Here is a 143,831-nt window from a genome sequence, read left to right as displayed (position 1 = left end):
AAGGTAGAAACTGTAAAGAGGGTGACTGTTCATATGACAACAATCAATATCAGGCCTCATATTTCATGTTTGACTTGGGGATATACTGTCTCTGACCAAAATACTCAGGAGGATCTTGAGATATAGAACAAAATGAGGGAAGCCTCCAAAGGATGAATTCAACTGTCTTCACATTCAAAACTTAGAAGTAAAATTTCTATTTATCTTAAATAACAATGACCCAAAATTCCTTATATAACTAATCAGAATTTCTTCCAAAACTTTTAAGAACTTAATACTGTGATGAAGCAGTAGATTAGAAACTTCTGGAGTCTATCCAAATAGATGAATAAGTTCTCACAAGTAAAATGTGGATCATGGTAGATCATATGTTGGAATTATCTCATAAGTGCTGGGGATTCACATTTGTATTAATCAACAGCCAAATATGACCTCAAAGTCCCATCTTTTCAGCCCAGTAGAACTCCAACTGAAGGTTGACCAAGTTAGTGCAATATGGATGCTGGAGAAATTATGTCTGTAACACTTCTTGGTTATGGGCCCATGGAGACAAGGCTGAACCATGAAGGAACCATGAAGGGGCTTCCTGGTTAACCATTCATGATGTGCCTTGTGACCAGGAGAGGACTGCAGACATCCTGTGCCAGTGTCTTGATCTGCAGCACCTGAGTAACCCTTCACTGGTGGCATAGCCAGGCTAGAAAGTTCAGTTTTTTGGGGGGTGGGTAACATCAGACGTAACAGCAATAATGGAGCACCTTCTGCCTAGAGTGTCTGATGATGCAGGATCTTCACCAATAATTGCAGCAGACCAGGAGCAGATTGCACATATGCCATTAACTACACATCCGCAAGTGATGTCAGCTCTAATGGTGTTATTCACCAGCTTGGGGCAAGGATGGGAAACACCAGGGCCTCGGGTTGACTTTGCCTTCCGGGGTTCCCCAGATGGCTGCAGCCTCTTTCCGATGACACTATTATTTGGTCGCTTCCCAGCTTTTGTTTTTTCCCTACTGTAAAAGGTCTTACATCAAAATGCTTTTCCCAGTATCTTACTGGTAATGACAGCCTTTATCTGCTATTTCTCTTACTGTAAATTCAGCCCTCAGGCTAAAAGAGTTTCCCCATCATTTGTTTGCAGGGTTAAAGGAAAGAGTTGAATCCATTTTTTACTTCCTGAAACTCAATCCAGCCTTCTTTTACCTTCTCCTCTTTCCAGATGACTTGTTCTTTCTGGTGTTCTCTGCTTTTCCTGATATAGTGTTGGAAACTAAGCCCGTAGTAGATCATTCTGGAGTGGAAGTCAGGGGAATTAGACTTGCCAAATGACTATGGGCCCAAAGATCTTGCTCCAGTTACGGAGATGCATGAAGATGCTATCACATATCCTTTCCTGCTTTAGGACACTAAGTTTTGGGGATCAAGTCTGCTTGTTCATAATTTTTTATTGTATTTTTAGTCTGCCTTTCCTTGCAAATAATCTGACTCAAGGCAGCTAACACTAAAACGAATGGAACAAATTGTTGTTGTTAAGTGCCTTCAGTTGGACGTCAACGTATGGCAAGCCTATGAATGAGAGCCCTCCAAGACACGCATAAACAGCTCTGCTAACCTGCTGCAGACTCATGGCTGTGGCTTCCTTGATTGAGTCTTTCCACCTGTAATGCAGTCTTTTTCTTTTCCTATACCTCTCTACCTTATGGCCATTTCTCTGCATTCTGTCCTAACAGTAGCTTATTGTCCTGAGGATAGGTTATGTTATGTATGAGGACAATCCAATGTTGTGGGACACCCATTTCTTTAAGAGCAATTCGTAGTTTTTCATGATTTGCTCAGGGCTACTGCTTCCTTGATTGAGTTTGCTATAATCTATAAAGCATAGGCTGGTTTTCTTCTGAAATTCTTTGGTGTGCTCTATTATTAGATTATTATAATTATTAGATTATTATTATAATTAACAGATTATTATAATTATTATTATATTTATTTCTTTTCCCAGAACTGGGACTCAGGGCAGCTCACATAATTAAAATAACAATACAATTAAAAACATAGAAAAGTGGTACATTAAAATGGAATTAAATTATTACAATACTAAATAGATTGCTTATTAAAATAATAAAAGACAGTTTAAAAAGATAAAACTGTTTAAAACAACACCCCAAGCTGGTTCTTTAAGAACATTCTGTTTTAAAAACCTGTCTGAACAGCTGGTCTTAACTTGCTGGCGGAAGGCCAACAAGGAGGGAGCCATTCTGGCCTTCCTGGGCAGGGAGTTCCAGAATCTAGGAGCAGCCACATCTCTTCACTAACTGTGCTTGTGATTGGGGTGGGACTGAGAGAAGGGCCTCTCCAAAGGATCTCAGGACCCAAGCCAGCTCATACAGGGAGATACAGTCTGCTAAATAGCCTAGACCTGAGCCATATAAGGCTTTATAGGTCATAACCAGCACTTTGGATTGTGTCTGGAAACAAACTGGCAGCCAATGGAGCTGTTTCAACGGGGGCATTGTAACCTGCCCCAATTAAAGCCTGGCAGCAGCTCTTTGAACCAGTTGCAGTTTCTGAACACTCCTCAAAGGCAGCCCCAAGTAGAGTACATTACAGTAGTCCAAACGGGATGTAACCAAGGCATGTACCACTGAGGCCAGATCTGCTCAAGGAATAGGTGCAGTTGCCACACATGTTTTAAATGTGCAAAAGCACTCCTGGTCACTGCAGAGACTTGGGCCTCCAGGTTCAAAGCTGAGTCCAGGAGTACTTTCAAACTGTGAACCTGCATCTTCAGGGGGAATGTAACCCCATCTAACACAGGCTGGATCTCTATTCACAGGCTGGATCTGCCTTCTGACTGACCAGGAGTACCTCTATCTTGTCTGGATTAAGTTTCAATTTGTTTGCCCTCATCCAGTCTGTCACTGATGACGGCCACTGATTTAAGACCAGGACAGGCTTCTTGGATTGAGGTGGAAATGAGTAGTAGAGTTGAGTGTCATCTGCATATTGATGGCACCGCACTCAAAACTCTGAATGACCTCTCCCAGAGTTTCATGTATGTGTTAAATAGCATAAGGGACAACACAGAACCCTGTGGAACCCCACAGGTCAATGGGCAGGGAGTCAAGCAGGAGTCCCCCAGCACCACCTTCTGGATTCACCCCTCCAAAATCCAGAAACCCCTGGAATTTGAAACCATCACACTTTTTGCCCAAAAACGGTAGGTTGGACACTGGCCAATAAGTATTTATTATAGCGGGAATCAGGGATGGCTTTTTAACAAAGGCCTCACAACTGCCTCCTTTAGGCAAGATGGAACTCTGCCTTGTTGTAAGGAGGCATTGACTACCTCCTTTACCCACTCAGCCAGTCTCCCTCTGGCCTGTTTAATAAGCCATGAAGGAATGTGGTGGCTTTCACCTCTCATATGTTTGCAGTATGATCCCTAATGCCTTTTCCTTTTCCTTTCCTTAATCTACCTTGGACATCTGGCATTTCTCACTCCATATACGGTAAAAGTGTTTGTTGTAGAATTTTGGGCATCGCTTTGCTTGCATGGGAAGTGAATTCAATGGTCCTGTGCTTACTGCTATATCTGGTGTCCCCTGGTGCAATCTTTATACATTCCATTGCTTGTTTTACTATGTCTGGATTCTTCTGATTCATGCTTCTCATAGTCCATGTTCCTGTAATATGTGTTTTACAGCTTTGGACTTTCCTTTTATTTCTGAGCATGTCAGCAGGTGAACTTCCTTTCATCTTAACTCCAGTTGTGTCATTAGCTATTTGTAGTTGCTCTCTGCTGTACCCCAGTAACTCATTGTGTGCCTTCTGACCTGGAAGTATCATTTTATGGCATTGTCATTTACTTCATTTTGGATTTTTTCATCATAGGGTTTTCACAGTAGTAGACATTCACCATGCCTCCTTCTGCACAGTACTAACAAGTGTTAGCTATGGAGTGTCATCCTCCACTACTGCTGCTGCCCAGTAGCTGTTTGGCACATTTAGTCTGGATCCTCAGAAAGAGCCTGTCTGATATGGGACACCCTCCCAGCAGCACTGCTGTCATCTGTGTAGCCTCCTGCCTCACAGGAGCATACAATCTCACCACTGCAGAAAGATGGGAATGGAACACTAAAAAGCCAGAAGTGGAGAGTCAGGAGGTAAGAGATCATCTGTTAATGGGAAGACTTTAAAACACATTTTTCCTTTAAAACACCCTGTTTTAGCAAACTAATGTTAAAATAAATCCATGTTTAAAATACAAGTGATCTTTTAAAAACTGATTAAAAATCAGTCACCACGGAGCTGGAAATCTTTTCTTTTCATGTAGATTGACAGAGCTGCCAAAAAATCATGTGAGTCCTTCATATAGGCAGAAATGTGTGCATTAAATAATTTATGGAAACAATATGTTCATTTTATAGAAAAACACATGGAGAAGTTAACTGAAATTAAGAGTTTTATTTAAGTCAAACACAGACCTGTTGATAGCTGTTTTCTGATGGTCCTCCCTGAATGTCATGAATTTTTACTGCCATTTATTGAGATTTTGAAAACCTTGACATATGAGCCCATAGAGCTGGAAGTGACACTATTTGAAAGCAAAGATATAGCCATGTTAGTCTGTAGAATCAGAACGTAGAGAGATCTTGTAGCAGCTTTGAGACTAACCAAACCTCTTAAAGAAGAGCCTCAGCAAAAGAAGAGCCTCTTCCACCTCTCTTGCAACCTTGAATCAAATTTTGGGAGAAAGGCAGGATATAAATCCAATAAATAAATAACAAATAGATCTTCCTCCTCCTCAGAGTTCTTCTACCTGATTGCCCGCTTCCTCCAGGCCAGGCTTTGTAAGAAAACCTGGATATTATAAAGATCTGCCCAGAGACATAAATTTTAGCTGTGAAAAAGAGGGCAGGTCCTGGAAAAGGAGGTAAGGTAACTCTAAGCTTGCAGGTCAAGGGGCTGAGGAACTTGCAGCTTGACCAGAGAGAAAGCAGAAGATATGTCTTGCTACTATAGAACTTGTAAAGGTTAATCACCCTTTGAGATTATAGTAATACTCAAGCAATTAATTTCTCCCCAGCAATTATTTTGGCCTCTTTCTTTGTAAATCAGCAAGAATGAAATATGAAGTTGTAGGGAAATACATATTTTTCATAAATTGCATGCGCCAAAGCTAGGGAAGTTTTGCAGAATTTGAAACAGGATCTATTCTATACAATATGTGGGAAATCCAGAATTTCCAAGGGCAGAGGGAACATTAAAAGGAGCCCCTTGCCATCTGAAATACCTCATGCTGCCTTTTGGAGGTTTAGAGACTCACATCTCTGTTACTCTTGCCATTTCAAGGAATTATTGAGCAGAGCTCAGCAGATTATCATCTTGGGTGTCAGGATATTTAACTCACTCTTGAATCAATGCATTTAAATTTAAAAATTACTGGCACTTGAATGGACAATTTCATCTGCCAGCCGAAAACACTAACTCCATTTAAAACAGCATTGAAAGCATATCTCTTCTGGCAGGTCTACCCAATGTCAGTTCTGTGCAAATGCCTGGGGAAAACAACTGGGTAGACTTGGGAAGGAATTTTTTTGCATTTTGATGTTGTTATAACAATAGCAAGTACATTTCTATACCGCTTATCAGTGAACTAAGCACTCTCTAAGCAGTTTACAACATGTAAGCTAATTACCCTCAACAAGCTACCGTAGGTACTCATTTTAGTGACCTACAGAAGAATACAAGGCTGAGTGGATCTAGGAGCCCTGCCTGGGATCGAACTCACAGCCTTGTGGCTGCAGTACAATCATTTAACCGTTGCTCCACCAGGGCTCCTTTTGTTGTTGTTGTTGTTGTTGTTGGACAGATGAAGTTTAAGTGTGTGAAAAGTTTGAATTGTTTTGTGCTTTTATTACTACACTGTGTAACTCAAATGCCTCAGTTCTAACAAGAGTGCCATACGGTGAACTGCTTTGGCTTCTTAATAAAGCATGGCATTTTTTGGACAGAAGTTTTGGATTTTTGAGCAAAAGTCTGCCTGTACATGACATGTTCATGAGGTGGTACTGGAAGGAGGGAGCAGGCCCCAGCCAGTCAGTGGTGCTGATGCACTTCATGCCCTAAGCCTGGCTAGCTGCAATCTGGCCATGCATTTGAGCCCCATCACACTCCCACTACCATACATTCTCTTTGCCCCTGAAAACCTTCTGAAGGCACTAGTTCTGGAGCAAGAGCAATATCCAGGACACAGGAGGGAGAACACCAGGCAAAGGAATGGTTGCTCCATTCAGGTTAGACATCATTGGCACTGGAAATGAAGGTGAGATTCTTTGCCTTCAGTATCCCAATATCATTGTCAAACTGGAGACTTTTCCTTAGTCAGGTGGGTGACCTCAGATCCAGGAGTGGCGGAGGACCTGGAAACTGTGGTACACGCTCTGCTAACCTCACAGCTTGACTTCTGCAATACTCTCTACATGGGGCTACCCTTGTGCCTAGTCCAGAAACTTCAGTTTGTTCAGAATATGGCAGCTAGCTTGGTCACTGGAAAAATCAGAAGTGACCACATAACACCTATTTTAAAATCACTCCACTGGCTGCCTATTAGTTTCTGGGTGCAGTACAAAGTGTTGTAATGACCTTTAAAGCCCTACATGGCATGGGTCCAACCTATCTACAGGACCAGCTCCTTCTGTACATTACACCCTGCACATTCAGGTCCTCCAGGAAGAATCTGTTACAACCTACAAAGACCAGGTTGACTGCAACTACCCAGAGGGACTTTTCTTCAAACACTCCCAGATTATGGAATGGCCTGCCAGAGGAGATCCATCCAAAAGGCTGTGAAGACGGACAGATCTCTTCCGGCAGACCTTTCCTGAATAGCAAACCCGGCCACCAATTAAATCCACCATCTCACTGAGTACTCTGTAGCCCCGTTTGCCTGTCTCTGATTATTTTAATGTATTGCTTTAATGGTTAATGTGTTTAATTGAAGTTTTACGGGAGGGAGAGAATAATTGGGATATTGGGTATTGTATGCTTTCTTTTAATTGTAAGCTGCCTCAATTGTCTTTCTGATGGAGAAGTGGGGTAAAAATAAAACTATTATTATTATTATTATTATTAAGATGAAAGGCAGTGGGTCAGATGAACAGAGACAGAGAATGACAGGAGCCAACACTCAGCTCTGCAGTCACTGCTGTGTCCACTCTCATGTGCTCCGAATCTCCAGGGGGCTCAAGAACTCTTTATTCGGGGGGAATTGGACCAAGTGCATAGAATCCAGAGTCAACCAACCACTGGCATCTGAGCTACAGACTGTGCAGATACCCAGGTCATTTCAGCACAGCTTGCATTACTATGGCAAAATGTATTGTACTTCTATGTGTATAATAGTAAGGATTTTTGAATCTGGAGCTTTTTATTAATAAATTAGCAGATTTACATTTTACACAATCTGGTGTCATCATATCTCCTTTTGGGGTGATGGATTTCCCTTAGGTGTGTGGTCATTCTTCCCATTATATCATACTATCATGACAAAAAAATCTTTATGATGAGTGTTTATTTTCATTGACATTCACACTTTAAGCAGCAGAGTTATTATATCATCTAACAGGTATTTGTAGACACATCGATGATGGTGGTGGTTTCTTGACAATACTTGGATTGTTTCCCACTAGTGCCACAAACACTTTGAAACTACCCGGTTGGGCTGTATATTCTCTACAACCCTAGCCCTCTTCAAGTATGCAGTTATAAAAGGAACCTATGTACTATGGATACTCAAAAACCTGGATGGGGACAGAAAGACAGCATTTGACTAGTATCTGTGATTGTCACCAGAATGAATAGGACATTTGGTTTTGCTCTTTCACAACCACTGCCACAAAACCCCAGCTATTTAGAAGTGGAAGAAGTCCATCAAGCAATGAGTTCCTCTTTTGAAGGCTCAGTTCATTTTCACTGCTCCTAGAATTCAGGCTTAGTGGCCCTGAGGTGAATGCCACTTGCTGCCCTTATCGCAGATTTCATTGCAGTGTCGATCCAAGCATGAGGGTGGGCTGTGTGTTCTCCTGCAAAGTAGACCCTTCCTTCATTCTGAAACAAGGCCTTAAAAAAATGGCTGAACTGGTAAGGGGTGGGGGAAGCAAAGGCCCCCATGGAAAATTTGTCTAGGGCCCATTTCTGAATCACATGCCTGTTGCAGACAGATTTGAGATAATCTTTGGAAATATTGTGGACTTCTGATAGGTCATCCAGCACCAAATCAATGCATTTTTCATCACTGAGGGGAACGAAGAAATCAGCATCATCATGCCAAGTGTAAGAAACTAGGATGACTCCAAGGCCACTGGCAAAATCATGGTTTGGATAGTAGATAACCCGGGATGGATGGTCTGTGAATGACCTCCCACCTCGAATCCCCTCTTTCTCCCAAAATCTGTCTGTGCAAGCCAAAGCAATTTTAGTGGAGCTTGCATAATGGAAGGAGCGCAAGGCATGAGCCTTTGTATGGGAAAGGGGAGGCTGGAATTTGATGAGTCGTGTAGCTTTGGTTGTAGCTGTGACAAGGACATAGTCAGCAGTCAGCCATTGCAAGGCCTTTTTATCCAGTTTGCGGAAAAACACCCTCACTTTCCTGTCCGAGCGAACAATCCTCTCCACTCTGCTGTTGAAGCGAATTATTCCACGTAGTTCTTGGAGGAAGGCATTGGGGAGCAGGTCAAATCCACCTGTGATTTCCTCAAAACTAAAGAAGAGAAGAAGAAAGGGAAGATGAAAATGGTAAATGGATAAACTGATTAAACCACAGTCAATAAAGCTCCATTCCCTACATTGGCTTCCTGTCTAAGGTGTGAGACACACCACCCAAAAGCGGCGTGCTGGTACTAAAACTGGGGTTCTACAGCACATGGCAACCGCATGCTCCGGAACCCTAGTCCGTATGGGCATCGTCATCATGGCGGCATCCTGTCCACATGGGTGCCACCATGATGATGATGACACCACATAGCGTCTGCACGTCGCTGCATGTTGCGTGTGTCACAAGTGTGCCAATGGCGCACTTGTGACATATGCAACATGCCACAAAAAGAACTCAGAAGAACCGGGGTTTTTTTACTGTGGAAGGACGCCACACAGTTTGGCAGCTTCTGTGTCCTTCTGCGGTTAAAATGGGCAAGTGCAGACCACTGTTTCAGGGCAGTCTGTACTGCCCCTTAAACAAAATCTTCCTCAACTCCAAAAGTGTCTGAGGCCTTGATCCTCTTAATCTGCCTTCATATACCTTCTGACACAGTCGAACCTGTGACCTTTTCCTTGCCAACTCCACCAACCTCTGCTAAGGAAGTCTCTTAGGAGCTATTCAGACAAGGCTCATTCCGGCCTAGTTCCTTGGACTGTTTCCTCCCATTTCATATTAAAAGTCATCCAAGCATGGAAAATTTGGTACTGTTTCTGAAACCCACCCAACAAGCTTTTTTTAAAAAAAAGTTGACTTTTTAATTATGTTTGTGTCCCATAGTCCAGGTTGTTTTCTGACCAGGAGAGGTTGTTGTTGTTGCTATTGTTGTTTTTCCATATCAAGAAAGAGACTGAAAACAGGCCTGATTTATATCCTTGTTTAAAAAAAGGCCTCTTCAGGGCCTAAAAAGCTCAAAGTGGTCATAGTCAATTCTAGTCACCCATATTAAATTCTAGTCGCTAGTCAGTATTTAGCAAAATACCTAGGAAATAGATTTCCTCTGCATGTCTGCTAGTTACCTTCTTCTGTCTGTTGGTCACTAATAGGTAGGGTTGCCATAAGTCAGGACCTCCAAACCGGGACAAATGTAGGACAAATGTAGGACAACATTTTCAAATGTAGGGCACATTTTATAAAAAATGGAGGACATGCAAAACATTGATGCTTTTTAAAAAATGTTAATATAAATGCATGTTTCTTAGGCATGATCAAAATGGAGGATATTTGGGCATTATTCCTAGACAGATGGCAGAAATGGACTTCCTTTTCTGCCCAAACCACCCCCCTCCATTCCAAAACACACACAACAGCACATTTGGGCATTTCACGTGGCTTTACTTAACATGGCCTCTTGCGTATTTCAGAGGCTTATTCCATAATCAAACCCCTTGAGTTTAACACTTAGCATGGTTTAACATGGCTATGCATATTGAACATGTCAAAGTGGTTTCACAAGAAGTGGATTTGCCGTTTCAGGTTTCTTGCACCAACTCTACTTCTCAGAAGTGTGTACTTAGTCAAGGGACTTTGATTTTTTTTCACTGCACATGAATTTGTAAAAATCAGAGCAGCTAACATTGGCCATGCCTGAGAGGCTTGCTAATATCAATCTCACCATCATCATCATCATCACCATCATTGTCACAACAAGGGAGACTTGTTAGCATTAAAAGCACAAAAAATACACCAAAACCACACTTTGGAAGGTGACACTCTCTCAACTTCAGAAGCTGACTCATATCACATCATCACCACACTATCATTGCTGAAGCAAGAGAGAATTGTTAGCATTAAAAGCATCAAAAATACACAGAAAAGGCACTTTAAAATGCACTTTAAAAATGCAGTTTAAAAAATACAGCTTAAAAGTGCACTTTAAAAATACAGTCCTCCTCATTAGCCCTGCGCGCGGCTCTGCAAGGGCCAGCAAAGGCAACCTCATCGATCCGGGACAAGGAGGAAACCGTGCAGGGACGCCCCCTAGTGGTCAAAACCTGGGATTGTCCCGCCCCCAGCCGGGTTATGGCAACCCTACCAATAGGGCCATTGGTCCTATTGAGGTGAGAGCTAATCAGTTTGAGATAATAATAAAGTAATGCCTTTGCTTCTAAAACAAAACATGCCTAGTCCAAGAGGTGGATGAAAGGCTCTCCTGCCATCTTAACTGCTACCACCCTGGCCTTGGAGGGAAAGCAGAAGAGAGAGGCAAAGCCCCATCATGCCTAGATCCAGAAGCATATGAAGGCCCTCCCTCCATCCCAACTACTACTGCCCTGGCTAGACTTGATCCTCTTCACCACTGCCATTCCCTTCTCCTTTTGTGCCATGTCTTTTTAGATTGTAAACCTGAGGGCAGGCAACTGTCAATTAGCAATCTGCAGAACACTCTGAAAGCCTTTGTGGCTGAAAAGTGGCATATAAATACTCTAAATAAATAAATAAAAACATTTTTTCACTTCACATCAGTCAAGAGAATGTAAATCCTTCTTATTTACCTGTTGTCATCTGAAAAGATCACATACTCCAAGACAGAGTTAAGAAACGAAATGTGGAACCCAGAATCTTCATTCAAGAGGTCACCAATCATATCCACTGCCCCTCTGCTCAGTTTTCCTTCTTTAAGTAAGTATTCCTAATTGCAGGAAAATGAGATTTGGAGCAGAATGGTTGATTAAATAAAAGTACAAATGCTTCTTTTTTTTACTTTAACTCATTTATACTCAAATGTTTTTCCCCCCTCCACCACCCCAAAAATGAGCACAGTGTTAGATCCTGCTGGCAGGAGGGAAGTCATCTTTGTGGATTCTACATTACTTCCTCTGCATCTCTAGTTCCTCTCAATGAAATCAGAATTTCATGTCCTCTCCCTCTTTATCTTTATGGGTCACTGGTATGCTAAATGAGCTCTCTAGGTGAAAAGAAACTTGACTGAGTGGCATGGGAAAGAATATAGGATACTTGGAGATATATCTGGCTTTGCCCAGATTACGATTGATTATTTCAGTTCTATGAATGTAACAAAGACATGTCTTGTAGCACCAAGGCTCCTTATACGTGATTTTATGCCAATTTCAGTCACAATAGAATAAACACAGGAATTTTGCAAAAAATAGCTGATGTTTGCTGATCAATCCTGAGCTTTCATGACAAAGTTCAAGAAGTCCATTTATGTCCAAATATCAGGTTCTGTCAAAATCAACTCATAAATTAAAATTTTTACAGAAATCTAAAGTCTTTGTGGGATAACTGGAGTTGTGCTGATTAGAGTATATTTTATTTCCAAAGACAAGCAAATGCCCATTTCTCTTACCTTGGTTGAATAAGAGTCATATTTGTCCTTCAGACTTGTACAGTTTTTTGTTACCTGTGCAAAACAGATGAAAAGAATTGATAAGGGAAATATATGCAATCCCTCCCATTAAATGTGTGTTGTTGCTGTTTTTGTTTCCTAAGTTATGAAAAACAGTGAGTGCTGTCAATGCATCCAGAGTCATTAAAAAGGCCAGAAAGTCTCTGATTTCAGCAGGTGAAACTTTCATGACAAGCAACATCTGCTGAAATTCCCTACCTATTAGCATACATTACCTTTTCAGATTAGGCTTTCTGCATGATTGTGCTTCATACTCCAAATAAGATCGCTTACAATTTTGGGTGCTCTTTAGCTTCAAGCAGAGATGCACCAGAGGTGTATAAAATTAGACATGGAATGGAGAAGGTAAGGATCTCTTCTCAAACTCAGAATAATGAGGTAATAAACTGGATGGTGTATAACCAAGACCTTAAAGAGGCATGACACCCACTTATTTCATTGGACCTATCAAACATAATGCTATCCGTGGGTTTTGTTTTTGGGTTGCTATCTTTTTAATCTTTTAAAAAGAGGTTTTGTTTGTTTGTTTGGAGGCACCTTATCTTGGATTTCAGATTGTTTTGTAGATGAATAGCATTTACAGATGTCAGAATGCAAACAATGAATGAAAAAAATAACATTTTGATTTGAGGTTTTGAGAAGATGTGATAAAAGATTTAAAAAAAATTAGATTGAGAATTGAAAACATAAGAGGAGGAAATGTAAAAAGACCTAGAAAAGAAGAGTCTGAATTTTCTGCTGGACTGGAATTCTGTCAATCTTGAGTTAATGTTCCAAAACAAGTGTTTGTAAAGGACATACCTTATCTAGCGTTTCCACATAGAGCTGATCAGGACTCTTCCCCATCTCACTGGGATCCAGCTGATATCCAAAGAGGTTCCCGTTTGCATTCACAGCTGCCACCTTTTGCCTTCTATTTCTAAACAAATACCAGGCATTCTCATCGGTCTGAGCAAATGAGTTCAATGTGAGATTGAATTTCTTGAGATATTCACGAATAATTCTGAAAAAACAGAACAGCCACAGAGCAAGAGAGAAAGCTTTCTTAAAACTAAGACAATGTCACATGAGTGTACATGAAACTTCCATATCCAGGGATCTCAGTAAACAAGCCAATGAAAATTAGAAGAGCAAATAACAGAGGACAGGCATAAGATATATCTCAGTACACATTGCTGTGTCTCAACACAACAGGGCCAATTTGCTAACTTTCCCTTTCTAGTTGCTTATCCATGTGCTAAATCTAAATACACAAGTGTGACACAGAAGCAGATTTTGAAGTGCAGACATTCATTGTGACAATACCTGTAGCCATCCTCAACTCCCTAGCGTACCCCAAAATAAAGACAGCTGTGCTGAGCCTTATCGAAATATGCATATGGTGTTTACTGTATTCCCCATCACCATGAATGGATGCAAGAGCTGGACAGTGAAGAAAGAGGATAAGAAGAAAATCAACTCATTTGTGATTTGGTGCTGGAGAAGAGTGCTAAGGATACCATGGGTAGCCAAAAAAAAGAAATAAATGGGTCCTGGAATAGATCAAGACTGAAATCTCCCTAGAAGCCAAGATGATCAAATTGAAGTTGTCGTACTTCAGATACATCATGAGAATGCATGACTCATTAAAAAGGCAATGATGCTAGGAAAGGTGGAGGGAAGTAGAAAGAGATGTAAATCACAAGCTAGATGAATACATTTATTTACAGAGGTTACAAGTATGAATTTAGAGTCTTAAGTAGAGCAGTGAAGGCTAGGTGTGTTAGAGATGTCTCATCAACAGAGTCTCCAGGGGTTGGATTCAACTCAAGGGCCGGTAACAACAACAACAAAATTATTTAAGTGTATAAGGCCTAAATACACAAAAGGCACCCGATCCCATCTGATCGTGGAAACCAAGCAGGATCAGGCCTAGTTAGTACTTGCACAGGAGCATTCCAATGAATACCTGGGGCTGTAGACTATATTTTGGAGGAAGGATATGGCAAAACCACCTCTGAGTATTTTTTACCTAAGGAATACTCTATGACATTCATGGAGTCACCATAAATCAACAGACAACTTGAAGTCTCTCTCTCTCTCTCTCTCTCACACACACACACACACACACACAAAGGTGTTAGCTTTTTTACAAAAGAGAGCAGGACTTGGGCATGTGCATGTGCATGTGCAGAGATATGAAAGTTAGTCCAAAAGTATTAATGGGTTTAGTTCATCATTAATAAGCTAGAGGGGAAAATCTAACTTGGTTATGTTTACATAGAAGTAGGGAAAACCTACAGTGTTTACATTTAAGGGTTGTTTAAGTTTAAGGTAATTACAAGACCAAAATGTCAAAATACTATTGACGATTTTACTCAAATTCCCCCTCCGCCGTCCATATCTTGAGCTTGGAAAAGAAGGAGACATTTTAGAAAACCCAATTTCTTATCCACCCCACTAAACCTCTTCTTTTCTGTTTCTCCCTCCCTCATAAATGGATCCCCTCAACATTAACTTTAAAGGCACTACCCAAAGGCCTGGGCCTCTGCTGGGGATTGTGGTCAGCACCGTGGACAGTTCCTTCTAAGTTCAGACTGACACCTGGAGTTAATTGACTGATCCTCGCAATATCACAATTAGATGCCGATAACAAAACATCCACAACACACCCTCAACTTGATGTGCCATGCACTAAGGTCCTTGTATCTTACCTGTGGGCCTTGGGCAGACGCATAGGGCCCAAATCCACATACCAGTCTTTCTCTCGATAGGTCTTTATCCGTCCCCCTACTCGGTTACTAACTTCAAGAATGTGAACCTAGGAATGAAAGACCCATGCTTAATTTTGACTCACTCTGCCAGTTTCTTCCAGAAGTATACATACCTCTGGATCATACTGGTGCACAACAAGCATTTCAGTGCTCAACTAAGAAAGGGACCACACTTACAAAATTATCATTCCAAAACAAAGCAGCTTTGTAGGCAGAAAGTCTCAGATTCAGTCCTTGCCATACTCCATTGAAAAGGTATAACAGTAAGAGAAATTGAAAGATGTTTTCACAGTATTTATTGTGTAGACTTGCAGAGATCCACTCACACACAACGAGAGCTAATTAACATACACTATTGTGTAAAATGTCTACATTGCCAAAGGCCCTAAATCATGTTGATGGAGCATAGCTCTCCACTGGCATACTTATAACAGGCATGGCAGCATTTCCTTTGCCCATCAATTTCCTCCACTAAGCACCAACAGCCAGACAGCTGGTGGGCACTGAAGAAGACCTTGATGGCGAAATGGCTGTACAACGTCTTGCTACCTAGCTTTCTTCCTGACCTCAGTTATTGCCATTTATTTGAATCATTGCCTCTTATTGACTGCCATGGATTAATAAATTGTCTTATAATCATATTTGATGACAAAGATTCTACAGAACTGTATGCACTCTTCCAGAAGAGGATTTTTTTAGCTGCTGCCATACTTAGTTTACAGCAGAACATCGGAAGATTTGGACTATTCATTATCAATTTCTTTGGTAGCTATATGTATGGTGATTTAATATTTCACTATCATTAGATGTTGGTGTTAACACATATGAATATATTTTGATATATAAATGTTTCCCAGTATGTTCATTAGTTCCTAGTACACATACTTTGGGACACATAGTGTTGGGACACTTTGCTATTCTCTCCCCATTGCTTTGGACTAGTGTTAGTGAAACCCTCCTGTCGTGTTTGGCTGCTTTCCAGCACCAGGGGAAGGAGTAGCAGCCTCTGCTCCTAGTGTAAGGCTGATTCTACTTCCTTTGTGCAGGAGGAGGTACTGGATTCCTCCTTGCCCGAAGTACAAAAAAGTACCCACATAAGCATAAATACAAAACACGTGGCATAGAGCAGTGGTTACAAATATAAAATAATATATATTCCTATGGGGAGGGGGGACACAAATCTGAACAAATTATGTACATATCTGTGAGCAGAGGAAATAGTTTTACAAAGTTTTACAGTACTTGAGAATTACAACAGGTGTTTCTTCTGAGATCTTCAGCAGTGGCAATCTGAAGTGCCAATCTGCATCTATATCTTTTCACATTCTGATAGCTGTAAAATTCTAATTGTTGCTCCTAGACACTGTGTTGGCTGCCTAAGGAACAGTGTTCCTTGCTGCTGACACAAGCCCCACCAGCCACTTTGAAAAGATGTTTCAGTATAATTACCTGATGGCCAGCATCCTTCAGTAATTTGGCAGCAGTGAGTCCACTTATTCCAGCCCCAACAATCACAACAATCTTTGGCTCGGAAGTCTTACTCAGCCCGTTTTTGGAAATGTTTAGCAGCTCCTCATAGTCAGGGTCATCAAGGCAGCCCATCCATTCTTCATGTTTGGTAGCGTGATTTCTGGAGATTAAGGCTGCCACAAGCAGTAAGAATGGCAGAAATGCTAAAAGAAAGAAAACAAATTATTCTGCCAGGGAAAGAGAAAGCTAATCAAGAAAACATAAAAGCAACCCCTGATGAAATCATTTGACCCCTGCATTTTAGCACTATTGACTCCGAAATGTTTTCCTAGGAGATGTTTAATTTCACTGAAATAACTCACTGGGTTCTTTGGCTGATCACAAAATAGGTAGTGATGTAGTGTGACTTTTCTTTTAAGGGAGTTGAAGAATGATGTGCCAAATTGGCCAAAGAAGCGTCATAACTTCATGACAATCTCTTCTCAAAAGAAAACTGGATATACTACTGTAACTATATGACTACACACAGCCATCCCTTAAATCACTTGCCTGCCTAAAATGCAAGTGATCTTCCACTGCAACTGCTTTATTTAACATCTGCTTTGTGCCAACAATACCCAAGTGTATTTCTCTTAGAATATCCATTTCCCACTACCTGTTTTAATTTAGTTTAGCAAATTCCTTGTGATCTTACTTGCACAGTTTGTCCTTGCTCAAGATCTTTGGCAATACATGTCCCTATTCCCCCACAAATATGAATTGTTAACCTTTTGTAAGAAGTACAGTGGGGACTGGCAAAACCACCTCTGATTATTCCTTGCCTAGATAGCCCTATGAAATTCATAGGGTTGCCATAAGTTGACAGGTAATGTGAACGTGTGCACGTGCATGTGCGTGCACGCATACCCACACACATACACACACAGTTTTAAGCCTTCCTTCCTGCAATCCCAATCAGGATCAGGGCCCCTGTTGTTTACATGTGAATAAATGCTCCCATTCACATCCATGGAAGTGAATTTCCCATACAGGGGAAATGGCAATCCAGATCAAGACCCAGGGAAGCAAAGGTTATAGGTCATCTTCTTTCCTTCTCACATGAGGACTAGGGAGTCCGCACTGACAATCTGTGGAAGAGAAATCTTGCACTCTGGGGCCAGACACTTAATTAATCTCATGTGTAGCTTGGCCCCACAAAGACACCGAGAAAGAAGAACGTCATAATAATAAATGAAGGAAGAGCCATTGGGTCCAATCCCTTGGCTTCCGACCGGACATGGTTTATCATCTGCCTTCAGTATCCCCAACAGAAGTTTATATAGTGTTTTCTTGTAAATCTGCATAAAAAGAATATTGGACCATACTAACTGTCAACTTAATCCCTCATAAGGAAGTTAACGCATATAACAGCAATGAGTGGTACTGTTATTCATAATCATAACTATATGCATGTATTATGCTCATTAAAAATGCTATAAGAAAGATCATAATAATCATTTAATGTCTGAAAGAACATCAGCCTCCTGAAATTATTTCAGTGAGGGAAAATTAACCACTTACTGAGTTGGTCCATGCTTCTGTGGTCAATGTAAAGATGTTAGTGAGCGACCTTATTTTATAGCCAGGGTACAGTTGACTCTGGGCCAGTGGCGGTGATTCAGAATTGGACAAAACTGGATTTCTCAATTGAAACTTTTTACATGGCCACCCTGTCCTAGGGCAGTACCAATATATACACCTTCCTGGAAAAGGTCACAAGAAACACAGCAGATCACCGTTGCACAAAACGATAGTGCGACACAAGGCAGGGCAGGTTTCAAAATACTTTGAAAAGAAATATGTAATGAAAGCCATTAAATTCAAATATGCCCCCAGTTGCCCTTGTCTTAGCAAGAAAAAGGCAGTGGAACAACTTTTAAACTGGACTCAGTGAAAAGCAAATAGAAGTTGTGAAGGACTAGGTGTGGGTTGAATCATGCCTACAGCAAGAAAGTAGAAATGTTTTGAACTGTCCAAATGGGGATTGGGTGGAAACAGGTCATAAACATAGAGTGAAACAAGTCAAAGAGGCCTAAGGGCCTAAATGGAAAATATATGTGTCAAAGAGAACTATAGGTGCTGGTAATGACCTATAAAGCCCTAAATGGCTTGGGCCCAGGGTACTTGGAGGACCGCCTATCCCCATATAATCTGCCCCACACACTCAGGTCGGCAGGGAAGAACTTGCTGGAGGTCCCAACGGCACGTTATGCGAGGACCTTGCAACAGGCCTTTTCTATCTCGGCCCCCAGAATATGGAATAATCTCCCAGACGAGCTCCGCTCCACCACATCTTTAGATCTCTTTAAGAAGAATCTTAAGACTTTTTTCTTCTCCCAAGCCTTCCACCCATGAGATGTCATTTTATGTTTTACCCCCTCTGTCGATGACCTTGCAATGTTATGGATTCCCCCCACTCAGTTGACCCTATTGTTGTTATTGTGATTGTTTTTAAATGATGTTTTAATTGTTTTATCTTGATGTATTTTTTTATCTAAATCTGTATGCCGCTTTGATCAAAAGTTGGAAAAGCGGGATAAAAATAAACTATTATTATTATTATTATTATTATTATTATTATTATAGAAGTGCATTAAGTATATGTTTTTCTGTGCTAATGGCGGAAGCATCTGAGCACAAATGGAAAGTCAGGAAGCTTGGCTATAAGGGAAAACATAGAGACAGTGGGCATAATGGAAACCTGGTGGAGCATGGAGAAACAGTGAGTTGTGGACATCTCTGGATGCAAATTCGATCAGAATGACAGGGAAGGAGATACCTGATGTGTTGTTTTGTATGTCAGGGAGGACACAGTGTCAAGCAAGCCCCTTAAAAGGTAAACAATATCAGGGCTCAGAAGTATTTTGTATTGAGAACATATGGTTGGCCCTTCATAGCCACCAAACATGCCCTTACCAAAATACTCAGAGAGATCCTCAGATGCAGAACAAAATGAAGAAATTATTCAAAGGAGATAATGTAATAATGGGTGAAATTAACTACCTCTCCCATTGACAGGAACAATGTATATTTTGATCAAAACAAAGAAATATATTTTTTTAGATATCCTGATTAGCTGTAGCCCAGAACAGGTGGTCATATAATCAATTAAAGAGGAAGCATCTCTGAACGTCTTCCTAAGGGAGCCTTTGGGAATCCAAGCCATCTCAGTGCTATGATGAAACAGTAGATTAGGACTTTGTAGAGTAGAATCATAGAATCACAGAATCGTAGAGTTGGAAGAGACCGCCAGGGCCATCCAGTCCAACCCCCTGCCATGCAGGAAATCACAATCAAAGCATCCCCGACAGATGGCCATCCAGCCTCTGTTTGAAGACCTCTAAGGAAGGAGACTCCATTACACTCTGAGGGAAGAGTGTGTTCCACTGTTGAACAGCCCTTCTTGTCAGGAAGTTCCTCCTAATGTTGAGGTGGAATCTCTTTTCCTGTGGTTTGCATCCATTGTTCTGCGTTTTAGTCTCTGCAGCAGCAGAAAACAAGCTTGCTCCCTCCTCAATATGACATCCCTTCAAGTATTTAAACAGGGCTATCATATCACCTCTTAACCTTCTCTTCTCCAGCTAAACATCCCCAACTCCCTAAGTCGTTCCTCATAGGGCATGGTTTCCAGACCCTTAACCATTTTAGTCACCTTCCTTTGGACACGCTCCAGTTTCTCAATGTCCTTTTTGAATTGTGGTGCCCAGAACTGGACACAATATTCCAGGTGGGGCCTGACCAGAGCAGAATAGAGTGGCACTATTACTTCCCTTGATCTAGACACTATACTTCTATTGATGCAGCCTAAAATTGCATTGGCCTTGTTAGCTGCCGCATCGCAACTGTTGATTCATATTCAACTTGTGGTCTACTTGGACTCCTAGATCCCTTTCACATGTAGTCTTGTTCAGCCAGGTGTCCCCCATCCTATATCTATGCATTTCATTTTTCCGCCCTAAGTGCAATGCCTTACATTTCTTTGTGTTGAATTTCAGTTTGTTAGCTTTGGCCCAGTTTTTTAGTCTGTTCAGGTCATTTTGAATCTTGACTCCAGAGGACATCCAAATAGATTTAATATGCCCTCACAATTATGGGTCAAATTACTATAACATGGATTCAACAGCATTTGTCAGCTAATTGGAAAAAATCCAATGCACCACCTAACACAACTCAAAGAAGTATCCAGTCCACATAAAAACCAGAAGTAAAGGAGCCTGACAGATCTGGCCAGAGAAGATTCTCCAACAGACTTGCATGGGATCTGTGAAATTGACAGATATGGAATCATAGCATTGTAGATTTAGAGGGTAATAATAATAATAATAATAATAATAATAATAATAATAATAATGTATTTATTTATATCCCGCCTCTTCCCTTCTGGGGATCAAGGCGGGTAACAACAGAGGTTAATACAATACAAAATAATCAAGCAAAACAAACTCCCAAATCCCCCCAACCCTTACCCACCCTCCCTGAATAAAATTATTACAATAAAACCATATATAAATATAGATCAGAATAACAAGTCAAAATCAATTAACACATAGCGACAGTGGTGAGATACCCCAGAATAATCAATTCGAATCTTCTGCTAGTGCAGGAATTTACATCCCTGACAGGGGGCTATCCAATCTCAGTTTAAAAGCCTCCAGTGGGATAGAGTTCACTATTTCTCTCATATACAGAAGCACAAACATGAATAGCTCAGTATTTCAGTGCATTCAATTATACTTCTGGCCTGTTGGAGGTACAGTATGCATATTGGTGTTGCCAGGAGTGTGGACAATAGTGTAGCTAAGCCCAATCTTGTACTCAGACACTGGTGGTCTAATGGGGAAACAACCAAAACCACCTTTACATATTTGATTTTGTTTTTTCCCCATTATGGAAGGTTAAAATGCCTTTCCCAATGCCTTACTGACAATATGAGACTTTCTCTGCTGTTTCTCTTATGGTAAATTCAGACCTCAGGCTAAGAGAGTTTCCTCAGCCTTTGTTTGCAGACATAAGGGAAAGGGTTGAATCTACATTCCACTTTATGAAATTCAGCCCTTTCTTCTTCCTGTTTTTTTTCTCACATGCCAGGGCACTTGTTCTGTCTGGTGCTGTCTGCTTTTCCTGATGTAGTGTTGGAAACTAGGCTCATAGTAGGCTCAGTCCAGAAGTGAAGGCCAAGGAAACAGACTTGCCAAACCCCCTGGGCCCAAAGATCTTGCTCCAGTTGCAGATGCTATAACATATCCTTTCCTGCTTTAGGGCACTAATTTTGGGGGATGATGTTTGCTTATTCATTATTTTTAATTAGATTTGTAGCCTACCTTTCCCCACAAACAATCTGACTTAAGGGAACTAACACTAAAATGAGCAGAACAAGTTATTGCTATTAACTGTCATCAAGTTGCCTTCAACTTATGGTGGCTCCATGAATGAGAGCCCTCCAAGTCACCCTATCATCAACACCCTGCTCAGGTCTTGCAGGGCTGAGGATTCCTTGATTGTGTCTATTCGTTTAAATAATGGATAGCAGAGGCTTGAGGTTTACTAATTACCAGTCCTGCAGAGGGATCCTTGGAAAATGGCATGTGGCTTAGATAGCATCTGAGGGCAATACAAAGAGGGAAAACTCCAGACTATTGAACCTAGTCCCCGTCTGTGGCAGCTGTATGTGCAAAGTGGCTGTGTGTGGGTTGAATATTTATAGCCTGTTTTACATCCTCGAGTGGTACTTATTGTTTCCACATGGTGTAAAAAAGACTTTGATTGCTTTCTCATGGAATTATAAAAGGGACCAGATTTATTTATGGTTTTAACTTCAGATGAACAAAACAGTGATTGGATTTGGGACAACCCTGGGGTAGCTGAACAGGAAATATGCCTTAGTGTGATGGGATTTCTTTTGTGTCCAGCAGAAGAGGAGATACAGAAAGCCTGGGGGAGTATGGAGTGATCAGCAAACCAATTCTGCGTTTGTGGTTGTATTATCTCAGTCTTCCATGTGTCCTTGGGCCCATGTGCCTTTCCCATGTGAAACGTCCTAGTTTGCACAGCTCATTGTGACTTCTCCAAACATACTCAACACTAGACATCCAATATGGACCCCATATCCAGTCTGAGGGGTGTCAGACATGCCAACACCTTCCTCCCTGTCTTATCCTGCTTTATGTATGTTATAGAATTCAAAGACGTAGGAGATTATTGAATGCAAAAGCCACACCAGGTTACATACACATTGTAACCATCAGTGACAGATCTTATTGCACTGCCCTGTGCCCGGATAGTATCCAGCCCAGGCTTCTCCCACAGCTTTTCATGAACAGGAAAACCCCATTCATTAAAAGCTGTGGGAGAAGCCCAGGTTGGATACAGGCTGCATACTGCCCAGGCATGGGGCAGTACGATAAGATCCATCGCTGGTGGTTATAACCCGTATGTAACCTGATGTGGATTTCACATGCGATAATCTCCATAGCCATATTAGTCTGGAAAATCAGAAGTAGGCTCAAGTCTATGAAAGCTCATGCTACCAACTTCTTTCTTTCAGTTAGTCTCAAAGGTGCTACAAGATCATTTGCATACTTATGTATGTTATGTTCATGTTAAACAGATGGGGTGATAAAATGCAGCCTTACATGACCTCCTTGCTAATTGAAAACCATTCAATTCCCCTGTATTCTCTCCTGACAATATTGTCTTGTTCTAAATACAGGTTATGCATGAGGACAATCAAATGTTGTGGCACACACTTTTCCTTAATAAGTTTTTCAGGATTTACACAATGAACAACTTGGCTATAACATACAAAGCACAGGATGATTTTCTTCTGAAATTCTTCTAAAATTCTTTGCTTCACTAGTTAAAACTCAGAAAACATTTATTAAGAAACTATAGATCCAGTCCAATGATGTTCATTGCCAGGACTGACCAAATGAACTATTAATATTGCCTAATCAAACTGTGCACAGTTTCTCATTTCTTATAATTAATAAAAATATGTCATGGCAGGCAGATGCATATGCAACTTCTGACAGTAATATCAGGGCAACCAGAGTGATGATAATCCATTTAAACCAGAATCCTCTGGAGCTGGGAGGCCACCATACAATCAAAACCTTGCCTAAAAATGGAAGCCAGAGACTGGCTGATAATTATCCAGAATGGTGGGATCCAGATATGGCTTTTTAAGTAATGGTTTTATGACAGCCTTCTTCAGTCAAGCTGGAACTCTGCCTTGTTTTAGTGAGGCATTAGCCGCTCACCAGTCCCCCTCTAACTTTTTCATAAGCCAGGAAGGGCATGGATCAATAATAATAATAATAATAATAATAATAATAATAATAATATGTTTATATCCCACTTCTCCGTCAGGATCGAACATATGTGGTGGCTCTAATCTCCCCAAGAATCTTATGCATATCTTCGGGTTGCACAAATTGAAAAATATCCAATAATATTGGACAAACAGGGGACACAGTTACACCCACTGAATCTGTATCAGTTTAGCATCCAAGTCAGAACAGTTGCGAGTGATTTTATCTAAAAATACCAGGCAAGTTGTTCACAGCAGGCTGTGGAGCGAACCAGGTTTTCCTCCCTACGACTGGTGTGTAAAAGACCACTCACCAGATGAAATAGCTCTGCTGGACAGCTCCCTGAAAGATGCTAAAGAGGCATGGGGGGGGGGAATCCCTTTGCTGTCTCTATGGCTGCAGAATAGGCCCTAAAATAAGCTTTTCTGCCAATGTTGCCCTATTCTCTCTCACACTTGTTTCATTGCCAACAACTGCCTGAAAAACCTGAGGTCCAGTTTGGCTCCATTCCATGCACCAACAGGATTGCCTGTCAACAGGCAACAGAAAGCTCCCCAAATGCCATCAAGAATCTATGTAGAACCATAAGTCTCCTGGGGTGGCCCATCTTAATGGGCCCCCCATCCATGCAGAAGTTTTGAGTCCCAGCAAGTCTAAACCCCACCAAGTGGTGAGCTATCCATGAGAATGGATCTACAGATAGTTCCTCCGCACCCAGATCACATTCACCCCACCCACTAGAGAAAACAAGGTCCAGAAGTGTCCAGCAGCATAAGCAGGGCCAGATACCAGTTGGGACAGACTCATGGTTGTCATGGCAAACATGATGTTTTGAGCCACTCCTGACAGGGCAGTCTCAGAGTGGATGCTGAAATCCTCCAGCACTACAAGCTGGGAGGATTCCAACCCCAACCCCAAAATCACCTTGGTTAGCTCAGGAAGGAAAAATTGTGGAGCAACAGAATACCAACCCCCCCCCCCCCCACACACACACACTTTGCAGCCTGATCCAACCAGTTACAATTTCTGTAATATATGCCAGGTTGCATGTTCATTCAGGATCAAGTCCTGGAAGGCAGCTCTGGCATTTACCAGCAGCATTTTCAACCCAGGGGTTGTGTTGACTTGGGTTGAAAATGAAATTTGTGTGGTACACATACTCTCTTTTTGCAAACGCTTCGCTCTCTCCCCTCCATCCCCAGCTCCTCATGCCAGTTCTCTTTCACTAGAGAACTGATTGCATGGGGAGGCTTTTGAGATTATCCCAAGGAGCAGATTAAATTAATGTAGAGGTGCAAAGGGCCCTGGGATTGAAGATTACCAAACCTCAGTGGTGTCCCCATCCCTGGTGTTGCCCTGTGTGTGTGTGGTGCTCCCGGGGGGAGGCAAGGCCAAAAGGGTGCACTTGCCCTTCACCTTCATCACAGCAATGATCTCCTCCTCAGGAGGAAGCCACCACTGCAGCAAAGCCAGGAGGAATACACTTGCCCTTTTCTTTCACTGTGGTGGCAGGCTCCTCTTGAGGAGAAAGCCACCATCACAATGAGGCTGGGAGTGGCACACTCACCCTTTTTCACCCAGCAGCACGAAGAGGGCCTGACTAGGTGTCACCCTTCTTCTGGAGTGTCACCCGATGCAGGCCACACACCCTGCACCTCCTTATTGATGCCACTGCCAAGCCCCATGCTATACTAACATCAATGGTCTGCCAACTAGTCATACAATAACTCTGTGACTAGTTTCCAAATACCAAGGGGACTTTGGGTTTGGGTTTTCATGAGCAGCACCCTCAGCCGCTACACATTTAAAGGTTGTAACTGGCACTTTGAATTGTTTCCAGAAACAGATTGGCAGCTAGTGCGGCTGTTTAAGAAATGTAGTTATATGATCCCTACAGTTTCCTAACATTTTTTAAAAGGCAGCCCTACATAGTGTCTTACAGTAATCCAAATGGGAAGTGATTAAGTAATGTGTCACCATAGCCAGATTTGACATCCCAAGGAACAAGTGCAGGTGATGCGCCCATCTCAGCCCTTAATGGGCAAAATGGAGGGTGAGCTTTATCTAGTATGTACTAATCTATTATGTGTTCTTTGCAAAGGACATACCTTATCCAGCGTTCCCATATAGAGTTCTTCAGGACTCTTTCCCATCTCACTGGGATTCAGCTGATAGCCAAAGAGGTTCACATTTGCATTCACAGATGCCACCTTTATCCTTACATTTCTAATCAAATACCAGGCACTCTCATCCATCTGAGCAAATGGGTTCAGCGTGAGGTTGAATTTCTTGAGATATTCATGAATAATTCTGGGGGGGGGGGGGGGGAGACAGAACACCCACAGATCAAGAGAGAAAGCTTTCTTAAAACCCAAATAAATGTCACAGGAGCATTACATGAGTCTTCTGTATCCAGAGATGCTAGCATACTGTGTCTCAGTAAACAAGCCAATGCAAATTAGAAGGGCAGATAACAGAGGACAGGAATAAGAAATATTGTTGTGTCTCTTACACAACAGGGACTATTTGCTCACTTCCCCTCCTCTATTCAGTTGCTTATCTGTATGACTCTTCTAAACACAAAAGTTTGGGATAGGAACAGATTTTGAAGTGCAGGCTTTATTGTGACAGTCCCCATAGCCAACCTCACCTTCCCAAAGAATACAAAAATAAAGACACCACATACATATTTAGATAGAGATCAATGTATCTGTCTTTATTACTTAATTGCATAAGTAGGCCTAAGTACCCTAAAATCATCAGATCCCATCTGATCTTGGAATTTAAGCAGGGTGAGCTGCCAACAAATACCAGGTACTGTAGACTATATTTCAAAGGAAGGAATTGTCAAATCACCTCTGACTATTTCTTGCCTAAGAAAACCTTATGACATTCATGGGGTCACCATACATTGACAGGCAACTAGAAAACACATACACATGCACCAATAAAAGCCCTGTACCTGAGCTCCATCCATCAATTCTAATAACAAGTGCATGGGCAAAGACAGGAGAGTGACCCCCTGTACACACAGCACCTTGGACTGAGACCTGGTGCAAACTCACTACCCATGATAGCTAATAAGAACATAATGTTGTTATTTCTTGAAACAAACTCTCTACATCACATCCAAACTGAGGTCTTTGCAACTTACCTGTGTGCCTTGGGCAGGCGCATAGCACCTAACTCCACATACCAGTCCTCTAGATAGGTCTTTATCCTACCTCCTACATGGTCACTGGCTTCTAGAGTGTGAACCTAGGAACAAAAGCCATGTGGTTGATTTTGAGTCCATCTGCAAGTTCCTTCCAGGAGAACACATGCCTCTGAACTAAGGATGTGACAAAAGTTCATTGCTGTTCATTAAACATAAAGGAATGTTAGTTTTTCTCGATGCTCGGCTCAAGTATTTATGAGCTCTGAAATTTGGCGTCTTCTTGCAGATATGTCATTTGCAAAAGAAGCAATGGGGCAGACATTTCAGTGAGAAATTCAACGCTCAGGATGTGAGGTTGTGTTTGTTTTTTGCTTTGGTAATAAAAGCACTTCAGCTTCAGTCATTCATTTTAAATGTGTGTCTAGACAATTTGAATTATTTCACTCATCTGCAGGAGGGAAGGAAGAGAGGCAATTCCTTCCTTGTTAGACACCATGAATGGAATTTTATGGTTCACAACACTAATTGCAGGAAGAGTCAGGTAGGAAAAGCCAGCTGAGTATTATATAGCCCTCATTCTTTGTGAACCTCTCAGGAAAGGTTCACTTCCCTCTAACGGGTGACCAAATTGAAATATCTCAGTCTGCACAGAGAAGAAAGAATAACAATATTTCCCACACCCCTTCAGCGATGAGGAAAATAAAGGAATAAATTTGCATCACTACTCTGAACAATACTGATGCACAACAAGCATGATAATGCTCAACTAAGGAAGAGGCCACACTAAGAAAAATCACAATTCCAAAACAAAGCTGCTTTGTGAACAGATGGTCTCAGATTCAGTCCGTGCCATGCTCAATTCAAAAGGTATAATAGTAGGAGAAACTGAAAGATGTTTTCATAGTATTTAGAGCATAGAACTGCAAAGATCCACTCTCATACACATATTAGAGAATTTGCATCATGTTGATGGAGCATAGTTCTTCACTAGCATACTTATGGGAGGTGTGGAGGCTATGCAGCTTCTTCCCCCACTAAGCATCAAAAGCCAGGCAGCTGCTGGGCATAGGTTTGCATTCACACCTGCAGGAGCTTATTTGTTTGGGCTCATTTCAGGGACTGCTCTTGAGTACCAAGGGAACTGCTCCTAGTCCAAGATGGCTCCTACCTTCCTCTGTGGTTGAGAACAACTGGAATGAGCCCAGGAGTGCCCCCACAACCAAGCAATGGACCATCAGCCCATCACTGTGAACCAGGCTGGGAGGCTTTCAGAAGGAAGCACAGGATACCTCCTTGCCCAAGATACAAAAAAAGCACATACGTGAGCATAAATATAAAACTGTTGGGATATAGCATTGGTTACAACTATCCAGTACTATATTACACATTGGCTGGATGGCCATCTGTTGGGGATGCTTTGATTGAGAGTTCCTGCATGGCAGAGGGTTGGACTGGATGGCCCTTGTGGTATCTTCCAACTCTAGGATGCTATGATTTCTACAGAAGGAAACACAAATCTGGGCAAATAACATACATATGTGAAAACACAGGACAATAGTTTAAAGGCAAAAATATGTTTCAGTATAATTACCTGATGGCCAACACTGTGTCGGCTACTTAAGAATGATGTTTTTTGCTGTTGACACAAGCCCCACCAGCCACCCTGAAAAGATGTTTCAGTATAATTACCTGATGGCCAGCATCCCTCAGTAATTTGGCAGCAGTGAGTCCACTTATTCCAGCCCCAACAAACACAACAATCTTTGGCTTGGAAGTCTTACTCAGCCTATATCTGGAAATGTTTAGCAGCTCCTCATAGTCAGGGTCATCAAGGCAGCCCATCCATTCTTCATGTTTGGAAGCATGATTTCTGGAGATTAAGGTTGCCATAAGCAGCAAGACTGGAAGAAATGCTGGAAGACAGAAAGGAAGTTGTGGAGTTGAAGGCTTTCATGGCTGGCATCCATAGTTTTTCTGGGTTTTTCGGGCTATGTGGCCATGTTCTAGAAGAGTTTCTTCCTGTCGTTTTGCCAGCATCTATTCGTCAGGAAGAAACTCTTCTAGAACATGGCCACATAGCCCAGAAAACCCACAAAAAACTATAGAAAGGAAGTTATTCTGTCAACAAAAGAAGGCAGATGATGGATAATCTTTGTTGTTACCCGCCTTGCTCCTCAATTGGAAGAGGCGGGATATAAATAAATATTTATTATTATTATTATTATTATTATTATTATTAAGAGAAAGCAACCCAGAAAAACATAAAAGCAACTTTTGGTGGCTCCACAAAGACAAAAACAAAGATGAATGTCATAATAATAGAATGAAGGAAGAGCCACTGGTCCCAGTCCCTTGGTTTGAGACTGGACATCATTCATCTTCTGCCTTCAGTATCCCCAACAGACATCTACAGTCAGCCCTTCTTATACACAGATTTTTTATACACGGATTCAAGCATACACTGTTTGGAAATGTTCAAAAAGAAGTATAAATTTCAAATATCAAACCTTGATTTTCCATTTTTATAAGGGACACCATTTTGCTATGTCATTCTATTTAATGGGACTTGAGCATACACGGATTTTGTAATACACGGGGGGTTTTCTTGTAAATCTGCATAAAAAGAATATTCAGCCTAACTCATCACAAGGAACTTAATGCACATAGTAGCAATGAGGGAAACTGTTAATCATGATCACAATTATATGCATTTATTATGTTCATAATGAAATACTGTTACAAAGAACATAGTCATTATTTAATGTCCTAAAAGACATCAACTTTTTGAAATCATGGCTATGAGGAAAACTGACCACTTACAGTGCTGGTCCATGCTTCAGTGGTCAATGTAATCATGTTAGTGAACTCCCTTGTTTTATAGCCAATGCAAATTACTCTGAGCCAGCAGTGGTTATTCAGAACTGGAAAAAAGTGGCCTTCTCAACTGAAGATTTTTCAGTGGCCACCCGATCATGGAGCAGTGCCCACAGATACACCTTCCTGGAAAAGGTCACAAGAAGCACAGTAGATCACAGTCACACAAAACAATAGTGTGACATAAATCAGGCCAGGTTACAAATTTGAAAAAAAAAGTGTAACAAAAATTCAAATATGTCTGTCAGGATCCAAGACCCTTCAGATTTCCTTCTATGCTTGTAAAGATATGCTTTGTGTAGTTATACAACTTTAATAGTGGATGATGGGATGGGATGTCATAGGTTAATGATAATGTTGGTGCCTACATTCTTTGGAGTGGCTAATTTGCAGACGTATTGGAAGCAGAGGTTGCTCTGAGAGCTTCTCATGAGAATGACTGCTATTATGGGGTTGGAAGGAGGGGAGACCCTGGGAATGAAGTAATCTGAAAGTGTTTGGTTCTATGGGTGAGTGGGATAGAAGCCTGCTCAACATTTGAATTACTATGTGCTTTAATTATACTATGTAACCACTCAAGCCTCAGTCCTGGCAACATAAGTCTGCTGTGAATATCCTTGGTTTCTGCATAAGTTTTCCTGATTTTTCAACTGAAGCTTGTATTTCTGAAGTGATCCTGTACATGACAATGCCCCACTTGTCCTTCTCATTGTGAGTAAGAGGCAGCAGAACATTAAACTGGATCCAGGTGGAAATCTGAGAGAATCTGGGAAGGATTAGACCAAACTGAGCCCTAGAGAGGAAAGGGGCAATATTTCTGGTTGCTCAAATGGGGATGTGATGGAAAGAGGTTGTAAACATAACAGCAAAACATCTAAGAGCTTACATGAAAAATACATGCACCAGATATATCTGAAGAACCTCTTCTTTTGGAATTGTGGGGTTCATTTTATTTATAATTGCCTGAGTAACAGGAGTTTAATGTTTAATGGGAGTGTAATATAAAAGGGAGTGTAATATTAAAGGTAATATTCCGCCATTTTACTTTCTTTCCCCCCAGCTTTTACACAGATTCACCAGCTTCAGAAGCGAGCAGCCAACTCTTGAACTTGCTAGCCTAGCCTAACCATTTCACTAGATTTGCTTTCATCCTCCATGGCCTTTAGCATCTATAATTTTTCAGTCCTGTATACTTGATCCTCTTTCACATTAACCCTCTATAACTCTTCAGGATAAAAGCTCCCAATCGCTGCCTCCTCGTCGTAATCTTTCAGCAGGAACACAGGCCTCTTTGCTCTTGTGATAACCTGGTCCACAATAAATATTTATGTGAAGAATTTTGTTCATGCCCCTTTGCAAATATGCCCTTGCTTTTAGTGCCTCAAACACCTCCTCAAGAGTAGATAGGGCTGGGTCAGCTAGAAACTCAGATATTAAGTGTGGTTGTGGTTGTAATTTAAAAGCAATTCTCCAGAAGGCAGAAAAGTTGGCTGCTCCCAACTCTTCACTGAGACATCTTTGAATGCCACTGATGTTGTACATGGTGCAGGTGATTTGAAACCAGTCATTCAGACCAAAGTGGTGATGGAAGAGGGAGTGCCTGACAAACCATTGTTACTTTTGAGGATGTTTTTGAGGAAGACCCATTGAATAAAAGCATAGAAACTGATTCAAACTATCCGAGATTACTGGTAAGAGTATTTTTTTTCCTAAAAATGTTGATGGATGGGTTGAGAGGAAGAGGGATGAGTTATGTGGAGTGAGTTCTTTTTCTTAAAACTGTCTCTTATTCTTTTTATTTTTCTACATAGGAAAGTGACCTCCATGCTGATGGTGTTGAGAAACAACCTGGCAAGCATTCAGAAACTGTAAATGTTTCACCTATTTCTGAGGAATAGATATGCTTCTAGTATTTGCACTGATAAAAAAGTGTTTGTTTTACTCTACTTCAGGAAGCCAAAAAAAAAAAAAAGCAAAAAGCCTACAAGAAGAGAGGCTTCCCAATGGCTTTCTGGTGAAGACACATATTACACAGACCAGCCAACATTCATTTTAAAAAGAAACAAGACCACTGTATCTAAAGTGGATTCTCACTGGCAGGCTGACATAGGCCCGAAACAGACAGGCGGTAAAGTGCAGCTTCCGGCTGCTCCTGGGATGCAGTGTTTAGATGTTGCATGCCCCCAGAGCTGCTGGAATCTGCATGGAGAGTGCACCTGGACAGGAAAAGCTGGCCACAAAAGGAGCAGACAAAATTCTACTGTTAATTCCATAAAATAGCTAGGTCAATGCCTGGATATCTAAAAACATACAGTCGTACTCGGAAGTGGAGTCTTTTATCTCAAAAATCCATAAAAGGTCGGGTGGGTAGGCTCGCCAGAAGAGATCTGTCTTAAGTGCCTTCTTAAAGGCATCTAAGGTGGTAATAAGATGGATATCCTTTGGTAAGTTGTTCCACAATTTGGGGGCTGCGGCTATAAACGATCTATGGGAAGTTGTTGTTAACCTGTTTTTGTGATGTTCTAATAAATTCTTCCCTAATGTTCTGAAAGTGCGGGACGGATTGTGTATCCTTTGGGCTTGATGGAAGTTTCAGAAGCCTTGTAAGAAAAGCAGTTCCACTTTTGAGAAGCAAACTGAACATCACTAAATCCCATGTAGAAACAACTGTTCTGCTTTGGTCTGGCCTTGCCTTGTTGCCCGTGCCGCCCTACTCATGAGTAGAATGGCACACAGCAAGTGTGCTTGGCCGAGTGTCACCCCTATTCTGGGGTGTCACCTAGTATGATCCACCCCCCTTCCACCCCCACCCCCCAAAGACACCACTGCTTCAATTATAGCTAGTACACATATTTTTCATGCAGGGCCTTAGGTGTTTGGCTGTTGTGTTTACAACTTGTTTCCACCCCATCCCCATTTGAGCAATCAAAAATATTTTCCCTTTCCTCCTCTAGTTCAGTTCGATTGTTTGAGCCTTGCATCTTGGCACTTCTGATTCTGAAGTGTTTCTGTAGAAAATGCTTAATCAGATTGAAGTAACTCACCTTTACTGTAAGAAAGTACTCCACTAAAGGTTGGGATCCTGTCCAAGGGTGCTAAACTAACACAGAGCTAAGCTAGTTTCACTTCTAGTGAAAGTGAGAGAATAAGAGGTTAGGAAAAAGTTAAGTGGAAACAGCCTCAGGTTTTCCAAGAAAAGAGTATCAGTTTACATCTCAGGGAAGTTAGGACAGATGGATGAGAGGTAAGGAGAAGCACTGAAAACAACCCATCCCTGTCACTGCTGTTCTCTTTGACTCTTTAAGTGCCAACCATTATTCCTGTCCTAGGTCACTAGCACAGATATTTGTCAAAGGCTGCTGCCACAGTTTAGAATTCATAGTGCCATCCTGTGAAATCTTGGGATTTGTAGTTTGTTGTGACACCTGACAGAGAAAGCTAAATATCTCACAAAACTACAAATCTTAGAATTCCATAGCATTGAGCCATGGCAGTTAAAGCAGTGTCAGACTTCATTAATTTTTCAGTGTAGATGCAGCCAAAGTTTTGCAAGCAATATAGTGAAAACCTACTATCTTTTCCCTACCCTCATCTCTTTAGACTGAGGGTTCTTGGCCACTTGTCAAATAACCTTTATGTATTTGGAGGTTACTTTCTATCACTTTCTGGGTGACTGGGCTTCCAACAGCATAGTCCAAATAGACAGAGTTACCATTAACACTCCACTTAAGTACTACTAAGTACTGGAATCTCAGGCTTTTTAATATGGGAGAAGGAGAAGATGTATTAATGATCTTTTAGGCTATTTTATTGACATGGATATGGCCTGAGATGTTGGCAATTAAGACAATTTCCTGGGAATGGTCCTTTGAATGGACAGACGATTGGAACAAGAAATATGATTATTTGTGGAGAAGCAGAACTTTTTTCAAACAGATAGATTTGCAGATGACACCAAATTAGGAGAGGTAGGTAATATCCAGAGGACAGGATCAGAATTCAAAATGACCGCAACAGATTAGAGAGCCAGGCCAAAACTAACAAAAGGGATTTCAGCAAGGAGAAATGTAAGGTACTACACTTAGGCTGAATAAATAAATAATGAAAAGCTCAGAGATAGGATGGAGGATACCTGGCTTGATAATAGGTTATGTGAAAGAGATCTGGGAGTCTTCAGTAGATCACAAGCTGAACATGAGTCAACAGCATGATGCAGCTAAATCAGAATAAACAATGTGCACCAGCGATGGCACAGAGGGACACAACAGCCACTAGTGTCACAATGGAGGGCTCTGGATTATTTGGAAAGATCCAGAGCTAACGACAATTTATTGAAAACCATTGTAAGTTATAGAATGGGTTCAGTACTGAACTGGCCATACTTCATCTGGACAGTTCACACCAGAACCAAGGACTGGGCTCTGTGTCGTCCTGACTGCTTGCAGGAAGGATGGGGAGAGGATGTATTATTTGGCCCATGCCATAGTGCCCTCTCCAAGGAACATCCTTCCACTCAGCTATGAGTGACACCACATGAAAGTGGTTACTGGCAAGGGATTTGAGGAAACAGCTGAAGGTTTCCACAGCAGGGAATTTACACAAAAATGGGAGGGCTGCACTTTCTTAATAGGGGAATGCAAGGCATGGCATGAGGAACCTGCAACTACAGAGAAAACAAAAGAAAACTGGATACTTATTACACTGCAAGGTATCTTGTAAACATCAGCAATTTTCTAGAAAGGTAATTACCCTTGCAGATCTCAGGAATAACCACTATAGTACATTTTCCCCTCCGTAGCTTGAAACTATATGTCATTCTCTGGTTTTGCAAACCAGGAAGCATTACACACAAGGACATATTTGGTAAAAGTCATATGTACCAGCATCCTCTTGTGACTTTCACAAGAGTGTGGCCAGGATCTCTGGGTGGAAGGTATTAGATTTCCTAAGCCATATTTCCATCTTGCTAAGGAAAAAGGTTGCTGTATGGGTTGCTGACCATTTCAGGAGAGTATCGGTAGATGAGAAAGCATTATCTATTGACAGTTGGAGCTATGAATAGCTAGTGCTCATGTTGGGTGTTCTATTTAATTCTGTACCACAGGAAGGACGCATGTCTCTGTACATCAGTTATTGAGGAGCACAAGCAGGAGTTTTAGTTGCCCTCATATCCAGTTGGTGAGCTTCCCAAAGGCATTTGGTTGCTCGCGAGAGAGGCCTTTGGTCTGATTCAACATGGTTGCTCATATGTTCTTATAATATTTTGCCATTGCCTATCCTGGTTGGGGCTGGTGGGAATTGCAGTCCAACAATATCCAGAGGACCACACATTCCCTACCCTGCCATTAAGCAAACTGTATATTACACAACCAACACATGAGTTTCAGCATTAGAACCAACTCCAACCTAATATTGTTTCAGTTCTACCCAGACCAAAGGTGTTTTTGGTTTAGAAATGGAAAGCATGAAATAGAAGCTTGTGTTGCTAAATGCATTATCACACACAAGGATGCATCAGCCATTCATGTTTGTTGGAGGTGGTTCTCTGTCACGTTAAATATAATTTCATTAATGTTCATAAAGAGTGAAAGAATCTGATCTGCAGCTGAAAGCTACTGTGACATACAAGAGATTAGCTGGTTTGGTTTAACATCATATGAAAGAGAGATTTTTAAAAATGGATGATAAGACATAGTCAAAGGGGAAACACAGACAGTTGGTACCAGCGGTGAGGAGAAAGCTGCCCAAACCAGGGGTCTTAAAAGTAGGACATTTTCCAGAAGAGAGAGGTGTAGAAGCTTGATTGAGGCCTCATCTGCACTGCAGGAATGATGCAGTTTGACATCGCTTTAACTGCCATGGATCCATCCGATGGAATCCTGGGATTCGTAGTTTGTTGTAACACCAGAGCTCTCAGGGGGAGAAGGCTAAATATCTCACAGAACTACAAATATCTCACAAAACTGCAAACCAGAATGTTATAGCAATAAGCCATGGCAGTTAAAGTGTTGTCAAAGTGCATGATTTCTGCAGTGCAGATGAGGCGCCAGTGGCACTCTTTGGTAATGTCAAGCTCTGGATTTAATGATCAGGTGGGTAAGGAATGTTATACGCTTTATGACATTTTGAAGACCGACACCTTGGCCTGAACCTTCTCCCTGGCACTCATCCTTCTTTTCTACTGTGAACTTTCCTTCTGGTTTCATAACCCAGATGAGGGAATATGAATCACTTCTCCCTTTTGTTCTTTACCAGTTTCTGGGCAAACCTATTTGATATATTATCTCAGGGATTTCCCCAAAGTTAGACAGTTTGGGCATATATATGATAGATGGCAAATCACGAAACTTCTTGGCCTGAAAATCTCCACCTTAAAATGGGCACCTGGCCAGTATCATGCAAGAAGACAAAGGAGCGTCTCTATGAATGTTGCTGGGGCTGGAGAGTGCCACAAAACCTCTGAAAAATTATCACCATAACAAAAACGTAATAGGTGTTTCACTCCCCAGTATAGTGGGTTTTCCACATCTGCTGGGGTTAAGGATGCAGGACCCCCATGAAAATGGGAAAACCACAAATAAAAAAAACTTTTAAAAAACCCTGAAACAACACCTCTAGGAATCTCTTGGTCCTCCTATGTACCCTGTGGTCAACTTCTGCCAGTGGTTGACCACAGAATTGTGCTGGAGGACCTAGAGAAGTGTTCTCTCAAGAATCATTAGGTCGTCCAGTACAGCCTCTGCAACACATGGCCAATGCAATACAGTCATGCTGGGGGACCTAGAGATTGTGAAGTTGAAGGCTTTCACAGCCAGCAACCATATTTTTTTGTGGGTTTTGGGGGCTATATGGCTTTGTTCCGGAAGAAATTATTCCTGATGTTTCACCTGCATCTGTGGCTGGCGTCTTCAGAGAAAGATGCCAACCACAGATGCAAGCGAAACATCAGGAATAATTTCTTCTGGAACACAGCCATATAGCCCAAAAAACCCATAAAAAAATACCTAGACATTCCTAGAGAGAACATATTAATCCAATCCGCAAATACTGTATATACTCATGTATAAGTCTAGAAATTTTAGTCTAAAAATTGACCCCCCAAAACAGCCGACTTATCCACAGGTCAATACAAGTGCTGTACTTTAACTCTTATTTTTTAAAAAAGGAACCATCTCCTGGACCAAAGAAGAAATGGACTAGGACTAGGATCAAATTCACCATTAAGGGGGATGTGTTTTCTTTCGAATTAAGCCCATGTTTCAAATTAAGCACACAAAAACAACCCTAGAGGGATTCTGATTTTAAAAAATAGTGTGGACAACAAAACCAGAATGTGTGAAGGGTCATTCATACCTTGTTGTCTTTTAGCACAACTATGCAAATAATCTCACTCACGCATTCTGGGTTTGTTATTCACGCTAGGGAACCACATCTGTGCACAACTCTGTGAGTTCTGTTGCTCACACGTGTCAGCGCTCAAATAAAGATGGAGTTGATGATGCGAATGTATTTGATGCATGTTCAAGGCACACAGAGTTTGATCCTGGTTTATCCCAGGTCTATTCACAATTGCATCAGTTGTCCACACAGCTGAGAATCCAAATATTTTAGAAAAACTTGGAGCTGGGGGCAAGATAATTATCCAAGTTTGTGGCTTGCCCAAAAACCGCCCAGTGCGTTTCCATGGATGAATTGTGTACTTTATATTACTTTTTCAAGAGAAACTAGAAACAAACAAACGACCCAGAATTATATCTCCAAAGGGGAGAGTTCTCCTGCAGAACAAGCACTGACCTCAACATCCACCGTGTTTAGGCAAAAAGAAGAGTGACATTTTAATCACGTACTATTTTTCCAGGATGATCATCAGAAGACAGAAATTACTCAAAGGTATACAATGACAATATATTTAGATGCATTTTAATGGCTTTTTAAAAAGCCATTCTTGTTTTAATTGGATTTGATCGTTCAGGGTTTTTTAATTTAAAAAACCAACATTTGTCCTACCTAGTGTTTTTGCGCATGTTTGGGATGAGTTAAACAAAGAGTCAATTTGTGGTTTAAATTCATAAAATAAAATAAAGGCATCTATAAATATGGAGTTTAATCTGAAAAAAAGTAATTAGATCCGAAGTATGGAATATATTTAATGTAAAAACAGAAGAAACGGAAGAGAAGAGGAAGAAGACAAGGATGGTGGTGGGTTAGTGTCTTAATGTGAAAGTCGTAAGGGATTGAAATAGTGTAAACTGTAACTGTAATTGTGAATGATTTGGGGGTTTTGGTTGTTGGGGTTTATTTTGGCAATTTTGTTTATTATCTCCTGGCATCAGGTTTAATTTTGCGATGCTGGTGTGATTTTAATAAAATCAACAAAAAATTGCACTACATAGTGTTTTTGCTATTTGTTTTTTTTAAATAGTTTTTGTTAAGACATCCATACAAAAATTAACATACATCAGTACACAAGCATAACGATACTATAATCTAATTCTTCTGATTTCCGACAACATTTAATAACTCAGTATTCTTAACTTCTGATTCTATTATTATTATTAACATTTATTTATAGAGCGCTGTAAAGTTTGCACAGCATTTTTACTAGTAGGAGTCAAATATAAGAATAAAAAGAATAAAACAACACACATGGCATGATTAAAGCATCCCTAAAATAATACCAACTAGTATTCATATTATTAGAACTAGTATTCTCTTGCTATTTTAATAGTGTCAAACAGCACAAAATTCATTCATCAAGCTCCTTATTTGTTTTCCCATCTCTTCTTACATATTTCTATGATTCCATTCTTTGTCATTTCTTTGCTATATCTGTTTTTAACTTGCATTGCAAGCCATTATGGGTCCTCCTAGAAAGCATCCTTTGCTGGATTCCTTCTTCCTCTTTCTGCTGAGATGAATTTTAGTGGATCATTTGCCCCATTTAAAGTCTCATAAATCCCTGCTTTGGAGCCACTAAGAGGCAGGAGAGCATCAGTAACCAATGCCATGTAATCATTGCTGGAAAGGGGATCATGGACAGGGGATCCACAGTGCAACTCTCTGCAGAACATGGGAAGCACCAATAGAAGGGGCTTTCGTAGTAGGGTAGCGTGGCCGAGCGGTCTAAGGCGCTGGATTAAGGTTCCAGTCTCTTCGGGGGCGTGGGTTCGAATCCCACCGCTGCCAGCAGGGTTTTATTAAATTCAACTCAAATCCTTTCCATTTAACTTAAATACTCAGCCAATCTAGTTTAAATTCTATTGACTGTTAACAGGGTCTCTGAATAGAATCATAGAAGGATCCTAGAGTTGGAAGAGACCCCAAGGGCCATCCAGTCCAACCCCATTCTGCCATGCAGGAACTCTCAATCAAACATGCAAAGGAGTGAAAGGCTTCATGCATGAAATAACTTTATACTTCAATGACTTAAATACTTAAAGCTTACACAACTATAAGTCACATGTTTCGCCACTCTCCATAAAAATGATCCTAAATTAATAATTGTTTTTTGAAAGAGTAAGCATTCAAAGCCAAGCTTTAATTAAATTTAATTAAATTCAAACAGCTTGGGGCTGAATTAAAGGTTTTTATCGTTCTCTTAATTCTGCAGGTTTGCATCCCAGCATTATTACATGAAAGATTTCAGATGAAACCTCATTTTCACTTAAATTTTAACTTATATGCTTCATGCAATTTAAATAAATTTAACTTAAATCCTTTAATTTTAACTTAAATGCTCACTCAAATTAATTCCAACTCCATTGATTTTTAACAGGGTCTCTAAATAAACATGCACATGAACGATATATATTTAAATATCTTAAATACTTATTTAAATTTAACATAAATATTCACTCAAATTAATTCAAATGCCCTTGATTTTTAACAGGGCCTCTGAACAAACATGCAAAGGAAAGGGATGCATGGGGGGTCTGCTTTCCTTTATTTATGTATTTGCAATTTAAAGCATCACACTTTCCCTTGCAAAAGGGAGCCTTGTTTCTGCCCGGTTTCGAACCGGGGACCTTTCGCGTGTTAGGCGAACGTGATAACCACTACACTACAGAAACCCAGACGCCCGCTGCTTCCTTTGATACGTAGCTTGTTCCTAAATGCAGCCCTTCTCTTTCTTCCTGCAATGAAATGTGTCCCATGATGGTTCCAGAGGTCCCTAGGAAAGAAACCTTAGCTATGCATCTATCTCTCCTGCTGCTTGTGTTTCAGTTTGTCCAATGTCTTGGGCAATACACACTGTCCCTGGGTTGCAAGGACTGGCCATTTTGCAAAGCCCCCAGCTCTGCATAGGGCTCTGGAGACCAGGGATCAAATCCTTACTCAGCTATGGAAAAACCAATGGGTGGACCTTGACCAAGGAGTCACACTCTCTCAGCCTCAGGGGAGGGCCACGGCAAACCTCCACTGAACAACCCTCGCCAAGAAATCCCCAGGCACACAACAACAGCAACAATAACAACAACAACATCCCTATGTTGTGTGAAAGCCTATAATGTGCTGCAAACAGTAACCAGAAGTTGCATGTGTGTGAAGCTTGTCTTTTTATAAAAAGGGGGGGGGGGAGCACATATGGCCCTGTATTTCAGAATTAAGGCAATTAAGAAAGGAAATAAAAAGTTGGGCTCGTCCGGGATTTGAACCCGGGACCTCTCGCACCCAAAGCGAGAATCATACCCCTAGACCAACGAGCCTCTGGCGGTAGCTCCTTCTGCAAGGTCTGCCTTTACTTCTCATGGAACGATGCCCCATTTCCCCTTCTTCTGCTGTCCCTTTGCTTTTAGATCAGTCCCATTATTTTCCTACATGTCTTGGAATCTGTCGATAGATTTGGAACCAACGTGGCTGCAACGGAGAGGGCAGCTAAAGAGTCCCTCCTTTCTGGGATCACAACTAAGGGCAGCTCATTCATATTGGCTCAGAGGTTGTTCACCCACTCCAGCCCCAGGTCTGCTTCATTTGAACTGGAGGAAGCAGTCCTGTCATTGGCAGACAGACAGACAAACAAGGCTCTTCTCTCTCTCTGTGTGGTCTAGCCTCATATAAATATAACCCAAGAGATCATGACCCAAAAGATATGTGTGTGTGTGTGTATCCCTTATGTGTGTGTGTATATGTATGTATCTCTCTCTCATATGTGTGGGTATAAATATATATATGCATGTATGTATATATGCATGTGTATATATGTGAGGATGTGTATAAATGTATGTATAAATATGTGTGCATACATAGATGTGCCTATATGTGTGTATGTATGTGTGTATGTCTATATATACATTTATATATGCGTATATGTTTGTGTACATGCTTGTGTGTGGGTGAATGTATTCATGTATATATATGTATGTGTGTACATATGTGTTTGTATATGCGTGTGTATGCCTATATATGTGCATACATATATATGTTTATATATATACACACACACGTATATATATCTGTGTGCAAAATATATATTTGTGTGTGTGTACATATTCATCCACATACATCCACACATATACACACACACATATATATATAGAGAGAGAGACATGTAATACACACACACACACACACACATATATATTTGGAGACTCTCTGGACTGAGGAACAGGATCTCTTGGGTTGTATATTTATATGAGATTAGAGCATATGGTTCCTAAACCTCCAAGACACTTATTTGGCTTTTTTGCAGGTCTACAGCCCAGCTTTGCTGCTTCTGTCAGTCCTTCCATGCAAAAGGGATTTCATTTCACTCACTGGAAAGGAAAGGAGTGGAAGGAAACTAGGCATCCATCCCTCTTTTCTGGGCCTTGAAATGTATTGTCTTTTGCTGGAGAGGCCAACCAGACGTCTGTCCCTGCATATGTTTTATATACCTTGCAAAAGGAATAAGAAAGAGGGAAAAAAACGCAAAGGCCCCAGCGAGATTTGAACTCGCGACCCCTGGTTTACAAGACCAGTGCTCTAACCCCTGAGCTATGGAGCCTACTTGCTACGCCTGGTGCTGTTTTCTCTATACAAGGCCACTCCCTCCCCAGTGGGCTGGGCTTCCTCATTCCTTTCCCTGCACACTTGGCAACCTTGGGTCCTGTTGAGAGCCTGCCTCCCACTGAAAATGGCGCCGGCAGGAAGCCTCCATTGTTTGCCCTTCTCCATTTTATATGTTATTTGTATTTCATTTTTGCAAGCAGCATCTTGGATTCATTAAAGGAAGAGAGCCCCCTCCTTCCCTCTCAGCAGCAAGAGAAGAGAGAGTGCAGCGCCACCTGCCGGACAGAATGTGTCACTACAAGCCTAGAGTGAGCTTGGGCAAGCTTGATAGGAGAGGTCCAAAACACACTGCAGAAATAATCCAGTTTGAGACCACTTTAACTGCCCTGGCTCAGTGCTAGGGAATCCTGGGAATTGTAGCTTACTGTGGCACCAGAGGTCTCTCTGACAGAGAAGGCTAAATGTCTCACAAAACTACAGTTCCCAGAATTCCCTAGCATTGAGCCACAGCAGTTAAAGCGGTCTCAAACTGGATTATTTCTGCAGTATGGATGCAGCCTCAGAAAATATTCTACAACCTCTTTCACTCAGCCTCAAAGGCGCTACAAGATCTCGTTGCAGCTTGACAGTGTAACACTATGTATTACATAGTACAACACCTAAAATACACTGTGTTGCAAGAGTAATACAGGTTACATATTTATGAACTGTAGATACAAATATATTCATTGCCTCTCTATCTTTGTTTCTAAAGGCTTCTGACCCAAATGATGATTTACCAAGTCCACATTCGTTCATTGTAGCTGCACAATGCCACTTTTACTGCCAGCCATGGATGGATGCTGTGGATTCTGAAATGTGTAGCTTTGTGAGTTATTTAGCTTTCCCCGTCAGAGAGCTTTAGTGCCACAACTCATTACAAATCCCAGGGTCCCACAGCATTGACCCATGGCAGTTAAAGTGGTGTCAAACTGCATTAATTCTGCAGAGTGGCAGTAGCCTGCTAACTGGAACATAATGGGGCTTCAACACGGAGAAATGTAAGGTACTGCACTTAGGGCAGAAAAAACAATATACATAGATATAGGATGGGGGACACCTGGCTGAACAAAACTACATGTGAAAGGGATCTAGGAGGCCAGGTAGACCACAAGTTGAACATGAGTCAACAGTGTGATGCAGCAGCTAACAAGGCCAATGCGATGTTAGGCTGCATCAATAAAAGTATAGTGTCTAGATCAAGAGAAGTAATAGTGCCATTGTATTCTGCTTTGGTCAGGCCCCACCTGGAATATTGTGTCCAGTTCTGGGCATCACAATTTAAAAAGGACATTGAGAAACTGGAGCGTGTCCAAAGGAGGGCGACTAAAATGGTGAAGGGTCTGGAAACCATGTCCTATGAGGAACGACTTAGGGAGCTGGGGATGTTTCGCCTGGAAAAGAGAAGGTTAAGAGGTGATATGATAGCCCTGTTTCAGGATTTGAAGGGATGCCATATTGAGGAGGGAGCAAGCTTGTTTTCTGCTGCTCCAGAGACTAGAACACAAAACAATGGATGGATGCTATGGGGAAAGCGATTCCACCTCAACATTAGGAGGAACTTCCTGACAGTAAGGGCTGTTTGACAGAGGAGCACACTTCCCTGGAGAGTGGTGGCGTCTCCTTCCTTGGAGGTTTTTAAACAAGAGACTGGATGGTCGTCTGTCTGCATTGATTGAGAGTTCCTGCATGGCAGAATGGGGTTGGACTGGATGTTCCTTGTGGTCTCTTCCAACTCTATGATTCTATCAGAAGCATCAACACAACCTGTATGTTTACTCCAATGTATAAATGCATAGGCTTGCAATGATGATGGTAATGATGGTGATCCTGCTTTTCCCCAAAATGACCACCAAGTGTTCCCAGCCTGTTCATAGAACCTCACATTCAAGCCTACATGCAGAGGCTTATCCTGCGCGAATAAGGGATGAACTGGGAGTGCTCCTGACCTGGATTCCAGTCAGAGCCCCCATGAATAAGATATCCTCTCTTATAATGTTTGCAGCAGACTCGTTCTGTAATCTAGGCCAAATTTGTTAGAAGGATGGCAATTTTTGGCCATGGTTCTTCAGAGGGGGTTTACAATTGTCATCTTCTTGGGCTGAGATAGTGTGACTTGCCCACGGTCACCGAGTAGGTTTCAGTGCTGAGCTGGGAATCAAGCTCTGTCCTCCAGTCATAGTCCAACGCTCAAACCACTATGTCATGTTGGCTCCTGGGAGGCCAGGGTTCAAATCCTCATGTGGCCATGAAACCCAGATGTTAGGCAAGTTACACACTCTCAGCCTCACTCGCAAAACCCTTCTGACCAAACCTTGCCAAGAAAACGCTGTGAAAGGAATGATTTAAATGTAGATTCAGTCAAGGGTTTGTTTCTAGTACAGCAGGCCCTTGTTATCCACTGGGGTTTGTTTCCAGGATCCCCCTGCGGATACCAAAGTTCCTGAATGCTCACGTCCCATTCAATACAATGGCATAGTGATAGGATGTTCTTTATATAAAATAACAAAATCAAGGTTTGCATTTTGGAATTTATATATTGTTTTAATATTTTCAAGCCGTGGATGCTTGAATCTATGCTTTCAAGTCACCTGCTGACTTATGGTGACCCCATGAATTTCATAGGGTTTTCTTAAGCAAGGAATATTCAGAGGTGGTTTTGCTGATTCCCTCTGAAATATAGCCTACAGCAGCTGATATCCATTGGCAGTCTCCCATCCAAGTACTAACCAGTGCTGACCTCGAGTAGCTTCAAAGATCAGACAGGATCTGGTACTTTTGGGGTATTTAGGGCTTAAGTGACATAGTAAAACAAACAAACAAACATAGTCATAAATCAGGGTTTTTTTTAATTTCATACAGAATATGTTACATTGGTCATAGTGCTTTGCCAACATTTGTTTACATTTGATTGATGTATTTCCAGCGATGGTTTTTATGGTTCTTATTTATTGGATTTGTATTTCACTGTTCATCAATGAAACCTTATTATTTACATTATTTACAGAATACAGGAGTTTCTTTCTAGTAAAACCTATTCTTTGCTACTCTGCTAAACTCCATTATAATGCAGTACAAAGAGGGCACCATTGTAAGGTGGAGGTGCCAGTCTGTGACATTATCTCAAGATGGAATAGATAAATTATTTTTTATTTATAGTATTTATACCCTGCTCTTCAGCCAAAAGGCTATCAGAGCAGCTTACATTATTTTACATTAGACATTTCCCAGTCCTGCTCAGAATTTCCTCCCAGCAAAACAAACACAATCCAAGCTCTACGTTTAACACAGGCGCAGAGAAGTCGATGAATCAGAAATACGGAAAAATGGGAAGACTTTCTCCCCTTCAAAATCAATTGACCGGAAAATAAAGAGACGGGTCTTATTTTCATCATAAAAAGCCACTGTTCCAGCATCATAGTTCAGAGACACCTGGATCTCTACTGGATCATACTTTGGATCCACTATTGTGGGAGGTGAAGTAAGGGCTTTGTACTGATCGTCATAACGTGCCAGAGCCCAGATTCCCTCATCGGGTTCAAAAGCAAGTTCCCCATCCCTGTCCACAGATTCTTGGGCCACTCCTACCGCCCAGTAGTCTCCATCCTCTACATCCACAATCCAATAATGTTTTCCTGAGGTGAATCCCTTCTTTCCAAGCACGCAGCGGGCATACTCAAATCTTTTGGGGTTGTAGGGCACATCCCTACGGCTGTCCCCCCAGCGTACACTTTTCCGATCTTTAGACACAATGTAACGAGGGTGGGCTGTTTGTGGATCCAGCACCACATTTTCTGAAAGAGAATCAACATGGCAATGAAACAAAAACTCACAGTAATTCCATGTAGACTCCTTTGAACCAATTCAATGCTTTGGTAAGTTAAGGGAACAACAACAACACGTTTATTGATTAGTCAGCTGACCATATCAATGGAATACAAAATACAGTTACAAAATACAAGATATAAAACACAAGATAAAAAATTAAGTTAAAGAAATGTCATGTTCCAAATTGCATGTTCTCTAAAAGGGTGTGTGCAAAAATATGGTAAGTGAAACTGATTTGCACAATAAAACTGACAGATAAGAGAATGACTGGGCTGGCAGTCTATGTCACAAAATGGGGACCAGGTGAGACAGATGCAAGATCATTCCAATCTATGCCATACATCTACCCAATCCCTATACTCAATATACCAATTGTGACTTGATTGTAACTGTGCCTGTAAGAACTAGCTTCCATTGCCATGTACCATGTGCCAAGATGTGGGCTGATATGGACAACAAAGACCAATGAACTCAATAGTGCATGCTACTTCTGGGCTGTTCTTTTAGTATTAACTGTGTAAAGCAGATGAGAAAAGAGCCACTCCAATCATGCACCTGGAGAACAACATGGGGATACATCATATTACCAAGAACAATTTTTAGGACACGTCTATGTAGTTATGTAACTACTTGTATCCATTCACCTGGGCATGTACTCATTATATAGCTCTTGTGTGAGCTTCAATTAATGCTTGTATAATTTCAAGATTTGTTGACATCACCCATCGTTAACTATTTACCCAGGATGCTATTAAGGCAAAGTCCAAAGAAGCACTGCACAAGACACAGGCCAAGGACATGCACATTAATGTGTGCAAACCAAGACATACATGAGTGCAGCAGGATTTGCAACTACAGTCCCTGCAGAGGTATTCCATTTTCTTTGACTTTTCCACATTTTGTTGTGCTGCTGAACTGAAGTGTTGTAAAACTGAAATGAATTTAATTGGCATTACCATTTGATGTATGACACAGCTGACACTTGTTGGTTGCATAAGTATTCACCCCCCCCCCTTTGCTATGACATGTCAAAATAAGTTCATATGCATTCATATGCAAAACATTTGACTGTACAGATCATGAAAAGCTATGGAACACACTCAAAGACATTTGATAATCCTAATGAGAAATCTGTACCAAGAACAAGAAAGAGGCCACTGTCGGAACAGAATTCAGAGAAACAGTGGTTCCCAATAGACAAAGGAGTCAGGCAAGGCTGCATATTATCACCCTATTTTATCAACTTATACACCAAAAATACCATAAGAAAAGCTAGACTCAGAAGAAGGTGCCCCTTCTGGGCTGTCTCTATTCCCCCTTAGTTCAAATTGGAATGAAAGATTGAGAGGGGTAGCTATACTATTATCAAGATTTTGTATTTTTAAAGTAACGGAACGTTTTAAAGACATGAAAGGCACACACATATTTGTAAAGGGTAAAATACAGTAGAGAAATGTAACATCAGGGTCATATTGCACTGGAAATAAAAATATCAAGCAGGTTTTATGGAGCAAATGTTGAAGGGTTTGAGAAAATGTGCAGAAGGATCAATTATTATAGAAAGGGACAATATAATGAACAAAAAACTAGATAGTTCTGCTAGGAATAAAGGAATGATAATGTGGCTCAAAAATACTTTCTCTTCTGCATAAAATAACTTAGTGGATGTTTGGAGGAAATTACATCCAAAAGAAAGGAATTATGCCTTTTATCCAGGTTGCCATATTAGCTATTCTAGAATAGACTATATACTAATATCAAGGAGAAAAAATTACAGAATTATCAGACATATCCTTTGCTCAGGTTCTATGTTCAGATCACTCCATAGTATACTCGTCCCTCCACATTTGAGGCTTTGACTTTTGCGAATTTGGTTATTTACGGATTTTATTAATATGTTCTCACTAGGAATATCTGGGTCCTCCAACACAACTCTATGGTCAACTTTAACCAAAAGTTGCACTGAAGTACCTTGAGAGTCCTAGAGAGAACACTCCACTGGGCATTTGTAGGTCCTTCAGCGCAATTCCATGGCCAATGTCTGGCAGATGTTGACCACAGAGTTGCACTGGAGAACCTAGAATTTCCTAGAGAGGTGTTCCCTCAGGTAAAAAAGTAGTGTTTTTGTTATTTGCGGTTTTTCCATATTCACAGGGGCCTTGTGCCCCTAACCCCAGCGGAGGTGGAGGGCCAAATGTAATACTAAAATGAGTATCTGAAACAAAAACAGGCTTGAAGTGAATATGGAGGTTAAATAGTGCAGTTTGTTTTTTTAAAATTTTATTAGGTTAAAAAAAGAAATAGAAAAAAAAAACAAAGATACAAAAATACATAAATACATACATCCAGACCTACATCCAAAACAAGTCTTATAGAAAAACGAAAAACACATGTAATACATCAAATATACCAAATATACCAAATTCAATCAAACCCCGATAAAAATAACGATCCACTCTAGTACCTCCCTTTCTCCTCTAACCTTCCCCTTACAAACTATCTCACCTTACTCTAAACAAACATTTAACACTAAACAAAGACAAACAGATGACTTCCTTCCTACCAATATGATTCAAAATGTTAGTATTTGGCAATCCGTTAACACTTCTTTATCTAAGATGTTTCTTACATACCGAATATACTTATTAACATACATCATACTAATATACAAGAAATTCCATGCCACTTATCAATGGAGATTGGCTGAATATTCTATTTTCAATTACAGACAAATAGTAAATTTTAATGTAGACTTAAGGTTGCCTCTTTACCCCATTCTTTTTCAAAGAAAATTATTAACTTTTTCCAATTATCTAGTGCTTTTATCCCACATTCGTTTTTCAGTGCCTGGGTCAAGATATCCATACCTATACCCTCATATAATTTTAATAGCCATTCTTCATAGGAAGGAGTTAACTCACTTTTCCATAGTTGGGCATAACAGATTCTCGCTAGGGAGACCATATAAAATACCGCTTTTTCATCTTCTTTCTTAATTTCATCGTCCATCATCCCTAGTAAATATAGCTCGGGTCTTAAAGTTAGATTTATTCCTAATATATGATTAATTGAGTTGTTGATCATTTTCCAAAACAGTTTTGCGTTACAGCATTCCCACCAACAGTGAAAGAATGTCCCCTTTTTCGTTTTACATTTCCAACATTTTTCTTTCTTTGTTTTATAAATCTTAGCTAATTTATAGGGTGAGAGATACCAGAAATACATCATTTTATAAAAATTTTCCCTAATATTTTGAGAGAGAGTTAGTTTCTTTACATCCTTCCAAACCTTTGTCCATTGGTCTAACATAATTGGATGCCCCATGCAGGTAGCCCATTTAATCATTTGAACTTTAACCGTTTTGTCTTCCATTTCCAAGGATAGAAGGAGTTCATAAATTTTCCTAATTAGCTTATCCTTTTCCAAATACAGAATTTTCCCCAGTTCTACATTCTTAATATCTGTTTCAAATCCATATGTTTTTGCATCCATCCGAAATCTTTCATTAATTTGTCTATATGTAAACCAGTTAATATTTATATCATCCTCTTCTTTAATTAATTTCTCCCTTGTTTTTAAGATTATTTTTCCTTCTTTCTTGTCCCATAGATCGTCATATTTGAGCCATCTAGTCCCTACATTTGATTCTTTTCTACATATGGCTTCGTGTGGGGATACCCACCCGCAAATTTTTGAAAGAATATATCTCTTGTACTTTGTCCAAATCTCAAAGAGAGGGCATCTAATTGCATGACTTACAAATGATTTGTTTTTCATGTTGTTACCATATACTATATAGGCATGCCATCCCGCCTTTAGATCATCCCCTGCTAAATCTAATAGTACTCTATTTTCAAGAGTTACCCATTCTTTAATCCAAACTAAACCACATGAATCGTAATATAATTTCAAAGAGGGTAAGCCCAGACCTCCTCTTTCATTTTTATCTTGGATATTTTTTGCCTTGATTCTTGGTTTTCTCCCTCTCCAAATAAAATCCAAAATATCTTTGTTCCAATTTTTAAAAATTTTCCCAGTTGTAATAATAGGTATTGTTTGGAATAGGTAAAGCATTCTTGGGAGGACATTCATTTTAACCGCAGCTATTCTTCCCAACAGAGAAATATTTAATTTATTCCATTTAATTAAGTCTTTCTTTATTTCTTTCCAAATTTTTAAATAATTATTTTCGAATAATTCTGTAGATTTCTTTGTGATATCAATCCCCAAATATTTGACTTTGTTAACTATATTGATATTTGTTAGGTTACCTAATTGGATTTCTTCCTCTTTCTTAATGTTTTTTGTTAAGATGTTCGATTTATTCTTATTAATTGTACATCCCGATACTTTACCAAATTCTTCTAGTATTTCCATCACTTTTACAATGTTGTTTAACGGGTCATCCACATTCTTTGTGGAAATAGTGCAGTTTTAACCAAAGCTAGAAACATCAGCAGAGCAAATCATGGACTCCCACTTCCCCCACATCTCATCTGGTTTGGCTCCCTCTATACATTTGGGCTAGAAGCTTACCTTTAATCCATGTTGGCGCTGATGTGTTCCCTATAAAAAGAAAAGAGAAGACAAAATTTAAAAAAATATCGAACAATAGACTCTAACAGACAGGTCTGTCCTCCTAGTTTCTTATCTCTGCTTGCATAAAACAATAACCTACGTGTCTTGCTCATTATGAAAGCTATCCTGCTCAGAGATGTTCGGTGCTACATTTTTCTATTGAAAATTTCCCAAACCACAGATGCTTGTACAGTGGGTCCTTGTTATATGCGGGGGATCCGTTCCGGACCCCCCGCGTATAACAAAATCCACGTATGCTCAAGTCCCATTTGTCCCAATGGCGGCGTGCGTGCACGCACGCCGCCATTGGGACAAAAGTTCCTTCTCCCTCACTTCCCTCCTCCCTTCCCTCCCTGCCTCCCTCCCTCCCTTCCCTTCCCCTTACTTACCTTTCTCTCTCATCCGCCGCCGCCGCCGCTGCGGGGGAAGCCGGGTGGCAGCAGCAGCGGCAGAGGCCAAGCCTCGGCTTCCTCGTCACCGCCGAGAAAGGGCGGGATGGCGGTGCTGGAGGCCTCTTGGCCCTCAACAGCACCGCCACCAGGCCTTTCCTGCGGTGGCGGCGAGGAAGCAGGGCCGCCGCGCCGGAGGCCTTCAAGGCCTCCCGCGCCGGCATCCGGCCTCCTCAAGGCCTCTGGTTCTGCCAAAGGGCCGGATACCAGTGCTGGAAGCCAAGAGGCCCCAGCACCGACACCCGCCCCTTCCGTGGCCGCGGAGGCCTGGAGGAGGCCGAGTGCTGGCGCTGGAGGCCTTGAAGGCCTCCCGCACTGCTGCCCTCCACGCCTCCTCTTCCCAAAAAAGGCGCGGAGGTGGGGAAGAGGAGGCACGGAGGGCAGCAGCGCCAGAGGCCTTCAAGGCCTCCAGCGCCAGCACTCGGCCTCCTCCAGGCCTCCGCGGCCACGGAAGGGGCGGGTGTCGGTGCTGGGGCCTCTTGGCCTCCAGCACCGGTATCCGGCCCTTTGGTAGAGGCGGAGGCCTTGAGGAGGCCAGATGCCGGCGCGGGAGGCCTTGAAGGCCTCCGGCGCGGCGGCCCTGCTTCCTCGCCGCCACCGCAGGAAAGGCCCGGTGGCGGTGCTGTTGGGGGCCAAGAGGCCTTCAGCAACGCCATTGCGCCCTTTCTCGGCGGTGATGAGGAAGCCGAGGCTTGGCCTCCGCCGCTGCCACCCGGCTTCCCCCGCAGCGGCGGCGGCGCAGGCCAAGCCGCTGCGACGAGAGAGAAAGGTAAGTAAGGGGAAGGGAAGGGAGGGAGGGAGGGAGGGAAGGGAGGAGGGAAGCGAGGGAAGGGAGGGAGGAGAAGGAAATTGTCCCCAATGGCAGCGCGCGTGCAAGCACGCCGCCATTGGGGACAATTTCCTGATTTGCAATCTGCGGATGCTCAAATCCGCGGATGGCAAATCCGCATATAAGGAGGGCCGACTGTATGTTTATCTCTAGTTGTCTGGACCACTGTACTGCAATCAACTCAACCTGGTGATGAGAAGACTGTGGAGTGACATGATTTCCCTCTTTAAATGCCTGAAGGGCCGTCACAGGGAGGAAGGGAAGGCTTGTTCTCTGACAGCCCAAAGGGTAGGACCAGGTCTAATGCTGTGAAGTTACAGGAGGATAGATTTCAATTGAACATTAAAAGGAACCTCTTGACAGTAAGAGGAGTTCTGCAAAGGAACAAATTGCCTAGACAGGTGGTGAGGTCACCTTCTAAAGATGTCTTCAGAATGAAGCTAGACAGCTACCTGATGGGGATGCTCTAGCTAGAACTTCTGCACTGAGCATGGGGAGCTGAGGACAGTTGGATTCAATGGCCCATGAAGCCCATTCCCATTCCTTACGGAGAAATGTAAGGTACTGCACTTAGGGCAGAAAAATGAAATGCACAGATATACAATGGGGGACACCTGACTGAACAAGACTACACGTGAAAGGGATCTGGGAGTCCAAGTAGACCACAAGTTGAACATGAGTCAACACTGTGATGCGGCAGCTAAAAAGGCCAATGCAATTTTAGGCTGCATCAGTAGAAGTATAGTGTCTAGATCAAGGGAAGTAATAGTGCCACTCTATTCTGCTTTGGTCAGGCCCCACCTTAATATTGTGTCCAATTCTGGACATCACAATTGAAAAAGGATATTGAGAAGCTGTAGTTAGTTCATAGGAGGGTGACTAAAATGAGGAAGAGTCTGGAAACCCTGCCCTATGAGGAGAGACTTAAGGAGCTGGGTATGTTTAGCCTGGAGAAGAGAAGGTTAAGAGGTGATATGATAGCCCTGTTTAAATATTTGAAGGGATGTCACATTGAGGAGGGAACAAGCTTGTTTTCTGCTGCTCCAGAGAACAGGACCCAGAGCAATGGAAGCAAACTGCAGGAAGAGAGATTCCACCTCAACATTAGGAGGAACTTCCTGACAGTAAGGGCTGTTTGACAGTGGAACACACTTCCTCGGAGAGTGGTGGAGTCTCCCTCCTTGGAGGTCTTTAAACAGAGGCTGGATGGCCATCTGTCAATGAGGATGCTTTGATTGAGAGTTCCTGCATGGCAGAAGGGGGTTGAACTGGATGGCTCTTGTGGTCTCTTCCAACTCTACCATTCTAGATTCTATTATTATTCACTCACAAACCACAAGGTTGTGAGTTCAATACCAGCCAGGGGCTCAGGGTAGACTCAGGCCTGCAACCTCCAGTGGTTGTTAAAATGAGTACCAAGCCTGTTGGGGACAATTGGCACACATTGTAAACTGCTTAGGAAGTGCTTAAGTGCACTGATATGCAGTATAGAAATGTACTTGCTATTGCTTGCTATTGCTTGCTATTGCTATTTACTGGGCATCAGCTGTATGGGGAGAAGGAGTATAGGGGAATGACATTTCTGTCAGGTTTGTTGGGGTCGAGTCAGAAGAGGTTCCTTAGTTAATTATCCATAACTAAATATACCTAACTAAATACAGTCATCCCTCTGTATCTACAGATTTTTTATTCAAGCATCCACAGTTTGGAAATTTTTAAAAATAAAACTTCTAAAAAGCAAACCTTGATTTTGCCATTTTATATAAGGTACATCAGTTTACTGTGCCATTATATTTACAGCTAGCCCTCCGTTTTCATGGGGGATTCATTCTGGACTGCCCCCCCCCCGGTGAAAACAGAGACTCGACAATATTCAAGCCTCATAGGCTTGAATGGGATGTGTGCCCGTGCACATGCATGGAGCATGCACCTTGGGGGCACACCTGATTGAAATTAACGGAGGTCTCCCCTCCATGAATATTCAAGATCGCGTATCTCAAATCCGTGAGAATGGAGGGGTGACTGTAATGAGACATGAGCATCCACATATTTTGTTATCTATAGAGGGTCCTGGAATGAAACCCCAGCAGAAACCAAGGGCCCACTGTATACATAAGTAGTTGATATAGGATTCTGGACTTAATTATTAAAAGCCAAACACTGAACCATAGCTTGTGAACACATAACTTTATGCATAACTTCATAAGGGAAAACTCTTCTGTCTCTTCAGAGAAAAATAAAAATAAAAGCAAATTGACATTGTAACTGCTATTATCCAAGTTAAAAAAAATTGTTACCTGAAAATTGACCCAACTTGGTGTTAACCAGCATCAGGTTTTCAGTGATGTATCCAGCTATCCCACTCATATCAGGTTTGGGTTTTCCCATTTCTCTTTCACATCTAGAGACAGTATGCATATGATTTAATGTGAACTATTACTTTGTAGTGCTCTTGTTCTGCTAAAACCTTTTTAACAATATAGATTATTATGCGATTATTCCACCTTCCAAACAAGAAGGTCATCTACATCTTTCTTTTATGCTCACAAACATCAACACTTTGGCCCTGAGTAACAAAGTGTGCACCAACGAATTATAGTCAGCATTTAGAGCAGTGGTTCCTAAACTTTCATCTTCCAGATGTTTTGGACTTTAGCCCCCAGAATTCTTGATTGTTTGCCAAACTGGCTAGGGCTTCTGGGAGTTGTCCAAAACACCTGGAGGACCAAAGTCTGGGAAACACTGATTTACAGCAAGGGTGGTCCTTGATGTCACACCCATTCAAGATGGCACCAAAATACCTCCCTTTTCATCCTTATCCCAAACAAAATGGTGACTGGAAATGATATTACTGTACATCACTTCTGGTGACCATTTTTGGCTAGAATATAAAAAGGTTTTAGAGAAGATGGGAATTCTGGAATAGGGTGGTATTTTTGTGCATTTGGGTGCACAGTTCTGGGGTGAAAATTGCTTAAAGATATGCTGGGAAAGCCCCTAAAATTAGGGTGGTTAGGCTTTGGGGTGAGGTCATGACAGCTACCAAAGTGAGTAGGGGGACATGTGGCCCCCTTTTCCTACTCTGAGTCTCAGCATGGTCACAGTGTTCTGCTGCAAGAAAATCAACTGTTTACTGTGATGTTGTTGTTGCTGCATGGCTTCAAGTTATTTCCGACTTACAGAAACCCTAAGGCAAACCTATCATGGGGTTTTCTTGGCAAGATTTGTTCAGAGGAGCTTTGCCATGATGTGATGTTACCTAAATGATAAAAATGGATTCTGTTTCTCTAAGGTATTGTGGAGTACATGAAAATGGAGGAACTAGTGTAAACAGCTGGGTTAGACATCTGCAGATGGTTTGTTGAGAAGGTGAGAGTAGGAGGTGGTGGTGGTACTATGTGAGAGTGAGGATGAATGTGAGAAAGGGTGTTCAAACTGTACATGCACATGTTCAAACGTTTGTGAGAATCCTTGCATCTGTGTCCATTCCTGAGTAGTACCCAGATACAAGAATCCTCTGAAATCCAGAGTACAGATATAAAGAGTACAGTGTAAACATTGGTACAATGAACACATATATGTTTGTGTGAATCAGTGAAGAGTCAGACAGGATTAGGGTTCAGAAGACAGGAGAGGGAAGGAGGGTCTGGGTGCTCAGGGAAGACCGTCTTACAAAATGAAGACATTGTTTGTTAGATATTAAATAAAACAGAAACACCAACCACAAGAGTTTGAATGCTGGACTGTAAAGACTGGGAAAATATGCATTTAACATTCAAAGCTATGTTAAATAAAATTATATTAATTATTCATCCTAATCATGAATATTGCCTGGTCACGATCACCAGTGTAACAGCAAACAGCAATGCAGGAAATCATGCAATCTTCCAGATGTTGACTGCAACTCCCAGCTCTTCTCACCACTCTCTGTGCTGTGAAGGACTACTGGGAATTGAAGACCAGCATCAGATGATGGACCCATGATTTCCTGGCTTAAGAGGTCAGCCTTATATACACAGACCAAAAGGACTAGTGGACCCTATGGGGATCCTGGTGATAACAATACCATTAGGACCAGTGTGAGACAGGATTTGGGTATGCCATTCTGGGGGGCAAAAGAATGCTTAGGACAGGGATATGAGGTAGGATCAAAACAAGTTGTGGAGTAATGTGATTATCATCCTAGTGGGGTTGTCACACTTACCTGCTCAGTAAATCACCGATGTCCTGAAGGAAGAAAAGAGAAAAATATCAGTCTTTGCTGCATATGCAATACAGTGGTACAATTAGGCACTTTTAGAGCCTGAATGTTGGCTGCTGTCTTAGAAATCTTTCCTTGGAGTAAGCTTCATTCCATTTAGTATATCTTACTTCTGAGTTAGGATTGGGCTGCTCATAATCTTACTAGGGAGTCTTTTTAAAAGGTTGTGTATATGACTTTAAAAAAATAAAATAAAAGCTCTTTTTTCACCAGCTGGCAAAGACTTTCCCATTAAACAGGTCTTCAGCTTTTAACAGCTTGTGGCAGAAGGATCTTTTAATGGGGTGTACTGTAGTTTTATCTTTACTGTGGTCCAAAGCACACTGCAGAAATAATCCAGTTTGAGAACACTTTAACTGCCCTGGCTCAAGGCTAGGGAACCATGGGAACTGTAGTTTCATGAGACATTTTGCCTTCTCTGTCAGAGAGCTCTGGTGATGCAATAAACTACAGTTCGCAGGATTCCCTAGCACTGAGCCAGGACAGTTAAAGCAGTCTTAAACTGGATTATTTCTGCAGGGTGTTTTGGACCTATGATTTAAATGTGTTTTAAGATGCTTTAAATTAATGTTTTTATAGGATTATTTATTTATTTTAAAAATTGTATCATACATTTTTTAGCTGTGTTTCATTTTAATCTATATGCTAAGCCACTCTGGATCTCACATTGGTAGACTGTGGCATATAAATTAAAGCAAGCAAGCAAATGGGACCCACAAAATGAACACTCAGCAATATAACTTATCCCTTTCCCCCCATTCAGTATTTTACAATGGCTACTCTCCCAATATGGTAGTGAAAAAAGAACACAAAAATGAGTACCCCACTGACTAAAATAAGGACTTTAAACATGTGTGGATTTCCACATCTTAATATAATTTAGCTGATCATGGCAGTACAATGCCTACATATTTAGCCATTCCTCTAGCATGCAGTGCATTGTCACCTTCAGGGTTACAACCTTGCTAGAAGGGCAAAAGTGGAAAACCTGGACACCCCAATTAAAACCCGAATAATTTTATTTTCTCTGTTAACTAACTCATGTACAGAACACACACATCCTCAACTATAATATTGTGAGGCAGACCCATATAGTTAGAAGAGACATCAAGGGCCAGCCAGTCCAACCCCATTCTGCCATGCAGGAATACAGAATCAAACCACCTCCAACAGATGGCCATCCAGCCTCTGTTTAAAAACCTCCAGAGGAGACTCCACCACACTTTTTATATCAAGAAATTCTTCCTAATTTTGAGCTGAAATATCTTTTCCTGTAGTTTGCATCTGTTGTAAGCCACCTGGATTCCCAGTGATTGGGCGGCATATAAATAAATCCTATTATTATTATTATTATTATTATTATTGCATCATGTCCTATTCTCTGGAGCAGCAGAAAACAAGCTTGCTCCATTCTCAATGTGACACCCCTTCAAATACAGAAACAGGGCTATCATATCATCTATTAACCTTCTCTTCTCCAGACTAAACATACCCACCTCCCTAAACTGCTCCTCACACAGCATGGTTTCCAGACCTTTCACCATTTTAGTCACATCCTCTAGACACACTCCAGCTTGTCAATATCCCTCTTGAATTGTGGTGCCCAGACACAGATGAGATCTGACTAAGGCATAATAGAGTTGTAATATTACTTCCCTCAATCTAGAGATTATATTTCTATTGATGCAGACTAGAATTGCATTGACTTTCTTAGCTACTGCATCATAGTACTAACTCATGTTCAGTAGTATATGGTCCAATAAGACTTCTAGATCCCTTTCACATGTACTGTTGTCAAGCCATGTGTTCTCCATCCTATATCTGTGCATTTCAGTTTTTCGCCCTAAGTGCAGTATCTTACATTTCTTCCTGCTGAAATTCATTTTGTTTTGATCCAGCTTTCTAATATGTTAAGGTCATTTTAAATTCTGATCCTGTCATCTGGGGCAAAGGTGGTATTGAGTAGTTCTTGCACTTGTTGGTTCTACCTCTCCTTCTTTTGTTACATGAAGGATCTGGGGCACCTGCCGAAAGCCTCACCTGCAAGAATTCGAAGGATGACTGCAGACGCTTCTTTTCTAGCTCACTAATCAGCTTGGTGAGACAGGCATTGCGCTCTGAGATGTCATTGGCCATCTGAACAATTATATTCATATTCGCTTCGCAGGTGTCCAGCAGGGGCAACAAGGTCTTGGCTTCTTTCTTTGGTAATGTGGATGCAATGCGCTGCCTGGCAGATGTAACGTCACTCTGCAAAGGGCAGGCATCAAGAGAGAAGAAAAAGAAATTAAGGCCAGTGTAACTGGACACCCACTGTAATATGTTGATTTCAGGCCCTATGGGTTAGCTACTGAAAGTTAAAATGTGTTAAATCAGTATTATTATTTTTAAACTTTAATTGTCTATTGCAACTCAAGAGTTAAATGAATAATAGTTTTTTGTGGGTTTTTCGAGCCATTTGGCCATGTTCTAGAAGACTTTGTTCCTGATGTTTCGCCAGCATCTGTGGCTGACCAAGCATCAAGAACAAACTCTTCTAGAACATGGCCACATAGCCTGAAAAACCCACAAAAAACTATGGATGCTGGCCACAAAAGGCTTCGACTTCACGTTAAAAGAATTGTTCTTTGCAGTAGCACTGTTTTGCAAAAAAACTGACCAGTAGTATATCAGCAAGTTCTATAAATAACAAGATAAGCAAGATGTTAGCCAAAGAAACATCCATGTAAACAAGAGCCAAAACCATGATACAATCCAGCACAGCCTGCTCCTTTAACTAAAGAAGAATAAGAATCCAAGAATTTAGTATATGCAAATGTAAGTGAGTCATCCAGGCAAAGAGATGTCTACAATGTATGAAAAACCTGATTGTGAATTTAACTGAACAAACTTACTGTTTTAGAATCACAGAATCATAGAGTTGGAAGAGACCTCGAGGGCCATCCAGTCCAAGCTCGTTTTGCGATGCAGAAAAACACAATTAAAACATCCAGCCTCTGCTTAAAAACCTCCAAAGGAGACGCCACCACACTCTGAAGCAGCATATTCTACTGCTGAACAACTCTTACCATCAGGACGTTCTTCCTAATGTTTACTTAATAAATATACAAAAGAGATAAGGTTGCGTATTTATTTTCCTGTAATAAATTTCCTGAAATTGCATCCTGTGTATAGGAATGGGGGAGTATACACCCATACCTTCATCTTCTGAAATTCTTTCTCTTTATACAACCTTGCCTTCAGGATTTCCTCTCTCAACTTTGGCAGAGTTGTCAATAAACTTTGGATCTGATCCTAAAAGGAAGAAGAAACTTGCCATTTAGAGCTTTGATGCTCACATGCATAAAACTGAAGTTCTACATTTTCAAACATATGTAGATTTTCACATTTTAAATTCATTTAACATATTTTTGCACTTTAATGCCAACAGTCCTTTTGGCATCCCTGTAGTATGTAGTGCTGTTACGGGTTGTTGTTGTGCACCTCCAAATCACTTCTGACTTATGGCGACCCTAAGGGTTTCCTTGGCAAGGTTTGTTCAGAATAACAAATTGCCACTGCCTTTCCTTGAGGCTGAGAGCATGTGACTTGTCCAAGGTCACCCAGTGGGTGGGTTTCATGGTCAAGGAGGGAATCGAACTCTGGTCTCCAGAGTTGTAGTCCAGCATTCAAACCATTACACCAAGTTGACTCATTATGTAGTACCTTGCCACCATGGATTTAAAAACTTGTTTGGGGAGGGGGAAGGAATAGGGGAAGCCAAGGACCAGGATATCATCTTTGAAGCTGAAATCATTTCCTTCTGCATGCAAGCAAAATGATATGTGGAACACACATCCTCAGTAATGAGATCCTAGAATCATAGAGTTGGAAGAGACCGCAAGGGCCATCCAGTCCAACCCTCTGCTTCAACTGAATACTGGCTGTTACTACTGGATGAAAGATTTGGGGCACTTCTTGCAAAATGACACCCACTTTCCTTAAGATAACACATTCTTAGCATTAGATATCAGGTTGTGGAGTGGGGATGAGGGCTGTTCACAAATGTCCTTGCAGGCAGGGTCAGCTCTACCATCAGCAAGAGGGAGATGACTGACTCACGCAACAGATCCTATGGCATTTCTTATTTAATTTATCATTAGGATTTTGTGCTTTATGTGTCAAAATAATGTGACTGCTCTGGGGTCCTATGCACCTTTTGATTTAGGAGAGTGGGGACACCATTTGCTGGCATGCCTTTGGTAGCAGCAAGAGGTTCTGAATGTGTGCTGAGAGTTGAGAAATAGAAATATAAAAGGAGAAGGAAGGAAGAGTTTAACAGGCAGAGAAGAGTAATAATCTATACAAGGCCTAAACCTGAGTCTGTAAAGAGTACTTGGGAAAATCCAAGGAAACCGTCTTACATAACTGGAGTGCAGTGTGCAAGTGGTTAATTGTTAACTTTAAAAAAATATTTTCCAAAGAGACAGCCTAGATGCAGCAAAAAGAAAGAAAGAAAGACTTGAGGCAATCTTAAACGCTAACAAAAGCAGAAGTCTGTGAAAAGTTTCTGCCATAATAAATGTGTTGAGTGACCTTCAAAGCTCCACAAAGTTTTTCCTTGTTGAAAACCTGTTGCATTGCTTTTACCTATTCCAATGCTCCTTGAACTGAGAGCCTGGAAAAAATCCCTTTCGGACTACAACTCCCAGAATGGTTATCTGGGGATAGTGGGAGTAGTAATCTAAAAGAGCAATTTTGGCAAATACTGGGTTGGGGAAGATATGTACTGTTGCCATGTTTGTCCAGTCACAGAAATACAGGATGCAGCATGGTGTAGTGGTCTGAACATTGGCTTAGGACTCTGGAGAGCAGGGTTCAAATCCAATCTCATCCATGTAAACCCACTGGGTGACCTTGAGCAAGTCACACTCTCTCAGCCTCAGAGGATGGCAAGGGCAAACCCTTCGAGAAACCTGCCCCATGACAACCCTTTGGGCTGCCTTAACCCTATGATAGATTCACTTTAGGGTTGCCATCAGTCAGAAACAATTTGAAGGCACGCAACAACAACAACAACAACAAATACATACGTACAGAGATCTTGCAGCACCTTTGAGATTGACTGAAAGACAGAAGTTGGCAGCAGGCGCTTTGCTAGGCTTCAATCTCCCTCCTCAGATGCATCTACAGGAATTAGACTGAAGTCTAAGGAAAGATCCTGCTGCCAACTTCTTTTGTTCAGTGAGTCTTAAAGGTGCTGCAAGATCTCTCCACGTAATCATTGTTTTTACTGTATATACTTGACTATAAATTGACCTCATGTATAAGTTGAGGACAAGATTTAGGGTCAAAATGATGGATTTTGCTATGACCTGTGGATAAATCGAGGGTAAAACTTAGGGGCATATAGCAAAGGATCTAAAGGATGAAGCAAAGCAAAACGACATCAAAGAACTTACAAATTCCAGCCAACTTTGTGCTTCCTCTTAAGGCTGGATGGATGAGAAAGTAGAAGGGGTTGGTGTTCCCCAGAACAGATTTATGCTCTTTGCTTTTCACCAGGGGATGGCTCCTTCTTTTAAATAAGAGTTAAGATACAGTACTTACATTGACCCATGGATAAGTTGACTCAGGTTTTTGGGGTCAATGTTTTTGACCTAAATTTCTAGACTTATACATGAGTAGCTTTGCTAGACTTCAGTCTAATTCCTCTAGACGCATCTGAGGAAGTAGACTGAAGCCTGGCAAAGCTCCTGTTGACCACTTCTTTTCAAAGTCTTTTAAAAATAAGGGTATGCCATATGTAATACTTGGTACAAATGTTCTTCTTCTTCTTCTTCTTCTTCTTCTTCTTCTTCTTCTTCTTCTTCTTCTTCTGTTAATTGTTGTCCAAAATATTAAATAATAATAATAATAATAATAATAATACTGTTCTGCCATAAGGAAGCATGTAACTATTATTAAGTGGCATGAAGGCCCACAGCAGGCAGTGAAAGTGGGTTATTTCCGCAGTGCAGACGCACTCTCACATATAAACCTGCATGATAAGGCTATCAGTGCTTACTTGGTACTCCTGGGCTGCCTCCTCTATGGGGAGAGCCGAGTGTGTCCTGTGGGCCCTGGACTCCCTGCAGACCAGGCAGAGGAAGGCTTTGTCCTGCAGGCAGAAGAGCTTGGCCGCTTCCTGGTGCTTCTCGCACAGCAGCAGCCGCAGCCTCCCCGGGTCTGGGTTCGAATCCTGGCGCCGCGCAGCTTCCTTAGGCTCCCCCAAGGGCTGGCTGAGCTTGAGCTGCCGGATGGCCTCCACCAGGTGCCCCAGGTCCCTGTTGGGCCGGAGGCTGCTGGGGGGGAAAGGGATCCTGCACTGGGGGCAAAGGCTCTGCTGGCACTGGGTGATGCAGGCTCTGCAAAAGTTGTGCCCGCAGCTGGGGATCATCACCGGGTCCCTGAAGGGATCCAAGCAGATGGAGCAAGTGGCTTCCTCCAGGAGATTCCCAGAGGGATCCCTTCCTCCGGTGGCCATGGCTAGTGTTGAAGGCAAGAGGCCAGCAGAGAGAGAGAGAGAGAGAGAGAGAGGGCTGCCAAATGCAGTGTTGCCAACAAGCCTTGAAGATAATTCCCTAAAATGTTTGTCCAAAACACACTGAATCCCCCCGCATCCCACGGAATATTCAGTCACAATTCCCGGAAAATTCCCATAATGTTAAAATGGCGGATGTTTTGCAAATAAACGTAAACATAATTGAATAAAAATAATTGTAACTTATTTCAACCCTCAAAAATCACCATTGAACCAAAAAAAGAATCTTTCAGTCCTTTTAAGATATTTATTTTGACATGAAGGGGGTTCAGGAAGCTTTGTGCCAAATAGAAACGTGTTCGGCTGCAACCGCACTGCAGAAATAAATCCAGTTTGACACCCTTTTAATTGCCATGGCTCAGTGCTAGGGAATCCTGGGAATTCTAGTTTTCAGAGACATTTAACCTTCTCTCTCAGCAAACTCTGGTGTGACAACAAACTACAATTCCCAGGATTTCATAGCACTGGGCCATGGCAGTAAAAACGGTATGAAACTGGGTTGTCTCTGGAGTCTGGAGTGAAGATGCAGCCTGAGTTGGGTCCAAGACACACTGCAGAAATAATCCAGTTTGAGACTGCTTTAACTGCCCTGGCTCAGTGCTAGGGAACCCTGGGAATGGTAGTTTTGTGAGAAAGAGCTCTGGTGCCACAATGAACTACAATTCCCATGCATCTGAGGAAATACGCTTAAGTCAAGGAAAGCTCATGCTGCCAACTTTTCTTTCAGTGAGACTCAAAGGTGCTACAAGATCTCTCTATCATCATCACCATTATTATCATTATTAAATCCAAATGCAGCTGAAGAACTGGACTTAAATTGGCAACACTGATATGCTGTAGACTCATTCTCTGGGGCTGTGATCTGGAAGCGTGGAGGCAATTCCCTTGTCAAATCCTGGGAATTGTAGTTTGTTGTGACATGTTGAGACACTGCTTTTACCGGCAGCCAGGGCTCCATGCTTGAAATTCTGGGCTTGGTGGTTTGTTGTGGCCAGAATCCCATCATCGCAGGGAGCCTTGCAGTTAGAAGCAGTGCCAAACTGGATTATTTCTGCAGTATGGATGGCAATGGAAAAGAGAACGAAAAAGAGAGCCACAAAACAAAATTCTGGGAAGACAGGGCAGGGATGCCAACTTACCAGGTGCTTTGCCCATGCTCAGAGGCATATTTAATCACTAACACACACACACACACACTCAGGGACATCACATTCACATCACACAACCCAAATGGTCCACCTCACAATACAACAACAACCCTGAGAGGTAGGCTTGGGGCACTCTGCCCAAGCTCAGGAATTCAGAAATTCAAATGTCCCTCTCAGGCAGACACAGAAGTCCACAACATCAAGCCATGAGACCATGATCAAGTATTGCCTTTGTGTGCCTTAAAACTTATGTCTTACTTGGAAATCCAAGGCAATTGGGATTAAGCCAGCCAAGATCCCTCACTCTTCCTGGGCAACACTTTGTGCCTGGTTGCCTGCCTCCTTGTCTCCCCTACCGCCACTTTGCTTTGCCCTGGAGAGCCTGAGAATGCCTGTCCTCTCTCTGATTGGCTGAAAACTGTTAGTGTGATTCCTCCAAATGGGGTTGGTTTGCTCTTGCTCTGTAGCCTTGCTCTCAGAGGGAGTCATGGAGAGAGAGAGAGAGAGAGAGAGAGAGTGTTTTCTCCAGTCCTCTCTCTGATTGGCTGAAAACTGTTACACTCCAAAGGGTTGGTTGCTCTGTAGCCAGCCTCGTTCCCAGAAATGGGCCAAAGTCACCAAAAATGCACTGAAATAGAGCCAGGCACCAAAATCACACAAAAAGCTCTGAAAAGTCACCGTTTTCGTGTGAAAGTCACGAAATTGGCAACACTGGCCAAATGCCAACACGCCTCCGAGATCATTCCCCAAACGTTTGGCCCAAAACTCACCAAATCCCCCCGTCTCTCACCAAATATTCAGCCAAAATCCCCGAAAAGTCCCCGTAATGTTCATATGGCAATAAAACATAGCCCTAATTGAATAAAAATAATTGGAACTGATTTCAACTCTCAAAATTACCATTAAAACCAACCAAAGAATCCTTCAGTCCTTCTAATACTTTTAAGAGGTTTATTTTGACATGAAGGGGCTCCAGGAAGCTTTGTGCCAAATAGAAACGTGTTCGGCTGCAACCGCACTGCAGAAATAAATCTAGTTTGACAACCCTTTAATTGCCATGGCTCAGTGCTATGGAATCCTGGGAATTCTAGTTTTGTGAGACATTTAACCTTCTCTCTCAGCAAACTCTGGTGTGACAACAAACTACAATTCCCAGGATTTCATAGCACTGGGCCATGGCAGTAAAAACGGTATGAAACGGGATTGTCTCTGGAGTGAAGATGCAGCCTGAGTTGGGTCCAAGACACACTGCAGAAATAATCCAGTTTGAGACCGCTTTAGCTGCCCTGGCTCAGTGCTAGGGAATCCTGGGAATGGTAGTTTTGTGAGACATTGAGCCTTCTCTATCAGAAAGACCTCTGGTGCCACAACAAACTACAATTCCCAGGATTCCCTAGCACTGGAGAGTTAAAGCAGTCACAAACTGGATTATTTCTGCAATGTGTTTTGGACCTTAGTTATTAAAAATGCTCAAGGTCCAATCCATACTGCAGAAATAATCCAGTTTGAGACCGCTTTAACTGCCCTGGCTCAGTGCTAGGGAACCCTGGGAATTGTAGTTTTGTGAGAAAGAGCTCTGGTGCCACAATGAACTACAATTCCCATGCATCTGAGGAAGTACGCTTAAGTCTAATAAAGCTAGACTTAAGAGGGAGTCGGGGGCTGAGAGAGAGAGAGAGAGAGAGAGCACTTCCTGAGGGCGGGGGCGGCGACCACTCTCCAGTCCTCTCTCTGATTGGCTGAAAATGGCTAGCGTGTGCGAGACACTGCAAAGGATTGGTTGCTCTGTAGCCAGCCTGGCTCTGAGTCAGGGCTGGAGCTGAAGTAGGCAAAAGTCACCCAAAATGCACTGAAATAGAACCAGGCACCAAAATCACACCAAAAGCTCTGAAAAGTCCCCGTTTCCGTGTGAAAGTCACCAGAGATGAAGGAAAAGGCAAAGAAAGGCTGCTCCAGAATCGAAACCGAAAGCAAGAAGGAGAAGGAACTGATGGAGCAGGTCTTATCCAGGCCTTTCCTTGGTTCACAGTTTTTGCAGCTCAGGAACACACACATATATTGATAGAAGAGTCACTTCAATGGTTTTGCAACTACTTGCAGTTACCCAGGCTGCAAAACCAATGGACTGAATCCTCTATCAATTATATATATATATATATATATATATATATATATATAGTTCCAAAGCTGAGGTGCTGTTTACATTACTGATGATGCACAGATGATTGACATGCATTTTGAAGTGGAGGACAATCATGCCAAAAAAGAAGCGACTACACTTATTATTATTATTATTATTATTACTACTACTTATTAACTTGATCAGCAATTCACTTTAAATCATATTGGGAACGCGGTCCTAAGGTCCAAAACACACTGCGGAAATAATCCAGTTTGAGACTACTTTAGCCAGGGCTGGGGAGTAAGGAGTAAGAGGGTTTCCTGGAGTAGGAGAAGGAATAAGGAGTGACTAAATGTATTTGTTGCTCCTTATTCCTCTTATTCTATTCTAAATGCAAACACCAATTTTTAAAATTATATTCCACTACTTTAAATTTTAAATTTTTATTTTTTTGTTTTAGGTGGTATGAAGAAAAAACTCATTGAGGAGTATACTAGGAGTAGGACTTAACACTAAGAAAAACATCTAAGGAAGGAGTAACCCCCAAATACTCCCCAGCCCTGGCTTCAGCTGCACTTGCAGTTCCAGTGGCATGGCCAGGCAGTGGCGCTGTGTCCCTCCCTCGACTGATGCTCCGCCTCCCTCCCAGCAGCCATGGAACGGAGACAAGGAGAGACCTGAAGCTGAGAGGAAGGGTTGGCGTGGTCGAGGGCGGGGCCATGCAAATCCTGGACCAATCGGATGGGAGCAGAGCCCCGAAGTCTCTGCTGGGCCCTAGAGTGCCCCTGGAGGCGAGGCAGTGAGGGCAGGGAGGCTGTGGGTTGGGGGGGCATGGAGAGGGCCCTGGGCGAAGGGGGATTCTGGGGCTGGAGGGGAGCAGAGGTGCAGAAGAAAGAGGGAGGGCTGGGGCCAGGCCAAGGCCTCACTCTGGCCTCGAAGGACGTCCCAAGGAGAGGGGTCTCTGGGCGGCCAGGAAGCTGGGCATATCTTTAGAGGCTTATGTTGACTCTATAATCATCCGCTGGTCTTTCTTGAATTCTGAGATGCAGCAGATGTTATCCATGTCTGGTTTTTTCTGCAGCCTTTTTGTATCTTGTTGAGATAGCTTTGATAGTAACCTGTTTATTATCTCCTTCAGAGGCTGGTTTTGAGGGAGCCTTGGCCCGGGCAAAGCTGGACTTTGCAGGAGCTCCTCTCAGAGCAAAAGGAAGGTGGAGATGGATGCCTCTGTGGATGATGGGGGCAACAGTCGCTCTGCTGTGCACAGGAAGCCCCATGGGAAGACCTAGGGTTCATTCCCATTTAGGTTTACACTGGTTTGCCATCCACCTTCGCTCCTTCCATCATTCCCACCATGAAAGCGGATCTTCTTTGCCGCTTTGCAATCATCTATGTGTCTTCAGTGATGTAAGCAGCAACCTTGGAAGCCCTGCTCAGGAACAATATATATATATATATATATATATATATGTCTACATTGATAGAAGATTTGATTGATGGGTTTTGCAACTACTTGCAATTACTCAGGCGATCCGACCACAGCTCATAGTGAGGCAAGTAGCTGCAAAACCAATGGACTGAATCTTCTATCCATTCAGACATAGATCTAGATATAGTTCCCAAGTCGGGGTGCTGTTTATGTTACTGATGAGACACAGAGATGATTGACATCTATTTTGAAGCGGTGCAAACTACTACGGATGGCAATCGTGCCAAAAAAGAAGTGATTACACTTATTATTATTACTATTATTATTACTATTTATTAACCTGATCAGCAATTCCCTTTCAATCATAGTGGGAATGTAGTCCTAAGGTCCAAAACACACTGCGGAAATAATCCAGTTTGAGACTGCTTTAACCAGGGCTGAGCAGTAAGGAGTAGGAGTAGCAATAAGGAGTAACAACAGATATACAAACGCACCCAAATTATTATATTGCACTGTCTAATGTAATTTCCTTTTCTGTAATATGATTTCTTTTAATTGAGGAGTATAGTAGGAGTAGGAGTTAACCCTAAGGAAAAACACCTTACTCCAGAATAGGACAAGGAGTAACCCCCAAATGGCCACTACTCCCCAGCCCTGGCTTTGACTGCCCCGGGTCAATGCTGGGGCATTCTGGGAACTGGAGTTTTGTGAGACATTGAGCCTTCTCTGTCAGAGAGAGCTCTGGTCCCACGGCCAACTGCAATTCCCAGAATTCCCTGGCACTCAGCCAGGGTTCTTAAAGCCGTTTCAAACTGGATTCTTCTGCCGTGTGTTTTGAACCTAACCCGCTTCTTCACAAAATCAAAAACCAACCAAATAATAGTAGTAATAGTATTTCTGTGGGTTTTCCAGGCCATGAGACCATGTTCTGGAAGAGTGCATTCCTGAGGTTTCGCCAGCATCTGTGGCTGGCACCTTCAGAGGACGCTGGCATGGAAGAGAGTGGGGCACATATACTGTGGTTTATGGGGAAGGGATGCCCATGTGCATCTCTGGATGGTTCTGTTCCTGAAGGGCAAGGCCTGCAGAGGGTCCATAGAGTTGGGGATCTCTTCTCTGCTGGGAGCCCCCCTGACTCTGGGTGGTTCTCATCTCCATTTGCTGGGTCTTGATTTTGGGGGTTTTCAGGACTGGGAGCCAAACCTTGGTCCAAAACACACTGCAGAAGTCATCCAGTCTGAGGCCGCTTTAACTGCGCTGGCTCAATGCTAGGGAATTCTGGGAATTGTAGTTTCTTCTGGCCCCAGAGGTCTCTGACACAGAAGGCTAAATGTCTCACAAAACTACAGTTCCCAGAATTCCCTAGCATTGAGCCAAGGCAGTTAAAGTGGTCTCAGACTGGATTATTTCTGCTGTGTGTTTTGGAGCTTTGTTTACTTTCAGGGTTTCTTCTTTCCTCTTGAAGTTGTCCAAGTGCTTATGGGTTTCAATGGCCTCCCTCTGCATTCTGGCCTGAAAGCTGTTGCCATGGTCCAGAATGCCAGTCTTTTATGCCCAGGACGGTTTCTAATGTGTTCTTCTCTTGCTGGTTTTTCTGGCCGACTCAGTCTGCAGTGTCTCTCATGTTCCTTGATTTGTGTTTGAACGCTGCGTTTGGTGGTCCCTATGGAGACTTCTCTGCAGCTGCACCATATGCGCTAAACTCCTGCGGCCGCGAGAGGGTCCCTCCTGTCCTTTGCTGAGCGCACCATGTGCTGGATTTCCTCAGTGGGTTTGTAGACCATTTGGAGGTTGTGTTTCCTCACCAGTTTCCTTATTCTTTCTGAGATTTCTTTGATCTATGGTAAACATACCTTCCCTTTGGGTGGTTGTTTTTCTGGATCTGGCAGCCCTTCTGACCACATCCTGGATATGGGAGCTGGCTGGAGGACAGTCTCCACAAGGATTCTCTTTGAACATCCCTGATATATAAAGCTATTCCTCTCCTTTCCTTTTTGGCCTATTTCTCTTTGAAAGGTTATACCCCTCTATTAGTCCTTTCCTTTCATAAGACTCATCCCAACAGGTTTCAGTGCTGCCTATTTTATACTATTTGCTTTCCTTTGTTAGTGGTTCAAGTTCATATCTGTGTCTGTCTCCTAGTCTGAGACCACTTTAATGGCCCTGGCTCAATGCTAGGGCATTCTGGGAACTGTAGTTTTGTGAAACATTGGGCCTTCTCTGTCAGAGAGAGCTCTGGGGCCACAGCAAACTATAGTTTCCCATGGTTCCCTAGCACTGAGCCAGGGCTGTTAAAGGGGTCTCAAACCGGATTGTTTCTGCCGTGTGTTTTATTATTATTATTATTATTTATTTCTATCCCCCTCTTTCCCCAGAACTGGGACTCAGAGTGGCTTCATAACATTAAAAAAACACAGTACAATTAAAAACATAACGAAAAAGTACATTAAAAAGGATTTAAATTATTCCAATGGTGTTGGACCCATATTGATGAACAAAGAAAGACAAAAGGTACAAAACAAGTGTCTCAGAAGACAACGGATGGACGACAGCAGAACGGAGAGAGAGATCTAGTGGGTTATTCAGGGACCAGAAACACAGTCTTACAAAGGTATTTGCAGATAGCCCTCCAGAGAATAGGACCCAGAACAATGGATGCAAACTACAGGAAAAGAGGCTTCTTCCTCCCAGACTCAAGGCTGAGGCCCCGCCTCCCTCCCAGAGACAGAGACCCAATGGAAGGCAGGGAGAGGGTGGGAGGGACCAAGAGCAGGACTATGCAAATTTGGCACCAATGGGGAGAGAGGCGAAAATGTAATTTCTTCAGCTGCTCTTGCAATTCCAGAGGCGTGGCCAGCAGGTGGCGCTGTTTCCTTGAGGCTGATGCTCCGCCTCCCTCCTAGAGGCCATGGAACTGAGACCACCTGAAGCTAGTGGGTGTGGGCAAGGGCGGGATCATGCAAATCTTGGACCAATCGGGTGTGAGAATAGCCCCAAAGCCTCTCCTGTTGCTGAAGAGTCCCCCTGGAGGCGAGGCTGTGAGGGTGGGGGGGCGGCTGTGGGGGGCTGTGGAGAGGGCCGTGAGCGAAGGGGGCTTCTGGGGCTGGCGAGGGAGTGGAGGTGGAGGCAGGCAGAGTGAGGGCTGGGGTAAGGGAAAGGTCTCACTCTGGCCTGGAAGGATGTCCCAAGGAGAGGGGGCTCTGGGTGGCCAGTCAGGCAAATATGCCCTTTTAGGGTACCATTTATTGCAACAAAAGTGAGAGGAAGGTTAAATCGTTTATGGATCTATTTGCTTTCAGATGTTTTCAGCCTTTTTGTATCTTGTTGCAACAAAGAAGGCAGCAGAGCAATGACCTTCTTCTCTGTTCTTTTGGAGGCCATCCAAGAGGGAGCCTTTGACAATGGACTTTGCAAGAGCTCTTCTCAAAGTAAAGGAGAAAGTGCCTCTGTGGATGATGGGTACAACAGTCGCTCTGCCATGCGCAGGGTTTGCACCACTTCCAAAGGCATGTCAATCATTTCAAGCAATTCCTTTTGGGAAAGTATTCTCCAGTGATTCCCTATGGGAAATTGTTCTCCTATAGTAATAGTAATGATTATTATTATTATTATGCTTAATCACTTGAAAGCCAAGCGGATTACAACAATAAAATGAAGACACAGTTAAAAGCTCCAAAAACCACTATCCCTCCCCAGTATAAAAACATAGTACATAATATTAAAAAGAGATTAAACCAGAGAACATTAAAACAATAGTACAAAATAAGTTAAAATCAATAGAGGATTAGTAGGAAATTAGTAAGAAAAAGGATTGGAGAAGTAGGGGGGAGGAAGGTAAATAGAGGTGGAGCTAGTCTGGAAAGGCCTTCCGGAAGAGATCCGTCTACGATTCCCTATGAGCAAGTATTCTCCTATAATTCCCTATGGGTAAATATTCCCCAATGATTCCCTATGGGCAAGTATGGTTTCCCTATGGGCAAAGTGCTGTCTTTTGTTTTAGGAGGTCCCTGTGGAGTTTGCTATGGCCCCAGAATAGACTAGAATAGAATCCTTGTCAGGGTCATAGACTCCATTTCTAGAGCTCTCTCTCTGACAGAGGAGGCTTCATCTGCTCCTACAACAACAATTTCAGTGGCAATACTTCTGTTGTCAAACAATGACACAAATCGCCTCAGTCCTGGCTGACTGGTGCTAAAGGGTGGGAGGAAGACTGCAGTCTTTCATCTTTCATAAGAAATTCAGCAGACCTATGGGTCCTCTGAACTCTGAAAAATTTGCTCAGATATACTTCTATACCATTCTCATCACTATTTCGTTGCTTCCTCAAGACGAGGAAGGCAAATAATCATTGGCTGATGCTAAAAGCCACAAAACATCTCATTAGTATTGGGGCCATAAAAAACTATACTATTTTTATAAAAACAAAAGAGACTTGTTCCAATCTTCTTTCATTCTACATTTAAAACAAACAAAAACCAAATTTAGAGTGTGGTGCTAGAGCTAACATGGGTCAATTGGTTTATAAAATACAGGTTCAGACTGGGGAGTCTCTAGAAAATCCTGGAGGCACTTCAGCTCCATGACCTTGTGTGTCCCTGTGCTTATTTGTAGTTGTTTCTGCATCCCAATCCACCTACCTCATCACAATTATCTACACATTGCTTATCGGGGTAAGCTTTTTGCATACAAGGCTCTACAATTCAGTCTGTTGTGTTGTTGTTTTTCGCTGACACTCGTTACACTGATAGGGACACATTAAAACAGTGAGATCTTCATATATACGCATAACCTCACAATGTTCTGGTCAGATCTGTTTCTCTTCCATAAGATGTAGCAGATGTCGAGTTGTGCTTTCCTTCCTATCCAGACATGGTTTTCTGCTAACTCATGAAAAGAACAACCTAGAAGCTACAACACTTTGGAGTGGTTGTAGATGCATTGCTGACCAGAGTCTACCTGACCAAACAAAGGGTAAGATCAATGAAGAACACCTTCAAGCAGGTAGGTTGTTCTCAGTTATCTGACCCACTGGCACACCTACAGTGCCTGATCTGCTTCAGTTGATAGTTTGTCATGAACACAAGGAGCCTAGAGTGGTTCCTCTAGCTATTTCAAAATAGATGTCACAGATAAATCACTTGTTCTGACATATACCAAATAAGTTCAAATCCCTTTGAACAGTGGTTGTTGCTGCCAATTGAGAAGGACTGTCTGATTTGGCCCCTGATGGCCTTCCAAATAATGGTGAATGCCAGCTTAGGGCGATGTTAATCATTTTATTACTCCCAATAAGCAAAATGAACAAATAAAAAATACGACCAACAATCTCTACTCCACAATATAAACTGGTTTTAACTAAAACCAATAGTGTTTGTTTTCAACCACAACTACTAACAGCTCAATTCTGATTCAAACTGACAAAGTTAACATGAAAGGTTCATTTACACCAAATGACTGACCCAATCCAGGTCACTGATGACAAAATCAACATTTCTAATAACTTGATTCAAGAAATGATTTCAACATCTTTTTGTCACAATCAAAACAAGACATTGATAAAATTGTGGCTTGTCTTGGATGCATTTTAACATGTTACAAGAAGATTGAGATATCTCTGTTGTGATCAGTTGTTGTTCACTCCATTTACAGTGCAGCTACTTCCTCTGCAGTACCAACAATCACATCCATCTAAGATAAATGTAGGACATGACATGGCCTTCGTCTTCCACATTTACATGCCACCTCTGTTGAGTTGCCTTGAATCAAGAAGAGGCTTCCTTTGGAAGGCACATCTGGTGGTTCTCACATAAGTGATATGCCTCAGTTCAGCCCCTATTAGAGCAAAAGAGGGGAGAAGAAGAGGCCTCTGTGGATGATGGGCTCAACAGTCACCCAGCCATTGGAAGCAGCTTAGGAAGAAGGCCTGGAGCTCTTCCCATTTGCGTTTAAACCAGTTTGGATCTTCTCTTTTAAATACATTTCATGAAACTGTGTTTGATAAAACCAAAAATGTGCATTTCTTGCATTTTCCCAAAAATGAAAAAGAAAGGGAACCCCAAAAGGGAGGTGAACTCCTGGGAATCATCAATCAATCTCCATGAAGCTGCCATTCTCCTGCGCAGAACCTCCCTGTCTCCAGGTGGCGCTGCTTCCCTCCTTCCCTCCTCCCAGATTCAAGGCTGAGGCCCCGCCTCCCTCACAGAGACAGAGACTCAATGGAAAGCGGGGAGATGGCAGAGAAGGTGGGAGGGGCTTGAGGCAGGACCATGCAAATTTGAGACCAATGTAATTTTTTCAGCTGCACTTGCAATTCCACTGCCATAGCCAGCAGGTGGCAATGTTTCCCTCCCTCGAGGCAGACGCTCCACCTCCCTCCCAGCAGCTGTGGAAGGGAGACAAGGAGAGACCTGAAGCGGAGAAGAATGGTGGGCGTGGTGGAAGGCGGAGCCATGCAAATCTTGGACCAATAGAAAGGGAGGATAACCCCAAAGTCTCTCCTTGGCCCCAGAGTGCCCCTGGAAGCGAGGCTGTGAGGGCAGGGAGGGTGTGGGTCGGGGGGGGCATGGAGAGGGCCCAGGGCGAAGGGGGCTGGAGGGGCCACAGGGGAGCGGAGGCCGAGGAGGAGGAGGGAGGGCTGGGGCCAGAGCAAGGTCTCACTCTGGCCTCAAAGGATGTCCCAAGGAGAGGGGTCTCTGGGCAGGCAGAAAGCTGAGCATGACAGGAAGAAACAGAGAAAAGTGGGGGAGGCAATGAGAAATAATAATCCCAGTGAGCCACGTTGGAAAGGGATGCTGGGTGGGAGTGGCCTAGTCTTTGGGGATTCAGAGTTACTCAATAACATGATATTGTTTTGTTTTGTTTTAAGTATTGTTTTTAGATAGATTCATCTGGAAGTTGGAACTGCCCCTTTGGAAACTCTTACCTGCAAGCAGAGGGAAGTAATAGGGAAAATTTATATATAGGGTGTTTTGTTGAAATTGTGTAAGGTAAAGCAAATGACAGTATTTGCCCATAGGGAAGCACTGGGAATATTTGCCCATAGGGAAGCATTGGGAATATTTGCCCATAGGGAAGCATTGGGAATATTTGCCCATAGGGAAGCATTGGGAATATTTGCCCATAGGGAAGCACTGGGAATGTTTGCCCATAGGGAAGCACTGGGAATGTTTGCCCATAGGGAAGCACTGGGAATATTTGCCCATAGGGAAGCACTGGGAATATTTGCCCATAGGGAAGCACTGGGAATATTTGCCCATAGGGAAGCACTGGGAATATTTGCCCATAGGGAAGCACTGGGAATATTTGCCCATAGGGAAGCACTGGGAATATTTGCCCATAGGGAAGCACTGGGAATATTTGCCCATAGGGAAGCACTGGGAATATTTGCCCATAGGGAAGCACTGGGAATATTTGCCCATAGGGAAGCACTGGGAATGTTTGCCCATAGGGCAGCACTGGGAATGTTTGCCCATAGGGCAGCACTGGGAATGTTTGCCCATAGGGCAGCACTGGGAATGTTTGCCCATAGGGCAGCACTGGGAATGTTTGCCCATAGGGAAGCACTGGGAATGTTTGCCCATAGGGAAGCACTGGGAATATTTGCCCATAGGGAAGCACTGGGAATATTTGTCCATAGGGAGGCATTGGGAATGTTTGCCCATAGGGCAGCACTGGGAATATTTGCCCATAGGGAAGCACTGGGAATGTTTGCCCATAGGGCAGCACTGGGAATGTTTGCCCATAGGGCAGCACTGGGAATGTTTGCCCATAGGGCAGCACTGGGAATGTTTGCCCATAGGGCAGCACTGGGAATGTTTGCCCATAGGGCAGCACTGGGAATGTTTGCCCATAGGGAAGCACTGGGAATGTTTGCCCATAGGGAAGCACTGGGAATATTTGCCCATAGGGAAGCACTGGGAATATTTGTCCATAGGGAGGCATTGGGAATGTTTGCCCATAGGGCAGCACTGGGAATATTTGCCCATAGGGAAGCACTGGGAATGTTTGCCCATAGGGAAGCACTGGGAATGTTTGCCCATAGGGCAGCACTGGGAATATTTGCCCATAGGGAAGCATTGGGAATATTTGCCCATAGGGAAGCACTGGGAATATTTGTCCATAGGGAAGCATTGGGAATATTTGCCCATAGGGAAGCATTGGGAATATTTGCCCATAGGGAAGCACTGGGAATATTTGCCCATAGGGAAGCATTGGGAATATTTGCCCATAGGGAAGCACTGGGAATATTTGTCCATAGGGAAGCATTGGGAATATTTGCCCATAGGGAAGCATTGGGAATATTTGCCCATAGGGAAGCACTGGGAATATTTGCCCATAGGGAAGCACTGGGAATATTTGCCCATAGGGAAGCACTGGGAATGTTTGTCCATAGGGAAGCACTGGGAATGTTTGTCCATAGGGAAGCACTGGGAATATTTGCCCATAGGGAAGCACTGGAATGTTTGCCCATAGGGCAGCACTGGGAATGTTTGCCCATAGGGCAGCACTGGGAATGTTTGCCCATAGGGCAGCACTGGGAATGTTTGCCCATAGGGAAGCACTGGGAATATTTGCCCATAGGGAAGCACTGGGAATATTTGCCCATAGGGAAGCATTGGGAATATTTGCCAATAGGGAAGCATTGGGAATATTTGCCCATAGGGAAGCACTGGGAATATTTGCCCATAGGGAAGCACTGGGAATATTTGCCCATAGGGAAGCACTGGGAATATTTGCCCATAGGGAAGCACTGGGAATATTTGCCCATAGGGAAGCACTGGGAATGTTTGTCCATAGGGAAGCACTGGGAATATTTGCCCATAGGGAAGCACTGGGAATATTTGCCCATAGGGAAGCACTGGGAATATTTGCCCATAGGGAAGCACTGGGAATATTTGCCCATAGGGAAGCACTGGGAATGTTTGCCCATAGGGAAGCACTGGGAATGTTTGCCCATAGGGAAGCACTGGGAATGTTTGTCCATAGGGAAGCACTGGGAATATTTGCCCATAGGGAAGCACTGGGAATATTTGCCCATAGGGAAGCACTGGGAATATTTGCCCATAGGGAAGCACTGGGAATGTTTGTCCATAGGGAAGCACTGGGAATATTTGCCCATAGGGAAGCACTGGGAATATTTGCCCATAGGGAAGCACTGGGAATATTTGCCCATAGGGAAGCACTGGGAATGTTTGCCCATAGGGAAGCACTGGGAATATTTGCCCATAGGGAAGCACTGGGAATGTTTGCCCATAGGGAAGCACTGGAATGTTTGCCCATAGGGAAGCACTGGGAATATTTGCCCATAGGGAAGCACTGGGAATGTTTGCCCATAGGGCAGCACTGGGAATGTTTGCCCATAGGGCAGCACTGGGAATGTTTGCCCATAGGGCAGCACTGGGAATGTTTGCCCATAGGGCAGCACTGGGAATGTTTGCCCATAGGGCAGCACTGGGAATGTTTGCCCATAGGGCAGCACTGGGAATGTTTGCCCATAGTGCAGCACTGGGAATGTTTGCCCATAGGGCAGCACTGGGAATGTTTGCCCATAGGGAAGAATTGGGAATATTTGCCCACCATCCAATATTTTAATTATATTCAGCATTAAGTTACTACAAACAGGCAAAGCAGTATTTTTTTCTTTTGATTTTCATTGATTTGTATTGAATTATATTGTACTTTTTATTGCTGTAACCCACCTGGATTCTATGTGATTGGGTGGGATATGAATAAATTATTATTATTATTATTATTATTATTATTATATCAATACAGGAAATCTGAGTTCTCACTGGGCTATTGAGGGGCCATCCTTCTTTGGACTCTCCCTAAAAAAATTTTTTTTACACTTTTGCAAACCTTTATGTTCCTTTGCCTCTGGCATTTAATTCTTCCTTGTATGTAAATCACTCAGAGAATGATTTTGCTATTCCCATAATGGCAGAGCTTGGAAATGGCAAGCTATAAGGATGGTTGTGGACTTTTTCATATTATTTTTGCCACCTTTTTCATGATATGGGACCCAAGGTATCTCACAAAGCTAAACACAAGGCTGTGTCAAAATTACAATTTAAAATAAATGCAAGATGTATGGTTATGAGGACATAGAAGCAGACCCACAAGGAAAAGTGCTGGATTCACAGCTCTATCATCAGCACAATATCCTTCATGTTTACAGTCTCCCATTTATGCAGTAACTGCCAGCCAAACTGTGCCTTTGCCTTTATTCAAGGGAACTAAGCAAACCAGTTTCAGTGTCACCCTATCCTCTAATGCAGTGGTACTCAAGTCTTTGACCGTCCAGATGTTTTGGACTTCATTTCCCAGTCCTTCACATTGGCCAAGCTGGCTATCCCAAACCCCATGGGGGACCAAACTTAGAGAGCCATTTCTCAAATAAATCTGATTTGTAAGTGCATTCGAAGATAGACACAAAAGACTCATTAGACCTTATCAGCAATGACCAAGCCTACACAGAAAGCAGGACTTGTAACATCATGAAGGCACACCAAGGCCTCATTCCCACTACATAATAAACCAGTTTGCAAACTGGTTTGAGGTGGTTTAAATGGCCCATGTTCGCACTTGCGCCGAATCCCTGATGCAGGTTGTCAAGACCCCCCCCCCGGCGCTAAACCCATTTAAAGCATGTGTTCAGGATACGCAGAATTCCCTGCATCTTTCGCAATAAATCAATTCAGCACTAGTGTGAACGGGATGTGGATCGGAATTGGTTCCCTGTGATGCAATCATTGATTGTCAGAGGGGAGTGTTTTAAATGTGGTCAAGCCGAAATTAAAAAACTTTACCTGTGTTTGCCCATCTCTTGGACCTCCCTCTCCCTGGGCGAAGCACCATTTTGGGGCTGCCCATGCTGCTTCAGGCTCCATTACCACTCTGCTCCCCCTCTTTACAGCCGCTCCTCCATTATTTTTTGTAACTTTTGGGGAACTTTTCCTCATCTCATGGTACTTTGTGTTTACCTACCCTTTTAAACACCCTTTAAATTTGCTGGCTGGCATTTTTGGGTTTTGTTGTTTTGTTTTTGTTTATTTGTTTGTTTTGGTTACGACAATGGATGTGACAAGAGCACGTCACCAAATGTGGGCAGAAAAGTTGATGCAATTGCCATGATTGACAGAGTGGAAAAAGAAGCCATGGAAGAGGGTCCAGAATTCACCGGTAAAAATGAATGAGACGTGGCTTAATTTGCAACAGGAAAATTCAACCGGTGCAAATGTAGTGTGAATGACGCTTCATTGTCGAACCAAACCATCGATGCAGATCACAAACCAAATTATTTGTAAGTGGGAATGAGGCCCAAGACAGGATGGGGTTTTTGTTTCTCTCTTTTTGTAAAAGCAGCCCAACAACCAGCAAGTTTCAAAGATCCACCATGCAATCAGTTTTGAATCACCGAGTTTAATCACTAGACACAGAAAAACTGGAAGATACATGCAAAATACAAATAATGTCTGTGTACTCCATAGTATTTCAATATTTTGCAAGAAGTTTTTTTAAAATACACACTTTTTTGGAAACTCGTGTTTTATAAAAAATGGCCACAGTTGAAACCTAAAAAGATATCTCACACGTGCTATTTCTGCTGAAGGCCAATAAAATGGTTTTCAAAAGGTGAACAAAAATCTTTTAAAATGTAAAAAAACCATATTGTGTTTTGCTGCTATTTCTTCTGGCTAGTTCTTTGTTTCACTCATGGATCACTGAGGTCTGGATGTTTTCTTGAAAACAGAGCATCTGTGAATGAATCATATTTTGACATCCCAAACTACACAGTGTGCTTCATACGGGTCATGCAATTTAAGACCTGAGAAATAGCAGCTAGTAAAAAACTATGGTTAGTCCAAAACAATTTAATCCTTTGAACTGTAGCCATGATTTACCCCCCCCCCCCCAAAAAAAAAGTTCAGTTTTCAAGTCCTGAACCACCTAGCAAGGTGTGAGGAATGGGAAGTAGAACTTCAGAGCATAAGCTGGCCACAAAAGATGGAGGACTGGATCAGGCTGTCTCTAATAGTGCCCACTGTCCTATATATTATAGTAGGTGACCTGTGTTACAACTCCTATCATCCATGACTAGCATAGTCAATGATAAGGAATTATGGGAGTTTTAGTTTAATAATGTATTTGGAAACCAGGTTACCTTCCTTTGTTATGGTAAAGCAAGGATTGCATTACATTATCTTTTTAAAAACTTCCTCCTTACTTTTACTCAGGAAAGAAAAGCATGTAATCTCCCCTTAGCAGCTGAGAAATGAAGGGCTATTTACATTAGTCTCTGTGCAAATACAGCAAACCAGATGTGTCACTCAAGTCATTGCCTTGCACAACATTTAGCTTTCAGCACACATTGGCAAGCACAAAGTTAGAAAAGTTCCTTTTTTGGACTAGAGTTCCTGGAATCTCCAACCAACATGGCCATTCTCAGAATCCTCCAGACAGCATCACCATGGCTGGATGATGCTGGGAAATGCTGGCCAAACGATATAACTTTTCCAAGCCCTATGTAAGCCTCGGGCAAACGCAGAAGCCAACATAAAGGATGACGCATGTAGGTTTTTCAAGCATTGTTCCTGCACTGCCAAGCACATCGTGTCTCATGTCCGTGAGTATAGGCTTTGGTGGACACGTAAGACCTTGACATGAAAAGCAAGCACCATTTTGTCACAGTGTGTATACACACAGTAACTCAATACCTCTTAAACTATGCATCCTTTCCATTTCAGGAACAAAGTTTAATGTAAGTGACAGTGGAGCAAACTGAGAAGAGAGGAAATACCCTTTCTGTGAAGACCACGTTAAAAGTGAAAATATGCTGCATGTTGTCAGCATTGTAGAAAGACACTTCTTCTCCTTCATAGTCTAAGTAAACTCTCACTTTGAGGAGTTTTTCAGCAAGGAAAATGGGAGTACGCTGAGGGGAGGTGACTGCCCAGTATCTCCCACCATTTTGCTGCAAGGCCCAGATGCCTTCTTCGGGACAAAACTGAGTCAGTCCTTTCCTTCGCACCGATTCATTGGCTACGCCAAAAGCCCACCCATCCGCAGACCCCACTTCCACCTCCCAATAATGCCTCCCAGACTTGAATCCCTCTGTAGCCAGAACTCGGGAGTTGGTGTCAAAGCGTTTGGGGTTGTCAGGTAGTTGTTGTTTTCTGCAGCCCATCCTCACGGCCTTTTGGTCTGCTGAGAGGATGAGGAGATGATTGGCTGTCTCTGGATCCAGGAGCAGGTCCTCTAGGAGGCAAGAGAAAAGTGCTCAGTCAACAGTCAGAACTACGGCAATAACTAAGAAAGAAAACATGTGGGGTTGTGAAGAGCATCATTCAGAATTTGGGCCCCATACAAATTTTTTCTAACAGAGCACAGAAAGGTTACTTGATAGGAGTATAACACTCAGAATCCCACTGGCCAGGCTGGCTGGGGGAATTCCGAGAACAATAGTGAAAATATAACTTCTCCAAGCTCTGCTCAAGTCATGGAAACCAACACTGGGTAACACTGAGTGATTCACACATGCTTCGCCCCAGAAAACCCCATGATAGGTTTGCCTTAAGATCGTCATAAGTCAGAAATGACATAAAGGCACACAACAACAACCTAGTATTTGGTACAATGCACGGTTTCAGGCATCCATTGGGAGTCTTGAAAAGCATTCCCTACAGACAAGGGGGGAATCTGTTGTTGTCGTGTGCCTTCAAGTTGTTTCCGATTTACAGCACCCTAAGGCCATAAGAAAATTGGGTTTTTGTGACAAGATTTGTTCAAAGGGGATTGCCTTTGCTTTCCTCTGAGGCTTAAAAAGTGTGAATTGCCCAAGGTTACCCAGTGGGGTTCCACAGCAGAGTAGCGATTCAAACCTTGGTCTCCAGAGTGTAGTCCAATGCTCAAACCACTATGCCACAGTAGCTTTCTACTGAACCCTATACCAGTAATATTTCCGGACCATGATTAGCCATGGTTAACTGAAGCTGCAGAGAGTGAAACTGTGGAGAAGGAGGGGGACTTTGGCCCTCTACAGACGGGCCTAAAGTGCGCCCCCGTCACGTGCTAGGGGTTGGCCGAGGGTGTACCGCCCATACTGGCCTCACCCCCAGCATGTGATGGGGGCATCTAAATGGCGGCGCCCTGTACACAAGGGCGCTGCCATTTTGATGCGATGGACGCTTAGCGTCCACACGTCCCGGCGCGTTTGTGATGCCGCAAGTGCACCATTGGCACATTGCAGCGTCACAAATGCACCGCAAGAAGAACCCGCTTTTTAAGGGTTCTTTTTGCTCCGCGGGAAAGCCCCGTGGTCTGGAGGCTGCAGCTTCCCTGTGGAGCAAACCAGGGCGGCGAGAGACCATCCTTTTTGGGCAGTCTGTATCCCACCATAGTAATATTTTTAGACCATGGTTGGCCGTGGGTAACTGAAACCGCAAAAAGTGAAACCGCAGATAAGGATGGACTACTATAGACTAAAAATCAATACAGGTGAAGAGTTAAGTTTTATACCCATAATAACTATTTTGTTTTTGACAATGTCTACTCAACTTCTAGCACTTACCTTTCTCACCTTTCCCCAGTTCGTCACGCAGATTATCTGAAAGAAGACGAAGCCCATAAATGAAGGTCAGGATTACATATCATTTAAAAGAGTTTTTGTCCAAGCAACTCTACTCCATATTCAGTATTCCTCATTAACTTGCAAAGTGTTTTTGAACATATACTGCCATCCCTCTGTTTTTGTGGGGAATCCGTTCCAAACCCCCCCACACAAAAAAACAAAAACCGCCAATATTCAGCCCCTCCCCCATTTTATCCCCCTCCATTTGCCACTCGCACATAAGCTGTATTGATATGTCCAGGAATGAAAGGACAGGATGATAGAAAGGTTGTAAGGAAGCTCTCTTTCTAAATCAAGGATGACAAGGATGTATCTTCCCTGTTTTCTCACTCATTAGAATGGGGTGGGGACCCTACAGCCTTCATGTGGATGGTAAGGAGTAGGAGAGAATGCGAAGAGAAGGGATGGCAGAAACAGAGAGGGAAAGAAGGGAGAAAAAGAAAGGAAAAGAGAAAGAGTTGGGAAGAGTGGACCAGAGTGAGAAAGACGGAGATAAAAAGGTTGAGGGAATGAGGTGGCCCATTTGTTTTATGTACAGTGACTGCATTAATATATGTCGTATGCAGTGAAGCCATTGCTTTGTTCATATCTCTGCTAATGGACTGGAATATATGAATATACTGTAATTCAATCACAGCTGTTACTCTTTCTCATCTTCCTTTGTAATTTCCTTGTTTAAGGATCACAACCTGTGGTCCAGGAAGTTTGAAATGTTTTGCAACTGGTTTGGGGGTATTCCCAATATTCATGTCAGATTGTGTTTATTTGTGCTCTTCTGCAGAGATAGTCTTGTTGTTTAATGTAGAGTATACAGTGACATTGCTGGCATAGGATGGCATATATTACATTGGTGGAAGAGCAAGTAGATGCACCTCTGAGGTTGGGAATGATGTTATTGGCCCTGTAATATTGCTCCCAGAGTAGATGTGGGGATAGAGTTGGTTTATGGGCTTGTGGCAGGGCTTTGTCCATGTATTACCATCTATGTTATGTATCCTGTTGTAAGTGAGTAGTTATTTAAGATCTGGAGGCTGTCTGTAGGCCAATAAAGGCTGCTGTGTAAGTGCTTGATTATTTATGTGGGTATAGGAGATAGGTTCAAAAGAGGGCCATTTTGTTAAGTTGTGTTGTGATTCATACTTTTTATTGTTCCCTGGCAACACTTGTTCTCCCAAGCCACAAGGCAATTTTGCTTCATCAGATGCCAACATAAAAATAACATGCTACTTTTTCTTACCTTTGAATTTCTTCAGCACCCCCTTGAGGACCACAGTCTTCAGAGAGAAATTGCAGACATGACCTTTCATGTCAGAAGAAACAGGGATAGGCTTCTGACATTTAAGGTCATCACTTCTAGCAGTTTAAAAAGAAAACAGAAAGATTACTGGTCTGGTTGTTGATAGTTTACAGCAGGAGCGGGAATCAGATGTTGTTGGACTACAACTCGCAAGATTGTTCATCTTTGGCTATAATGACAAGGAGTGATGGGAGCTGCAGTCCAGCATCTGGATGGCTCCAGGTTCCCTAGACTAGACTGATAAAGTAGACAAAACAGCTAAACCTTACTTGTTTAGTGAAAGAGAATTTTGATATTTAAGACTGCAGTCACCATTGTTTCCTACTTTAATTAGAGTTTTGAATAGGCGATTTAATGGGAAAGGCTAGAGGAGAGCAGAACGGAGACATATTTGTAATGCAAATGAACATTCTGGTCCATGGAGGTTTTCCATTTTGTATTACAAAACAGCTGAAGCAAAACCACAGGTTTGAAAAGCTACCTTTTTGGACTATGACCCAGTAACAGGGGAAGGGGAAGACAGGTAGAGTCCAAAAAAGTAATACTCTGAAATCCACAAGAGTAATTTTTTCTAACCTCCACAAGACCCACTTTTAAGGCAATTCTCCAATAGGAAAAGCAGCCTTGCCTTGATTCATAACTCATAAAATGACAGCCAGTGACCTATTTCAGACTTCTCTGAGGAAGGAGGGGTTGAATGTCATCCCAATGCCTCCCTTGCAAGTGGATTTTGTATCACATAAATAAACAAAGCACAGCCCTTTCTATCCAGCACCTGCCAGTCTCTCTGCCAATGTAGGTGAAAGAAATCAGAGACCATCAGAAAAGAGAGGGATCATATTCCCACCCAAAGAAGTTATAAGGAGCCAGGGATTTGTGTTGTTGACCCAAGAGGGATGTGATGCAGTGTGCCTCTGGAACTGTATTTCCATGAATGGCTGCCACTGACCTTTCCAGTGATTCATGAAAAAAGAGCAATAGAATTTGAAAATGCAGCTCCATACCTGACTATGGCACTTGTCACGTCCTGGAAGAAAAACAGAAAAAAAGAAGGAAGATCATTCTTCTAATAGATTTGCCACTGATCATTCCAAAAACAGTGTTCTAGTTTCTTCTTCTAGCCTTCTTCCTCTTTCTTAATGCATTAGATGGCATGCCTTCCAACATTTCACAGATGGAAACTGGGGTATGTGTGACCAAGCAATATCAGAATGTAGTCAAGATGGCAGAAGTTCTTCATGAGGAAGAACACACAAGCTAAGAGAGGCTGCAGCAGTGGCTTTTGCCTGAACTACTGGGAAGGGCAAGGGTCTGGGTCTGTCCCTTCCTTTCCTCTCCCCTGCTAAACTATCTACTTTTGCACTTTGAAGTCAGTTTGCATAAATGGAAATAGGCAAAGGATAAAGGAGGAGAGTAGAACAGAGAAAGTGCGGCATTTTAAAAGCAGTTGAAAAGTGGGACAAGAGAGGATTAACTAGGACTGTCCCTGCCAGTATGCTTTTGTCTGGATCAGAGGATAGGGGACATGTGGCTTCCCAGACATGTTGTTCTTTAACTTCTAACATTTCTGACTATTAGTAAAGCTGGTTAGGGCTGAGGGAAAGTAGCTCAACAATTTCTGGAGGAGTCACATGTTCCTCCAGCTCAGATCTAAAGACCCTGCATATGAGGTTTTCCCTACACAGTTTCAAAGAGGAGTGTCTCAGCATTCTTTGCACTGTCACAAAATAATGGTTTCTTATGATGCAGTAATTGCACCTCCTGGGATGGACCTTTCCAATCACAAGACACACCTAAAATCTTTGTCATTCCAAGTCACATCTTTTGCTGTTTTGCAGTCACAAAGGACTTTATCATACCAGCCTGCTGTCCCACCACAATCACAGTAGTTCAAGAATGGAAATATACCACCTTGGCATCATTTCTTATCACGCTTTTCCCCACATTAGCAATTTGGTAATCCATGATAATATGATCTGTTTTCTGCACTGTCGAAAATCATGAAAAAGGGGAGGGAACAAGTGATTGTAATAATAATAATAATAATAATAATAATAATAATATTTATTTATTTATATCCCGCCCAATCACAAAGACAATTTACAACAACTGTAGCTGCCAACTGCCTCTCAAAACCAGCTGCTATGTGAATATGCACATAGCAACTGGCTTCAGGAAGCTGTTGGCAGTAGGATCGCTGTGTGGGGAGAGAGAAACAGGGATTGAGGAGCAGAATCATGCCCACTCACACCACATGACTGCCTGAAAGCACAAAGGCAGTAAAAGAATAGCAGCAAGTCTGAGAGCCTATTGATGGGTTTTGCCTGTCAACAAAAAGGTACACTATAGTAACAAATAGAATGCAAGGCAGCAGCAGGATGGATACAACATTGTGTGATAAGTACCAGCCCAAGAGGCTTTTGTCCTGTTAAAATTTAACTTTTCTAGCCTCATGTGGTAGAGTCCCTAGAGAAGCCTGATGCTGTGCTTGCTTAATGTTGAACCCCTTTCTGGTTTTCTCCGGCACACTACAAACCATAGGCAAGTTGTTGACCTAGCTTCTAACCACACCATTAAAGAGCACAACCATGTGCAAGCAATCCATCAGAAGGGAGCTCCCTTGCCCTGCCCAGTTCTTGGAACACCTAGCCTTGCTGGATACAAAGATTTATTTCTGATCTGGCTGTTGTACTGTATCTAGACATTAATCAATATCAGATGTTTGGACAGTATTTCTTACTGTTTTAAATTTTTTAATTGTTTTAAAATGTATTTCATTGTGACATGGCCAAGATATAAAAAATTAATAAATAAATACTAGGATGGAGGAATAGACAGAAGTGGAGTAGTGACTGATATGACCAATGGGCACATCATAGGTATTAATGAATTGTGGCAGTGATGTCTTGCTCCACCTGTAACTGCTTTCCTTTCTTGCTACCTCTACAGTGTCACCTCAATCGTGTCATTTCACCCATTTGCATCCCTCACCAAGGCTATCCCTATCATTGAGCAAAATGTAAAACAAAATGTAGGATGCTAAGACTGTCATCTGTCCCCATCCTCTTGACTCAGGCAGCTCCTCTAAGAATTAACTAGGTTGTCATCATCATCATCATCATCAACTTATGGAGCACCATCACTGAACACTGGGCCCTTGTTATCTGCTGAGGTTTGGTTCCAGGATCCCCTGTGTATAACAAAATCTGTGGATGCTCAAGTCCCATTAAATATAATGACATAGCAAAATGGTGTCCCTTATATAACATGGAAAATCAAGCTTTGCTATTTGAAATGTATACTTCTTTTGGAATTTTTTCAAGCTATGGATGCTTGAACCCATGGATAAAAAATCCATGAATAAGGAGGGACAACTATACATGGCATTTTACAAGAAAAATAACAGGGGGGGGGCTTCCCTGCCCTCAGGCTTACAATCTAAATACCATAATCATATATATCAATGTAAATAAATACAACTGTAATCATCATTATTCTATCATCTGTAATAATACATAGTCATTTTGTTGTTGCATGCCTTCAGGTAATTTCTGACTTATGTTGAATCTATCACCGAGTTTTCCTGGAAAAATCTATTCAGAGGTGTGTTTTTTCCCTTTGTCTTCCTCTGAGTGTAGAGTGTGTGACTTGCCCAAAGCCACCCAGTCCAATTCCGTGGCCAACAAAGATTCATACTCTGGTCTCCACAGTCATAGTCCAATGCTAAAACCTGGCTCTCACACACATAATTATACTATATCTTAATATAATCTCTCTCTCTCTCTCATGCACACACACACTTTTCTTTGGGGAAGAAATATGGCATGGGAAACTGCTTTGGGCACATGTTGAGTCCCAAAGGACGTGTTCATGACACCCCCAATACCCAGTACATATGCTATGTATGGATGCAGAGAATACAGAAAAGTACCACAATCCACTCTCCTGAAATGCAGCTCTCTCCAGACATGAATGTTTCAGCCTTTAAATAGGCTAAGAAACTCCACAGCATGGAAATATCAGATGTAACCTAAGAACATTACGGATCACCAGAGGAGTGGGAATCACAGCCAAGATAAAATAGCTCTCCTGCAGAACAGTTTTCAAGGAACAGGTCACCAAAGTGACCAGAATGTTTGGGAACTGCCCACATGAGCTTGCCCATACTTTGCTTTCAGAAAAGATGTTAGTGTTTATAAATAAGAAGTCCCCCAACTCCATTTTGAGGTGGTCTTCTGATTAAATGCATTGTATGAGGCAGCATGGCAGGGCTGTCAATTTTTTAAAAATAGTCTGCAACAGTAGAGGACCCACTGGCTGTAACTGCCCCATTTCCACACCCCTGGACTTCCTCAGGCTGTACCTACCCCTTTTTATGTGTTTGATCTGTTGTTGTTCCCCGCCTTGATCAGATAAAAGAAGTAAGAAATTGTTGTTAATAAATAATAATAAATAAACATTTTATTTATATGCCGCCCTTCCGCAGATCAGGGCGGTTTACAACATTTTAAAAACAATACATTAAAACATCAGTATCATTACAATAGAAACAGAAAAACAGAAAAAGCCCTGAGTTAGCCAGTCCCCTTGCCAGTGAAGAGGAAGGAGGTCCATAGGACATCTTAATCGGGGAATGCAGTGCCAAAAAGGAAGGTCTTCAAATCCCTTTTAAATTGGGCCAGGGAGGTGGCCGAGAGGAGCTCTATGGGCAGCGTATTCCAAAGGGCCGGGGCGGCGATGGAAAATGTCTTCCTGGTAGTGGAGACGAGCCTAGCCCCGGGAACCCTAAGTAGTTGCTGCCCAGATGTTCTGAGGGTGCGGGACGGAATGTATGGGGAGAGGCCGTCCTTCAGGTATCCTCTTCGCCTGTTCCCCCACCTCACCATTCCCAAGCTTGCTGATTGACTTTATATATTTTTTAATTTCTTTTGTTTTATTTTTAAAACACTTAAACTGCAGAACTCAGGAATTCAATCAAAAAGTAAAAATAAGATTTAAAAACTGAAAGGCATGCTGGATGGAGCATTGGGCAGGAGGCAGGGTTAAGGGGTCCTGCAGAAGAGAACATGGTGGCAGAAACAGCCCCAGTTGTACTATTGCAGAGGCATGAAATAATAGCTGCTCTGAAACCAATGTTTCCATTTTTATTAACTAGCAAGAACAGGCAGTGTCCTAAGAGTGACAAAGTTTGGAACCAACATTGCACATATAATGTAATGTAGCTATACCTAATTCAATGCACAGGAATAAACATTAAAACAAGACTAAATATGAAAACATTATTTAACCAAATGGGTGATACCCTTATTACAAATAAAGGAAGCACTTTAGTTTGCAGATTCTACTGTAACAAACACTATTTTGGTCAATCCCATCCCTCCAGATGTGGTTTTTACATCCTTTTTGTTTTTGCCGGGGTCATGGTGAAATCTCTAAATAAGAGTGGAGAACAGTATTTAATCAAGAAAATGGGTTCTTTAAGCCTGCAGCAAGCTGACTACATGCATACGTATGGATATCTACTATGCTGTATATCAGTTAGAGAAATCCAGTTGCTGTTCATTAACAGCACAGTAGATAGCACTATGGTGCTATAACTCAAATAATAAATATTATTGTTATTATTGTTGTTATCATTTATAAATACATAAATAAGAGAAGGGGAGAGACTTTTTTGTATAGCGTGAGCCAACGTGGCATAGTGGCTTGAGTGTCATCGGACTATGACTCTGGAAACAGACTTCAAATGTCTACTGGATGAGCTTGGGCATGTCGCAACTCTCTCAACCTCAGAAGATGGCAATGACAAAACCCCTCTGTAGCAGCTTGTCAAGAAAGCCCTGTGATAGGTTTACCAACTTAAGACCACCTCAAGTAAGCCATATCCTGATTTTAAAAAAGTTCTGGAAGAACCTTAATGCAAATCTACAAGGTGCATATTAAGAGCCCCAAAAAAGGATGGAACAAGTGGACAACAACTGGCAAAACCCAGCAAAACACCAAGGAGCTATTTTGTGAGAACTCACACTTCTTTAGACCACCCTGAAATTGTCTTTAAGTCTTACCTTAAGAAAATCAAGCACAGGCTCTTGGATTTTCTCCTCCAGGTCAGCAATTAGTTTGTTGAGGAGTGAAATCTCCTTGGAGAGTTCTGTGATGTTCTCGTTCTGCCTCTTGGTGATGCCTTTCTCCATCTTGTCCAGTTGACCCAGAAGAAGCTGCTCTTGTTCATGCAGAAACTGACGCAGGCCTTCAAATTCAGAGAGGACTTTCTGTCTCTCGACCTCTATGGTTTTCTTTTTTTTAAAAAAAAATCAAACTATGATCACTAGGCAGAATCACCAAAGAATCTCTCAACAGATTGTTGTTGTTGTTCATTGATAGGATGGCAGGTTCACTCTACTCTTTTGCCTTCAGAGGTTGTATATAGAAGGCAAATAGCTGTACAATGTTCTTCCTGTCCTGCCGTGGTCTTTTTCTTGTAAATTTCTAGTTATTACTTGAAACTTTTAAAACACATGGCAGAGTATGGTTGTTAATAGTACCAGAGTTAGAAAAGACTCCAACCCTTTGCCATGCAAGAAGACAAAATCACAGCACCCCTGACAGATGGTCATCCAGCCTCTGGTTAAAAACCTCCAAAGAAGGAGACTCTGATGAGTTTATCAAACGGGAGGAATTTCTCTTAAATTCAAATGAAAAGAAAGTGAGGCCGGAACGCATTCACTTAAAGTCGCTAGTTTAGTGCAGTTACGTGAATGTGCATTGCATTCGAACTGGCTCCACATTGCCCGAAAATAGCATGCCATTGCCCGAATTTGCGTGTGGCAGTCTATCACGCAATAACGTGATTAGCATGATCAGCATGATTTTAAGCAAAGTGATGCTTAAAATTCAACAAAAAAGACGTTTACTATATATGGAGCAGGAAATGCTACATGGCCAAGCTGGGTTCAGGAAAGAAAAAGGCATAAGGGAACATATTGCAAACATACATTGGATAATGGAGCACATCAACGAATTTCAGAAGAAAATCAGCCTGTGCTTTCTATAGCCAAACCTTTGACTGTGTAGATCAAGATGTATTGCTCTTAAAGAAATGCATGTGCCACAGTATTTAATTGTCCTGATGAATAACCTGTACTCAGGACCAAAGGGTACCATCAGGAGAGACCTGTGCATGGCTGTTGTGGACAGGTGACTTTGAGGTCTCTCATTCATGGGGTAGCCATAATTCAAAGTTGACTTGACAGGAGTCAACAACAATATGCTCTACTACCCTTTCACCAATATTGTCTGCATGATTATGAATTTATTTGTTGAGTCAATTCAGAATATAGCTTGGGGGGAAATTTTAACCACAACTCCCAGAACCCCACCCGCAAAATCCCAGCTATGAAAGACCAGTTTCCCCATGCCAATTGACAAGCTAATTCCCTTTAATAGTCCTGAGCTATATATCCTCATCTAATTTAAAGCTACCCCTATTTACTTCTGTCTTCTGAGTAATAACAGATACCCACCAAGAGATCCTGGCTTTTTTTGTCATCCTGCATTTTGAATTCCAAGAGCTCTTGTCTCTCTTTTTTCAAGAAATCCAAACGGTTCTGAATTTGTTCCTGAGATCCAAAACATAAAGTTTTTTTTAAACAAAGAAAAACATTTATACAGTTTGAAGACACTTGCTTTCCCCCCCCCCCCCACAAAGAGCCAATAAATACAGAAAACAAACGACAAGCCCATAAACAAGTTTAAAAGAGATACGGAGAGAAAGAAGCAAAAATATACATTTTTCACTACATCAGGCTGCAACTTATCATCTATATAAAATACATGTTTTGTGATATACACACTTGTGATATAGTACAGATTTAAAGAATATAGGTTTGACAGTGCTGAGGTTAAAGCAGTGGTCTCTAAACCCAGAGGTCTGAGTTCAAATGTTAGTGAAATCTTAAACTGAGGAAGCTGCATAGAGTTAATGCTCTAAAGGTAGCAAATTCTCCCACTTGCAGGCACCTGGAATTGGGAAAAACTCCTGTCTGAAATTGGACAGACCACCAGCAGGCAGTGCAGCAGCAAACAATACTGAGCTAATAGGACCAGTTTCTCACTCAGCATAAATAAAGCCTACTTCCTAGATTCCTAATTTAAAGGAGTTGCAACCGCACCTGGCTTCATGTATCACAAATAAGGTGGAAAAGGTCTCAAGTACAGGTGGAACAGAGATGAACTTTTTATTTCTCCTATTATATTGCATTATAGGCCAAAATTTCAGGGAGGGATGGAATAGCTGTGTTAGTCTGTTGCAAAAAACAAATAAGTCTTGTGGCACCTTAAATACTTACAAGAGCTATTTGGTGTGAGATTTTAGATTGCAGGCCAATGGTTATTCCAGCTCAGACATCAGAAGGGCTGCCAGGCCCAGGAAAACCCAGAGAAGTGAAGACAATCAGCCACCCAAAGGGAAGGTATTTTTACCATACATCAAAGGAGTCACACAGAATAGGCAAAGTGGTGAGGAAGCACAACCTGTACATGGTTTACAAACCGACCAAGAAAATCCAGCAAATGCTTCGCTCAACCAAGGACCAGAGAGACCCTCTCACAGCTGCAAGAGTTTACCGCATACCATGCAGCTGCGGACAAGTCTACATAGGGACCACCAAACGCAGTGTGCAAACAAGAATCAAGGAACACAAGAGACACTGCAGACTGGGCCAGCCAGAAAAATCAGCAGTAGCAGAACATGCCACAAACCATCCTGGGCATAAAATACTGTTTGAAAATACTGAAGTTCTGGACCATGCCAACCACTACCAGGTCAGGATGCACAGGGAAGCCATTGAAATCCACAAACACTTGGACAATTTCAACAGGAAAGAGGAATCCCTTAAAGTAAACAAGGATTGGCTACCAGTCCTGAAAGATAGCAAGACAAAGACTCAACAAATGCAAGTGGGAAATCCCCCAGCAAACAATGAGCACTATCAAGCAGACATCAATCTTATTTTGCAGACCCTCCACCCTGAGGCCTGCCATTAGCAACAAAAACAATATACATGCAAATTCACGCCTGCCTTTCCAGGTCACACTTTATATATACCCAAGTCCTTTCCAGACAAACATTCTCTGAAGATGCTAGCCATTGATGCTGGCAAAACATCAGGAAGAAACTTTTCTGGAACATGGCCACATAGCCCCAAAAACCCACAAAAAACTATGGATGCCGGCCATGAAAGCCTTCGACTTTACATTGCATCTACACTGTATAAATAATTCAGTATGACAGCACTTGAACTGTTATGTTAAAACAGCAATGACGTGAAAATAAAGTGAATGGAAAGTTGGCAAAAACGACACCTTTTTTTACTTTCCGGAACATTAGTTTGCTTTATTTTTGCATTATTGCTGTTTGGTGCAAACACATCTGAAAAAAATCCCACATTGCAGTTTTTTTCTACATTTAAAATCCCGTTTCTGAGTGGGATTTGTCTAGTGTGATAAGGCTATATGGGACATTGGTAACTGTATGAGGCAGATGGCAGGTTGTGTAAGAGATACAGGAGAGTCTTTCCCATCTCCAGGATTATATCATAGCAGTTTGGAGACCTGGGGTGCATCTACATGACAGAAATAATGCACTTTGACATGACTAAGGCCCTTATCAGATGAGTGTGGAACTGGGGGTCTTGCGCACTGGGTGGTTCGAATTCGCGTTATTTCGCAAAGAACCATCATACCTGCATTCGAATGGCCCAATCCGCACTCACGTGAATGCGCGAGCTGCCGAACTGAATGCGTACTGTCTCCTCTTTTTGGAGCGTGTTGGCCAGTGCGCTGAGTAAGGGGATTGGCGGATATCCGGATTGGGGCTCTGTTCGATCTCAGTGCGAATGGGTCTGGTATGAATGCCCAGTCCTGAACTCCGTCGCAAGACCCCCAGATTCCAATTTTTACTTCCGGTGGGTCTTTCCTCTTGCCGGTTCCAGGGAAGCGGGGGGGGGGGGGGGGCGGTTCCAGCGGCCTCCTCCTCCTCCTCCCGGCTTGAGAGGCATCCCTGGCTGCATGCCAGGCAGGGAAGAGGCGCGGGGCCCGCTGGAATCGCGGTTCCAGCAGCCTCCTCCTCCTCCTCCCGGCTTGGGAGCCAGCCTAGGCTGCCTCTCAAGCCGGGAGGAGAAGGAGGAGGCTGCTGGAACGGCGGCGATCGCCGCAATTCTAGCGGCCCCACGCCTGTTCCCTGCCTGGGATGCAGCCAGGGATGCCTCTCAAGCCGGGAGGAGAAGGAGGAGGCCGCTGGAACCGCGATTCCAGCGGGTCCCGCGCCTCTTCCCTGCCTGGGATGCAGCCAGGGATGCCTCTCAAGCCGGGAGGAGGAGGAGGAGGCCGCTGGAACGGCGGCGATCGCCGCGATTCTAGCGGCCCCGCGCCTGTTCCCTGCCTGGGATGCAGCCAGGGATGCCTCTCAAGCCGGGAGGAGGAGGAGGAGGCCGCTGGAACGGCGGCGATCGCCGCGATTCTAGCGGCCCCGCGCCTGTTCCCTGCCTGGGATGCAGCCCAGGCTGGATCCCAAGCCGGGAGGAGGAGGAGGAAGCCGCTGGAATCACGGCGACCCCAAGAAAGGCCATCCAGTCCAACCTCCTTCTGCCATGCAGGAACTCTTAATCAAAGCATCCCCATTGACAGATGGCCATCCAGCCTCTTTGACAGCCGCTGGAACTGCTCCTCCCCCCCCAGAATACATACACACACACACACACGCAGAACCGGGCATTGCTAATTTGTTGCAAGGAAAGGTCACGTTAAAACCAAGCAGGAATGTACAGAGGGAACAGTAACGGGCACGTTGTATCGCGATTGTTAATGTGCATTAGCTGGCTCTCCAGCTGTTTACCGGGCTGTCATGACGTGACCTCCCCTTTCACCCCGGAAGCGTTTAAGGTCGCAACCCATGCAGGGCACCACTGAGCATGTGCGAGGCGGCCGATACGAATCGGCCAATCCGCATGTTGAGCTCCGGTGTGACGAAACATTCTGCACTGAATGCACTTCGCGCGAATGCGGATTGGCCAATTTGAATCCTGCCAATGCGGAAGGACTCCCAGGTATGATGGTTCTTTGTGAAATAACACGAATTCGAACCACCCAGTGCGCAAGACCCCCAGTTCCACACTCATCTGATAAGGGCCAATGTGTTGTAGCTCCGTCCTATGGAACTTTGAGATTTGTAGTTTTACAAGGTGCCAAGATTCTGTAGGATGGAACCATGGCAGTTAAAGTGCTGTAAAACTGCATTATTTCTACAGTGTAGGTGCACCCTTTGTGATCATATATGGGCATAAAGGTCTGGATGCCAAATATCATACCTAAGATCTCAAGGAGGCCAAAGCAGAGAAAAGTAATACAACTGCTGGCCTGCAGCTCCATCTGGCACCTGATGAGGATTTGCTGCCTCACATATAATTTCTAAAATTAGATATTTCTGGCCTCAGGACTGCCTCAAAGCTATGGCTTTAGACTTGGAAGAGGAGGCACCTATCCTTACATATGTGACTATCACACCAATGCTTAGCGCAGGCAGTCCTATTGTCTCTTCTTTTTTATTCTGATGCATGTCCAAAGTTTTAATACGGATGCTAGAAAATTGTATTGATTTTTAATTATAGTTTATCTTTCCTCCAATGAGCCTGAAGCAGTGTTCACTGCACTATTCTTCCCCATAACAACCCAGTGAGGTAGGTCAGTTTGAAGAAGGAAAAAACTAGCCTAAGGTTTTTCTGAGGGTTGCATGGCTCAATATGAACTTGAAGCTGGATCTCCCAAGTGCATATCAGGATGGAAATCATGTGGTCCTGCAAATGTTACTGGACTCCAATTCCCAGAATTGCTAAGCATTATTTATGCTAACTGGGACTGCTGGGATTTGCAGTCGAACAACACCTGGAGTGAGGCGTGTTTTCCTCCTCTCCACTAGTTACAATATCTAAAATTATTAATGAGGACAAACACAAAAACTAGGAGAGACTGCAGCAGTTGGCTTTTGCCTATGTGTTCTGGGAAGGGCAGGATTCTGCCCTCTTCTCTTCCTGCTGCAGATTTAATTCAGTGCAAACTACTTTTGCACTTTGAACTCTGCTTGCTGGAATTGATGTAAGCTGAGGATAAAGGGAAAAAGGGGGAGAAAGAGAAAGAAACCAAAACATGGGTGTCGGACTAGGAGTGCATCTGAATCTACACTGTAGAAACGATGCACTTTGACACAACTTTAACTGCCGCGGCTCCATCTTACTGACTCCTGAGATTTGTAGTTTTGTAAGGCAATAGCACTCTATAATTTCCAGGATTCTATAGGACGGAACTGCAGCACTTAAACTTAAACAGTGCCAAACTGCGTTATTTCTACAGTGTAGATGTGCCCTAGGATACTGGGAAATGAAATCTCCACTCGGAAACCCACTGGTCAATGAACAGTGATCTTGGGCAAGTCATGGTCTCTTAGCCTCACAGGAAGGCAAAGGTTGAACTCCCTCTGAACAAATTCTGCCAAGAAACCCCCTAATAGGTTCACCTTAGGTTTTCCATAAGTCAAAGATGAATTGAAGGCATGAGATCCAGCTGCACATCCCCCACATGAAACCTGGTGATGCATAAACTATACTTCCTCCACATGAAGCCTGGTGATGCATAAACCTGAATGAGTCACTATGCATGTGTGCATGTGGTTATTGGATCATGCATGGAAGGGGAGGTTTGCAGAGGTGCTCAGGAAGAGCTCTAGCATTGCTAGTGTTCCCCAAGTCAAGTTCTAGGGGTGCCCAGACCATCTGCTCTACAGCTCTGCCACCTTTATCAGCTGCAGGTTCTATTTTAAGCAACTATTTTCACCACCAGTGACATAAAGAGCAACAGTCTCAGCTCCTGTCCTCCAGAGAACCTGGGTCAGCCTGGGATCTTATTCCCACTTTGGGAAGCCTCCCTCCCAGAAATAGATCAGGAGTTTAATTACTTGTTTAACCTTTTCTTGCCTGACAAGCTCAGTCTCCTCAAATGAATGACTGCAAAGAAAGTCTGTGGTCGAACAGAGAGCAAGATTCCATTCATCTTTGGAATTCGATGGCTGCTGCTACATTGCAGGAATAATACAGGTTGACACCATATTAACATCCATGGCTCAATGCTATGGGATTATGAGATTTGCAGTTTCTTGGGGGCACCAGAGCTCTCAATAATAATAATAATAATAATAATAATAATAATAATAATAAATTTTATTTATATGTCGCCTTTCCCGTAGGATCAAGGAGGCTCGCATTAGATAAAACATAACAACAATTAACAGGGAAGGCAACATATTTCACAAAACTACAAACCCCAGAATTCCACAACATTGAGTCACAATACAGTGGTCCCCCGGGTTACGAAATTAATTCGTTCCGCTGCCCTTTTCGTAACCCGGAAGACTTTCGCAAGCCGAATTGCCATAGGCGCTAATGGGGAAAAGCTGCGATTTGGTGTGAAATCGCGCCGAAAAGCACCAAAAGTTTTTTCGTAACCCGAAAAAACTTTCGTAACGCGGAACAGTTTTTTTAAATAATTTTTTTTCGTAACCCGGGAATTTCGTAAGGCGGTGCATTCGTATCCCGGGGTACCACTGTAGTTTAGTTTCAAACTGCTTTATTTCTGCAGTGCAGATACACCCTATATCCTAAACTTGCAGCCTTTGTTTTTTTCTGTCACTTCTGACCTTGTGTGTTGAACAGATGCATGGGTTCCTGGCCTTTTTTCACACCATGTTTCTTACAATATTTATATACTGCTTTCTGGAAGTTGGGGGGAAATCCACAAGGTAGTTATCCAGTGACCATGCTAAAAATTTTGTGCCATGAAGAGCTTCAACTGGCTGACTCCTGCATTGACACACTGCACAGGAGCAGCCCAAATTGTTTTTCAGGACAACTAACAATCCTACATTTTTGTTAGTTTAGAATACAGTAATATTATTCACAACGGCACACACAACAAAGGGGCACCTTGAAGGCTAACAGATTACAGTGGACCCTTGTTATACGCTGGGGTTTGGTTCCAAGATCCCCTGTGTATAACAAAATCCATGGGTGCTCACATCCCATTAAACATAATGACACAGCAAAATGGTGTCCCTTATTTAAAAAATGGAAAATCAAGGTTTGATATTTGAAATTTATACTTTTTGGAACATTTTAAAACCGTGCTTGAATCCGTGTATAAAAAATCCGTGTATAAGAAGGGCCAACTGTACTAAAATGTCAGAGTCTGGAAGAGACAAGGGAAAATTTATCAAGTCCAACAAGGTTTTCTTTCTTTTCCTTGCAGTCTCCTTTCAGGGACATAGCTAGGATTTTAGGAAGGGGGGGGGGGTCCAGACTAAGTGCCACCATTATAATGGGGCTTGGGTGGGCAGCACAGCAGCACACACCATTCATTTTTCTAATGGAAGGGGGGGGTCCAGACCCCAAGAACTCCCCCCCTTGGCTACGTCCCTGCTCCTTTCCACATGAGGAACAAAGGGGCAATCTGGATCTGCAGCTATGCTGCAGAATTAATGCAAAATGACATTGCTTTAACTGCCATGGCTCAATGCTATAGGAATCTGGGATTTGTAGTTTTGTGAAATATTTAGCCTTCTCAGTCAGAATGCCCTGGTGCAACAACAAATTATAAAACCCAGGATTCCATAGAATGAAGCCATGATTTGTTTTGTTATTTTTTGTTATTGTTATTTGCTATGTATTCTGGGGATTGTTTTTTGTGGGTTTTTTGGGCTATGTGACCATGTTCTAGAAGAGTTTCTTCCTGACTTTTTGCCAGCATCTGTGACTGGCATCTTCAGAGAATGCTTGGCTGGAAAAAGTTGGGTGTATATATACTGTGTGAGCCTGGGAATGCAGGAGTGATTTGCATGTGTCCTGTTCTGTGCTGATGGCAGGCCTCAGGCTGGGAGGCTAATGCAAACAAGGATTAATGTCTGCTAATTCGTGATCATTATCTGCTGGGAAAGCCCCTGACTCTGAGTGGTTTCCCATTTGCATTTGCTGAGTCCTTATTTTGCTATTCCTCAGGACTGGTAGCCAAATTTTGTTCACTTTAAGGGTTTCTTCTTTCCGGTTGAAATTATCCAGATTTTGTGGATTTCAATGGCTTCTCTGTGCATCCTGACATGGTAGTGGTTGGTATGGTCCAGAACCTTGGTGTTTTCAAACAGTATTTTATGCCCAGGATGGTTTGTGGCATGTTCTGGGGATTAATTTTAAGTTGTATTGATAATTGTTATGCAGTTTTTATTGGTATTATTGTTGTTATTTGCTATGCATTCTTCTTGCTATTTATTATTATTGTAAATTTCTATGTTATTATTCTATTGTTATTGCTATGTATTTTTCTTACTGTTGTAACCCGCCCAGATTTTTCATGATTGGGCGGGCAATAAATAAATAAATAAATAAATAAATAAATAAATATCCAATGCATGGAATAGGATGGGATGGGGTAGGATGCCATCCCATTTCTTTTCAATATATCTAGGGTCATTTACACTGCACAATTACAGCACTGTGATCCCACTTTAATTGCCATACCTGCATTATATGGAATCTAGGAATTTGTAGTTTGGTGAAGCAATAGAGCTCTCTGGTTTAGAATTCTAAATGCCCTCCTTAAACTGCATATCCCAGAATTCCAGAAGATGGGTGCCTCTTAAAATAGAAAACAGCACTATAAGTGCTCTAGCTCCATCCTATTGCATCCTGGGATTTGTAGTTTTACCAGATTTTTAGCCTTTTCAGCCAGAACGTGGGTACCTCACAAAACTTCAAATCTCTGGTTCTGTAGGATGGAGCCATAGCAGTTAAAGTGGTGTCAAACAGCATTATTTCTACAGTGCAAATGCACCCAAGACTGCCATCAACCCCTCCCCAGCCCTGGTCTGGTCACATTTAATCCTGAGAAACATAGCTTCTGTCTACATTTCCTTTTAATTTTTTCTAACTATGGGTTTTGTGGAAAGACATCACACCACAGTCGCTCAAAGCATAATGCCAATGATTCTACCTCACCTCATCTGAGCCCTCTCCTCTGATAAAGGGTGAAAAAACCAGCAGCCAACCCCTGAAAGTCCACACCATGCCTTCATTTCAATCCTTCTTTCATGGATAGACTTGCTGTCCCACCCATGCTGCCCTAAAATGCCACTTAAAATTAAATTCCTGGTGAAAACTAGCTATAATTTTGGGTACAGAGTTTTCCACTTTTAGTAATGACTTCCAAGTTATTCAAGGCAAAACCCTTCAGTTAGCTTGGAGAGATTGTCACAGCATTTGCCAGAGAAGAGAGATGGATCCAAAACAGGGAGAGGCAGGATACAAATAAATATTATTATTGTTATTAGTGCTTGGAATGGGTTAGTTTTTGTGTTAAATTTTGCAGAATCTCACAGCAAACACAGCCAATTATAGTCAACATAGGCCCAGTACATATGGGCTCTTTGCGACGCCCTCGTCATGTGACAGCGTTGCCTGGGGGTTGAGCGCCCACATGCCCCGCAACCCTAGCATGTGATGAGGGTGTAACAATTGTGGTGCCCTGTATACATGGGCGCCACCATTGTTAGGTAAGCACTGCGTGGCATCCACACGGCATGGTGCTTATGTAACCAGTGCGCCAGTGCACCGCCACGGCTTTAGAAGAACCAGCTTTTTGCGGGTTCTTTTTCCGCCACCAGGAAGCCACACGGTTTGGCAGCTGCGGCTTCCCTCCGGTGGAAAAACATGCACCGGGAGTCCACCCTTTTTGGGCGGTCTGTTCTGCGCCATAGCTAGTGGCTTCCCTGGCTAGAGAAATGTGAGTTATAGTGTTGTCCTTGTTGCTGTGTGGCTTCAAGTTGTTTCTGATTTAGAGGAACCCTAAGGCAAACCTATGGCAGGGTTTTCTTGGCAGGTTTTTTCTTGCCCAAGGTCACCCAGTGAGTTTCCGTGGCTCAGCAGGGATTCGAACTTTGGTCTCCAGAGTCATAGGCCAACATTAAAACCACTACACCCCTGCCCCCCCCAAAAATACTATACCTTGTATTCCTGGGCTGCCTCTTCTACGGGTACCACGCTGTGAGGTCTGTGGTCCCGAGAGCGGTCGCACACCACGCAGATGGTCTTCTGGTCATCCTTACAATAGAGTTTCAGGGCCTCCTTGTGCTTCTCGCAGAGCCCATCTTCCTCAAGGCCCTTCCCACCACGCAGGATGAACTGGCTGATGATCTCGGACATGTTGGCTAGCTGTCTGTTGGGCCTGAAGTTCCTCTCCTTGAAAACCTCTCTGCACTGGGGGCAAGGGAACTCCCCCTCCAGGCTCTTCCAGCTCTTAGTGATGCAACTTCTGCAGAAGTTGTGGCCACATTCAATGGACACAGGGTCTTTGAAGTACTCCAAGCAGACGGAGCAAGTGGCTTCATCCTGGAGGTTCCCTGGAAGAAAGACGGCAGCCATGGCTTCTTCCTGGCCAGCTGAAGTGTTGTCTCCTTCCCCTCCTTTAACAGCAACGTACAGGGAACGAATGCTTGGCACGAAACACAAGGCGGGTATTTCCTTGCCAGAAGCCAGCTGGAGTCCAGAGGTCATCTCTGCGGTTTCTGGTTTCTTAAATTGGCGACAGGTCACTCTCTGAACAAAATAGGAACTGTTCAGGCCTCTTTTGAGTTTGAGGGGAGAAGAAAAATCACAGCACTACCAGGCCTCCTTTGGGTCGGAGGGACAGAACAGAACTTTCCGAAGCCCTGAGCCCACATGACCAGTGAAATTTCATCAGTCTCAGCTGGGCTGGGGACAGACAGTGATTCCTTTCTAACAATAGAGCTGGGAAGGCACAGATGTGCCAGGAATATTTTTCCCTCTGACCTGGAAGTTGTTCCCTACTAGTCCCAGCTGTATAAACTTGATGCTGGTTTCCTTCAGACATAAGGAAAGCTGTCTCTGAACAGCAGGCCCTTGGTATCTCCTTGGGTTTGGTTCCAGAACCTACCTTCCTTCCCCCTCCCCCCATGGATACCAAAATCTGTGGATGCTGTAGTCCCATTATATCTAATGGTATGATATTATGGTATCAGAGCCAGTGGGGTATAGTGGTTTGAGCAATGAACTACAACTCTGGAGACCACAGTTCGATTCCCCACTTAGCCATGAAAACCCACTGGGTGACCTTTGATGAGTTACAGACTCTCAGCCCCAGAAAACCCTGTGATAGGTTTGCCTTAGGGTTGCCATATGAGAAATGACTTGAAGGCAAACACAAACAAAATATGGTATATAAACAGCAAAATCAAGGTTTGCTATATATTTTAAAGCTGTGGATGCAGAATCTTTGGATGCAGAATCCATGGATATATAAAGTAAAATGTACAAAGTCGGAAGTACTGTATTGTTTCATTCCTACCTCCCATGTTCTGGGAATGAGACTTTGTAGCTGAAAATGCTTTTAAGTTTATAGCTGATGTGCCCTGGTTTGAGGAGAAGGAACATGACAAAAAATTCTGAAATCAGGTGCAATTATTCAAAACATCAGACAGCCACAGTCCCTAATCCCCAGCATGGGGCAGGGCTGGTTTTGTGCATCATTGGTGTTTATCACACTATACTCTTATAGTGCTACTATTCCACTTTAACTGCTCTAGCTGCCTCCTGTTGCATTCTGGGATTGGCAGTTTTAAGGAGGGGTATTTAGAATTCTCTCTGCCTGCGAATTCTAAATACCCCTCCTTAAAACTGCCAATCCCAGAATGCAACAGGAGGCAGCTAGAGCAGTTAAAGTGGAATAGTAGCACTATAAGAGTATAGTGTGATAAACACCATTGACACTGATGAAAATGGAACTCCACACCAGTTGTAGCAACTCTGCCTCCCCGCAACAGTAGCTGAGAGAATTAGCAGAAGGGCCTTGAGTTGGATTCCAGATGCAACTGGAGTTAGACTTTACATGATTCTCCCAGGCTCAACCCCATCCCTTGGAACGGTAGTAGTAGCCTTCCTTAAAGGGATGCTGTTTGATCTGCTGAACCAATGCACCAAGAAGTGTGATGAGAACTTAGGAAATATAAAGTATAATTACTGCAGTGAACACAAAATGTCTCAAGGTTAAAGGTAAAATGGCTTATAGATCAGAAATATGTGCCAGTTTAGCAACCCAGGCTACTGGGAGCTCCTCCATTTCCCTTTCTCAAAGAGCTCTTGGAATATTCTCTGAAGGAAAAAGACAGATTAACTTTTCATGTGAAGACAACGAAGAGCAACCAGCTGCATTCTCAAACTTTATCTGAATCACTGCTGTTTTCCTTTTAGCAGTTTAGGTTCTTAACACATTTAATAATAATAATAATAATAATAATAATAATAATAAATTTTATTTGTGTTTCCCATAGGATCGAAGTGGGGTTACAGACTAATTAAAAACCATTACACAATCTCATAAAAACAGGATAAATAAACTCCAGTATAAAATTCTACAAACTCTATGGACAACATACAGCAGGGTAAGGCAGGGAATCAATCGCATCGAAAATACTATTCATTCTACAGAGGGGAAGGCTTGGCAAAAGAGAAAGGTTTTAAGTCTCTTTTTAAATGATTCCAGGGGGGGTCATAAGACGGATCTCCTCGGGAAGACTATTCCAGATCCGTGGGGCTACTACAGAAAAAAGCCCTCTGGGATGTGGAGACATATCTGGAAGGTTCTTCCCGATGTTCTAAGTGTGCAGGGCAGATTATATGGGGAGATGCGGTCCCTCAAGTAACTTGGGCCCAAGCCATGTAGGGCTTTATAGGTGATAACCAACACCTTGTATTGCGCTTGGAAGCGAATGGGCTGCCAGTGGAGATCTTTCAAAATAGGTGTTATATGGTCAAACCTGGATGCACCAGTGACCAATCTGGCTGCCATGTTTTGTACTAGCTGAAGCTTCCGGGCTTGGTACAAGGGTTGCCCCATGTAGAGCACATTACAGAAATCTAAGCGAGAGGTTACCAGAGCATGTACCACAGTTTCAAGGTCCCTTTGGCCCAGGTAGGGTCGCAGCTGGCGTATCAACCGAAGCTGATAGCAAGCACTTCTGACCATCGTATCTACTTCAGATGTCAGCTGCAGAGACGAGTCCAGAAGTACTCCTAAACTGCGAACTTCGTCCTTCAGGGGAAGTGTGACCCCATTCAGGACAGGTGGAAAAATTTCCTTCACTGGGCCTGGGGAACCTATCACCAGTACTTCTGTTTTCTCTGGATTCAGACTGAGTTTGTTTTCCTCATCCAGCCCATTACCGACTCCAAGCAGGCAATCAGAGGAGAGACGCCATCCTTAGTCACTGCATCAGTCGGACACACAGAGAAACATATTTGAGTGTGATCAGCATACTGATAACACCGCGCCCCGTGTCTCCGGATGATCTCTCCCAGTGGTTTCATGTAAATGTTAAACAAAGTGGGGGACAAAATAGCTCCCTGATGTTTGTTCCCTCTTAGAGGAACAAGTGTCCCCCAACTGCACCATCTGGAATCTGCCTGAGAGGTAGGATCGGAACCACTGGAGCGCAGTGCCCCTGATACCTAGCTCCCTCAGGCTCTCCAGAAGGATACCATGGTCAATGGTATCGAAAGCCGCTGAGATGTCCAAAAGCACCAACAAGGTCACACTTCTGCTGTCAATGCCCAGACGGAGATCATTGACTAAGGCGACCATGGCAGACTCAACTCCATATCCCGCTCTGAAGCTGGTTTGAATTGGGTCTGGATAATCAGTTTCATCCAAGACTGCTTGGAGTTGGAAGGCGACCACTCTCTCGATCACCTTACCTAAGAATGGCAACAAGGAGACCAGTCTATAATTATTTCTCACCAGGGGGTCCAGGGAGGGTTTCTTGAGCAAAGGTTTAACTATTGCTAATTTCAAATTCGATGGAAATTTACCCTCCCTGAAGGATGCATTAATTATGAGTTGTAATGATGATGTTACTGCATCACCACCCTGGGCGGTCAACCAAGGAGGACAGGGATCGAGAGAGCACGTTGTCTTCTTAACACTTCCAAGAAGCTTGTCCAGTCCATTGGTATGTACAAACTCAAAGTGATCCAGTTTAATAAAAATGAAACACTCCACCAGTTACTGTAATGCAAAACAGCACTTCCAAAACTTCTACCAAAGCAATATGAGACACACAATGCAGTTAGTACTGTATGTGGAAACTTTCTGAGGTCTGTGGACAAGCAAAAGTTATTGTTTCCTTCTTCCTTCCCTCCTATTACTCTATCCCTCCCCCCCCCAGTCACAGTGAATTTCAGAGTAAAAAAATAATCTTTCTAGTGTTTTGTTTTATTTTTACATTGTTCTTAAACACTAGTCAGTATGAAGGAAATCAGTTTTGAATTCAGTTAAATAAATTGTATGCAAACCAGTAGCTGAATATGTCTCCTGCCCTCAGAGGAAATCTGTAGCTTTCATCAGATGCTCAGGGGTCTGTATCCTAAAAAATGTATAAACCACTGCATAAAATAATCCAAAAACAGTAGTTTGTTGCATATGCACAGCAATGAAATATTTATATATTAATGGATGGCCACCATATGTTCTAAAACCTAGTAGAAGTAGACTGTTCTGGTTTTTTTCTAAAGAGATGTATTATAACTTTCATTGCTCCACTTGAAGGCACCTGGTATTCCTTGGTGGTCTCCCATCCAACTACTAAGGACTTACCTTGTTTAATTTTCATGATCAGGCAGGATCAAATGCCTTCAGAATATTTAGGCCTACTACTTCCTACCTACACAATAGTTTAAACATGGGATTATTATTATTAACCTTTATTTATGAAGCGCTGTAAATTTACACAGCGCTGTACATACAATCTTTTTAATTAGACGGTTCCCTGCCCTCAGGATAAAAGGATTGTGGTTTCTTCTTATTCTTTTTCCCCCTGTAACATGTTATTGTGTTTACATTTATCATATTGCATGTGACCCATTCCTGGTATCAGCTTTAATCCTGGATCAGAGGGCAGATAGAGGGTATATCTTTGGTTACTAGAAAATCAGGGGGACCATCTTATTCTTATGTTTGTTTGTTTGCTGCAAGAACAACCTTGTTGTTTTCTTCTTTTCAGTTCAGGTGTCTGTACATGCATACTTCTGAAAATAATTAAATTTATTATGCATTTAGCCCTTTTGTACTTTTAGCTCTCAATCCTGCACATATACCCAGAATCGCATGGCCTGTAGAGGGATGAGATGCACATGTTGCCCAGCAAGAACAAATGAGGAAAGATGTGGAAGGTATGAGTGGGGTTGTTGTAGGAATACCTTCTGAGTACAAAAAGGAGCTGGTTCCGTTTAAATTAATGCACTTCCAAACCTCTTCAACTCTTGTGAAGTCAAAGGCTTTCATGGCCGGCATCCATAGTTTTTTGAGGGTTTTTTTGGCTATGTGGCCATGTTCTAGAAGAGTTTCTTCAACCCTATTCCCACCAATATTAAATTAAATCCTATGGGCATCTACCTGGGAGTAGATCCACTCAAGTCAATATAGCTTACTTCTGAGTAAACACATTGTGGATTGTACTGTATAAGGCAGAGATAAAGCAGAGGAGGATGTGCAAAGTAGTCATTCAGAGCTGAAGTGTTCAAAATAAAAATAAATACATCAGAAATGAACCATCTGAAGATATTCAAAAATGTGTGCCTACATGTGGGCATACACACAGGACTAGGAAATCTTAAAAACAAACAGGGCTGCTGCTATTCCTAATCCATGTGGACAAGATGTTACCAGGTTTAATGCAAATAATGCAGAGACCTGTGCACCCTTGATTTGAATTTACACTGAAAAGAAACTCATGTGGTTTGCAAGGCTTGTGATGACGAGTCAAATTAAAAACACCTAGAGTGGCATGCAAGGAGCAAACTCTGATTGAAAATAATCTGCAGCACATTCAAATTACATTTAGAGTATGCCGTAGTCAAGATCAGTGCTTCTCAGGCTATTTGAAACAGGAACAGTGAATTTCCCCAACCCAGTGTGCCAGAGACCAGCACCATACATGTGAACATTTGCCAATTTTTTTTTCCTTTCCTGGAAACTCTCCAGGGACTGGCAGCTGATGATTTATGGACTGGTCCCGACCCAAGGACCAGTAGTTTGAGTAACACTCATATAGATTTTGCCTTGGTGCCTTTCAAGAGTGCAGTACTTCCACAAGAGTATTAGTGTAATACTGCCATCTGTCTGAAATGGAAGAAAGAGAGGACTACATCATTTGTTCGAATCCCTGCTGGGCCATGGAAACCCACTGGGTAACCTTCAGTGACTCACTCTCTCCCACAGCCTCAGGGAATGGCAATGGCAAACCCCCTCTGAAGAAACTTGCCAAGAAAACACCATGATTAGGGTTGTCACATGTTGGAAACTACTTTGAAGGCACACAACACACATACACAAGCCTCACATAATGTACAAACATATGGCACATATGGCCCAGGTGATGTTGACAGAATTGTTGTTATGTGCCTCCAGGTCATGTTTGACTTATGGTGACCCTCAGGTGAACCTATCACTTGGGTTTTCTTGGCAAGACTTGTAGAGAAGTTTGCCATTGCTTTCCTGAGGCTGAGGAGGATATCTCACGACTGAAATTGGAAGTATTATCAAGTGTCATTCTGAACGCAATCATGCATATTCACGTTATTGCACGAAAGGTTACCACACACGATCACTGGCAGTCCGAACACACTCTGAACGCAATCACGCATCAATCCACAGTTAAGTAAATTCAGTGAACTAGTGAAGTCACAAACCCTTTTCCTACGCAACTTCGCACTCAGTGCACTGTTGTTTGGTGTGATGTGCATGTCTCCTTTGATCCTGGTTCCCCCTCCCCAATCCAGAAATGGGGGGGAGGTTGCCATGAAGCCTTGCTGCAATTCCGTTTCAATTTTGCTTCCACTTGTCCTTCAGCATTGCGGAGAGGGGGCTGCTGCCTGCTAATTAAGAGGCATGGACCGGGAGCTATTGGATAACCATTATATTCACGTTTTCACATGACAAGAGTGAATATATGCTCATTTTAATGTGAATAGCGCATGTTCTTTCAACCATTCTTCCCCCCCCCCCCTTTTTGTAAATTGTGGGGTTCCTTGGTTCCTCTCTCTCACTCGCCTAAATATGCTATGCTCCAGTCATCTGGAGTCTCACTGAGCATGCACAAGGGTGTCAATTCGCAATTAAGAACCCACCGATGTGATGGCTTACTTTGCACAGAATCTGGGTCACATTTGAGGAGGCCATTACAGTGAATTTAAGATGTGATAAGTAATCACGTAATTGCTTGAATTTTCGAGTTGACCTCACTATCTTCTCTTTTGAAATTGAGAGCCTCCCATCCTGTGTGATAAACTCCTGAGTGCATGTGATTTGCCCAAGATCACCCAGGAGTTTGAAAGGCTCCTGGTGAATCCCACATGTTTTCTTCCCAGTGATGCTTTCTGCCATCTCAGATCTCATTCGAGAGAGAATGAAAAGGTAAAAAGCCTTATTTCCCCACTGCTGCCTAGAAGACTATTTTAAGTTCTCATTTTCCTGAAAACATTTCCTAGCAGCATAAACTCTATAGCAAGAAATAGAAACTGCTAGCACTTTCTGAACACACACACACACACACACATATATAGGAAGAGTAAATACATATGCATATATATAAAGTTGCAAAGAAATGTCTGTTAAAATACAATAAAGACAATGCAAATCAGTGGTGTGAGGAGCATACTCCTCTGACTGCATATATAATGCATATACATATACACACACATATACATTTATATATATATTTATATATGGCACCTCTGAAAGGAGCCATATTGATGAAACATTCCTTGTGGACTGCTAAGGAGAGATTAGCAACATACCGTATATAGTCAAGTCGAAAAATTTATGCCCCAAAATGAACTCCAAAATCCTGGGTAGACTTATGGAAGGGTCAATGAGTTAATGCTAAAAACATTTGTGAAAGAAGTGCCCACCTTCCTCTGTAGCCTTGTAACAGCTCCTTGTTTGAAGCCCCAGTGCTGGCTCTCATTTCCTCCTCTTCTCTCTCTCTGTGTGTGTGTGTGTGTGTGTGTCTGTTTCCCTCTCTGCCTTCCGGCGCAGCCAGACCTAAGCTGCTGCTGACTTGCTGAGGAAAGGAACATACAGAAAGTATGCCCAGGCTTGTACCCCATTTTGCCTTGAAGTCCTGGGGGTGAAAGGCAGAGAGAGAATGCTTTGTCCTCCATTTCTGCAAGCTATGGGCCTGAGGGGTCTTGGGAGGTGAAAGGCAGAGAAAGAGAATGCTTTGTCCTCCATTATTTCTGCAAGCCATGAATCTTGGAGTCCTGGGGGTGACAAGCAGAGAGACAGCGGCGTCTGTCCTCCTTTTCGCAAGCCATGAGCCTTGGAGATGCTTCTTGTAAGGGGAAGAGTGTGTGTGCGCGCATGTGCACGCTGAGGTTTGATTCCCCTTTTCCATGCTGAGACTGATGCTTGGGAGAGGTCCAGAGAGTGAGATATAGGCAGGGAAGTGGTGCTTTGTTTCCCCCCCTCCTTTAGATCTTTTGTAACATCCTCCAGTGTTTGCCCATCGACTTATCCATGGGTCATATCAAAATCCATGATTTTAGATCCAAAAACTGCCCTCGACTTATACATGAGATCGACTTATACATGAGTATATATGGTACTTTGATGAGTGAGCTTTTCACTGAATTAAACCTTGCTGTTTTTAGGTAATGGATACCTCTTGTTGCAAAAGGCACCAAAAGTGCTGCAGGATGGAAGTGCTAAAACCCTTCATTTGTTTTCTTGCTGCTTTCGAAAACAGTAGGATGGTAAAGTGGAATAAATCAGTGGTATGTACACTGGAGGCGCTACATAAATGATAACACCAAAATGTTCATGACTCACCTGCAGTGTCCTGACAAATCCATCCAACTAATCCTGTTCTGTCCAGTGAAACCCTGCAGCTGACTAAGCTTTGTCAGTGTACAAATAAAGCTATTTGAGATCTTTTTTGCACACTTCCCTATCACTAACTTTAATAAAACCTGGGCTCATTTTTCTATAAATGATCCACAAAACATGTCACTCTTTAGAGCAACGCTGAGCCAGCATGAAAGAACATGCAACACTCAATGAATTGCCACAGGACAACCCAAAGAGAAATAGTGAAATGTATTGAACAGTGTGTAAAGGTGGTTTGAGGCAGTGAGGTTGTGTTTTGGTTTTCACATCATATAGACATCTCAACTATTATCACAGGGTCCTTTACAAAACATTCAACACTTTGTATATTTTACTTTTATGAAAATCAGAACATTCAGATTAATATTTTGGCAGAGATTTGTCAATTTCATTTCCAGACCAGTTTAAAATAAGTCAGGTGGAACACACTCCCTCCAAGAGTGATGGAATTTCCCTCCTTGGAAGTCTTTAAACAGAGGCTTGATGGCCATCTGTCAGAGATGCTTTGATTGGGAGTTCCTGCATGACGGGGATTGGACTGGATGGCCCTAGTGGTCTCTTCTAACTCTACGATTCTAGGTTACAAGAAAGAGATGAAGCTGTCACAATGTTATTCACAAATAAAACTGCCATACCCATTAAAATCTGGAGATGTTAAATGCAAGATAACCGCATGAGTGTTAAGGATGCCCATGGATCAAGTTATGGCACATCTTTTGCCATTAAGAGTTAATTTGATGTTCTTCCCCCCAATGGCAGATAAGCTAATAGGCACTGAAGCTAAAAAGCATGAGTCATTTTAAAAATTAAATCATAAAATATTAAATGTGAATTAATAAAACACACACTTAAAATTTCAAAGTTTAATAGTTATAAGTAGAACATTTTTCCAACTGAACAAGATTGAGCCTACTACCAGAAAGACATCATGATAATCCCTTTTCAAACGGACATCCTAACAGTGATGCTGTTTTTCAAGGCCTACATATCATTCTTGTGTTACTCCTTAGCAAAACATCATAAGACTGTGGAGCAAGGAGAGCTTTTCCACCTCCTCATCTTCACATTCTCCAATAGATGAGGCAGACATTTGTGGGGATTTCCCCCTAAAAAACAAACCTCTAGATTTTCCATTTTCCTGTTCCCAAATGTCTCAACTACCTATTCCAGGTCAGAATCAATGGCCCATAGAAATAAGTTAAGCTCATGGGCTAAGGACATCCATTTCATGGACTGCAGTTGGGTATTTCACCCCCATACGCCTCAGAAACACTGCCTGAGCAGGGAACCCTACTACCCACAGCAATGGGTGGGTACGTGTCCCATTAAAAGAAGCCGGTGGAAAAGTGAAGATGGGGTCTTCTGTATCTGCATCAGTAAATGTCACACACTCCCCTACATAGTCCAGGGACACTCGAATCCTCCTTGGGTGCTTGCTAAGAGATAAAGGAGTCACAGGGGAAGTGAGAGCCCAGTGCTGCCCCTTCCACAGCCCCACAGCCCAGATCCCCTCTTCTGGGCTGAAGTTTGCCACCCCCTTCTTCTTGGAAGGATCTCGGGTGACCCCCAATGCCCAGAATTCTCCATCTCCCACTTCCAGTTCCCAAAAGTATCTCCCAGAAGTGAAGCCATCACAGCCCAGAACCAAAGCTCTGGAATCCACAGTTTCTGGCATGTCAGGGACATACTGCAAAGCAGGCAGTCTGCGCTGGGATTCTTCACACCTAGCATTTCTTTGGTCTGATTGCAGGATACTCATTACATCTGAATTGAGAGTTGCATCTGCTGCGGGCAAAAAAGAAGGAATATCAGTGGCGGGGGAGGGGCACAATTACTAAATATCTCAACAACTTCATTACTGATTCTAGCTCTCCTTGCTGTCTTGCTTCACACATATCTGTTTTTCCATATCTCTGCTGTAAATCACTAGCTATGTTTTAAACAACAGCTTCTGGATCACCCCAAGAAGAATAGTGAATGATGCAGTTCTGCCACTCATCAAGTCCCTGGAATTCTCAATGGTATTCCAGCAAAACTTCCTTAAGGTGATGGAGGCACAGAAATCTTACTGGGTAACCCAGAGAGATGGCTGAATCACAGCATCCTCAGTGTCATCAATTAAAAGAATCTAGTTCAGCAAGGTGAGGAAAGACCTCTTCCAAAGAACCCACAGTAAGCTAATGATAGTCAACATAGACCAATGATTCCCAAAATGGGTGATAGGCCACCCCAGGGGATAGTGGAAAGATCCAGGGGGGTGATGAAGGGGAAAGGGGGCAGTAAGGGAAAAGTGGGTGGCTTCAGTTGAAGTACTGATGTACAAAAAAGAAAAGAGGAACCATCAGCTTTTAGGGCCATGGTGGGGATGAGGGGTGCATAGAACATATTTTCAGGGTCCCTTAAAACTACCACACAGCCTCACTGATAGCTTCACTTGTCCATGCCAGCTCACTCTCTTAGCGACATCTTTTGCTAGTAGTTGCAGTATCATTTGGGAAACTTACAAGGCTTGGGTGCAGGGCATTGCCTCTGTGGCCCAGAGAAGTGCCGTTGTGGGACAGAATAATTGGAGAAAAGAGTTAATTGCTTGTGGTGGTGATGGGGGAGAAGTGGCAGCAAAAAAGGAGCTTTCAAATTTGGGACCCTTCCTAAGCTTTGTGAGCTTTGCTGGGACCTGGCTGGCAGGTTGGAGCTGCATTGTTACTTCTGCTTTCTTTCATCAGACAGGCTGAGAGAAGAGTTTAACAGAAGAAACAATGTTGGTGTATGTGAGTGGGAGAGGACACTTGAAGCTGTGTGGGGAAAACACATCTGTGAGAAAGGAGAAGTAGGAGTATCCAGGGTCAATTCTTGGAAACAGTCCTTCACCTTGGAGTGGCTCTTGTACTTAAATTTCTCCCTTTCCCCATCCACACAAGTCTCCAGTCCAAAGCATGTGACCTCTGTAAACCCCTCTCACACATATATAAAGGCTGTGCTCCCCTCTGTCCCAATGAAAGGGGACTGAGAGTCCTCATTCACCAGGGAGATGATTCTCCCTTTGAACTTGGTCAACTTGGAAACAGCAGCTGAGTAGTGACTAAGAGCCCTCTTGCACACACTGGTCTTTGCTGAAAGGGCAACATGGGTGAGAGGCTTCTTGGTCACTGCTCAGCCAGTTGCTCAGTTGCTGCTCCCAGGTGCAAAGGGAGCACTGACCGAGAAGCCCCTCGTCTGGGTTGGCCTTTGCTATAGGGCCAGTACAGGCAAGAAACTTCTCAGTCACTGCTCAGATAGCTGTTCAGGTGTTGCTCTTAAGGTGACTGGGCGCAAAGGGAGAAATGACCAAGACTGGTTGTTTTGAATGTGCAGTAGACCTAAAATCAAGAAATATGTATGGGGAGGGGGTCTAGAGTTCTTGGCCAAGAGGAAATGGGGTGGTACCTGGAAAATGTTTTGGGACCAATGGCATAGACTAAGAAAGACCTGGTGTGGATGATCTCCAGATACTGTTGAGTGGCAACTGCCATACTCCCTCCTGGCTATGTTGGCTACAACGCCATGTAAGAGAACTTCACAAACTTCCAACGCATAGCTATGAAGGTTATCAAGTTAAAGCCTCCATTGGAAAATAGATCTAATCACACCTTCAGGCACGCAGAGCCTGCAGCTCAAATAGCTCTGAGCACTCAACCTGAGCATGTAAAGCCACGCAACACATGAGTAGGCTGACTATATATACAGAACATTCCATTTCCAAATTGTGGGATCTTTTCCTAACACTATTGTAAGGGAGGGAAAACTGCCAGACACTTTTTAAAAACATGGAGAGTTTATAACAGGTTAAGAGTTTAGTAAGCAGGTTTTGTAAGATCTCTTCAGCTTAACTGCTGGCCCTCCGTCACAGTTCCAGTGATATCTAGCTCCTTGCAAATCTACTCCACCAGAGTCATAAAAACAGGATTAAAGCAATTGCAAAGAATCTGCATTACACTGGCTCAACCAAGTGAGCCCTGGGGTTAAAAACAAACATTGTTTTTGTACAGGTTTACTTCTTCTTCACAGAATCCTGGATCCTACTGAGATGCCATGATGTAGATGCTTTAAAAGAATTCTGATTGGAGGTAAACCAAGAGAACAGTGCTTTAAAATATCAGAAATGCCACTATCAAAAACCCACCTGTATCATTCAGTGCTCTTGCAACCTCTCCTTTTTCCACAGCACTTATAATATTATCTAGAAAAACCAAGGGGATTATATTAAAAACCACTCATTGTTTAGTCTCTCAAAATCTACAGGAGAAAATATCTTGTTCAAACAATGACCCAAATGTATTTCTTGGCTGATCATTTCAAACTGCAACATGCTACTCCTACACCATTTCCACAGATCTGTTACTATGTGCTACTGTAGCACCATTTTTACCTCTTCCACGGAACAGATGGCAGCTATCATAGTTGAAACAGCTATCTTTCCTCTTCCAGATGCTTTGGACTACAACTTCCATTATTCTTAACTACTGACTATGCTAGCTGGAGCACATAGTTCAAGCCACCAGACTGAAGAAGGCTGCTTTAAAAGACAAAATGAAATCTAATGACCAAGAAATTCTTCCCATGGCTTTGCCAAATGGCTTCTAGTAAATGAAACCTTAGCTTCTTCCCTTTTTACTTAATTTTCCAATAAATTCAAGTTCCAAGACCTATTTTTTATTTTCTCTAACCCTTTGCTATAGTTAAGTTACCTGCTGAAACCTAGTTCAGCTCAGCTTACCTTCCAGGAAATGGGACCATCCCCAAGTATTCAGAATTCATCCTTGCAACTAATCCTGGTAAAAACTTTATTGAACATTTTATTATTACAGTAGGTGCTAATCTATTAGGAGAGGGTGTGTGTGTATGTATTGTTTTAAGGTTATGCAATAAGCTTCTACTTTCACCTTATGGAAACATAGCCTCCTTTTCTATTGCCCGGGGATAAATATTTCTGAAGCAAAGCGAGGCCTTCTTTTATCTGAGTTGTCTTTGAATGCACAGGGTCAACAGTAGACGCCAATAAATAATTATCAGACTAGATTTGTTAGGATGTGTCTAGTCCACTTGGACTAAAAATTAGAATACATAATCCTCCCCATCTTTCCCTTGTTCATATTGTTATCCAGCTATCATTCCACTGGGCAGACAAACCTTAAAACATTAATAACTTGTATCTTCTAAGTCTTGCTCTCCTTTTTCCTCTTATCTTTCTTGTTATTGTCTCTAGATTATACATCTGGGGATAGAGGTCTCTTTCAAATTACACAATTATAGCAATTTGATACCACTTTTTGCATTTTATGGAATCCTGGGATTTGTAGCTTGGAGAGATCTCTGAAGTACATCACACAATCACAAACCTCAGGATTCCACATGATGGAACCATGTTAGTGAAAGTGCTATCAAAGAGTTGTAACTGAATAGATTGAAAGAGACCAGATGCTGACTTAAACCTATTATTATTATTATTATTATTATTATTATTATTATTATTATTGACAGTTACACTGCACGAACAGCTTTTCCAGCTGTAGAGCAAGTCAAAAATCCTACACATAAGTAAATACCTTGGAATCTCCTTAATGTTTCCTTCAGAGCTTCCCCCTTCCGAGAAATGTCATCCAATCTCCCTTCAAGCTTAGGAGTTTCTTCAAAGAGCTGAAACTGCCCTGCTGCACATCTGCATTTTTGAAAGAGGAAATCAACATTTCTAGTTTTAAAAAGTCCACTGAACCACCATTTGTATTTTTAACAGCATTTTTTAGGATCCAGGCCTAAGTGAAGAATATCGAAAAGGGAATGAAATAAACAAAGCTAGCATTAGCTCCTGTTGTATAAACTTTATTAGGATGAGGCTTTGAAATTGCAGAGGCTTCCTAAATACTGTCTTCCTGCTTTCAGAAAGTATACAACCCAATTCAAATATATAGCACAGCATATACTTTTGGGTACTATTAAAGCAGCACAACAGGACAGAAATGAACCCTTTTCCAGGAACACAAACTCACAGAAAATTATCCTACACAAAAAAGTTTGGGCATGGCACCAGTTTGTTTTCATACTGCATTTGATGGACCGTGCTCTAGTTAAATAGTATGCAAGGACACCATCTGTATTTCCTGCCCCAAGAACCAAGATGTTTTTAGCTGGTCTTTGTTGCAGGGATGCAGTTCTACATGATAAGCAACTGAATAAAGAAGCGTCCAACACACAAGTTTTGATTTTCCTGTGTCCTATAAATTACTTCTGGCATTTTATGGGAACCAAGCAAATGTGGCTGTCCTTGCAACATGCCAAGCTCTTGGATGTGTTGACTCTGAAGACTACTATGTACACACTTTCTACTGCAGTGGTTCTGGCGAAGGCAGAAAGTGAAAAGGACACCACTTTTTTCTTGGTCTCTGGATTGAAGCAGGCTTGAGAAGTGAGGGATTTACCTACTGATGTGGGGAAGGGAGATAAGGAAAGAACCACGTACCTGTTCATGTTTTTTTTAATATCCTAGAGGAGAAAAAGAAGAAGAAGAAAGAGCTGAGTCCCATAATGCATTACATTAGTGTGTGCGTCACAGGCTAACAGGGTGCATGCCTCTGCACCCGTTTCAGGCTGCAGAGGACTCTAAGACTGCTGTCAAAGGCATGAGGACGGAAGCTTTTGTCTAGCCTCTGGTGCTTACAGGGCAGGGGTTAAGTAGCCTGCCCCCCCAGTCACCCTCAGGCTCTTACCTGTGATCCCAGAGGTGAAACATCTGGTGTTTGCTCCAAGACAAGAGGTAGGGGATGCTCCGGTTACACACGGGAGCCTTCAGGCCACGCTGCTCTCCCTGGCGGTGCAACTGTTTCTCTGAGGAGAAGGGCTGCCCTAGTGCCTTTTAGCAGCCTTCTCCTCCCCGAACTGTCCTCCCACCCTTCCTGCCGGTGAGCAGGCTGGCTTTTGGCCCCCTCCAGGGCCTGCCCACCGGCCATGTCACACCTCGGGCCACCAGCTCCTTCCCTCAGCCGTGACGCCCAAATGTCCTCTAAGTGTGCTGTCCGGTAGGCACACAGCTTTGCTACCGAACAGGAGATGCACCTTACTTCAGCCCAACAGAGGCAATGGCGCTTTGCTCCCAGAAGAGCCCAGGCCCAGAAGGAGAGACTCCAGGGCCCCCCACAATTCCCCATCCCAGGATCACTGTCTCTTCACCATCACCCATGGTGCCTCAGAGAGACTCTCTGCACGTCACAGGTTACCTAAACATCTTGTCCTTGTTGCTTGTGATCAGAGAGCTGGTTGCAAAATGATTTTAAAAAAAGATTCTGTGCCAAGAGATCAAGTGCGCAGGAGGTGCTGCTCGATTTTTTAAAAACAAACCAGCCTCACATCCTTGGAATAGCTACAAATGATGTTCGCCATGGAGTGGACCACAGGAAGACCCTAAGGAGATCCCAGAAAACGCAGGCTTTTTGTAGGCACACATATCCCACAACTCGCTTTTCTTTTCTTCCAAAAAATTACCCCCCATGTTCATCACTGACACAAGTTACTCCCTCCCACTGCACCCTACACAGCATGCACTCTTTATCAGCCTTATTCCACAGATCTCTAATTCAGTCCCATCACCAAAGCATCAGCCCAAGTTCCCAAACAACCTTAAGAGAGAGCCCATATTTACACAACTGTACGTACTAGGTCTGCATGGCAACCATACCCGAGGTGTTCCGACATGAACCTGAAGGAATGAGGTCATCCAGGCCAGCTTCTCAACAGCCTTCAGGTCAGGCTGAATGACCTGGAAGTACATCTGCCAACAGCAGAGTGCTATAATGTCATAGCATTCCACAATGGGAGGAGCTACAGAGTTCCAACTGTCCCTTGGAGAAGTCCAGAAGAGACCAGGTTGAGCCAAAAAGCCACCCCCGTTGTTGTTTTATTGAATGCCAATTTCACAGCATGCCATAAGAGGGGGAATATTCTGGACAGTGGAACCCACCCCCCAACTCCAGCCTACTGGCTTTGCTTCCTGATGAACTACCCCACCGCCTACAGGGGCCAAGGTCAGTGCCTGGCCATACTGAGCAGCTGGTGGGAGTCCTGCTCACCCTTGACCAATCACATGTATTGGTAAGTATGTTGCAACCCTCATATTCAAATACTTGAGAGCTCTCTGGAGCATCAATGGCCAAGGCCCATACCCCACACTGCCAGACTCAAGTCCATGCCAGAGAGAATGAGAGAAAAGAGATCTCTCTGTTGACAGCAAGTCTCACCTGCAAAAATTCACTTGCCGGCTGTTTACATTTTGCCTCCATCTCAGTGATCACATCACCAAGACGGGACAGCTCTTCTGAGAGTTTGGTCACCATTTCATCTTTCTGCCTTTCTATCTCTTTATCTATTTCTTCTAGTTGGGTCAGCAGGCGCTGTTCCTGATCTTTCAAAAACTGGTGCAGGTGTTCAAACTCAGACACAATCTCCTTTCTCTCTGTCTTGACCTTTTCCTGTAATAATCACAAGCAAGTTAAAAAATGAGAAAGTCAGAGAATCTTTTTTAACGTACATAAGGCAAGATGTAACAGTAATAAAAACACATCAGCCAAAACAGGCTGTTTCTATTCAGAAAACTGGAACGTGAGAATATAGACCAGGGTTGGAAAAGTGTAGCCTCTGATGCTCCCTCACCAGATCCCCAATCTCCTCATATGTATTTTTAAATTGCCATGTTCTGGGGTATTTTTGTGCCCAATCCACACAGAAAGCCCCGAGAAGCATTAAAACAAACAAAAATATCCTCGTACCACCCACACAAGCATCCCCAAATCCTGTACTATCATCAAATATGGTTGTTTCCCATTACAGAAGAAAAAAGAGGTATTTGAGTTAGTTGAGGGAGGAGGTGGTGTCCCTGTTCCACAGAAGGGACTTGGGAGAAAACCACACAATTTTATTATTTTTTAAAGTAGAATTTAAATCTGATTCCTCAAAATAATACAAACACTTCTCTAATTTCTCAAAGTACTACTAATTTATGTAGGAAACAATTATTATTTTACCAGAGGTTTGCCAAATAAACTTATCTCCCACAGTCTGTCCTGGCTCAACATAAAGCTTTTATTGCACTGCAAGACTAGGTGGAAAAGTCTTTAGATATGAGGAAGAGAAGCATACGAGAAAGAGAAAATTAATAACTGACAAAAAGCCAAGCTTTATTACGGCACCTACCATATATTCCTGGATTTTCTTCTCTCCTGTCAGCTTCTGACTCCATAGCGTGTTCTTCTCTTGCTTCAGAATCTCTAGTTGTGCCTGAACCCGCTCCTGAGCAAATAAAAATGGCTTGAGATAGGAGGGAGGAGATTAGAGGTAGTAACAGCATGCGAGTCTTAACAGAGATATGAAAATACAGATAGGGACAATTTTTTTGTCCCAATTGCTACTATAAACAAAGGACAACTTGCAGCTCAAAACCCTTGACCTCTTTTCCCCCCACCCACTCAGAACCCAGACCGACCCCCCTCTCTGGCTTCCAAGACTTTATGAAAGGCTAGGTAGTTCACATTCTATAAGGATCAAATTCCACATTTACATGTTGAGGAAAAAGCACTTTGGTTACAGTAGTTTGGATACTGTGCACTCACAGTTCATGGCTTATTGGTGTAGAAAGGAGAGAAGTAAAGCCTGTTGTGGAGAAGTGATGGCTTAAAAATAGGGATAGAGCTAATTTTCTGAGGGCACACTAGCCTCAAAAATATTGTTTTCAAAAATGAAAGATGCCAGAAGGAGGAGAATTCTTATTTGACAGGAAAGTTTACTGGAGGTCTGGAAAAAAATGGGGAGGGGAAGCATGTGGCCATCACATCCCCTACCACTTACTTAGAGGTTGGTGTGCTGAGTGGTAGAATTTCATTTATTTTTGTTTATATCCTACCTCCTCACAAAGAGTGAGAGCCAACACAGTATAGTGGTTTGGCATTGGACTATAACTCTGAAGACCACAGTCCAATTCCCCGCTCGTGCATGAAAACTCACTGGGTGACCTTGGGCACTCTCTCAGCCTCAGAGGATGGCAATGATAAACCCCCTCTGAAGAAACTTGCCAAGAAAACCCTATGATAGGTTTGCCTTAGGGTCGCCATAGGTCAAACATGATAGGTTTGCCTTAGGATTGCCATAGGAGGAATACAACAACAACAACAATGAGTTTAAGATGGTGTACATGCCTCTGCCCAGCTGCCATTCCAATTTCACCCTGATGAGGGATGTCACACTGAGGATGGAGCAAGCTTGTTTTCTGCTTCTCCAGAAACTAGGACATGGAGCAATGGATGCAAACTACTGGAAAAGATTCCACTCAACATTAGGAGGACCTTCTTGACAATAAAAGCTGTTCAATGGTGGAACACACTCCCTTGGAGGGTGGTAGAGTCCCCTTCTTTTGATGTTTTTAAACAGAAACTGAATGCCCATCTCTCAAGGGTGCTTAGATTGTATATTCTTGCATAGCAGGAGGTTGGACTGGATGGCCCTTGAGGTCTCTTCCAGTTCTATGAAGTAAGTAAGGCTGATAAAGTGCAGTTCCCCCAAGGCCACCCAGTGATCTTCACATCTGAATGGGCTTTTCCAAGACCTAAGGCTAAGCAAACATTTAACTGTGCCTAGTTATTTAAGGCAAACAGTACGGCCCAGTAGTTGCTTAAGGAAACTGGCAGAGTCTTTCATTAAGGCTGGGACAGGCTACAGAGCTGATAGAACAGAATTCTCGGAACAAGAAGGCAAAGAATTTCTTATTGTGCAAAGTTTGAGAATAGACTTGACTTTTCTTTTGAGTCTGAAATGACAAATAGATGAGTTTCTGGAAACTAACTTATGCACCTCTTGGAGAGCAAGATAAAAATAAGTACAGTATATATTTTGGCAAGATCATCTCAACTGAACCCAATTGACCAACAGGGAAATAAAACACAACTCCCTAAAGCTGATTTTTGCAGCACAGCCCTCCAGGAAATACATTTCCTGGGAAGCGGTGGAAAGGAGGGGTGAAATGCCTCTCCTAAAAGCTGGCATTGATAGGGCTGCAGCGTCCCATTGTGCCAATTAACATTAAAAACAAGCTTTTTAAAACCAGGAATGAACTTTTGGGCACTTGGGAATGGGATTTCTGGGTTTTGTTTTTTAGATTATTGGGAACTCAGGCAGGGCCTGTGGGGTCCCAGAGGCAGAAAACTGGCCTTCAGATCTGTTCAAATTACCCTCAGGTGGGTTAATAAAAGAAAAAGAAAACAGGAAGAACTATCAAGTGCCAGTGCTTTAAAAGTTGCAGGGTGCTCACAAAAGAGGAAAAAGACCAAACAAAACCAGGTGGTTCTTTCACTGAATCAACCAAAAAATACAAAAGACAACATTCTAACTTTCAAAGCTGACAAAATTCTTCACCAAACCAAGAAGACGAAGTAGCATGCGGAGGAAGCAATGTGAGGATGGTGCGCTGACAGTTTTGCTCTGAGGTGTTAAAGGCAGTGTGTGAGATCACACAACTGACTGGGAACAAAGAGAGTAAAACAGTTTCAATAAAGCTGGGCTACTCTACTACAAGTTACAAAGTACACCCTCCTACAGTGTATTGGTATCACTGAAGTTTGCATTCAAGGAGAAACAATGAAGACCATGTTGAAAATATGTGTCCATTTCTCAATCAGTTTCCTCTGGATTTTACTTTACCTATTTATTATATTCAGGTATATGGGGCTACTAACACTGTTAGGAGGAAGTAATGTTCAGAGATTGCTTGCTAAACAGGGCTGCCTCTTTGGTCCCAGAAGAATGAGAAAGAAACAGGTAACATGATACTCCAGTGAACGGAAAGTAAACAAGGTGAAGAAGGTTTTAATAACCGTCCCTAACCCTCTTCCAAGCGAGCCAGAGGTAGTGCCTTGAGCAATGCGTTATGGCTCTGGAGATGGGAGTCTGAGTCCCTGCTTGGCATGGAAACCCAATGGGTGACTCTGGACAAGGCACGCTCTCTTGGCCTCAGAGGAGAGCAAAGGCAAACCTCCTCTCAGCTAAGCTGGCCAAGAAGACCCCTTGGGGTGCCTAAGTTGACATTAAGACACACAACACAACCCTCTACTGATTCACGTTAGAACGGTTTGTTCCACGTTTCCTTTTGAGGTTGCTAGGGCACCTGTGTTTCCAAGCTTCCTCTCAACCTAATACAAGCTCTCTCTCTGGTCTGAGAGTCTGTTAGCATGGGAAACTCAAAGAGAAACAATAACTGTAACCTAAAAACTCCTCCCTGTAACTATCATCTCTCCTTTTAAACTCTGTATTACAGCCAAGATTTTGCAGGGAGAATGACCTGGGCCTGGAAATCTACCTGACAGGTTGGTTTAAGTCAACTACCTTCAAATCATCACTTGAAATCAATGCTCCCATGTTGAATAACTATATCAATGATGCAGAGTGTGGAGGAGCCAGGCATCGAAAGGGAACCTGGGCCCTGGGCTCCCCACCATTTATTCTGCTCCTCTTTCTTTGTAAATAAAGACATTCTTTCCAAGTCCCATTTTTATTTGGGAGTAAAAATCAACGTACGCCGTTTGGAGAACTTTAATCACTAAACGGCCTCTTCCAAATTCCTGCTTAATTTTTACCCAAAGAAAAACACAAGGCTTAAGCCAGAGGCGGCTGCTGTTACTGCTCTGGACGCAGAGGCCACAGCTGGGGCCAGCAGCCCTCCCTCCCTCCCTCGGTCCCCCTGGGCAAGCAGGGCCTAGTTCCCTGGCAGCGATGCCTTCCCGATGCCCTCTCACCCTGTAGTCCCGGGCCGCCCTCTCCACGTGGAAGATGGTGTGGGCGCGGTGCTCCTGGGATCGGTCGCAGTGGGCGCAGATGGGGCTCTGGTCCTCCTCGCAGAAGAACTGGAGCGGGGCCTGGTGCTTCTCGCACCGCCGCCCTCCGCCGTCCCCTTCTCCTGCTGCTCCTGCTGCTCCGGTGGGGGTGAGAGGGGCCCTCCGCGAGGCCGCCGCCGCGCTCAGAGGGGGGGTGGCGGGGCCGGGGCCGGTGGGGGACGGCGCTGTCGCTGTCGCTGTCGCTGTGGGCGGAGGGGTGGGGGGCGCCGCGGGGGCCGGCGGCGAAGAAGGGGCGGCGGCGGCGGCGGCGGTGACTGGCGGCGAAGGGGCGGCGCAGGCCGGGGCCGGGGGCGGCGGCGGCGGAAGCGGGGCTGGCGCGGGGCTGGGCTCCAGGCGCGGCCTCTTGCTCCTCTCGCCCGCCAGGCTGGCCAGGAGCGGCGGGGGCTTGATGGGCCGCAGGTTCCTCTTCCTGGCGGTGGCTCCGCACTCCAGGCAGGAGATGCTGAGCTTGGGCTCCGCGAGGCGCTGCCCGATGCAGCCGGTGCAGAAGTTGTGTCCGCACGGGAGGCAGACGGGGTCCGGGCAGTAGACGCGGCAGAGGGAGCACCACGTCTCGCTCGGGTAGCGGGGCCCCGCGGGGATCTCGGCCGGAGTGGTGCCCGGAGGAGGGGAGTCCGGGGGGGACGGGGGCGACAGCGGGGAAGACAGAGGAGGCAGCAGCAGCGGAGGCGGAGCGGCAGCCGGAGACAGCGACAGCAGCTGCGACGAGGCCCGAAGGCGGCTCCGCAGGAGCCTCTGCTGCAGCTGCTGCTCCGCCGACATCCCGCCCAGACTCATGGCCGACGCCGACTGAGCGCCCGGGAGAGCGACGGCGGTGACGACTACGGCCCGCGAGGACGACGCACGCAACACGCATGCGCGCGCCCTTCCGAGCGCCCCCATTGGCCGGCCGCTCTCGCAGGAGTGGGCGTGGCCGACGCAGAATGACTGCTGGACTAGCGCGGAGGACGAAGCATGCAACACGCATGCGCGCGCCCCCGGAGCGCCCCGATTGGCCAGACGCTTCGTGGGCGTGGAATCTCTCTCAAGTAGATGGGAACCATTAAGAAGGGAGGAGACTTCCCACAGGAACACTCATACAGTGTTATCAAGGAGAAGAGGCGGGGACACGCGTGGCCCCGCCCTCCGTTTCGCAAGAGGGGGCGTGGCCTCTCTCTCGAGCGGATGCGAGGTGAAGATGGGAAAAGACTCTTTCCAGGAAGGAAAGGCCGCCTCACAGTGTTATAAAGGGGCGGGGACACGCGTGGCTCCGCCTTCCGCTTCGAGGGGGTGGGCGTGGCCTCTTGAGCAGATGCAAGGGATCCGTAAAGAAGGGAAGAAACTCAGGAAGGAAAAGGCCTGTTATCAAGGGAAAGGGGCGGGGTTACTCGTGGCCCCGCCCACTCGCAAGAGCCAGCCGTCGCCCCCCCTTCAGCCTATATAATAGGAGCTTGGAACGTTAACTGACAAGAAGCCTTCGGTGGTTGCCGAAGAGGGTTCTGGGACTTGTAGTCCCGATATCAATATAATATATAATATTACAACTTTGCTTCCAAGTTCTGTGGGCGCCTGTGTTTCCGCCTTCCCTTTTTTGCCCCTCTAAATAAGAATTCCCACCCCCTCCCACACACACACATTGAAATTTCCCTTTAGCCCCCACGTTTCTAGCGCTTCAGAAAACATGAGGTATCTGCACTGCAGAAATAATGCACTTCGACACTACTTCAACTGCTGTGGCTCCGTCCTGTGGAATCCTGGGATTTGTAGTTTGTTGTGGCACCAGGGTGGCCGGATGTCCTAACCACAAAGGAGGACGAAATGTAGAGCGGGGCCACATAAAAGCTGAAAACACTCCTATTAATTAAAAATTCATCCTAATAGTGGAGGGTGCTGAAATGCTAGGAGGATTATCCTATCACACCACCCTCTTAAAGCGTTGCTATTCCACTTTAACTGGCAGCCTCCTGTTGCATTCTGGGATATGTAGTTCAGTGAGGCCTAAGAGCTCTCTGGCTGAACATTCTAAATACCCTTCCCTAAACTGCGAATCCCAGAATGCAACAGGAGGCAGCCAGGCCAATTAAAGTGGAATAGCAGCACTATAAGACTGAGGGTAGTACTATGATGTTGGACTTTTTAACTCTGGAAACCTGGGCCCAAAACACACCACAGAAATAATCCAGTGTGAGGTGGCTTTAACAGCCTTGGCTCAATGCTAGGGAATTCTGGGGAATGGCAGTGCGTGTGCATGTGTGTGTCAGTACACTTGTCCCCCCACATCTGCGGATTTGATTATTCACAAATTGTATTAATATATTCTCTAGGCGTATCTAGGTCCTCCAGCTCAACTCTATGGTCTAATTTAAGCAAAAGTGGCACTGAAAGACCTAGAGGTTCCTAGAGAGACCACTCCACTAGGCCTTTGTAGCTCCTCCAGCACAGTTCTATGGCCAGTGTCTGTCAGACGCTGACCACAGAGTTGCACTGGAGAACCTAGAGATTCCTAGAGAGGTGTCCTCTCAGGTAAAAACATAGTGTTTTTGTTATTTGTGCTTTCCCATATTTCACCGGGGTCCTGTGCTCCTGACCCCAGCAAATACACAGACACACCGTTACCTGGGTTAAACAATGTAACGTAAGCAAACCATTTTGGCTTCTGCCTTCTAAAGATCTTTAGTAACTGAAGAAAGCAGAAGCGGAAACATTTTGCTTGCATTTTTTTCAGTTCTGTTTACAACTCCCCCCCCCCCCCCAATATATCCATATATAAAAGAAAGAGAAAGAGAGCCAGTGTGTTGTAGTGGCTTGAGTGCTGGACTATGACTCTGGAGACCAGGGTTTGAATCCCCATTCAGCCATGGAAACCCACTGGGTGACCTTGTGCAAGTTACACTCTCTCAACCTCAGGGGAAGGCAATGGCAAACTACCTCTGTAATCTTGCCAAGAAAACCCCAGGATAGGTTCCCCTTAGGGCTGCCATAAGTTGGAAACAACTTGAAGGCACGCAACTAATAAAGAAGGTAAGGTTGAAATCCTACACTCCAGAGGATGATGACCTCAGGAGGTGACTTGAAGGCATGCAGCAGCAACAAAAATATCCTTATCCCCCCACACACACACACCACTTCCATTCCCCTTAGACTAATGGATCTACTAGCAAAGCAATGTCTAGTTCCTCATCCCTATTATAAAATATAAATATTATACAGTACGTGTCTGTATTTCTTACTGTTCTTCCCATACAAAGACTGGGTACATTTGCATTGCAAACCTATAGCAGCAACCCAAGCAGAGTCCCAAGTGTGCATGCCTGAAAGTTACTGGTTTGCATAAGCTATAAATGTCTTGTGGTTTTGCCTGTCTTTCCTTATGCAGGCACACACCCAGCCACCATGGAGGAAGTGTGGGTCAGGCTGATTTGCAACTGAGCTCCGCATAGCTGTCAAACACAAGAGAGGAGGTATTAGGCCAATGCTGCCCTCCCAGCACTTTACACAATTCTTTTTGTTATGTTTATTATAGAGATTGGAAACATGCAGCCCTCCAGATGGTGATGGACTGTATGTCTTAACAGTTCTAGTCAGCAAAGCCAATGTTGAAGAATCCTGGAAACCTCAGTCCAACAACATCTGGAAGGCTACATGTTTCCCACCTCTGCTTTAACAGGAGAAAACTGACTTTACAAAGACTAGTACATGTCATGGCATCAGTTCTAATCCTCCAGGGTAGGCAAACTTTTTGACCCGGGGGCCGGGTTGCTGTCCCTCAGACAACTGGGGGGGGGGGGGGGAAGCCAAAAAATAAACAATTAAATAATTAATATATATCTATAAATAAATAAACAGGGACAAATGGAGGACAAAAATTTCAAATGGAGGACACTTTTAAAAAATGGAGGGCATGCGAAAAAAATTGCTGATTTTTAAAAAAATGTTAATATAAATGCATGTTTCTGAAGCTTCTATAGACAATTGCCCGCCGCTTGCCCCCCCCCTTGCCTGCCGCTTGCCTCCCTCCTCCTGATAGGCCAAAGGCCCTTGCGCCCTCGTGCAAAAGGCCAAAGGCCCCGGCAGCAATCGGCGGCAGGACCGGGCTGGGGCCGGTCCCAAGGCCTCGCCAGGCCGGATCCAGCCCACGGGCCGTAGGTTGACTACCCCTGATGTATACTCAATCAGAAACGAGTCTGTCTGTGTTCACTAAGCCTTAGTCCCAAGATTCTACATTTAACAAGAGCAAATATAATTTATGACTTCATTAAAACTGGGAAAGCTATTAATTCACACCAGATCTTCCTTGTTGCAAATCTCTCCACTTTTTTTGGGGGGGAGGGGGAGGGAGATATTCAGTTTCCAGAGTACATTTCTAATACACATGATAGCATGCAACAAGCAGGTACACTTGTCCCTCCATATTTGCTAGGGTTAGGGGCACAAAACCCCTGTGGATATGGAAAAACCACAAACAACCAAAACACCATGTTTTTACCTCTCTAGTTATCTCTATGTCCTCCAGTGCAACTCTGTGGTCAATGTCCAACATACACTGACCATAGAACCACACTGGAGGAGCTACAAATGCCTAGTCAAGTGTTCCCTCTAGGAATCTCTAGGTTTTTCAGTGCAATTTGTAGTTAAAGTTGACCATAGAATTGCACTGGAGGACCTAGATATTCCTAGAGAAAACATGTTAATCAAATCTGAAAATATGAAGGGAAGAGTGTATGTTTATTTCATAGAGGATTCCCAGCTTGCTGTCTAGAGCAGGATGATGCAGCCCTACAAATGTTTTTTGGACAGTGACTTGTAGGATTTCTCACCAATGGCTGTGCTATCTAGAGTTTGAAGTTTAAAACAGCCCTCAGGTTGTCATTTGTGTCAAATGGCAAATGGGACACACCTTGATATCTTTGCGTTCATATACATATATTGGTAGAACATATAATATAGATTGGAGACCAAGGATGGAGAACCCTTGCCCAAGTGTAAGAAGCAGATCAAAGATCTCTCAATGTGCCCCAGGCTTATTGAGTTTTTATATCCACCAGAGATGCAAGGCTGTGTAAAGCCCAAGAAGCTGTTGCTTGGCTCTATTCCCAATGTCTGAATAGTGTGGCCCTTCAGAATGTTGCATTACATTTCCCATCAGCCCTAAGTAATCTTTGGTAAGGTCTGGTAGGTGTTGCAGTCCAACACTGAGGGTCATGCAACTACCCTAGTATACTTCTAGGGTTGCCCACTGCTAGAAGGCAACTCCTTTCAAGACCAATCCCAAATTAGAATCCTACAAGTGGAAAAACTTCACCTCTGCTGTACTTTTTTTTTGGCTCTGTTTTCCATGTGGAGATCCTTTAAAAAAGATTTGGGGTGAGGAACTGTATTAGCAAATCTGACAATTTATGTTACGATTGGAGAATTTGCTCAGTAAGGATCCTGTGAAATATAAATGAATACATAAAGATTCAACTCTCCCTGTTCTGAGCTTCAACTTTGATATTTTCAAGGAAGGTATGATGAATTCTGAGGAAAGTCACAACACAATTTCACTATTCAAATCCAGTGGTCTAGGAACCAAAAAATAAGGGCTATCCCTGCTAAACAGGGACAGCTGGAATACATGAGACAGGTACATACTGGCAGGAAGAGCTAAAAGTGAACTCTCTTAGTATGGCCTGCCATTTCTGTCTGTAGTTGAAGATTAGCCAAAGTGTTATGAATCATCAAAAAGAACAGAATGGCAAACAGCACTGGACTTGGACCTGGAAGACTCAAAATGAAATTATTGCCAACCATCTCTGTGGAAGATCTTTAGTCCTCTAAATAGAGTGGAGTAACAGGAGCCCATCAGGAGGACAAATAAGCAACTATATGGCATTAAAATATATTTAGTACTCTTGGAATAAATTCTGCCACATTTTCAGGTTTAGTATCTTTAAACATGATTTCAACATTGTAGATGAAAAGATAGAGAGCAGCTTCCTCAGAAGCTTAGTGAGGACAACCAGTCAGACCATTATAGTTTTTCATTGGGCCCCATGGCCATTGCATAAGACAAGCACATGCAGTTTTCAAGGTAATAATTTTAAATATATGTGGTGCTGATTCCCAAGGGTGATGTAGTTTAGGACCAGTAGTATGCACCAGGGCATAAGAATGCTGATTACTATCACATACACACACTTGGCATTATGCCTTATTAACCTTTATTTATGAAGCGCTGTAAATTCATAAAAATCTGTTGTGATCTGCCTTGGTGCATGTGCAGTACAAGAACTAGGCTAAGCTGCCACAGATGCGTATATAAAATATTCAATAGTTGGTCTAAAATCCCTGTTCTGGATGGAGTGGCTCTCCCTTTGAAAGATCAGAGATCGTAGCTTAGGAGTACTCTTGGACCCAGTGCCACTCCTGGAAAGCCAGGTTGTTGTGGTGGCCAGGACTGCCTTTGTCCAGGTTCAGCTGGAGCACCAGCTGTGTCCTTTCTTGAGGAAGGCAGATCAGGCCATAGTAGTTCATGCTTTAGTTACCTCTTGATTAGACTACTATAATGTGCTCTACATGAGGCTGCCCATGAAGTGTTTGGAAGATGCAGCTAGTGCAAAATGCAACAGCCAGACTGGTGCCAGGCGTACATTTTAGAGACCATATACCAGTCCTGCAAGAACTACAATGGCTTCCAATTTGCTTTCAAGCTTAATTCCAAGTGCAAGTCATTTAGGCCTACAGAGCCCTAAATGACTTGAGATCAAGATATCTGAAAGACCACCTGTCAGAAATTTGAGATCTTCAACAGTGGCCCTGTTGTGTGTCCCAACAACCTGTAGAGTTAGGTTGGTGGGAATACATATTGTAACAAGGCTTTCTCTGTAGTAGTGCCTTGACTGTGGAACTCCCTACTCAAGGACGTTAGGCTGGCCCCATCTCTTTTAAGCTTTCGGTGGGCAGTCAAAACCCTGCTGTTCCACATGGCACTCAGCGGATTCCAGGCTTGTTTCTAAATGTTAATGTGTTTTTAGAAAAGCTTTTTCCTTGTATTAATTGTTTTTTATTTGCTCATCACAGCAGAAACTCTTGTGAGCTGAGTGATACAGAAATACTTTAAATAAATTACAAAATAAATAGCTCTTCTGCACAGTCCTAGAAGTAGCTGCAAGGAGGGAGAGAAAGTGAGGAACACCTATCATCAGCAGAGTTCACCAACTGCATCAAAAACTCTCACGCTAACAGAAGTATGTGACCAAATACAATTGAAGGGGCAAAGTTTCAGTACTTTGGGGCAATAACTGAAATGCTGACATTCCAATAATTTCAAAAATACTATCAAAACAATTTAACATTAAGTGACACAGTGGTTAAATGCCTATACTGCAGCCAGTCACTCAAAACCATAAGATTGCAAGTTCACTACCAACGAAAGTGATTTATAGATTGCTCATATAGGCCTGCTACAGACAGCCAAAATAAAGCTGCTTCAGGACTCTTTGAAGGTATGCTGTTTAAATGATGCATGCATCCTAAGAATCCGGAAGCTGCACCAAAGCTGCACTCCAGTGCTTAGGAATGGAGTGTGGCTTTGGTGCGACCTCCGGACTCTTAGGACCCAAGCATCATTTAAATAGCACACCTCCAAAGAGACCCAAAGCAGCTTTATTTTGGCAGTCTGTAACAGGCCATAGTAACCTTGCAGTTTTGGAAGTTTTCTTCTTTAAGAATTTGTACAAACTCAACTCAGGCTTGCAAGCTTCTGAGGTTGCTGAAATGAGTACCCAGAACTGTTGGGGACAATTAGCTTACTCTTTGTAAACTACTTAGACACTGTTAGTTCAGTATGAAGCAGTATATAAATGAAGCTGTTTGTTTTGTTTTGTTTTACTGTACCAGTCCAAAAATTAAGTCTACCATATTTTGAATTTGGATATTTCCCTTTGGATCTAGCATTAATTAACATTTCATATTGACTTCATATCCTCCAGTTGCTCTACTCAGGAAGGAGTTTTAAAGCTGTTTTGAAAATAATGTGAAGGATGGTGGGCCACGCAGCCGCTTAGGAAATTCTACTCTGCCGCAACTACCATTCCTTACCCACACTTCTCTCACCTTACAGAGGGTGGGGACTTGAGTAATCCGGGGCTGCTACCACACTCCAGAATTACTTACATTGCTTTTAAAATGGAATCACAGATTTATAATTATGTATTATGAACTTGTCAAGGTGACAAGTTGATGGGGGAGAGTTCTGGAAAAGCTGTTGCACAGCTAGCACATAAGAAACTTCGGAGCTCACAAAAGAGATTTTAATGCAGTGACACAAAATTTGTTTCTCCCAATCAAATTATGTACAAATTCTTAAACAAAGAAGAAAACTCTTCCAAAACTGCAAGGTTACTATATGAGCAATCTATGGTCTATTACAGACTGCCAAAATAAAGCTGCTTCGGGTCTCTTTGGAGGTATGCTATTTAAATGATGCATGGGTCCTAAGGGTCCGGTGGTCGCGCCAAAGCCACACTCCATTCCTAAGCACTGGAGTGCAGCTTTGGTGCAGCTTCCGGATTCTTAAGATGCATGTATCATTTAAACAGCATACCTCCAAAGAGACCCGAAGCAGCTTTATTTTGGCAGTCTGTAACAGGCCTATAGATTACTCACAGTACAATCCTATACATGTTTCTTCAGAACTGCATCCCACTGTGTGTAATAAAGGTATTTCCTAAATAAGGGCACATACTGACAGGAGCCATAATTCAGGAAAAATTCCCTTATTTCAACTTTCGTCAATTGAGGTCAAAAAGTTTGATTGTTCACAGACTGCAACTTCTGCATGACCTCAGACTATGCCTGATTCACTGCTCAAGCTTTCTTATGAAACATCCTGAGAAAGAGCTGAATTATTTCCAGATTCTGTAAGAAACAAACAGCCAATCCCAAAGAAACAAACCTTAAAGCAGCTTGTAGCACGTGTATGGGTGTCTCCATTTTTGGACTACTCACAGATCCCCCAGCCTGCAGGACACAGCCTTGCTAGCTGGAGGATCCTGGGAGTTGTCCAAAAAAAGTAACTTTTACATATCCAGTCATTAAGTCAAGGACTACTGTTTGAAACTTTTCCATTTGCCTTCTTTCTCTGGGGAGCAGGTCCAGCTAAATGCATACCTGTAGTGCTTTTTTAGCCTTTGCATTCTCGTGCCTTCTTTTTCCAGCAGTACAATATCTAATCCAGACAGACTGGAATAGGACAGTGGATCCAAAACTTTGGGCTTCCGTGTATTTGGGATTTCAGCTCCCAGAAGCCCAAATCAGCTTGGCCAACAGTCAGGAATTTTGGGAGCTGAAGTCCAAAACATCTAGAGGACCAGAGTTTGGGAACCACTGGATTAGGATAAAGAGGTCAGCTACTCCACTTTTCACATTAGGAAAATAATGGGGGGGGGGGGGGATCAGGATATTCAGCCCACTAATATTCAGACCCCAGAGATCTTTTTTCTGGTTCCCAGGTTTTTTTAAAAATACATTTTCAATTATTTTGCCTGATATGCTCTATAGGGGGCCATTTTGTCATTTTTGGCCCTCACCGGGCCATTTTAGGCCCAGGAATGGCCTTAGTTACAGTTGGCTCTCCACATTTACGGCTTTGACGTTTGAGGATTTATTTGAAGCTTTGCTTAATATGTTCTCTCTAGGAATCTCTAGGTCCTCCAGAGAAATTCTGCTGGAAACTGACCACAGAGTTGTGCTGGAGAACCTAGAAGTTCCTATAGAAAACACTTATCTGTGAATTGCTGGATTATCCAGCATGATTCTATGATCAACCTCTGGCAGATGTTTACCACAGAGTTGCACTGGAGGACCTGGAGATTCCTAGAGAGATCTTCTCTTATGTAAAAAGAATTATGTTTTTTCATTTGCAGTTTTTCCACATTCACAGGGGTCCTTCACCCCTAAACCCAGTGAATGTGGAGGGACCACTGTTCTTCCAATTATTTCTCGTTGTTAAAAGCCTCTTAACCTAAAGTGGCCCTAAAAGCATAGCGAAAATGCCTCTAAAACCCACTAGAGGGCACTTGGGGGCATTCTGGATCATTTTTTAAGTGTATGGCTCTCCAAGTACAATAACATCCAAAATCCACAAAACAGCAATGCCTTTAATGGTCAGCCAAAATGCAGAGGGGCTAACATAGTCCCCTAACGACCCATATTGCCCATCCCTGCTATAAGCCATACAATCCACATGCCTGACTGAAACTGGAAATTCAGAGCCAAAGCATCTCCATTACATGGAGCCTGAGCAGTAAGATCTCCAACAGGGGAGAACACATCATTGGTCTAGGTAACTGCCTATGCTATTGAGTATCTCTTAAAATCAAAACACTTCCCCTAATTTTAACATTTAAGATCCAAATGAAACCAGAATCGTACTTGTTAGAGTACAGTAGATAATCAATAGCAAAAACACAAGAATTATATTTACTATGACAGCCACAGCCAAGATTATATATGCCCAAATTTAGAAAAAGGATACAATACCAACAGTGCAGGATGGAATAATAAGATTAATAGATATGGTCGAAATGGACAAATTAGCTCATCTTCTGAAGGGAAAAGATTTAGGTAATTTTGTGAATGATTAGAAAAATGTTACAAGATACCTAAGCAATTTGTGGGGAAAGCCTGACAGGTTTTACAGATTAAAGATGTAAAGGAGATTAATATATAGAGAGTAGATATCTAACTATCTTTTAAAAATATGTTATAATTAAGATAGTCGTGTGACAAGGGCCAGGATGACTGCATAAGTTAATCATCAAGATCTACTAGGGTGGAAGTCACGGTCTCAGTAAGAGATCTGTGAACGGAAAAAGGATGCATGTGGCTGATGGTTAACTTCTGTGCTATTTTATGTGTGTGGTTTTTTTAAAACAATAAAAAAAACAAAAGTGTCCCCTAATTTTCCATCAAAATCTACTCTACTATAACGAAAGCTCCAAAGGTTAAGACCAGAAGAACATGCAGCCCTCCAAATGCCGCCAGACTCCAAGTCCCATCAGCTCTCATCATCATAGGCAATGTTAAGGAATGATGGGGACTGGAATTCAATTGTACCTGGTTGGACACATGTTCCTGACCCACCATTAGATCTAAACCTGTCTTTTGCAGCAAGAGAGAGCAAATATTTACTTTCAATAAATATAACATTCTACAATTAATACTACAAAAACAATAACTGCATAATGGCAAAGGTGCAGGTGGGAGGAGAGGCAACTCAGCAATAAAGCATCTGTTTTTTATGTAAAAGGCTCAAGGTTCAGTTCCTGCCATTTCTACATTAAGCATTTCCTGCAGAAAGGCTCAGCATTAGGTGAGAAGTGACCGCCAAGGAATTAGGATGTTCCAACTGGTAGGAAATAGGGGGTGAGGAGAACTGTATAATAAGGATTTTCAGTGGCCAGGCTAGCTGAAGGATTCTAGCAGCTCTTGTCCCAAAATGTGATTTTTCCAAGATTTGCCAAAGAGTAACCAGGGATTGAACCTTGGAACTTCTGCATGTACAGCATGTGCTTAAGCCACAACCCCCCCTCCAAGGGACACATGTCACAAAAAGAAGAATGATTATGCTTGTTCATGATCTTCGAGACTAACAATAAAAAAGAGGAGGAAAGTCAGACCTAGTATGATAGGCAGGGGGCATTCTTTTAAATACAGTTACACCACCTAGCTATTGAGGCATCTTAGAAATAGTGATTACCACCATCTAACACATATGTACACTGACATAATTCCCATTGAATTCTGAAGGAGCGTAAGTACACATAAAATAACAGTCTTAATAGCACCCCCTTGGTACTTTCAGACCCTCATGCGTGTGTTTTCCAGTCATGAATAATATCTATATTACCATCTATTAGGGTAGCTGGCACAAGTGAAATGAGGAGGCTATTTCACCAATTCCCCCCCCCCCCCAAAAAAAAAAAATCTGTACAGGACGTACAGGATTTGGTGTCCCAACTTATTTCAGCTCTCTTCCTTGCTCTCAAAATGGATGGGCAAGTACAACTCTCCAGGTGTTGATGGACTGCAACTCCTACCCTTTGCTATGCTAGCCAGGACTGCTGGAAAATGCAGTCCAATGACATATGGTGGGACAGGAAAAATAAAAATCAAGAACTGAAATTGTGCCAGAAGAAGAGCATAGCCTGATGTCTAAAGTTGCTAATATGGATAGAGATGGAGGAGACCATAGAAAAGGCTTTGTCTCTGGAAGCCATCTGTTGCATTCCCCAATGACTTTAACAATCTAGCAAGAACATGCCCTTATCTGGCACTGAAGTCTGCAGCTTAGAACCTAGTGCTTGCATTTACGTATTTTTTTCTTCTTCCTCCCAGTCTCTTCTCCTGTCATTTTGTGGCTTCTGAATAACAAATTTGAAGGCAGGGACTGTGTCGTCATTAAGTAGCTTTGAAAGCATTTTTTAAAAAAATTGGTAGCACAGTGGTGTAAAAATGATTTCATTAATTAAAAAAAACCAACATTATTTGAAATGAAATGAATTGCTGAGATATAGATCCCCCCTCCCTTTTAAATGCAGTATTCCCATTGTGAAAACCAGTGTAGTGGTTTAAGTGCTGGACTAGGACTGAGAGGATCAGGGTTGGAATCCGCACTCGGCCATGGAAACCCAGTGGATGACCTTAGACAAGTCACAGTCTCTTAGCCTCAGAAGAAGTTAAGGACCACTCCTCCTGAACAAATTCTGCCAAGAAAACCATATAATAGGGTCACCTTCAGGTTGCAATAAGTCAGTAATGAGTAGAAGGCATACAACAACAACTAATTCCTGATATCAGAATCCCTTTTCCTCTGCTCCAGGTGCAACTAAAGGTGAAACACATCAAAACAGTTTGTTCTAAACAAGTGTAGGTTAAACAGAAGGATGATTGTTAGTTGAGGTAATACCAGATTGCAGTGTAAAGAAATATTATTATTCATTGTATTAGCCTACAATGAAATGTTGATAATGATGCAAACGAGTCTCTCTTACATTATATATACTTGGCTTTAAAAAATAAATAAACATACAGTTGGTGAAGGAAGAAACTTGCTCCTTTACTTACTTTAAAAGTCTTTAGCTTAGATCGTAACTTCTGGCTCCATAAACACAAACTCCCATTCATGGAAGAATAACCATCACAGTAGGGGACTTTGGCGAAAAGTGCTCGTCTGTGGGCATGGTGAGGGCTGAGTGCCCACATGGTCAAGGCCCTACTGCTGCCAGTAGGGCATCATTGTGGCGTGTGCTGGTCTACACGGCACGTACCATGACAATACACCTCCGGTACAGTGACCAAACAATGCAGCGCAAGAGGGAGCAAAAAGAAGCTTTTTGCAGCTTCTTTTTGCTCCCTCCGGAGGCTGCGGCGTATGGTTGCCATGGCCCCAATCCGGAGGAAAAAGGAGTGGCATTCAGCTACCTGTCTGAACAGCCCCTTAGTGTAAGCTCATCTCAACTTAACTTCAGTGGAAGTTACTTCTGTTCATGGAGCAAAAAGATGAGATCCAAACATTTTTTTAAAAAAAGGTCTCTCTAAAATCAAAATTTTGTGCCATAGCCGAGTTTCTGTTCAAAATTATGCACACATGGAACTGCAGATACTAAACAGGCCGGCTCACTTCAGGTAGAGTGTTTCAGGGAAGCATTCTAAGCACTGTAGTTAAACCCCACACTTTAAAGAAAGGGCAGATTTTCTCTCCTCCAAAATTGGCTGACCGGAAAATAAAAATGAGGGACATGTAGTCAGCATCAAAAAATGCCACCCATCCTCTCTCGTAATGCACAAATACTTGGATTTTCTCAGGGGCTTCATCTAGGGTCAGACGCGTATCAGAAGACGTGAAAGCTTTGTATTCATCTCCACAGAGCCCTAAGGCCCAAATCCCTTCCTCTGGGCAAGTGACAACAGGTCCCTTCCTTTTGATGGATTCCTTGGCAACACCAAGAGCCCAGTTTTGCCCGTCGCCCACTTCAACCTCCCAGTAGTGGATCCCTGAGGCAAATCTTTCACAACCCAGCAGAATAAGAGTGGCATCAAATCTCTCAGGGTTGTTGGGCAGCGGTTGAACCATCTCTCCGCGTTTCACGCTTTTCTTACATTCGCTCACCAGAAGAAGAGGATGAGCTGACTTAGGATCCAGAGTAATGCTTGCTGAGGAAAAACAAAAAGCTCAGTCAGGAATGCTCAACCACAAGGAAGGTCAAGATTTTTATTAAACTATCTAGAAAATGCCAACAAAAGCAAGAATAGGGTTTCTAAGAAATGCCCATTTTAGACTAATACTGTACACCGTGACTTGATTTTGTGTTTTTTAGTTGGTTACTAGAACCAGGGTTCTAACTATATTTATATTAATAATACCAACTGCTGATTATGTAAATAAAAATAGTTTTTAAAAGAAATTATTAAGTGAAGAACAAGAGAAAATACTTGTTATCTGACCCAAATTCAACTGGTTAGGCCCCAATTTCAACTCTCCAAATTTGCAATCTGACACAAGAAGCTAACAGAAATCCATTGTTGGCCTGGTGGAGTGGGCGAGTGGCTTTATTCAGACCATTCACAATGGCCAATGTAGTACAATACATAAAGAGTTCTGAACTGACAGCAATAGTAGTGGGTAAAGTTGACAGTGAGCATCCTCAGTCTCCCCTACTCCTCAACAGGGAGATTTCTAAGATTTCAGTGAAACTAGCAGAAACCTTTGGGACAGCTTCCCAAAACTCCAGGTCCTGAGAAACTGTTCAAGAGCAGTCTGCCTCTCCTTATTTGCTCTCACCATGAAGAACTGGCACAGAGACTGGTTCTTCCCCTCTTTGAAGGCGTTGATGGTACCCATGTATAAGCCTAATGTTATTTTTAAAAATGGACCCCAAAAACCTGGGTTGACTTATCCCATGGGTCAATGTAAGTACTATACTTTAACTGATCAAAAAAGGAATCCTCCTCTTCTCTGGGTAGAGTGGCAAAAGCCATTGGCTTAGTCTGCCCAAAGATCACCTAAAAGAAGCACTAGTCCCCTCTACTCTGTCATCTATGCAGTCTTTAGGGTGAGCAGAAATAGTTATGCCTTCCCAAATCTTATAAGTTCTTTGGTGTTGTTTTCCTTTGCTTCGCCCTTTACATCTTGTGTTACATGCCCTAAGTTTTACTTTCAACTTATCCATGGGTCATATCAAAATCCAAAACTTTGGCCCCCAAACTTGCTCTTGACTTATAGTCAAGTATGTATAGTAGATAGGAGAGTCTAGTGACAGAAGTGCCTATGGCCCTTCTAGCTTCATGTGCAACTGTTTCCTTCCAGGATGTGGTCACTATTCTTACTGCCCCTTGCTACACTGTGTTAAGGGGTTTCTTGAAACTGAATGAGAGGCCCAAATAAATATTGTTCTTATTCCTGCAACAAGCGAACTCACCCATTTTAGCTGAAGTTTCCATTGACCTTGCTTTTGCTAATTCTGATATCATAGTCTCTAAAGGGAAAGAAGAAAGAGTCAGGAATCTCTCTAATCAATGAAATAGCAGCTCCCATTTTGCAAGGAGGAAATAAGAGAACTATAAGCAGCACTTTATCTTACATAAAACAACTTCACTCAGAAATTTAATGGGAAATGTGAAAGAAGGGAAAATATCCCATCGGCTACAGCATCTAGTGTTTAGAGTAGCATTTAGGATGCCAGTAATCTTGGCTTTCATCTTTCAAGTTGCTTGCCCTCATGGCTGCAAGACAAACTTGGAAAAATGTATAAGGACTCAATGGGGAAAACTTAGAAACCACAGAGCAGCTAAATTAGTAGAAATAGTCTAGCACAGAAAATATTCTGCCTGCTGATGGGAAAGATAATATAATTTATTCAGGAAGGCCTTTGAGATTTCAATTATGTAGCAGTAGTGTGTGAGAGATGATATGTTAAGCTGCTGTTTTTTATCAGTAATTATTATTTAAATGTATTTTAAACTATTTTTACCATGTTTTCTTTTTTAAAAATAATACTGTTATTTCATTCTTTTTTAACTTTTGTAAAATACAATTTTCGTTCGCGAAGTAAAGCCAGAGAGAGAGAAAATACAATTTTCACTTAATCTTGTTTTAAATTACTGGAAATCATTTTGGCAATCACCCCAGGAGAAAGGTGGAGTATAAAGTCAATAAATAAATAAAAATAAATAATGGAAGACATAGATCCCTGCATACACACATATATAGCACAATGAAATTCCTATGAGCAGAATGACCACTGAACTCCCTTGACCTTGAAAGCTAAGCAGGGTCAATCCTGGTCAGTACAGGGATGGGAGGCCACCAAGAATACCAGGTGCTGTAGGCCATCTTTCAGAAGAAGGAACTAGCAAAGCCATCTCTGAGTATTCCTTGCTTAAGAAAACCCTATGAAATGTATTAGATTGTCGTAAGTCGACAGGCAACTTGAAGGCACGCACACATGAACAAGCCTACGAAAAGGAGGAATTTGCCAAATCTGTTGCAAAAGATAACTTCTAGAAATAGTGGATTTAGGAATCCAGGAAATAAGAAGTTAACCTGGTGCTACAATGTACCACAGAGCTTCTCACAGTCTTTTATGTTTCTTTACACTCTTATCCCAAAACCATTTTGTTTGTTTTCTCTCTCCATCCATCCATCCATCCATCCATCCATCCATCCATCCACCCACCCATCCCATTCTTTCTCCCTACTGCTAAAATCCTTTTTCTCCCCCATTCCAGTTTTTGTAGTGGTCATACCTTGAATTGGTTCAGGACTCAAACACTTTCTTTCTTTCAAAGAGAACACAGAATGCTCAGAGAGACAGAGATGTTTATCACACTATGCTCTTAAAGTGCTACTATTCCACTTTGACTCCTCTAGCTGCCTCCTGTTGCATTCTGGGATTGGCAGTTTTAAGGAGGAGTATTTAGAATTCTCAGGCAGAGAAGTTCTCTGCCTGAGAATTCTAAATACCCCTCCTTAAAACTGCAAATCCCACAATGCAACAGGAGGCAGCTAGAGGAGTCAAAGTGGAATAGTAGCACTTTAAGAGCATAGTGTGATAAACATCAGTATTATATACTATTGGACCTTGAACAAAAGAGAATCCAAACATTCCGTTCCCCTTTTCTCAAAAACAGCAAATGTGATGGAATTCCTGAATATTTTAAATGACCAAGAAGTTTCATTTGCCTGTCTTGTTACCTCGACATTTATCCAGGGCTTCCTTGATAACTATATTTTTCAGACTGAAATGTCCAAGCTTCTTCTCCAGCTCAGTCGGAGAGGAAGAAACTTCAACCAATTGAGGCTGCTGTCCATCCTTACATCTACAATGGAAAATATGTAAATATGACACTGCAGTCAACATTTTGCAATCTGTGCAATTTAAAGGCTTAACACTACAATCTCAAACCTCACCATTTCAAAGTCAGAGTCAGATGATGTGATGCCACAGAATATTCATGAACATCCTTATGGGAAAGTCCAGTGCAAGGAGAGGTGTGAATTATTTATTTGGTACTGGGCAAAGCTATGTATCTGGCTTTGGGATAGGAAGGCAGAGCAAATGGGGTTGGTTGGCAAATGGGATTGCCAGGATTGGGAAGGGAGGTGATTAAGGGTATGGGCACCACAGAGGCAGCAGGAAGAGTCTAAGGACAGCAGAGGCTGAGTGGAAAGAGGATTTTATTTCAATTACACTCATGTGAGATCTTGGAAATGTTCTTTTTGGCCAAAAGTTCCCAGAATCTCCCAGCCATCATGGGAATTGTAGTTTATTGTGGCACCAGAGTTCTCCAACAAAGACGGCTAAATGTCTCACAAAACTAGAGTTCCCAGAATTCCCTAGCACTGAGCCAGGGCAGTTAAAGCAGTCTCAAACTAGGTTATTTCTGCAGTATGTTTTGGACCTCTTTCTCTGACGATCCCAAATCAAAGAGAAAGAACAGTCTTAGGAAGGCTATGTATTTTTGACTCTGCTACTATCCCCTGACCCAAGACATCATAGGTAACATAGGTCCGGTACAGACTGGCACTATGGGGCCAAAATTAGGGTTCGGGAGAGCAGAGTGTCTGCATGCTCCTGAGCCCTACCGTGCTGTCTGGGTGCCATCTTGGCACGCTAGTGTTCAGACGTGCATGCGTTGATGACATGCCTCATGCGTCACGTCCAAAGGGCGCGGTGTACAAGGGATGTCACCGCGCCAGTCCAGGGTGTTAATGGCACCTTGGCAGTGGCAGAGAAAGGAGCCACATTTCGCAGTTCCTTTTTCATGGTGCATCGTTGCAACGCTATTTGGCTGGTGCAGCCATGATCTGGGGGAGAAAAGGGTGGCCTCTGTCCGCCCCACCGCCATCTGCATAAACTGTGGGAACAGTACTAAGATCCCAGGGTTGCACCTCTGCCCTCCTAGGTTGTAAAGGGAAAGCAAAGTATTTCTAAGTGGCAGCTCAGATTTTTTTAATTATTAATATTTTATTTACATTCAAAACGGATCTCTTATATATACAAAAATGTTCAAGCATAACAAAAGCAGGAAAATAAAAACACAAAAGGAAGAAAAATAACCACATTATTTGCTGACCAAATATCGAAATATAAATCCATTTGTAAACTTTGTCTACACATCAGGGGTTGGACTGGATGGCCCTTGTGTACTCTTCCAAATGTATGATTCTATCATTCTTTCAAATGTTACAAAGGTTCTTAGATCTTCTATCCATTGGATCACAAGTGGAGGAAAATTAGCTTTCCAGTAACAAAACGTCAATCTTTTAGCAGTCAAAAGGGTGTGAAAAAAACACTTCCATTGGCTATTTGTTAATTTACTAGAAACAGGTAAATAATTCAAAACAGCATGCATGTTCCTGAATCAAGGAACTTTCTAAAACCAAATTTAGTTGTGTGATTACTTCCTCTCAAAATGTAGCTATTATGGAACAACTCAAAAGCATAAATGTTAAGGAAGCACTAGCACTATTAAATCTCCAACAATCTATTGATTTAGAAAGCACTTTCTTCAACAGACATTGTGGCAATCTATATATACGAAAGAGCAATTTCTGCTGAATAAGACATAATTGGAGAACTATAGCCATATCAGTTATAGATGCTAAAACCGATGGCCATTAATGAGTCAGATATTCTAATTCTCTATTCCATTCTTGCTGTAAACCTTGCGTATCGTATCATATTTATTTATAGGTAACAGAAATTTATATATATTGTTTATTCAATTTATATAAATTGTTGGTTGGGATACTTGATTGGCCTCAATTAATGTCTCTCATATTTATGGGAACCTTGCAATGCACTTAAAGCTGCAAGGTCAAATCCGGATTGTAACACACATTTCAGTAGTAGATATTGTCATTTAGTTGATAAGAGGCAGTTTAAATTGAACTTGCAAAATTGAAAAAGGCAATCTTTCTTGCCGTTTTTTACATAGCTATGCAATACTACTGATAGATACATACAAGCTGGTTTTCTATTGATATTTTGGATTACAGTAACCACCATGGTTATGCATTATGGAGTCATAATCCAAAATAGATGGAGGGCAGTAGGTTGTCAGGCATACTCCTGGCCCTTCTCACCATCCAAAGGAATGAATGGCATTGACAATGGCAGAGCAAGAGGTCAGGCTTATATCTTTGGGTCGAACTCCCTATTCAAAAACTTTTGTTAGACTATTCCAACTACAATAAAAGTGACCAAGTCTGAAGAGGAATTACCTACCGGCTCAAAATGGTCCTGATGTCCTGAGGAAGGTAGGGGAAGAAGAGACAGAAGATCAGTCTTAACACTTGTTATGCTACAAAATATTGCTTAAAGCAAGGCTTAGAAATAAAAGTAGGAAATAAAGAGAACATATTTAACAGAGGACTAGAATAAGGTCTTAAATATCAGCTCATTGGGAAAACTTGGCCAAAACCTCTGAGCCTTAGTCATCTATCTGAACGGGCGGGGGGGGGGGAAGGGGGGGAACAATTCAGATTGAATGAGACAAGTATTGGAAATGGAGCTGATAAGTATTTCTGTGCTGTTGAACTGTGCAACTGGCATTGGTACTGACTGAAGTAACATTTTTGAATGCATGTTCATATGACTCTGAAGTTAAGCTTTATTTCACAATGTATATTATTGGCATATTGGAGCAGCTGTGGCACCCATGTCTCCACCTTCTAGGCAGGGGAAGGAAGGCTTGAAAACCAATCAAGGTCCGGTGGAGGTAGCCTTGAAGTGAGGCAGAAGAATGTGGTGCTAAAGTGGTAAAAGGAGTAATGGGCCAAGGCTATTGGTGGGAAAGGAGACAGAGAGAAAGAGGAGGGTGAGGACAAGCTGCTTCTGTCCTGGCTCTGCAAAATCTCTCAGATATAGGGCCTTTTCTAGGGATAGATCTAGCTCCCAGAGGAGTGATGGTGACCCCTCCTCCTCTTTGTCCTGCAAAGAACAGAGCCATCCCAACGACTTTGTTTGCCCACCACTTGCAAAGTCTTGAAAGTCATGGCTGAAGAGTGCTGTGGAGCAAGTATGGGAACAGGAGGAGGAGGGCAGAGCCAGTGGCCCCCAGGAGCAACTCCCACCATGACTCCCCATCACCACCACCAGTACGACCCAGGCCACAGGAAAAGGGAGAACAAGGCCACCATGTATAGCATGAACTACCTGTCACTGAAGGGGCAGTGTTAAGTGCAGTGTAGCTGCTGCTTAGACTAGTTAACCAGCTGCACTGCTAGTTAAGCAGCAGCTACAAACTAGGGAATAAGCAAATCCTACAAAAGTTGAAGGCCAACTGTAATTTTTAAGATCTTTACAAAAATGCCAGGTTCTGAGCTGCATCATGCCTCTCCAGAAGGGGTACACAGATCTGGAAGACTTGCAGTAGATCAGCAAGGATTTCCAAGTCTCAATTGTTTAAAAATAGTTACTTCAAAATAACCCCTCCCTGCTCCATGAAGAATGCTAAGTGTAGCCATGACTGGATTTTTTCTGTGAAAGGACATTCCATTCTATTCATTCTCTTACTGGACATACTCCTGAGATCAGATTACTTGAATTCCAAGTTTATGCATTTTGTGTCAGGGTCTGTTGGGTTGATCTGGGTATTCTACTAAGCAAACAGAAGTAGCTCTTCTAGCCCTGAAGTCTAAAACAATATATTGCTTTTAATATTCTCAGATACCTCCATCTCTGCACCCAGCTGGGTTGTTAAACATTATAATTCACTTGAGACCTTCAAACCTAAGAATCTACGGTATACTCATCTATAAGTCTAAAAATTTATGCTCAAACATTGACCCCAAAATCTCAGGATGATTTATTTACAGGTCAGTATGATAATGTGATAGCAGCTCTTTCAGATTTCCGCATCTGGTGAAAGAGTTTCTTTTTCTCTTGAGCCAAGCAGAAAGAGTCCTGAGTGATTAACTGCAGTTAGACAAACAGAGATCCAATATAGTTTATTTTTTTCTTGTGCCAATCAGAAAGAATCCTGAGTGATTAATTCCTTTTAAATAAACAAACGGAGACTCTCTTGTGCCTCCGCTGACCAGCTGAAATCAGCGTTGGACTTTCTTGCTGTAAGCATACACACTGAAGGAGGCTCCAAGTTTTACCCTCGACCTATTCATGGGTCATGGCAAAATCCATAATTTTGGCCCCAAAATCTACCCTCAACAGTAGAGTATGTATGGTATGTACCTATAGGATCAGGGCAGGTGGCAATCTAAACAAGGCATTGTAACAGTCTATGTGTTTAGATACTTTTTTGTAGTATCTCTATCTATAGTAACCCTTTCTTCCAGTGAGCTAAAGGCATGCATGGCTCTTGCTCAACAACCTTATAAAACAGACCAGGCTAAAAGAAAATGACTGACCCAAGGGGGCCCAGTGCATGATGAGCAAAGGAATTCAGTCCTTACCAGTTGTGTTCCACAGAGAGGCGGGATATAAATATATTATTATTACTACTACTACT

At 42.8% G+C, this 143,831-nt stretch overlaps 5 protein-coding genes and 4 non-coding genes across 12 annotated transcripts in view; 1 reads left to right on the top strand and 8 right to left on the bottom strand.

Annotated features, from left to right (window-relative positions):
• Positions 1-7,819: 7,819 nt before the first annotated feature.
• Positions 7,820-16,495, bottom strand: LOC149321165 (L-amino-acid oxidase-like). The gene is made up of 6 exons (XM_089492057.1): positions 16,328-16,495; positions 14,819-14,925; positions 12,927-13,128; positions 12,066-12,119; positions 11,251-11,387; positions 7,820-8,761 (listed from the first exon to the last, which is right to left on the bottom strand). Exons 1-6 carry the CDS (start codon positions 16,478-16,480, stop codon positions 7,981-7,983), a joined length of 1,434 nt encoding a protein of 477 aa, XP_089348183.1. The 5' UTR covers positions 16,481-16,495; the 3' UTR covers positions 7,820-7,980.
• Positions 16,496-38,832: 22,337 nt separating this feature from the next.
• Positions 38,833-38,914, top strand: TRNAL-AAG (transfer RNA leucine (anticodon AAG)). Its single transcript has one exon. It is a non-coding gene; the product is annotated as a tRNA-Leu (tRNA).
• Positions 38,915-39,725: 811 nt separating this feature from the next.
• TRNAV-AAC (transfer RNA valine (anticodon AAC)) lies at positions 39,726-39,798 on the bottom strand. Its single transcript has one exon. It is a non-coding gene; the product is annotated as a tRNA-Val (tRNA).
• Positions 39,799-40,362: 564 nt separating this feature from the next.
• TRNAP-UGG (transfer RNA proline (anticodon UGG)) lies at positions 40,363-40,434 on the bottom strand. The gene has a single exon. It is a non-coding gene; the product is annotated as a tRNA-Pro (tRNA).
• Positions 40,435-41,638: 1,204 nt separating this feature from the next.
• On the bottom strand, positions 41,639-41,711 carry TRNAT-UGU (transfer RNA threonine (anticodon UGU)). Its single transcript has one exon. It is a non-coding gene; the product is annotated as a tRNA-Thr (tRNA).
• A 2,888-nt stretch (positions 41,712-44,599) lies between these two features.
• Positions 44,600-62,231, bottom strand: LOC149321160 (E3 ubiquitin-protein ligase TRIM39-like). The gene is made up of 7 exons (XM_089516429.1): positions 61,747-62,231; positions 58,899-58,994; positions 57,741-57,950; positions 55,644-55,666; positions 53,737-53,840; positions 50,120-50,149; positions 44,600-45,549 (listed from the first exon to the last, which is right to left on the bottom strand). Exons 1-7 carry the CDS (start codon positions 62,203-62,205, stop codon positions 45,038-45,040), a joined length of 1,434 nt encoding a protein of 477 aa, XP_089372555.1. The 5' UTR covers positions 62,206-62,231; the 3' UTR covers positions 44,600-45,037.
• A 16,674-nt stretch (positions 62,232-78,905) lies between these two features.
• LOC149321159 (E3 ubiquitin-protein ligase TRIM7-like) lies at positions 78,906-100,532 on the bottom strand. The gene is made up of 7 exons (XM_089516403.1): positions 99,984-100,532; positions 90,411-90,506; positions 88,953-89,183; positions 83,892-83,914; positions 82,828-82,943; positions 81,531-81,566; positions 78,906-80,218 (listed from the first exon to the last, which is right to left on the bottom strand). The coding sequence occupies exons 1-7, from the start codon at positions 100,530-100,532 to the stop codon at positions 79,704-79,706; spliced, it is 1,566 nt and encodes a 521-aa protein (XP_089372529.1). The 3' UTR covers positions 78,906-79,703.
• Positions 100,533-109,784: 9,252 nt separating this feature from the next.
• LOC149321158 (E3 ubiquitin-protein ligase TRIM15-like) lies at positions 109,785-122,656 on the bottom strand. 4 transcript variants are annotated; one of them, XM_089516376.1, is made up of 7 exons: positions 121,740-122,656; positions 118,153-118,266; positions 117,201-117,431; positions 115,430-115,452; positions 114,519-114,631; positions 113,096-113,152; positions 109,785-110,718 (listed from the first exon to the last, which is right to left on the bottom strand). In XM_089516376.1, exons 1-7 carry the CDS (start codon positions 122,613-122,615, stop codon positions 110,141-110,143), a joined length of 1,992 nt encoding a protein of 663 aa, XP_089372502.1. In that variant the 5' UTR covers positions 122,616-122,656; the 3' UTR covers positions 109,785-110,140. The 4 variants fall into 4 exon arrangements, with proteins under 4 accessions (XP_089372502.1, XP_089372519.1, XP_089372493.1 ...); XM_089516393.1 differs by having other exon boundaries at positions 118,153-118,248; XM_089516367.1 differs by having other exon boundaries at positions 109,785-110,721; positions 121,740-122,655.
• A 12,114-nt stretch (positions 122,657-134,770) lies between these two features.
• LOC149321157 (zinc finger protein RFP-like) overlaps positions 134,771-143,831 on the bottom strand; it is a 13,713-nt gene continuing 4,652 nt past the window's right edge. Inside the window, exons 4-7 of the mRNA XM_089516417.1 lie at positions 141,590-141,612; positions 139,054-139,178; positions 137,279-137,335; positions 134,771-136,013 (exon numbers count right to left, since the gene is read on the bottom strand). Of these exons, the coding sequence (XP_089372543.1) occupies positions 135,496-136,013; positions 137,279-137,335; positions 139,054-139,178; positions 141,590-141,612 (723 nt within the window). The 3' untranslated portion in view covers positions 134,771-135,495. The remainder of the gene's footprint in view (positions 136,014-137,278; positions 137,336-139,053; positions 139,179-141,589; positions 141,613-143,831) is intronic.

The sequence above is a fragment of the Sceloporus occidentalis genome, unplaced genomic scaffold (assembly GCF_023333645.1).
Source record: "Sceloporus occidentalis isolate IW3139 unplaced genomic scaffold, rSceOcc1.0.p SCAF_1, whole genome shotgun sequence".
Classification (NCBI taxonomy): Eukaryota; Metazoa; Chordata; class Lepidosauria; order Squamata; family Phrynosomatidae; genus Sceloporus; species Sceloporus occidentalis.
Note: the sequence above shows the minus strand (reverse complement) of the source record. Positions and strands in the feature narration are given on the sequence as shown.

What these genes read in the sequence shown, in the direction of transcription:
- LOC149321160 (XM_089516429.1), bottom strand. Translation starts at nt 62,205, where the DNA reads ATGGCCACCGGAGGAAGGGATCCCTCTGGGAATCTCCTGGAGGAAGCC. An exon ending in AAGAATTTCAGAAGATGAAG is followed by an intron (nt 57,951 to 58,898) that starts GTATGGGTGTAT and finishes TGCCCTTTGCAG; the next exon opens with AGTGACGTTACATCTGCCAG. An exon ending in CATCCTTCGAATTCTTGCAG is followed by an intron (nt 55,667 to 57,740) that starts GTGAGGCTTTCG and finishes TTCTTCCTTCAG; the next exon opens with GACATCGGTGATTTACTGAG.
- LOC149321158 (XM_089516367.1), bottom strand. Translation starts at nt 122,615, where the DNA reads ATGAGTCTGGGCGGGATGTCGGCGGAGCAGCAGCTGCAGCAGAGGCTC. An exon ending in ATTAAAAAAAACATGAACAG is followed by an intron (nt 114,632 to 115,429) that starts GTACGTGGTTCT and finishes TCAAAAATGCAG; the next exon opens with ATGTGCAGCAGGGCAGTTTC. An exon ending in AACATTAAGGAGATTCCAAG is followed by an intron (nt 113,153 to 114,518) that starts GTATTTACTTAT and finishes TGGTTTTTCTAG; the next exon opens with ATAATATTATAAGTGCTGTG.
- LOC149321159 (XM_089516403.1), bottom strand. Translation starts at nt 100,532, where the DNA reads ATGACCTCTGGACTCCAGCTGGCTTCTGGCAAGGAAATACCCGCCTTG. An exon ending in AGGCAGCCCAGGAATACAAG is followed by an intron (nt 90,507 to 99,983) that starts GTATAGTATTTT and finishes TTTGGATCTCAG; the next exon opens with GAACAAATTCAGAACCGTTT. An exon ending in AAAAAAGCCAGGATCTCTTG is followed by an intron (nt 89,184 to 90,410) that starts GTGGGTATCTGT and finishes TTTAAAAAAAAG; the next exon opens with AAAACCATAGAGGTCGAGAG.
- LOC149321165 (XM_089492057.1), bottom strand. Translation starts at nt 16,480, where the DNA reads ATGGGCTGCCTTGATGACCCTGACTATGAGGAGCTGCTAAACATTTCC. An exon ending in ATGACTCTTATTCAACCAAG is followed by an intron (nt 11,388 to 12,065) that starts GTAAGAGAAATG and finishes TCCTGCAATTAG; the next exon opens with GAATACTTACTTAAAGAAGG. An exon ending in ATCTTTTCAGATGACAACAG is followed by an intron (nt 8,762 to 11,250) that starts GTAAATAAGAAG and finishes TCTCTTCTTTAG; the next exon opens with TTTTGAGGAAATCACAGGTG.